The sequence below is a fragment of the Ptychodera flava genome, chromosome 21 (genome assembly GCF_041260155.1).
Source record: "Ptychodera flava strain L36383 chromosome 21, AS_Pfla_20210202, whole genome shotgun sequence".
Taxonomy (NCBI): Eukaryota; Metazoa; Hemichordata; class Enteropneusta; family Ptychoderidae; genus Ptychodera; species Ptychodera flava.
In genome coordinates this window covers 4,657,804-4,801,982 of record NC_091948.1, presented here as the reverse complement: position 1 = coordinate 4,801,982, position 144,179 = coordinate 4,657,804, and the positions used below count along the sequence as shown (strand labels likewise).

General features: G+C 37.8%; 5 protein-coding genes across 11 annotated transcripts; 3 read left to right on the top strand and 2 right to left on the bottom strand.

Annotated features, from left to right (window-relative positions):
- Positions 1 to 9,240: 9,240 nt before the first annotated feature.
- Positions 9,241 to 35,668, bottom strand: LOC139121168 (uncharacterized). Of its 5 annotated transcripts, XM_070685848.1 has the most exons (6): positions 33,329 to 34,837; positions 32,854 to 32,923; positions 32,357 to 32,418; positions 22,931 to 23,098; positions 21,804 to 22,409; positions 9,252 to 15,569 (listed from the first exon to the last, which is right to left on the bottom strand). In XM_070685848.1, exon 6 carries the CDS (start codon positions 15,125 to 15,127, stop codon positions 11,477 to 11,479), a length of 3,651 nt encoding a protein of 1,216 aa, XP_070541949.1. In that variant the 5' UTR covers positions 15,128 to 15,569; positions 21,804 to 22,409; positions 22,931 to 23,098; positions 32,357 to 32,418; positions 32,854 to 32,923; positions 33,329 to 34,837; the 3' UTR covers positions 9,252 to 11,476. The 5 variants fall into 5 exon arrangements, 4 of the variants coding, with proteins under 4 accessions (XP_070541951.1, XP_070541949.1, XP_070541950.1 ...); XM_070685849.1 differs by lacking the exons at positions 32,854 to 32,923; positions 33,329 to 34,837 and adding an exon at positions 35,534 to 35,618; XM_070685847.1 differs by lacking the exon at positions 33,329 to 34,837 and having other exon boundaries at positions 32,854 to 33,090.
- Positions 35,669 to 46,001: 10,333 nt separating this feature from the next.
- On the top strand, positions 46,002 to 58,401 carry LOC139121166 (uncharacterized). 2 transcript variants are annotated; one of them, XR_011549237.1, is made up of 3 exons: positions 46,002 to 46,153; positions 51,684 to 54,463; positions 54,751 to 58,401. XR_011549237.1 is itself a non-coding variant. In XM_070685844.1 (2 exons), the coding sequence occupies exon 2, from the start codon at positions 51,716 to 51,718 to the stop codon at positions 53,732 to 53,734; it is 2,019 nt and encodes a 672-aa protein (XP_070541945.1). In that variant the 5' UTR covers positions 46,002 to 46,153; positions 51,684 to 51,715; the 3' UTR covers positions 53,735 to 58,401. The 2 variants fall into 2 exon arrangements, 1 of the variants encoding a protein (XP_070541945.1); XM_070685844.1 differs by having other exon boundaries at positions 51,684 to 58,401.
- On the bottom strand, positions 57,753 to 71,426 carry LOC139121167 (peroxisomal multifunctional enzyme type 2-like). 2 transcript variants are annotated; one of them, XM_070685845.1, is made up of 12 exons: positions 71,351 to 71,426; positions 68,978 to 69,031; positions 68,053 to 68,160; positions 66,443 to 66,502; positions 65,488 to 65,556; positions 64,111 to 64,260; positions 63,833 to 63,955; positions 62,531 to 62,647; positions 61,795 to 61,860; positions 59,766 to 59,816; positions 59,191 to 59,315; positions 57,753 to 58,585 (listed from the first exon to the last, which is right to left on the bottom strand). In XM_070685845.1, the coding sequence occupies exons 1-12, from the start codon at positions 71,403 to 71,405 to the stop codon at positions 58,496 to 58,498; spliced, it is 1,068 nt and encodes a 355-aa protein (XP_070541946.1). In that variant the 5' UTR covers positions 71,406 to 71,426; the 3' UTR covers positions 57,753 to 58,495. The 2 variants fall into 2 exon arrangements, with proteins under 2 accessions (XP_070541946.1, XP_070541947.1); XM_070685846.1 differs by lacking the exon at positions 61,795 to 61,860.
- Positions 71,427 to 80,541: 9,115 nt separating this feature from the next.
- Positions 80,542 to 94,002, top strand: LOC139121172 (peroxisomal multifunctional enzyme type 2-like). The gene is made up of 10 exons (XM_070685853.1): positions 80,542 to 80,785; positions 83,547 to 83,651; positions 84,701 to 84,819; positions 85,324 to 85,402; positions 85,677 to 85,834; positions 87,168 to 87,291; positions 87,989 to 88,095; positions 88,992 to 89,234; positions 90,942 to 91,028; positions 93,154 to 94,002. Exons 1-10 carry the CDS (start codon positions 80,749 to 80,751, stop codon positions 93,211 to 93,213), a joined length of 1,119 nt encoding a protein of 372 aa, XP_070541954.1. The 5' UTR covers positions 80,542 to 80,748; the 3' UTR covers positions 93,214 to 94,002.
- A 2,479-nt stretch (positions 94,003 to 96,481) lies between these two features.
- LOC139121170 (peroxisomal multifunctional enzyme type 2-like) lies at positions 96,482 to 129,770 on the top strand. Its single transcript, XM_070685852.1, has 21 exons — positions 96,482 to 96,648; positions 97,782 to 97,835; positions 98,448 to 98,555; positions 99,340 to 99,399; positions 100,577 to 100,645; positions 101,226 to 101,375; positions 102,470 to 102,592; positions 103,236 to 103,352; positions 104,167 to 104,232; positions 105,459 to 105,521; positions 106,322 to 106,422; positions 107,304 to 107,382; positions 108,206 to 108,354; positions 109,112 to 109,235; positions 117,951 to 118,057; positions 118,598 to 118,840; positions 119,418 to 119,504; positions 123,824 to 123,910; positions 127,160 to 127,298; positions 127,826 to 127,962; positions 129,060 to 129,770. Exons 1-21 carry the CDS (start codon positions 96,591 to 96,593, stop codon positions 129,147 to 129,149), a joined length of 2,211 nt encoding a protein of 736 aa, XP_070541953.1. The 5' UTR covers positions 96,482 to 96,590; the 3' UTR covers positions 129,150 to 129,770.
- Positions 129,771 to 144,179: the final 14,409 nt, after the last annotated feature.

Below are 144,179 nucleotides of genomic sequence, written 5' to 3'. Positions count from 1 at the left end.
ATGTAGGTCATTTCCCCCACACTCATCATGACCTGAGTTCAATTAGTCTAGAACATTCTCAAGGTCACTGCCCTTAATGACCTCACAACCTTGAATTCAATTAGTCATGTTTGGAATGTTCTAGAAATTTAGTTAGCTGTGTCAGAGAGATAATTTTAGAACAGTAATTAGCATGTCAATAAAAGTTCTAGATTGTTCTTATATGCTTATGTAAGCACACAAGTATAAATACTGGGACAGCAGGCTTGCAGTCAGACTTTTGGGATCGTGTCTCTTGTATGTTACTAAACTCCAGCAGCAGTCATTCTCAAGACTTTTCAAGACCTTCGATGCCAACGCTGGATTTATACTGTGGACTTTGTGCAGCTTCAAGCCTGCAAGCCAAAGGACTGTTCATTCATCCGACTGACTGTTACAACTCTGAGACTGGAGCTTTGCCGTCCCAGCTGAGATAAGTAGTCTGTACACTTTAAAGCTTGTATTCTATCCCTAACTTAGCAATTAGTTTTATTTTCGTAATAAATTTTGTTTAAACGTTAACTGCTGAGTTCACCCTTTTGTTCGTTTTCTCTGCACGTAACAAGAGCTTTAGTCAATTTTTTCACTTTATTCGGCCTCCCTAAATGAGTATAGTCCGATCAAGGCTCCAACTTTATGTCTGGTATTTTTCAACAGTAATGGATCAGCTAGGCATTAAACAGTATAGGTCATCCGCCTATCATCCAGAAAGTCAGGGTGCTCTTGAGCGATTTCATCAACTTTGAAAAATATGATTAGGACCTACTGTTTTGACACAGAGAAGCAGTGAGATAAAGGAATTCATTTTCTGCTCTTTGCTCTTTGCTCTTGGTTTTAGCCCATTTAAGCTTGTATTTGGACATACAGTCCGTGGCCCACTTAAGCTCGTTAAAGAGAAATTCCTATCGGACGAGGATGATTGTCTGAATATTTTGCAATATGTGTCAGATTTCGTACAAAACTCTCTAAAGCATGTGAATTAGCCAGAGAAAATCTTGAGTCATCTCAGCAGTCAATGAAAACCAAATACGATAAAAACACCTCAAAACGGAAGTTTGAACCAGGTCAAAAAGTTCTTGTTCTACTTCCGGTTCCTGGCAAACCACTCCATGCTCGTTACTTTTGGCCATACCTAATTGATAAGAAATTGAGTGATTTAAATTACATCATAATAACACCTGACAGGCGAAAACAAAAACAGCTATGTCACATAAATATGCTTAAGCCATATTTGGATAGGGATAATCCTACTAAAACAAAGCCTGTCAGTGCAGTCAGTTCAAACCATTATGAAGATAGTGATACTGAAACTGACTTGAGTGAAAATTCTCTGAACTCAAAGCTGGGCTCGGTCAAGCTTCAGAACTCAGAAATCCTGGAGAAGTTGGAGTCTACAAAGTTGGCACACCTCCAGCCAGAACAACAACAACAGGTGAAAGAACGCTCCACGAATATAAACACCTGTTTCAAGATGTTCCAACGAGGACAAACGTCATCTATCACAACGAAGATGTCTGCGACAGTAATCCAGTGGAACATCATCCAGACAGACTGAATCCAGAGAAAGCGAAATGTCTCCGGGAAGAAGCCAAGTATTTGCTGAACAATGACTTTATAGAACTCAATAAAAATAACTGGACTTTGCCATGCATACTTTATGCCAAATTCAGTGCCATTTCAAGTTTTCCGATATTTTATTCCAAGAGGATAGTCATGGTATAGATCATCCTGTTTGCTATTTTTCACGCAAATTTAACAAATCCCAGAGAAACTACTCTACAATTGAAAAAGAGTGTTTCTCTTTGATATTAGCTTTACAGCATTTTGAAGTTTATGTTACTTCTTCAAATCAACCAATAGTGGCTTATATTGATCACAAACCTCTTGTTTTTCTACAGAAATTTAAAGGCAAAAATCAGACATTGCTAAGATGGAGTTTAACGTTCCAGGAGTTTAATCTTGACATTAGACATATCAAATTGCAGACTGTCTCTCTCGTATTTAGAGTTTATTGTTGTTCACACTTTTAAGATTACATTTGTAAAAGAAAGATTTTTCTTTGAAAAATTTTCTTTTTTTGAAGAGGGGGTGTGTTATGTAGGTCATTTTCCCCCACACTCATCATGACCTGAGTTCAAGTAGTCTAGAACATTCTCAAGGTCACTGCCCTTAATGACCTCACAACCTTGAATTTAATTGGTCATGTTCAGAATGTTCTGGAAATTTAATTAGTTGTGTAAGAGAGATAATTTTAGAACAGTAATTAGCATGTCAATAAAAGTTCTAGACTGTTCTTATATGCTCTTATGTAAGCACATGTGTATAAAAGGGACGTGCACAGCTTCCAGTCAGACTTTTGGGATCGTGTCTCTTGTGTGTTACTACATGTGTTTGGAAACCCAGCAGTAGTCATTCTCAAGACTTTTCAAGACCTTCACTGCCAACGCTGGATTTATACTGTGAACTTTGTGCAACTTCAAGCCTGCAAGCCAAAGGACTGTTCATTCATCCGACTGACTGTTACAACTCTGAGACTGGAGCTTCGCCGTCCCAGCTGAGATAAGTAGTCTGTACACTTTTAAAGCTTGTACTCTATCCCTGACTTAGCAATTAGTTTTGTTTTCGTAATAAATTTTGTTTAAACGGAAACTGCTGAGTTCACCCTTTTGTTCGTTTTCTCTGCACGTCACAATATACATACTATAAAGTTTGGTAATTTTGATCGAGTCAAATCAGACATATATCCCTAGTTAGGAAAGTTCATTAAATATGCAAATTAGCTTTTATCTTTTATGTCACCCCTGAATGGCTCTCACTGCTGATATATCTTGGTGTGATCAACATTTGTAGCAAATCTCATCAAATTGTGTGTAGTCGTTTTTAATGTATATCCGTTTTTTCTAAAATCATTAATTATGCAAATGAGCAAAAAGTATGCAAGCCACACCCACCAAAAACTAATCAGTTCTTGCCATTTGCTAACTGAATATATGTACCAGATTTGATTCTGATCTGATAAGCCGTTTTTGAGATATCGGACCAACAGACAGACAGACACACAAACGGACAGACGGACAGACAGACAGACAGACAGACAGACAGACAGACATCGCTGCGACATATGCTCACTTGTGTAAACACGTGAGCAAAAATGAATTGCAGCTGCGACAGGCCCTGTACAGACCCTGATTAAACCCTGAGGTACAGGTCTGTGTTGGAAAGACGTTTCATTGCTGTGACAGGGACTGATATACAGGTGGGTATCCTGTGCTCTGACACCACAATGATGACACCACAAGCGATCGCACAGGGGTGTAGGGGGGTGTCCCCCTCCTGCCATTGTAGCTTTTGAAAAATAGAGATTAAAATGGTGTTATTTGGTGGACCTTGGGGAGATTTTTTCAGATTCTTTTCGTATAAAAAACTCAAAGGAACAGAAACCTGAAAGAGTATTCCAAAACTTATATTCCAGTTCAGTGATTTCAATTACATTTTTTAAAAACGAAAAATAGCGACAGACATACATTCTATTACTTATTATAAATTTCCTGCAATAAAAGATGGGTTTGTTGTCAAGGCATTCCACAGGTTTTAAACTTATATAATCAGAATTCGCTTGCTTTACACATTTTCCCCTATCGGTAACCTATACAATGTACAATATAGAAAGCAGACGGTTCTCATTAATGATCAGGCAAGTATATAAATCTTTAATCAGGAAATACTGAAAAATATACTCAATACTAGCCTCTAACAAAAGGCTTGCCACGTCGAATAGCTGATCATTCTTGTCTGAAGATCACAATAACGTGAAACACATTGTGTAATGAGATTTTAGTTTCTACTTGAAACCACCTGTATTATGATATATATATATATATATATATATATATATATATATATATATATATATATAGACATATATAGATATAGATATAGACTTCGTTTCAATAACCACCTCTCCTCAGTGCGTCATAAAAAAGATACCCCGATCGCCATACATTTTAATTCTGATCAACACAGTATCAGTGATGTTTCAATAATTGGCATCATCCAAGTCAATAAACAGGATGACAAACTACGCAAACATTTAGAATCACAATGGATCAAAAAACTTGACACACTGTCTCCAGCTGGCCTAAACATTCGCCCAAAATTTACATAGCATTTAACAGCGCCCCCACATACCAGCTTTTGAGTATTTAAAGGGACCCCCCTGGACTTCAGCGCGCCAATTTCCAGCTCTCGGCATAGGTCCAGACAGTTTTGACCGTACTCACAACCTCGAGGTTAGTCTCTCTCCTTTCATTTATGTACATTTACAGATTTTCAGATACTTGTAACTCCACATTGCTCGTTTTCCTATACAATTCAACCATTGTAATTTTTTAGTCTCTCTCCTGTCGTTCATGTACATTTACAGACTTTCACATACTTATATCTCTACCTTGCTCACTTTCCGACACAATTTAATTATTGTAATGTTTCTGTTCGTACTTTTCATTGTAGAGAACATATGAAGAAGCTATAAATTTAGAGCGAAACGTTTGTTTGAGGTATAATAAATACGTTTGGAACCTAACAACCAGGTGTGGTAATGTGTTTCAACCCAAGTTTCTTCTATATATACATATATATATATATATATATATATATATATATATATATATATATATATATATATATATATATATATATATATATATATATATATATATATATATATATATATATATATATATATATACAATAAATATGAGAACACATCAAGTATGTATAGGTACCAAACATACTTGATGTGTTCTCATATTTATCGTAATATTGCTCTGCATCCCTGCATCGAGCACTTTACCCCTCTGAGAAGATACAAACAAGTTTTGGTGTATATATATATATATATATATATATATATATATATATATATATATATATATATATATATATATATATATATATATATATATATATATATATATATATATATATATGTGTGTCTGTGTGTCTGTGTGTGTCTGTGTGTGTGTGTGTGTGTGTGTAGTATGTATGTATGTATGATGTGTTTGTGTGGGTGTGTACACAAATACCGGGTATGAATATTCATATCTTTACTATTATTGTTGTATGAATTCGTAACTCCCTAAATGCTTCAGTACATGTCAACAAAATTGAGTCCCCCCCCCCCCTTCTTGTTCTCCACTCTTAAGCAACCGCCCCCTTGTAGCTTCCAATCTTTTGAGTGACCCCCCTCAGATTCCTCCGACCCCCAGGCCATAAATAATGACGGCTCCTTAAGAAAAAGGACCAAGTCTTTGACGTGTCAACTATTGACAAAGCATAGACTTAACATAAGCAAGTAATGTAATCTTTGTATATCCGAAAGGCTACACATTATCAATGCTGACGATTCTACGCTGCTATAATCATAACAAGTTGGTTTGGAAATGTCACCACCAAAACAAATATTATTTATCAAATTTCAATGCCACCTAGCAACACAATGGAATGGTACGTCCAAAACATATAAATTAGAATGTAAAGCTAGAAACCTTTCACTTCTGTCTGAAGATTGCAGGATGCATGAAACTTGAGTAACAGACATTATTACTGTGTACTTGAAGTAATTTGTAATATATATTGTATACATTTTGTGTATATATATATATATATATATATATATATATATATATATATATATATATATATATATATATATATATATATATATATATATATATATATATATATATTTATCTCTGCTTTAAGCGTCGGCCAGTTATTCCAACAAGGACATATATTAACTTTTATATATGTATTTATATATGTACTAAATGTGTTTACAGGTATAATTACTTTGTAATTGAAGAGAGAGAGAGAGAGAGAGAGAGAGAGAGAGAGAGAGAGTGTGTGTATGCATAAATACATTCACATTACCTTTTATATACCTTTTAGACACTTTCAGATTTTTATTTTTTTCTTACTTGAAGAAGTACCAAACCCCAATAAAGTATATATTTTCTGAAAGCCCTGATATGGAGAAATCCGACCAAGCACAGTTCACGGTCATTATTTGCACAAGAGTCACGTGACAAGCGTTTTGCTGAACCTTTCAAAAAAACCCCGGTTTTCCCCTCCTTTAGCGAACATGCTGCAAGATTTCCGGTTGAAATTTGTTCATTTACAAGCCTTGACAATACCCTTCATACCCGTGTCTGTGATTTTTCTCGGGGTCTCCATTCAGATTATATGGGTGACAATTACAATTCCTTAAAAAGCACTTTGGTCTAACACCTTTAAGAGTGCATAACAAAAAAAAACAAAAACTAAAGCAAAAAAAGGAAATCCCAGACATATATTTTGAGTTCATTATGTTTCCAATGGACAATGTGAATTTCAAGCAGCTGGTGTTTGTGAGCGTGAATTGACGAGGTGCAAAGAGGGTAACTCATTCACACATTGAATTCGAGAAAAAAGCAAAACACCTGTTTTGTTACTTCTACGCCACGGCATTTGATAATTAAACGTGCTTTAACCTAAACACGGGCATACTTTGTTACCTAGTGATAATGTCGATCTATCGGACTAATTGTTTATTGTTCACAAGTTGTGAGAAGTAATCTAATAAATGACTAAAAAGACGCCAAGCACCGCAAAGCGGCGAGTTCAACCTGCCACAACCATAACTATGGGCATTTCGAGATATAAGCTTACACGTATAATTAAGGTTTCCATACGAAGTTTGGTGAGTACCGACTGATTTTTCCGTATTTTCACGAATAGTGCAGCATCTTTATCGTGCCTTCAACAAACAGCTCATTATAAATTCCCATTAACATGACATTGTATATTATTATGCAGCGATAACTGTCCCAGCCACACGACCTAACTTTTAGCCATGTAATTTCTAGGCTGTAGACTGGCCAAAATTTTGTCTCACAAGAGGTGTCATTTATTCATGCATGTAAATCTACACACCTTCGCATCAAAGGAAAGCTTATGACCCACTTTGTTGAAGGATCACATCTCCGAACCACTTTGTAGCAAATAGTCTGAACTTGACAGTGCCGTTAAAAAACGAGTCAGTAGTTACTCTCCGATTTTTTTGCCTTTGTAAGTGTGTTCTGAGCCAGACAACGATCACTGACCGTGGCCTTGTCTGGAGCGGCAGGATGAAAGCCATTTTGTTGTGTGGCTCGCGTAAATTTATTTATCTGTCTGTTTTTGGCTCATAAAATGTATTCGCCGACATTTCACATTTAGTTAAACAACAATTTGATCGCAGGTCTCGGAGAGTTACGAAGGCAACTTGTTCTGAAAGTTGATTGCGAATCCATAACCACGGGGATATTATATTATTCTTACGTTATTCTAAAAAGAATAACGCATTCTGTTAATTTCTCCGTGGTCATGGTAAAAACCCACAACGTTAGTTTTTGTACAAGTAATGAAATATGGGTCGTGTACTTTGGTTCAACACTATTATATCGCCTTCTTTGACATATTGAAACTAGAAATGGCATCGTTCTTTTGTGACTGCTGCCCGTTGTGTTGAAGTACGGGAAAACGAAAGCAGTGGATAGGCCAGCAGCACTTCTCAGCGTGGTTGAGATCATCTATGCCATAAACCAGTTGTTGATTTGAAATGGCAAGTTCAGCGATGATGTAATTTTGTCGAGTTTTAACGTAATTATTTAAACTAGTATTTTTGTATTTTTGTTGTGGTTTATGTTACTATAAAAGTCTTGCCAAAGTTTAAAGTTGTGTCAAACAAAATTTGAAATATTTAAAAAGATCATATGGACAAGAATTTCGACTGTAAATTATTGCATACTTTACAATCGAGATGGCCTTTGACCTATCATCTGATCAGTGCTACGTGCATATGCCGGGAACATCTGCTCTAGGAGGGACCGTGGTCTGGTTTTGAATTGCTCTGAACCCTGGTCAGTCAGTGGAGATTCCAAACCAAAGCAAGGTCATTCGAACGTAATGTAGAAAAAAATTGATGTCTGTTATCAGGCCAACATTTGCCGATCGGGTCCGAGGAGAGGTCGGCATATTTTTTCGCGCACAATTCGGGGGAATTCAAAAGAGTTCGTGGGGGATGTCGCCCGATATACTGTCAAATTGTATGACATCGCAACCATTTCCAAAATAAAACGACACTGAAACCCTTGGTGAGGTACGTGGACGTAATCTTTATTCACTGTGATTACGTTCAGATGCATTGAGGAAGGTGCATAATAAGCTTACAACGCGAACTTTACCGAGTTTGACCATGGTTGACCGATGTGTAAAACACAATCACTGCATCAGAAAAAAGATGTTCGTTTTTTTCGGCTCCAATTAGTTCGGAGCAGGTACAGTTTTGGATGTCGGACTTTAGCAGGTATGCAAAATATAATCAGAAACGGACATAATAATTTGGTGTTCGGCATCATTGGTTGGGATTCTGGGAACAGTTTTTGAATGTCAGACATTGTATTGACCGACATTATATACCAGAAAAAGTCGTGGTGTTTGGTTGTTTTTTAGGCCCTAATTACATTCAGAGCAGGATCGAAGAATTTTGAGTGTGGAACTTTGTGGCGTGTCAATCACATGTGAAATGTTAACAGAATTCGACGTATTTTTTGGGTTTTCGGGCGTAATAGTAAGTTGGATGGAGAACAGTTTTGGTTGTCTTACTGTCCTTCTATCGGGTATGGACAGACGGGATACATACTGGTAAAACATGTAGCTTTTGGCCGTAGTGCGTTTCGAGCGGAAACACTTCTGTATGTCGAAAACTGACTTATTGGACTAGGCTTCAACAAACATTGTTACGGTTTATTGTTGACAGGCGGGAGTAAACCTGGTTTTTGGAGAAGCCCAACAAATTCACTATGTAAATTATGCAACGCTGTATCACTCAAGAGGAATTATGCAAATAGCAATGCAAATGTGTCCACAGTGTTTACAAAAGCTCCCGGATTTGACACGGGATAGCCATGTGCATTTGTTCTGATTTTTTAACTTGCGATTACATGGAAACCATTAATTATTATCAATTAGTGACACATCTCAATGATGGGCCTGATTTCAAGGCGTATTCTCAGAGAATTTTGAAAATTCGCCAGAAAAATGACTGATTTGGTATTTATCTACCTTAATACATTTAAACATACATGAATACATTGTTAGAGAAATGGATATTTTGTACATGAATGAAACAATAGGCTCAATCTATAATAATGGATTTATTCAACATTTTTATTCATATTTGAACATTCTGAATAAAGAAACAAGTGATAACAGCTAATTTAACATGTAGAATGTTTCTTTAACAATAAAATGTATCAAAGATATAATTTTCCAAAGTTAACAGCTGCAAAGTTCATTAAAACATTAAGCAAACAGTATTCAGACAGTCTCATCCAGACCAAAGAAGAGATACATTTATTATTTGACAGCATAATTTTCTTTATATTATGTCAATGACACAAGAAGTTGTACATGTGATTCCTTTGCGATGAAGCAACTTGACATATTTGTAACATGCTCAAAACATGTCATTCAACCGACACACATTTCACATATGGGTAGGTAGAATGCAGACACAACATACAATTAGAATGTTTGGTCAACTTTATATCTAGAAACACAATGGACACACTATTCTGTCAGTAGACATTTGAGCATATGGTAAATAAAATCTAACATTGAACACAAATTATCAAAGATATGTGAAGCAATAATTCATAAGTCTATTTGACAGTAAGAACTGTGTTTGACTTGCCATTTTCATGTTTTTAATTAACACAAAAAATTAAACATGGGCAAGCCAAAAAAATTGGTGATAGGGATATTAAACAGCAGTAAAGAACTACCAACAACTATCTGACTTTGAATTTGTTGATGCATACTGTCTCAAAACATCATGTTTAAATTTGTGCTTGTTGATGAACAATTCTACACTTTGAGATAAAGACAATTAAATTAAAAGTTGTTCGATAGTAATTGCCCAAAGGAATTCAATTTTTATCCTCAATAAAATTAAGCTGGAAAAAGGTTACCTTAACATTGTGACAGTAACATAACATTGTGAAACCTGTGGAAGAACTATCCAAAGGAAGCCTTATGACGTATATCCAATTTATAAATGACTAAGCATAATATGGTTTTTTTTCTAATCATACAGTAGCTTTTATAAATACAAAGCACATTTTGATGATAAAACTTGCATTATAAGCGCAAGTCCTAATGATGCATCCTGAAACAATTTAGATGAAAGTGATAAAGAATTCCTGTCTTGCAAAAATTACAACTGAAATTACAACAATAAAATTGCTAAATCTTTGAGTACACTTACATTGCAATGCTATCCAAGAGCATTCAATTCATTTATAACATCAACTGAAAGACATTATCATTTAATAAAACTGTTCACCATTTAGGATATTCAAAACCATTCTCCTTTCCTGCTTCATAAAAAAGGAACACTACATCATCTGTAAATATATGAACATGTTAACATCACTCTAATAAGAAGAGGCATACATTCTTTAATTTTACCACTTTTCTAGAGATTTGTACGCCTGACAATCGAAAATGAGCTTAAGTATGGAGAAACTACAGTAACAATATCATGTTGGATGCATGATATTCCTGATTTTCACCCTTCTTGTTTTTAAATGGCTACATCGGTGAGACATACCCGGATAAAAGTGCCTTGATCCTTACCTGTATATCATTGATTACATCATACTCTGAATGTGAATTGTACAATAATCTTTTTTAAAGTATGCAGCAGTAGATGTCATCAGTTTGTATTTGTGGGTGCACTCCTCAGATGTGGAAAAATGAATGCGCTGACAGGTCCCCCTGGGCAGTTTTATGGCAAAGGTTTGGGCACAAAAAGGTTTTAAAAACTACCATAATATTTGAATTGTCCCCTGTATTGCTTGTGTTAACATACCAAGGGCTTTACTGTCTAATGACTGGGAATCTTGTAATATTTACTGGCTTATACCCTGGGTTGGCAAAAAGTTGCAAGCATATAGCACTAGTTCAGTGGGTCAACAGGGACTGTTATCTGTGCATACTGTAGTGCAATGCATGGTGGAGATTTAAGAAGAGGAGAACCAAACACAAACCACCTTAGTTCTCAGCCTGTGGCAAGGATCCTTCTGACCCAACAATAATTTCTCTGTAACTGACCAATGAGCCTTTTATGTCAGAAAGACACATGATACAGGCAAATAAGCAAGCACAACATGAACAGCTAGATTGCAGTAATTTAGCGAGGTGTATGTGAAGTGCATAACTGTTCTGTGTTATTAGTACAAAGAAAGATACAATCAGCCTAAAGAGACATACCAGCGATCAATATAATTAATGCACTGACAAGTTGGCATACTCAATTGGCATGTAATCATATCCTACACTGAGTACTGTGTTATGACCTGAGTAACCATGCCAGTTACCATTTCTGGAATGGTGCTAAAACATCTGTTTGAATGCGTATACTCTTTCCTTTGTCTGTGTATGTAGCCCAGCAGAAAATTTTCTTGCAGGAGAACATTGTTGTACACAGAACACCACATTCCATTATTATGTGATAAATTTCAGGATGAACAAAGAAGAAATCAATGGTCATACTGCGATCATAGAGACCAACAGGAACATTTGGATTATAGGTCATATAATCAGGCCCACCCTGTATTTTCACAATAAATGTGTCCCCTTTCTTAGGTGGAGGTGTGTGACCAATTTTTGCAAGACCTGGGTTGATGGTACGGACAACACGCCTATTTTCTACAGGTGGTATTTTAACTGTAATGAAATTACACCCCTGCAATATATGACAAAAATCTTTATGACGTACCCAATGTAACTCAGAGCACTTATCACTGCAGTAGTATGCTTGTTTACATGCACTGCACCTGAGTAGCTTGTTTGGGCCAGCAGGTCTTCCGTAGCAGTGAGCACATACTTGGAATAGCGATTTACTTTGCTCCTTGGGATGTTGCTTTCCCATGTCGTTATGCATCAGTGTGTTCCTATCAGTTACGATAGGAGGTGATGAGTTGAACTCTATCTCCATTCCATCTGGCATCTCAATCTTATCTAGCTTGTGAGGCACACAAAAAGATTTTGTGTACAATGCTGGCCCAGTATGGCCTCTTATAGTATTGGCATCAATGACTGCTCTAGCAGAAGCATTAGCGCTTATCTGTATTCCCCCACATTTGTTTTGAAATATTTCATTGGCTTGAACAAAGGCTGACGAGAGGCCTTGAATGAGAATTCCCCAGTGCCAATTGTCAAATATCCTGTTACCTCTTACTGCAACTTTATTGAGATGATCAACTGATATCCCACATGCATAATTCTGTCCTATAACATTGTTCACAATAATACCACAAGACTGACGCAAGAAAACCCCTTCTTTGTAATTTCCGATGATTTTGTTATCATTGAGATAACAGTATTCAGCCTCTGGGCCAATAGCTACTCCATGCATTTGATTCATTTCAATGTCACAATGTTCTACATACATTTTCCCCTGATTTCGGACTTCAAGACCATGTTGCCTGTTTCTTCTGAAGATGCAATGTTGAACATATGCTTTACTACCTATTCCATCTACTAACAAACCACCTCCACCACAACGTTCAAAAACACACCGGTGCAAAAATACAGTACTGTTCTGAGAAACTTGAAGACCTGGATAGCCACAACGGCCAATAGGTTTCATTTGATACAAAAGGTTATACCAGTCACCAGGACTTTCAGCCTGTTGTTGTGAACAGACATTTGGTTGCCTACACCCATAAACACCATCACACTTTGGGAAATTGTCACAAGCTGGTTCCCCATTTGAAAATTTACAATTGTAGAAAGAACAAGTCTTGCCCTGTAAATGTACTAAAAATGACATTCCTTTAAATGTCAAATTTTCAAAGTGGCAAATGAAGGGTTCTGCTTCTGCTGGTAATGGAACAGGAATGTAATCAGAGGTGCAGTTAAGAGTCACTCCTGTATGAATGCCCACTATCCGAACATCTTGGTAGCCAATCTGACAATATCTGTACTCTCCTGGGTGAAGGAGAAGTGTAGTATTTGGCTGGGTAAATTTGCTTGTCAGGGTTTCTAAAAGCTCACTATCATTTCTAATTTCTTTAAAAACTAAAATGGGATAACTGATTTTCATATCATATTCAAGGTTACATGGTGGATGAAGAAATGCAGCTATTGATGCTGCTGCATGACCAGAACTCTCAAAAAAGGTCTTCTCCATTCCTGGAGAACTCTGTTCAGCAAGGCCATTCAGGGCAAATGCTCTACGAGCAAATGCTTTGTATTTGTTTCTGTCAAGTTTTATGCTTTCATCTGCATCTGTTAAAGCATTCTCAAAGTTGTTCAGTTTGAAGTGACAGAGACTTCTGTTATTGTAAAGACGAGAATCACTGTCATTCACACAAATTGCATTTGTGTACCATTTGATTGCTTCATGGTGGTTTCCTCCCTTAAAAGCGGAATTTCCTCGTTCACGCAGATCATCGCTTGTTTTGTTGGAATTTTTGTTTGGACCTCCAGTCTTGCCTCCAACATTTACATCATCTCCTTTCATTGCATTCTGGAGCTTGGTCTGGTCTTTGTCATTGAGAGGTATTTTAATCATTGTCAACTCATTCACTTGTGAGTCATCTACATCATGAACAGCAGCTAATATTTTGTTTTTCTTGTTCTGTAGATCAAGTGCCTTGGCATGTCTTTTGTTGACACTATGAAAGACAGAAGCCTCATGGAAAATGGTCGCCACTTCTAAATTGATAAAATCACTGGCAGATGCACTTCCATCTCTGACAAACTGCTCTATATGTTCAATCAATACACAAACCTGATGTGCAAGTTTACCCCAAAGATGCAACCTGCTTAAATCATTTGCCATACCACTGCCACTGACCCTGTAAAGCAGATCAGTTGGGTTGACAGTATCTTTGATTGCCTTATGGAGCATCCGTATTCCAATCTCAAGCCTCTCACCAACAGATTCCTTGTCAAGTCTGCCTCTGATAACCTCTTGAACTAATCTATGTACACTGTAGGTTTCTCTGCCATAGCTTTGGAACAAGGAGAATCTTGTGAGGATTTCCAAAATCTGTTTACTTCCAAGAGGAAGTTCAAGAGTTTCCTCCAGGTCCTTATCCCTTACTGCAGGAAAGCCAACGTTGATGGCTTGTAATGGAATGTCATCTGCTGCAAAGAAAGCAGACACTTCCATTATAACAGCAGCTGATTTGCCATATCCTTCTTCTTCTGACATTTCAGTTATATATTCAAAATTCATGGACCATGTTGTTGTTACTGTTAGTCTTTCTTTGGACATAGTTGATGATGAGGTTACCCTTTTCTTGAGAAGTTTTAATCTCTGGATCCTGAACTGTTCCAAATATTCTCTAAAGGTGCAGTCAAGTCGCTTAATATATGCTGCAGCCTGTTCCAATGCTAGAGGTAGACCTCCTAATTCTGTTGCTAGGTTGGTGACAGCTTCTTGGTCTTCAAATATTTCCTTTTGTGTCCTTCTTGACATAAAACTAACACTTTCATCAGTACTTAAACAATTCATTTGCAGGCAGTCTTCAGTTTTCAGTGCTCCAGAATAAATCTCTGTCATTTCAATGACACTTCTTCGTGTGGTTACCAGCAAATGCCCTTTGCAAGTTCTGCGCCAATGTTCCTGGAGCAGCTTCTTAACATTATCAGGAACTTCATACTGGTCCATATTATCTATCACCAGTAACCATCTGGAGCTCAAGGTAGCAAGCCATTTCAAACTTAGTGCATAAGTTTCAGTGAAATCTTTGCCAGAAATTCCAATTTCTCGTGCGAATTGGTTTACAGAATTAGTAAATGAATCACTGTTTTCAGCAGATATCCAAAAAACTCCACCAGGATAACATGATCGAAACAACCATGAGAACTCAATAGCCAATGAAGTCTTCCCACAACCACCTAGCCCACATATTGACATGACCCTATGCTCATTGTCTGAAGCAAGTTTGCTTTTAAGCTGCTGGAGTTCAAATGTTCTACCAGTAAAGTGCTGGACTCTACTGGGTGACATGAATGTTTCAGCTTCTCCATACAACTTTTTGTTTGACCCACTAGTGAAATCTTTGACCTCTTCACAAAGTTTATCATGCTCCTATACACTTCATTAACCCTTTCATTCAAGTTTGCCAACTTGTTTTCTGTAATTTTTGTTCTTTGGTCTTGTTCATCACTAATTTGACTTATTTCATTATTCAGCCTTTCTTGGTCAATAGCCAAATCATTCAAATCTCTTCTTACTTCTGCAAACTCATCTCTTTGCACAGAATTTTGTACACTTAGCTGAAACTTTTCCACCTGCTTTTCGATTTCTTGCAGATGCCCTGTGATGGAGGCAGTCTCATTTTCTTGAAGGCTTTCTGTTCTTAAGATGTACTTGGCCAGGGCTTTGGTTTCTTCTTTCAGTTCTGCCATGATTTTGACGTCTACACTTGTACCAAAGCAGATTTTCAAACCTGAAATAAAACCAAATTTGGTTTAAGTGTGTAATACTTTTTGATGTTAAAGGAAAATGAATTCATTCTCAATAATCTTAGCTACCAACATCATGCAAAATTATTATGATTATGATTTTAAAAATTTTAAATTTAAGGTGCATACTTAGCCATCGGCCAGTATAAGTATGAATGGTATAAGTACCGGTAGTAGGAAAGCACTAACTCTGTATAAACTGAAAGTTACACAAAAATGTTTTCATCTGGGAGGTTTCTGGAAACGGTACTCACTTGTGAATATGGAGAATTGAGACGTTTCTTGAGAGGGTACTTTGCTGCTTTACTCATGATCATGGGGAATTAGGAGGTAGCTAGGAAAAAATGCTAGAATTGGTACTTTCTTTCTACTGTTGCTCTGTTTCTTGTAAAGTTTAAATTTACTGACTTATTAGAAGATTTATACAGGGCGTAAAATAAATAAAGGATCGATTTTCAAAAACTATGCTTTACATCCATAAACCTTTACTGAAAATACACCAAAATGAGGAAAAAGACATCTGGGACTTTATCATCTACAAGAAAAAAAGGTCAAAAACTAGAGCTAAAGGCAAGAGCATTCTTGAATTCAATACCCAAATCATCCTGAAAACATGACATCAAAACTCAATATTTATTAATGTTGATGTTCATGAACGTGGAAGTGCACAGGAAAGGGATTCAAGAGTGGGCTTGTAATAAATTTAATCTTAGTATTTCATGCCTTAAATTTTGAAACTCAGGGAATTTGTTGATTTCAGCTCAATTGATAAGAATCTCAACTGAGAGAAGTTGAAATGTTCTCACAGAGACATCACATAGTAAAACAATGTAGTAAAGGAGCTGAAATACCAGGACAGCCAAAGTGGGCCCTTGAATTAATGTCCAGCTTCATTAGCATTTAGCCTTGTCTATAGCTAAGTATCTAAAAATAGAGTAGAATGGTGATTAAGATTACCTGCCCAGTAACCATTTTTATTGTTGTGAAAAAGAAAAAAATATACATTCTTCTTTTATACCTGGGTATGGGGGGTGACAAACCAGTTATCTCTGTGGGGTTTGGTTACAAAAATGGGGTGTTGAAACTATGGCACAGCGAGAAGAAGGCTCTTGGAAGAAAATAAAGGGTATTTGAAGAAGAATATGCCTGGCTAGCAGCAATTAAATGGCTTTTGATGTGTGGTGGCTTATAGGTTCAGAGCAAAAAAGTGCTCGCACTCCACCTCCTCCAGGATAATGTGTACGATAACAACCTGTGGAGGACATTGCCAAGATCAACCACATGGCTGGCCATTTTGGACATACCCATCTGTACCACCTCTAGGAGCTCCCCATTCATCGATGATGTGTATGCCTTTGGCTGGCTGCGCAGCAAGGATTGTGTGTTCCACAGAGACCTGCTCCCATGCACAGCTTGGGAAGGTGGAGCCACACCACACATAGCTGCACGGCTGGCCACTGCCGTGTGAAAGGCCTGGGAGGTAGATGAGCTAATGGCAACCCTCCCAGCCTTTCAGCGGCACCTTCTAGCTGATGGCTATGGCCTCTACATGATAGACTATACGCGAGACTCCTCTGGAGCCTCAACAGATCCGCATTCATGGACTACCTACTCGAGGACAAGGACTTTCACGAACAAGTTGACACATGCTGCAAACGGAACTTTTCAACTGCAACCACCACTGAGGTTGTGCTCGAGCTGCTGGAGCTGGTTTCACCCAAAAAAGAGCTCTACATGGCGTGCTACATGTACACAACCAACCCTTGGATGGCAGGTTGTGTGTGGCTCCTCTGATAGGCGACTGAGTGTCGTACATTGTGAGTTCAAACCCGTTTGAAACCACCGTATTTTCTACCCTGGGTTGATTGCTCTCCTGGTGGACAAAATTGTTCCCGAGGCTGTCTTTCACCCAGTTTAAGCGATGTATTCATTGCTTTGCTTTGATAAACTTTGTGTGCAATGTGTGATAGTGAGTGTACAAGCATGAGTGCTTCACAAACTATAGAGCGTGTGGAGGGGTAGCAGTCAGAAAAATTGTAACAACTTAGCTCGGTTACTGAACCAACCTTTTTGAGATTGGGGATTTGGCCGAGCGGTTTTTGTCTGTGGCTTCTCTGCTTGGCGACTGGGTGTCGCATGTTGTGAGTTCAAACCTGTTTGAAACCACTGTATTTTACCCACCACAGCCAGTGCAGATGATTCTCTTTGGGAAAATGCTATGGAGTAGGCAGCCCCTGACTTTGGCTTCTGAGCTTGCCCAATCTTTCGGGTGTACATCCTGATGAGCAGCGAGCATTAGGTGTGGAGCTAGCCCCTTACAGTGCTACACCAAAGAGACCTACAAGGCCAAAATCCTGGCTGCAAGCAAAACACCAACCCAGCTACATTCCCAAAGACCCGCCCCCTCAGATCTCCTACAGCCCACAGCGACAGTTGCTTGGGAGGGCCACAAAGTGCTACACCATAGGGAGAGAGAACTCCGTCTTCCCTCTCAACGAAGTCCCTGCATGAAATCACTGCACAATGAGCAGTCTCCATGTTGTTGACAATAAGCCAGAAGAAACATCTCCTGGAGATTCAGGACAAGGCGTTTGCCAAGGACTGGTGCTGCAGAACAGAAGAAAGGCTGAAGGCAGAATCTCCAACACAAGGAACAACAACACCATGGAAGCCAAGAGCTAGACCAGTTTGCCAAGGTGGCGGGTATGCATGGAGAGTTTGCGAGGTTGTTGCAGCAGATGCACTACAAGGCGCCCTGCAAGGGGGTTGGAGAAAGTGTTGAATGTAGCAGACGGCTGCAGATCGATTGGAGGATCCTCCGCTACAGAATGGCACCCAATCCAGTAACTCCAATCCAACAGTGGTTCTTCAGTCTTCCAACAAAGATGGCCTGCTATGCACAGTGTGGGTGACAAGAGGACTCAGGAAAGAGGAAAAATAATATTTTATGGATTGTAGTAAAGTGTTTAAATAGTTTTGTAAGCAGCGGCAGATGCAGCCTTTTCAGGCCTGTGGTGGCCTGTGTATTATTGTTTGCTACAAATTAAGTAAGCTAGAGGTGGGAATTCACTGACTAGCAATTGGTCAGAAGTTTCAGAGGAAACACTTGTGGGTGCATGATTGGCTATTTTCGTGAAGGTGCAAGGGCTAATGACTTTCTGATAGAGCAAGAGGTCGGTCACTCCAGACTGCAAGCTGTACGACGAAGGGCACGTGGCTAGAAGCAAAGTTCCCAAAGGGGCTATAGCTGCTGCCAACTGTTCCGGGTGTCAAGAGCCTTTTCAGAGCAGATATTTGCAGAAACAATCTTACGGAGACTTCTGTCCCCTTGCATCCTGCGAAAAATGGAAGTAAAGGGGATGCCCGCCACGTTTCCTGTTCAAATTATTCCAGAAGGAGCGAGATGCATACAATAGCGGTGCCAAACAGCAGTTGAAGTAGTTTAAAGCTGCCAAAGAACTAGGTTGGGGTACAGATACTGGGGCATATTGATGGCGAGTGAAAATATGGATAGAATGGAAGCTCAGCAAGCTATACACCATCAGGTACCACAGGAGTGTAATGTTCTGCATCCCTCTTGGGACAATAGTGGTCTACTAGCTTGCAATCGCAATGGCATCCAACCGGTCCTGTAAGTTGCCGAGGCGGCTTTTTTGGTATTCAGGTCTCGCTACCAGCCTAGGGTATGCTGCCCTACTGCCATGGACACCAGGCAGTCTTTTCTCTTGTTCACAGGATCATTCTGTATCTCCCCTAGTCAACATAGCAGGAGGCTTAATGCATTCCATGCAGCTGGTCAAACCTACGTGCCAAGAGCAAGTTCGACTTCTTTTTCGAGAAAGACCCTGTACACGGGTGTCTCTTTGTCTGTTGTGGCATCTCCATCGTTGTTGGCACAACCAGATAGGGAATGGCTCAGCGGTTGCCATGGTAGCTCGTCGAGGCATAACGACGTACAGGTTTTCACCCTAAGGCAATTCGAAAGTTTGTTTGGCATCCTTGGCCTTTCTTAGTGCAGGTTCTTCCTGTAGAGGCGATGGTGCACAACGAATCCTCCTTTTGCAGCTAAAGCTTGTAGTGCTGCTTGGCCATGGGATGGAGGGGAAGCAACCACCTCGATCGGGTTCCAGGACACTTTTTGATGCAGTATTTCTGGACATAGCCCACTTATTATGAATGTTCATTAAATATGCAAATTAGCAATTAATTCAAATGAAACTGATAAATATCACCATTCAAATTTTAAGCAATGTTAGCTCAATATCTGTACCAAATTTCATGACATTTGATGAGTCATTTCTTGACATATCTGCCTAATTCATTAAATATGCAAATCAGCAGTTGATTAACATGACACTTCTATATATCTATGCACAGCATTAAACTAATAAAAGATCAACATCTGTACCATGTTTCATAAAATGAGATGCAGGTATTTCTGGAGATAGCCCACTAATTAGGAAAGTTCATTAAATATGCAAATTGGCAATTGATTGGCATGTCACTGCTAAGTGTCCCAAAGCATTTAAACTAAACATAGGAAAAACCGATTTTTGAAAGTTTACGCAGATTACCTGTCACGTGATAGTTATGTAAACAATGGTGACACTATGGAACCGGGGATTCTGAGCTTATTAATCCCTTGACTACCAAGGCCAATGTACCGGTATTCCTATATACCAGGCCCCTTATGTAAATATTGATAAAATCTTGGGTGTGGAAATTGCATGAACACTACTTAGAGTAAAAATTAAGTAAGTACCGATAAACCATGTATTTTCTGAATCAGCATGAAATTTCCCAATTTTTTCATGCATAAGTTTTGTATTTCCAGGTCATGTGACTGGTCACATGACACATCATGTGACCAGAGTTGGCAAAGAATATGAATATTTGAAGCATCAGAAATGTTTTGAATCCATAAAATGACCTGAATTGAATACAGTTGCAATTTTAATGGCATTGTATTTACATATATGTAATAATAAAGTACCCTTTACTTTATTTATAGATGTACCTATTTAAGATATTTCTCACAAAAGGCAGAGTAAATTTAGCTATGGGTCCATAGCTGTGGTGTTTTCAGACGGGATTCATGCCTTTTACCGGCTGGTTATGACTTTTACGATTTTAACCCCACCACCACAGCTATGGGATATTGAATAGACTAGCGTCCATGTTCCGCCGCAAGCACCCTTTGCGCATGTTTGTTCGACGATATTTCGAAAAATTTTCCATCCAAATTACAAATTGCCAACACTCATCGACAGCTTGGTTATTAGGGACTCACCAGACCATAAATCCGCTCAAAATTCACTGAAATATTGCCTTTTTTCTATGTTTGCCCGACATGACTACACGGAGACCGCCATTTTGCTAGCGTAAAACTGTTGGTCGAGGATCCCTGCAGCACGTCACTACAGTGACGTAGGCGGTGACCTCTCAACTTCTAAACACAAACTAAGAGATTATGGCCATGGCCAGCATCCGCACGCCACGAATATTCACAGATTCTAGGACTGAACTTTTTTCCCCCCAAGTAAAAGTTTGGTTTCAGTTTTGTGAGACTGGGAATGTCCATAAGACGAACGATGGTCATCGATATCACATGATGAATCTCTCAGTTTGTGTTTAGAAGTTGAGAGGTCACCGCCTACGTCACTGTAGTGACACAACAACACGACCTTCTGAGCATGCACTGAGACATACTGTAGCAGGGCTGAAAATAGACCATCTCCCTTTTGTAGGGAGGAGGCATAATTTCCATGTAATTGTGATTGATACGTTATGATCAAAATGCAACAAAAATGAGTTTTCATTGGCCATCATTTCCTGCACCTGTCATTCAAGTACATCAGTTCAGATATTAAAACTTTGTTGCAAAGTTCCCTCTCACAGCCGGTAGTCTTCGTAATTTGCATATAACAAAGTCACAGTCTGGCCTTTCTGTGTCCAGCTGGGTTTGACTGCATTTAGCTAGTCCCAAAGTGACAGACCTGACATGGCATGCCAAGTTCTGACTGAATTTCAGGTCCCAGATTTGGTAGTCCATGTTGGCTACCATTTAATTGATTTTGGTAGCCCAAGCACATACCTCTAGTCTGTGGACGCGGAACTACCGCTAATTTCGTGCCCTGTAGATAGATCGATAGAAAGCTAAATATGCTTGAGTGTGCTCATGCATGTGGGCTGCCTTCATGACACCAGGGTAATCCTACCTTTATTTTCCCAGTCTGTCAGGTCTGATCTTGTTTTTTCTTCTTCATTTTGTGACAGATTGAGGCGCTTGATCAAAGTGTACATCACTTTAAAACTGTCCAAGTATTTCAGTTCATCCCAGTCTGTGAAATTGCAGTGAGCCCAAGAATTCCGAATATTTGACCTCAAAATCTCTGCCTCCTTTTTCAAATCAGGGCCAAAAACCTTTCCTTGTATGTTACATATCAATCCCAACAAAGCTGATGCATCACACGTGTCATCAAATGCTGAAAACTTTGCCATGTACGGGAGTAAAAATAACTTTGCAAAGTCTACATGACTTGTAACATTATAGTTAAATGCTGCTGGGTTTCTCTTTGATGCAAAATTTTTGTTAATATTTTCATAACGAAGTGTGCCTCGACTTTTCGGTGGAAAGATCTTCAAGTGATTTGAATAACTCTGGTTGTCAATCTGATGTACACTCTTCAATGATGAGTAAAGAGTCAGCAACCTGGAGTCTACATGTTTTCTCAGCAAGGGATTGATGATTTTATTCACACAAATACCAACAACAAGCCATCTTTTTTCTGAGTCATGAAGGGTCAATTCAGAGAGGGGCAAGTCTGAAAAAAAAGAGAATATGGTAACATTTTAGTATATGAATGTTGCTGTTAAATTAAATATTGCCAACATGTGGATGTAGCTACCTTGTTTATATAATATACCAGAAATGAATTGCCACAATTCATTTCTTACATGACCCAAGAAGCCTGTTTATACCTACTGGTACATGTATGCATGACCCTAATATCTATAGCAAATCACCCTGGGTATAATACCGGTAGTTCAACACAAAATAGTACCAATCGCACCGTCATACTGAAAATGATAAATTATGACAATTCCTGTCAAACGTTTATCCCACTGTACAGAGTAGAACAGCACAAACACAGAAAACTAGCCCTTTAATGGGACATTTAGTTAACAGACATAAATGACAATATCTTGAAATCAAAATCTACAAGTATTTGAACAACCCTTGTAATTGTGTTGTCTTTTCTATACATGACAAATGTAAAAACATTCTTAGTCTAGTATATGAGGCAAAATCCACTCATTACATGCATCTACCAAAGAAAGCTACCTAATATATTGGAATCTCCGATTTCTCTAGCTGCAAGTTTCAATATAATAGGCTGCACTTCATCTTCTTGAAGGTCTGGCCGTTGAAGTACAAGTTTACTGCTAGTTGGACTTGCAGCCATGGCAATGATTGTTAGATGGTCTGTGCTGTATATACTGGGTAGTGAAGCTGTTGAAGAAATACACAGCTAGATAGATTATCTATGATCCACAAAAGTCCATGATTCAACAGGCTTTCATTTTGATACCTAGTCTTAAGGTTGTAGTGCACTTTGAAAGAGAAAGACTTCAACTTTTGCTCAAATTTTCAAATATGTAGTTATTATAATGAATGTTTAACTTTTAGGGATTTTCGCTGTGTTTCCAACCCATGTTAGGGATTTTTCAATGAAAAATTGATATATATTTAGGGATTTTACCGCGAAAAAGTGACCCATTTGGATGGCACATAGCCGTAGCACACCAGCCAACCCACCCCCCCACCCCCGATGAACCAAGCACCAGCTGTTCAATGACAGTTGGCCGTTGTATTTGATTGACGTACTGGGAAGTTTTCTCTCAGGCTTCCGTTTTGTGTCTACCCAACGTGTTTTACATAAAAACAGCGGCAATACACTTAATCTTTAAAATACTATTTTTACTATCAGATGGAAATATACATATTTATTAATAATATATAATATAATATATAAACAAGCAAACGCAGAAAACAACTGTTGCAAATGATCGAGTCATAGTCAAATGGGTACTCATACCGGTAGTACCAACACTCGTCATAATTCATGTAGCGCATCGCATGGCTACATTCGAAAGATAACGCGTCCCTATGGTGGCCGGCATCATCGGTGATATCAGTTTGTGTTCAGAAGTTGCGAGGTCACTGCTCACAGTGTTCTCCCCAGGCCGTTTAACAGGATCGGCCCCGATCCTTTATTTTTTATGCCGATCCTGTTTCATGTCCGCTGATACTCTTTAAATGTGGCTGAAGACCTATTGTTTCTCGGCGGCAATTTTGTCACTTTTATTTCATCGAGCGTATCAAGTGTGAAATGGTTCTAATGTGGCGATAACATGACATGCCAGATGATTAAAAGGTTTATTCCATCGCCAAAATGTGTGAAATGGTTAGACTGTTCTCAATCCATGTCGATGCTAAGTTCAGGTGTTTTACACACAATGAGGCACCCAAAGTCGTGCTTGTCTGTGAGGAAAATAAATGGGCCGGCCGTAGTGCAAATTAACATCGGCTAAGACGGATGAAACTTTATTTCAACAAGTCATTGTCAATGACACAGTCCCCACTTGTACTTTAATTACAAGTCCCCTGAGAGGAAAAAGTCCTCTTCATTAATTAGGTCTGTGATGAAAAATACTGCAATACAGATAAGGCGTAATGGTCAAAAATGACTTCCATGGTGGTAAAAACATGAAACCAATGTAAGCCGCCATACTAATTACAAAAGGTCATTAAAATGAATCAATTAGTACATAATAAACAGGATGCTGCCAAACATTTTTGCATCCTATCCTAACACTGACAGATTATCACCGATAAAGTTTGATGCAGGGTCACAGTCAGGTTCTTAGGATGTTCTCCAAAATACATAATCGATTAGTGTCGTGGAATGATTTTCACCAGGTTTGAGAAATAATAAATAACTGGTCATCAATGTGTCTTCGCATATCAAATCGACAAGTATATTTGTAACTTCGAAGGTTTACATCCTTCACTGTAAAGTTACATCCTTCACTGTCAAGTTGTTTTTATAAATTATCAAAAACACATTTTGGGAAAGCTGACGTGCAAGGAAAAGACATAGCGACTGAGTCCGACGGAGGCGCAAATAACGGTGCATCCGCATTTGTGTCCGATGTACACATCTCTGTGATTCCAGTTTCTCAATTGACGAACCCTACGTCAAATTGTAGTGAACTCCGAGCACAGTCCCGCATATGAAGGCGAGGCAGTGCAGTGGCCAGATGATGTTGGGTTGCATAAACTTTGAAGTCTAACATCCTTCACTGTAGGCTAAAGCTGGGGTTTTTATACAAAAACCCCCCACATTTTTGGGAAAGCGAATGTGCGAGGGAAAGACACCGCGATCGCCCGACTGAGTCCGACAGCGGCACAAGAAGTGTTTCCCGACAGTCAGACATACAGTGTGCTATATCATGCATTTTCAAAGCGTGTCAAAACGCTGACATAAAAAGATATGTCCAATAGTTTTTGTTTATATATAGTTATTATATTGTTACGTAGGGTTTCAAGCGGGTTCAAAAACTGACATTAAAAAGATATGATGTCCAAAAAAAAATTCGTTTCATTCAACTGACTGATTAATCGTCTTTGCTATGGCCTAAACATCCGCGTTTTTTTTTCGTTGGACAAGACTGTGACATCAATATCTCCCCAACGTATAGATCAACCTCGTTGAGTAATACTGTGCTTTCGATGTGTCTTCGCCGTTCTACAAAACATCTCGTCTTGAAACGAATGAGGATATTAGGCATGAAAATACTTCTATCGACTAGTCAGTTTTTATGCAACAAGCGGTGAGTTTCTTTCCTGAAACGATGACCAGGATGACTGGCTGTCTTCAAAAGCACATTGATTGTCCGTGTTTATAAACACCGATGAGCTTGACCGTCGAATCGCACATCCCAAAGCGTCTTGGGTATTTTGTTTACCTGTGTCGATCATGTAAACAATCTCAAGGTCAAAGGTTTCTAGTTCCGGCTTCCGGTCTGACGGACCACATCGGGACACTGACTCCACGGCTTCGATTAGCGTTCTGCTGCTCAAAGAAGCAACCGACGAAGTCATAAATAGGCCTGTCCCCGTTTGAACATATCAGAAAACTGTTGGCGTTCGTAAAATTGGGAAGTGATTATTATAAAATCGGTTTCTGTGGACACGGCTTTTGAGAGTTTCTCCCCTTTCTTCAGTTATACCTAGCTGGTGCGCTCGTTGTTGACTTTGTCAAAGTTAATCCGGTGATAATCTGGTGACAGCGTCCACAGATTAGTAATTTACCCTTGCTTACTTTGGCAAATTAGGCACTCAAATTCATCAGATAATAGACTAAATTACTACCTTGCTTGCTTTGGCGAATTAGGCAATCAAACTTGTCAGATAATAGATGCAGCATGCTGATTAAACGTTTACGCAAGATTGTCAAGGGCAGTGCAAGACGAAAACACCCAAGTTTGGTAGAATAAACCTTTATTAGCAATACAACAAAACACCTACCCACCCCTGGGGACGGACACATAGGCTATCCCCTATGCTTGATCCTGAGTACTACAGTGCATTGAGTTTATACTAAATAATTAATTGCGCTACCAAACAATATCAAACATAAATCTTTTCTTTATTCACACCAAGTCAGAGTTGACAATTTACCTGCCTAAATTTTCCCATTGGTAAACTTCTGAATTTATACATAAGCTTATAATGCACAAAAAGGGAACTTTTTAAAAATAGCGCCAATGACACTGTAGCTCCCATCCTGGACTATTTAGTGTTTGTTCTCTGGTCAGATATTTGAACATGTGTGAAAGGGATAAAGTGCATGAAGTGAAAATACTTAAATGTAATGTACTGGAGACAGTGAAATATGTTTAATGTATTTATTCAGAATATAAAATGGAAAAAATACAGAATTAGATATATCGAATACTGTGATACAACCATTAACTCAACAAGTCATTTACAATGACATAGTCCCCACTTGTAATAGGAGTATTAGTCTTGATGGGGCAGGAAAATGTGGTCATTAAGAAGTATCACTAGAGTGTATATGTTGAGATCTATGGGCACATAGGTCTATGTCGTTGTTCCCAATTTGAAACACATGAGGCATGTCTAAGTTATGGTTCTAAATCGGGAAAAAAGATCAGACCTCTAGCAGTATTGGCCAGCCAAGAAATACATATGCGCATTATAAATGAGGTACAAGATGTGACATCTTAAGGTCTAATATCCTATCAAAATTGGAGGGTATAGAACTTGTGGTTACTGAGATATGCATATATATGTATAATCAAGGTCAAAGGTCATCGAGGTCACATGGCATTTTGAAAAAAAAAATTATATTGCCAATTAATCCCTATATGCCAAAAAATCAGAAATCTAGCTCTATTCGCTTGCCCAGAATTAGATGTGTACATAATTAATGAGGTAAAGCATGTGTTGTCATAAGGTCTCCCATCCTACTAAATACAAAGGACATAGCACTTGTGGTTACTTATTTATTGACATAAACATATATTTTAGGTAAAAGGTCATCGAGGTCACATAACATTTGGTAAAAAAATTTCTCTCCTATAGTTATCCCTATATACCAAAAATCAGACATCCAGCTCTATTGGCTTGCTCAGAATGAGATATGTGCATAATTAACGAGGTACTGCGTATGGTTTCAGAAACGTATTATACGATAGTTCAATTGTCATATATCTACCTTGCAACGTCGTACCGTTTCAGAAAACGTATTATATGATATTAGTTCAATTGTCATATGTCTACCTCGCAACGTCGTACCGTTTCAGAAAACGTATTACACGATAGTTCAATTGTCATACATCTACCTCGCAATGGCGTACCTTTTCAGAAAACGTATTATGCGATAGTCCAATTGTCATATATCTACCTTGCACCGGTGTATGGTTTCAGAAAACGTATCATAAGATAGTTTTATGTAGTATAATAAGTGGTTCTTATCGTTAATGGCCCAGCCCCGGATGGGTTTTTTTGTTTTGCTCATCAATCTTATTAGTTTGGTTGACTGTAGTATCGATTTGATTGACAGATTGCATCTTGGTTTTATGAGTTGTGGCACAAAATGCAGACAAGTTAAGCAAAATAAATCTTTTTCGCAGAGTCTCCATTTTTTTATACCGCTAACGTGAAACCTTTTAGCTGTTTGAGCAATGTGGGCAAAGTGTGTTTGACTTTACTCACCGGATATTTAGGTTTTCCGTCTGGATATCGACTGAATACTTAATCCTTCACATGTTGATCAAAGTTATTTAGCGAGCTATGATTTTGTAAGAAGGTCAAAATGATATTATCTTAATACTGGGTTTACTCAGACTACAAATACGTTCATTGGGACCGGATGGATGATGCAGCTTGCTTGAAATGTATTCGAGATGTACCACTCAATGTAGGAACTTGACGCAGTTACACTCCCAAAATTCCCAAGTTCGGAAAGTTGCTGTCTCAGACTACGTCCATTAATATTCTAAATTATCGTTTAGACAAAGAAAACTGCACTTTCTGCTTCATCAGCGCTGATAATGATTGACTTGTACTTCTGACGCGCACATTCTCATTAAGCTGTGTTGGAGCATGGGCTCATCAAGCTGTGTTGGAGCAAGGGCGTATTCGGTCGCTGTTTTGAAACCTGTTTTGAGCACAACTCCGATCAAGAGACAAGTTTCGCAAAAAATTAACAAAACACCAACAACCACATAATCATTTGAAGGTCTCAACTCTCTTTGTTGTCTTTTCAGAATCATAAGGATGTCTTCTCCAAACATAAATAATATTGTTCTTTGTGGATGTATCTTGACTTAAATGAGTGTTCTCTCGGCTGATATCGAAGATTCCAGTATTGATGCATTGAGTTCGTGAAAAGCATCACCTTTGTCAAATCCTGATGTACCCTTCAAGATTATCATCGGTTATCTCAATATGGTGTAAAAAAAGGTGACACCAACAAAATGAAATCCAAAGAGACAACAAAATACAGAATATATAAATGTAAGCTTATGCTATAGCCCCAACATATTGTTTAATTTGGATGGGTATCGTGACAAGATTCTCACGAGAATATCTGACTTTGCAGAGTTTGAAAATACAGGGCGGAAACATGTGAGGGATGAAGGGAGAGTGTCAATAATACACGTTAAACTATCGTATAATAGATAATATGATATAATACAACAATAATACGACACTAATAATACCAATAACACGACAATATTAATACGACAATAATACTAGATAATACGACATTAAACTATCGTAAAATAGGTTTTCTAAGCAAACGCGCGATAAGAACTCTGGTTACGAGAGTGTAAACTATCGTGTAATACGTTTTCTGACCCGGTAAACCGGTGCGAGGTAGGTATATGACAACTGAACTATCATATAATATCATTATCCTTTTGTGGAACTGTTGGCTAAAAAGAGACTCTTACATGTATAATATGACACTAAAGGGTCTATGACATGATTTCCAAAGTTTTTATTTTTCAGCTGAGCTGCTATCAAATCTGTACTAAGTAAGGCCTATACTGTTAAGATTTGATAAACACAAAAATGTTTCAAAAAAGTATGATAAGAAGAATTTGTAGTGCTCGTCATTTATGAAACGGCTTTGGGCAAAATTCACTACCCTTTCTGAAAACTATCACTCTGAGTGTAGCTGTGTTGGACGTCGACCTTTGACAGAACTATCATTTCCTTGGAGCACGAGACAAATGATGCAATCGACTCATGTTCCCGTGCATTTTCAGAGCAAACAAATCCTGCAAAAAGTGATGTGTAAGGCCTATTTTGTACATGTTTTGATGAAGAAAAACAAAGAAAGCTTGTCGCCGCATTGTTGGGTCGCCATTTCGAAATGCCGTCTTCACCGTTCATGATTGTGTAAGGACGGGAAGCTTCCTGCCGCACAAATATTTCCCGATGAATAATCACGTAGCCTGACAAGTTATTTTAATTTCAGTTATTTTAATGTACTTGATCCGCGAGGCGATACGCGATGCAAGACAGTGACGTAAGCTAGCTTCAAGACCCAAAGAGTGATTTTACGTTTGGTTGTACAGGGCATGTCATAGGCCCTTTAAACTCTCGTATAATATGTTTTCTGAAACGGTACGCCGTTGCGAGGTAGATATATGACAATTGAACTATCGTATAATACGTTTTCTGAAACGGTACGCCATTGCGAGGTAGATATATGACAATTGAACTATCGTATAATACGTTTTCTGAAACAGTACGCCGTTGTGAGGTAGATATATGACAATTGAACTATCGCATAATACCTTTTCTGAAACGGTACTCCATTGCGAGGTAGATATATGACAATTGAACTATCGTATAATACGTTTTCTGAAACAGTACGCCGCTGCGAGGTAAATATATGACAACTGAACTATCGTATAATTCGTTTTCTGAAACTTTATGCCGTTGCGAGGTAGATATATGACAATTGAACTATCATATAATACGTTTTCTGAAACGGTACGCCGTTGCGAGGTAGATATATGACAATTGAACTATCGTATAATACGTTTTCTGAAACGGTACGGCGTTGCGAGGTAGATATATGACAATTGAACTATCGTATAATACGTTTTCTGAAACGGTACGGCGTTGCGAGGTAGATATATGACAATTGAACTATCGTATAATACGTTTTCTGAAACAGTACGCCGTTGCGAGGTAGATATATGACAATTGAACTATCGTATAATACGTTTTCTGAAACAGTACGCCGCTGCGAGGTAAATATATGACAATTGAACTATCGTATAATTTGTTTTCTGAAACTTTATGCCGTTGCGAGGTAGATATATGACAATTGAACTATCATATAATACGTTTTCTGAAACGGTACGGCGTTGCGAGGTAGATATATGACAATTGAACTATCGTATAATACGTTTTCTGAAACCGTACGGCGTTGCGAGGTAGATATATGACAATTGAACTATCGTATAATACGTTTTCTGAAACGGTACGGCGTTGCGAGGTAGATATATGACAACTGAACTATCGTATAATACGTTTTCTGAAACCGTATGCAATTGCGAGGTATAGACAATTGAACTATCGTATTATAAGTTTTCTGAAACAGTACAACATTGCTAGGTAGATATATGACAATTGAACTACAGTATCGTATAATACGTTTTCTGTAATGGTACAACGTTGCGAGGTAGTTGTAACTCATTAAACTATCCTATAATACGTTTTCTGAAACGGTACGGCGTTGCGAGGTCGATATATGACATTAAATTATAGCATAATACGTTTTCTGAAACGGTACAAAGGTGCGAGGTAGATATACGACAATTGAACTATCGTATAATACATTTTCAGAAATTAACGCTACATCGTTGCGAGGTAGATATAGGACAATTGAACTATCGTATAATACGTGTTCTGAAACCATACACCGTTGCAAGGTAGTTATAATTTATAAAACTTTGCCATTATCATTTTGTGGAACTATTAGCTAACGCTGATGAGAACCTCTTGTAATATGGCAGTAAACTGTCGCATAATTAAATGCGTTTGCTGAAACGGTACACCCTTGCGAGGTAGTTACAGTTTATAAAACTTTGCCTTCATCATTTTCTGTAACTGTTTGCTGATGAGAATCTCTGATAATAAGAACTTAAACTATCGTATAATACGTTTTCTCAATTTGTATACCGTTGCGAGGTAGTTATATGACATTGAACTATCGTGTTATACCTTTCCTGAAATGGTACACCGTTGCGAGGTAGTTACTATGATACTTTATATAACTTTGCTATTAGGCAGAGAGCCACTTATAATACGACGTTAAACTATCACATAGCCTTATGCATTTTCTGAAACAGTACACGGCAGCACGAGGTACTTTACCGCATAAAACCTTGCTGTTATAATTTTTTGGGACTGTTGGCTGATGAGAGCCTCTTATGCGACATTAAGCTATCCTAAGTTGTTATTTACGTTAAAAACATTTCCTTTTATTGTTTCCTGACGTATCTGAACTGAAGGCCTAAACATTAGCAGACCGTCGCGCTAATGGTAGGCTGTTGCGTAGATCGTGGGATGAACATGATGAACGATTGGCCAGCCAATAACTCAGCTGCGACTGGAGGCCTGTCTGTGGATTTTTTGTCGCGTGCTTTTTAGTCTATCCCTTACCAAATTCTGGTACAATAAAAACATACCTGTGGTATACTTTTTCAGACCAAGTAGGTACATGTTTGGTATACCAGAGGTATACCTTTGGTTTAAAAAGGAGCCTACCTCAGGTAGTCCAGATTTGGACACTTTTGCCAAAAATAGGTATACCTCAGATATACCTATTTTTGGCAAAAGTGTCCAAATCTGGACTACCTGAGGTAGGCTCTTTTTTAAACCACAGGTATACCTCAGGTATACAAATAGGTACAATGTAGGTATACCTGCAATTGTCCAGATTTGGACACTTGCGTCCCAAAATAGGTATACCAGAAATATACCTTACCAAAACAAATAGGCATAATTTAGGTATTATACCTGCAATGTACCTATTTTGTTTACATAGTTGTTCAGACGATCTGAACTATGTAAACAAAATAGGTAAATTTCAGGTATTTACCTAAATTATACCCATTTGTTTTTGTAAGGTTTACTTCTGGTATTACCTACTTTGGTATGCAAGTGTCCTGAGATGGATCTGATCTGACTCTTTACCAGAAAAACCAGAGATGCTGAAAACCAAAGAAACAACATACTCAGGTGACAGCAAAAATTATGCATTGTACCATAAGTTTCATCATTTTTTCTCTTCTCTTACAATAATAAATTCAGTTCAGATGATAAGCACATAGAAGTTGTAAAAACACTTTTGTAGACAATTGGCCAATGCCAACGATAATGACATGATTGAGAATGAGAAGCTGACAAATTTAACAGATTGTTGACAGCACAAGATATGTTTATCCGACTAAGCTTTGAAATACCAGCATCACAAGAAACCATGCTATTAGCAAATAAAGGTATTATTAAAAAGACAACAGAGAAAAAAGGTTAAATTCAATTTGTGGTATGATTTATTTTCTAATGCCATGCTCATTTCATGCAACTTAAGTGTCTTCAAAAGACATTCATTTGACATATGAAGTTTCATGTAACACTTATATTACTGTCAAAGGCTGTGATTTGGCTTTCTTGCTCTCTGTATTTCTTGTCCGTTTACAGCACCAGCAATGCATTCTGCAAAATACAAATCATTGAGGATAGAGTGTAACGTAGTCTTTCTTGTTTGACCAAAACCTGTGAACATCGTAATTTGATGAAAGAAATCTGTAATTATTTGAAAATGAGACAAAAGCAAGTTGGAAAATTGAAGCGGAGAAACCAAATGCCTAAATAATTATGATCATTTATAAATAATGATTAAAATGGACAGCTTAACAACTCGCAGTATGCTGTTTACAAGGAGCTAGAAACGGAGGAGCACTATGTTTACATACACGATGGCGACAATGTACAGCTGTTGTGAAACAAATGAATTCTGTATGAATCCGTACTCAACAAAACGCATCTGTTGTTTAACATAGCAATACAAGGGTTACAGAACATAATAGCGATGTGTAAATAGACAGCACATTGACTTACATTCTGATCGGCTGGCAGGATAGACGCTGGACGGTTCCCATTTGCAGCGAGGTCTCTCCGAGTCTCCGTTGTGTGTCATATATGAGAAAATATAGTCGGAATTTTTACTGCTTTTCGCGTGCACAAATTTTGAACTCTGTCTGTCCCTGATACTGTATACACGTTTTTGGGACACTATGATATCATTTGGGTGGTAATTCCATAGAAAGATCACAAAATTGTCCATCAGATAACTCCCTGATCACAAATACACAGCCGACAACACTAAAATCTAAATTCGCGCCAATTGAGCCTCATGACATTCACGGAAGTGCTATCTATAAATCATTACGCGATCGATAAAATAGTTCCATTTTTAAACGCATGGACTTGACTCTACATCTGCACAAATCTGTTATGTTTCATATTAAATATAGCAATCAATTTATTACATGAATAAAAATGGTTGATTTGAATGATAGAAAGACTACGAAGAGAGTAAAATTCTTTCAGCACGAAGAATCAATATCAATGCGCGAACTGAACTTGATGAACCCGTGACCTGAGAGTAAACATGATGGCTGCTCACAGCTGGGCCGGCAAAACAAAACGCGTTGGACATTGGCAAAGTAGCATACTGGATTTTCGTTTAGCAGCTCGGGATGTAGTATCCTAAACCTCAAATGTGTGATCGGCAATAGCTCTGATGCTGAAAACATAGATAAAAGCCTTCACCTTAATCCATGTCATCAGATGGCTAGATTTTGTTAGGGACATCGCTGCAGGGAGACAGCAGGTCATAACGGCATGAAGGGCATCCTAAAATGACTGTACGGATCTTTTGCTCAGAGTTGTAATACGACCGCGGTCACATGCTGTGCTTGGAGGTAACGGGTCCTTGCTTTAGACATTGAATGCATTGACATTAACTTGTCTGTTTCTTAAATGAAAAGTTCTCGTCTGTCGACATTTGTAAGGTACAAATTTGCGGTATTGATTACAACTCTACGACCTGTCCTTGCTGCTCATTTACAAAGAGTTGTACGTACAGATAAACGTAATTAAACAACTTTTCGTTTGAAACTGCATTATAATTTTGGTGTGAAAATATTATGAGAAACTACAGGGCTAGACTTGCAAGACAGACAAGTCCCTGTTTTAATAATTTGTTTTCCGAAAAATTCTGCTGTTGATCAAACCATGATTTACCCAACCAAATTAAATGACATAGTTAATGTCACTACACATGCAATACCCATCCTAAAATAGCAATGTTGCTGAGTTTTATCGATTTTTAGGAGCAGATTTGCGTTTACAAATTAATTAATAATAGGTTCATTGGGTTTTTAAAAATAAATGAATATAAATGAAAGATAAATGTTGCATTGCTTGAGTTGCATTGCTTGACCGGTCACACACTGTACTGCCTGGTAATGACATACAGTTACTTCATATTTGCAGCAATAATATAGGAATCAGTCAAACAGGCAGAGACATTTCAGGTACATATTACAAGAGTTTTCATCGACATGCACTGTACAAGCAGACTGGCATGGCAAAAAAAAAATACTAAGTCATGGATTGGTATATTTCTGGTATACCAGTCTACAACTTGGCCATACATAGTAGAAGAGGTACATAATAGGTACTACCTGTTTCCTACCTAAAATGAACTGGTACATGTTAGGTATACCTGATTTATACCTGATTACTGAGGTACAGCTTTGGTACACTGTATCAAAAATCGACCTTAAAATTAGGTACTCATCTGGTATACCAGGAGTATACCAGAAGTGCTTTGGTATACCTCTGGTATACCAAAGAGATACCTAAGCTATACCTTTTGTGGCGAGAATTTGGTTATAATCTTGTAGCTGCCAATATTTCAACACTTGTAAGACTGGTAATTAAATCCTTGGTTAAATTCTAGCCACGTTCGCATCATGAAACTGTGATAACTTTAGCTTTACGTCCAAGTAAAATTGAACAGCCAATGACAGCGACCCATGATTCAACCAATCAGATTTCGTAATTCGATACATGGCGGTTTCCTGTTACCTGCCTCTTTGTGCTCGTCACTGAGGCGGGGACAAGCCAAATAAACACACAGCCCTACCACGCAGAGCTGGGTCCGTTTATACGAGTAACGGTAGTTTTTTTTGCGTCCATTTGGATCAGGGGTCGGTTGGTGTTCGTCCAGGTTTCTCATGATAAGCCGTTTCTTACCTTTGTCGTCGGACTAAGATCGACTCCGAAGTTTTCCGCCATGACGGTACGAAGGCTACGATATGCAGGAAGTGAACTGTGCAACAGAAGGACGCCCCTTGTCTTTCAAAGACCGGAAATCCACCTGGACGAAGCTTCGGGTTCAGATTTAGATTTTTTATCGGAATCGGTATCTCGTTAGCTCACGTGTTCACACACGTGAGCTTATGTCGCAGTGAAGTCTGTCTGTCTATGTATGTTTCTGTCTGTCCGTCTGTGTCTATCTGTCTGTGTGTCTGTCTGTCTGTGTGTGTCTGTCTGTCTGTCTGTCTTTCTGTGTGCTAGATGTCTCAAAAACGGCTCATCAGATCAGAATCAAATCTTGTAGGCGTACATAGATACAGATTGTAAATAGCAAGAACTGATTAGTTTTTGGTGGGTGTGGCTTGCTTACTTTTTGCTCATTTGCATAATTAATATTTTTAGAAAAAACGGATAGGCCCTATAGATTGAGAACGACTGCACACAATTTGATGAGATTTGCTACAAATGTTGATCACATCAAGATATATCAGCTGTAAAAGTTATTAAGGGGTGACATGAAAAATAATTGCTAATTTGCATATTAAATGAAACTGAATTTACTCGATCAAAATTGACGAAACTTGATGTAGGCCTAGGCCTATATCGAAGATAGGCTACTGTGATTTAACATTATTGAAAGTTATTAGGCTAGCATTTTTACTTCAGACAATTCCTAATTTGCATATTGAATTAACTTTCCTAATTAGTGATATATATCTTTATCATATACCTAGATTCACGTACCCATGTAAACCTATGGGAAAAAGCGCTCTTACAGGTGTGCCATAATTTGCCGTACGTATCAGGGCCGTAAGGATTACTACTGCACTCCAATCCTGAATGATGATCAGTTTTCATGCCAAATTCGTGCAGTCTTTGTATAGACCCTCTTATTAATACATATGATTATAAATATTCTTGATAAAAAATGAATATTTCTGTCATTATTTTATACCCCCAAAAGCCGTCGAATCGTAAATTATGATTAGTATGTAGCCTATGCCAAATTCACTCAGTTGTTGCACAGACCATCAGAAATATGGTCAATAGTTACACTGCAGCACCATTGGCAGTAACTTGATGCACGGTCACAGTACTGCCTCGGCAGACTCTCGAAACAGTATATAGATAAATGGGGGTCCCAGACACTTCGCACCAAAACCACTTCGCACCATACCATCTCGTCCCATACCATTTCGCACCAAAAACCAGCTTCGCACCAAAACAACCTCTTCGCCCCAAATGTCACGTCGTCCAAAACCATTTCACCCCAAAAACAATGCTACTTCGCCCGAAACGTATCGACAATCGATAAAAATGAAAATAACCAACCACTGCCATCGAAGTTTTCATCGCCTTTCTATCATCTAAAGGACTGAAATATTGAAATTGTACACATTTCGAGAAAATGACATCGTGCAATTTCCCGCACAGCACCTGAGATGTGGCATTAATAGTTCGCTTGTTTCTTTTTTCTAATATACCGTTTATAGTTTCATACAATAATAAATGGTTCGTGGTAGCCAAAATGTCCTGACACTTTAAAATGCTTCCAAGTTGCAGGTAAAAACAACGTTATGATACATCGTGGCATCGTTGTTTTAGGACGAGTTTATGGTACTAAACCCTATACTTTGGGCGAAGTGGTTTTAGTACGTGGTACTTGGGGCGAAGTGGCGTTGGACGAGGTAGTACTTGGGACGAGGTGGTGTTGGTACGAAATGGTTTTGGGACGAAGTTGTATGGGGCGAACTGGTTTTGGTGCGAAGTGCCTGGACCCCATAGTAGGAAGGGGGCCGACTCTGAACAGGTGCAGCCAACGAACAATGCACTTTTAAAGGGGTCCTTACTATGATAAGATATGTTGTACATGACAAGTAATGTGAACTGACTAATTTTAAGTCATGAGGGTAATTAATTAGCTGTTCATAATTTGGCCTCCCACTGAAAATTTTTCGACTTACCCTGCCGCACTCAAACTTCATTTTTACCCGCTCCCCACATATTTTTACCTGTTTCCCCTCCCCACTGTGAATGTTTGAAGCTCCCCTGCCCCATGGCGAAAAAAAACTTGCCGATTTCCCCTGCTGTGGAAAAATTCCCCTCAAAATTTTGTCATTCCATTTCCTCTGCAGACATGAAGCTACCCTACCCTGTGATGAAAAAAAATGTCGATTTTCCCCTGCCCTGAGAAAAAAATTCCCCTGAAAATTAACATTCCCATGCACACACATACTGCAGTGGCCTTGTATTTGGTTTCCATCTCTCAGTACATAGAGTGAGATGTGGGGTCAATCGATAGGCAAAGTTATCTTTAAAAGGTATAAGTACTTGCACTGTGTCCCCATTCCCGGAAACACCATCGCTGAAATTCCCGTGACCCCGTTTTAAAAGTAGCTTCCCCTGTCCTCCTTTTTCGCCAAGCCCTGTCCCCAAGACAATCAACCAATATCTGCCCTGCCCGACAAAAAAACTAAAATTTGCTCCCCTGCCACCTAAAATTATGTCCCCTGCCCTAGCAAAATTAAAATTTCCCCTGCCCTCAAAAATTGCTTCCGGAATAGCTTTTTCGATGAATAGCTCCGTTGGCTGCACCTGTCTGAACGTCAAAGCAATGCGTGCACAGGCCTCAGTACTGTAGATTTCCCATAATTCATTGCGATTTGTATCCTCAGAGATACCTGAGTGATCTACTATGTCTCCCATGTGTAGACAAATTCACAGACTATTTATCAAAATTTTGAAAACGTCCTTTTATGCACACCATTCTCCTCAATCCTCATATTAAATAATTTGGAAAATTATGCATAATTGAGAGAGTAGCCTTTTTGTGAAATTTGCAAGAGATTGTGTCCTCAGCCATACAGAATAATGTGATGGAAAGTAGGGAGACTAGTTGCACCTGTTTTATGAAACAAAAGAATATTGATTTTTTGCAATGGAAGTGACAAACATTTGCATGCTAAGTTTTCTCAGAGAATGACCCCTTCAGTTCGTCATAACTTGCTGCCTAAAAGTATGGCATTTGTAGTACCTGCAGAATGTGACTTTTATGGTTGTTTAGTGGTTATTTTCAAACTTTCACTGAAATATCTAAACGTACGTTTACTAGATATTATTTAAAAATTATTCTGATGCTGCACACTAGTGCTTACATGCAGAACTGAAAAAGATTTTAGAAAAGTAACCTTCAAGGATACAAATCAAAGAGTATTGTGGGTAATTTATTGTACTGTGCAGGCCTTCAAATAACTCACAATTTCTTCCTTGCTGCTGCATGCTTTTTGATTTGCAAAATTTCTACCGCATAAGGGCAAGTCGAAAGGTCAGGCATCGAACTGGCCTGGTCATATTCCCTCGGCCGTGCTACATGTAGGCCTAAAGCCTTGGCCTTCGAGAAATGATGCGTGGTTGAGAATTAAGGCCATTTTAAGAGCATTCCCACTCAACAGGCAACGTATCTGATTAGCATAGATTCAAAATTTGCGCGTCACACTTGCACACAGGCGACCCAGATGTATTGAGTTTTTTCTCACAGTTTCTCTATCAGTTCCTCTCCTTTTCTTCATGCTGTGACTGATCGGAGTAAATAAAATAAATGATTACATACCCTAACCTAGCCTCTTGACTCTTTATTTATTTTACACCGCATTACAAGGACGTTTATCTCTCATATACACTTCTTGTAATTAATTAGTCAACACAACTAATTATGCTAATCCATGGACTTGTCAGGGATTTTATTGGTTGGTCAACATTGCGAAAAATAGAAAATGAAAAAGAAACCCCTTTTTTAGTAACTTTTCCTATCTTTCGCAATGTTGACCAACCAATGAAATCCCTAAGATAAAAGATAGGAAAAGTAACTAAAAGACATTGTGAAGACACTCTTCATCTCTTTGTTATCCTCTTTGGGATTTCGTCTTTCAATTGATCAACAAAATTGATCCAACTCCAATCCATGGTGTTGCTGAAAAAACCCTGACAATCATTGTCTTGTTAATTTGCTTCTTTCTCTAGCTCGATTTACCATTCATATTCGTAGGCGTGTGTACAATCGTTCTAAGAATCGCATTCATCTTATGATCTTCTTCAATTACGAGCTCAAAAAGAAGGTCAAGTTTGAATATGATAAACATACTTTTAATGTTGATATAGCTTTTTTTGAAAGTATTTTTGCGCAAAACGGTGTCATAATTACAATGAAGGGTAATGTTGACTATGAGTATAACTTGTAATTGTTTTTGGTTGTCAAGTCTAATGCCTGGGAAATCACTCCATGCCTTTGCCCTACATGTTTTTCTTACACTGTCAGTTATCTTGACGTTTGTGAAAGTTTTATAGAGTTCATAGTCAGTCAACTTCAGCATCTTTTGTCTTTAGAATTTTTATTTTTCACGTTTGTCACTCCATTTTATATTCTCCTACTCACCCGGTCTATTCTCGAGTCACTCTCCGGCGATTTTGCGCCTTCATTTAAATCCATATCGTAACTCCTTACTGCAATATAAAATTTGTCATTTTGTGAGTGTTCAGTCTTGTATGTAAAAGTTTACTATGTACTTTTTCAATTGACATGAGAAGGATATTGTCAAAACGACTGTTTTACTTCTTTTCCAATTGCATAACGCGCAACTTTGATTTATAAAAAATAAAACATTTGTTCTAATTTTGTTTCGAAGTTTGCTTTTCGTGAACTGTATATATCTATTTCTTTATTCTGTTAAATAATCTTGAAAGTTAGGATCAGCGAATTTATTGTTTACCACTAAAATGTACATTTAAAAAAAATCTTTTATTTAATTTATTATGTAATGAACATTTTTTACAGGGCAAGCCAGTGGGCCTCTCCTTTTAATAAAAGAAAAAAAATACGGAAATGAAGAGCGCGGTGTGCGGGTTAATATGGCCATTCTCGGAGTGTTCGAATTACATCCACCTCGGGTGAAGTGGGGTTTTTTTTCTTTTTCTTTTTCATTCTGTCTGTTACTTTGTAATTTTTCTCTTCTCTCTCATTCTTCTTTCCCATTTTTTCTCTTTTCCCGCTAAATTCATTGCATTTTTACAATCTCCGCCGATCCACCACCAGTAAAATCTAACACCCGTATCCGCCGCCTCAAAACAAAAACAGACAGGGCCACAGTTAGTTTCCTTGATTGTGAAGACTTACCTATAGTTGCAACCTCAATCATATATTAACAGCCATAAGAAATACATTAACAGGGCAGCAAATTTATTTAATTTTAATGACGCAAACCTATGACATTTCATAAACTCAATCTTTATACCTAAATAAGTGAGAAATTTGACCCAAGATCAAGACTTTAAAATTACAAAGTATCATCCCTTTGGCTATAAGGAAGACAATTGCACCGATACACATTAAAGTAAATTTGCTTGCCCGATGAGACATTAAAGAGGCACTCCCACTTGGTAACATTTTTAAAACACATTTTTTTAATGCCAACGGTCGATATTTGACGTGGCGACTCCGCGCGGATCGCGAGATATCGATAAAAACATGTCATTTCCCGAGCGTATTTTTCACATCCCGAAGTTTTACGATCGTTTCTGGTTATGACCCGAAATCCCCCGAAAGTGTGTTGTTGTGCTGATTGACGATATTCTAAGGAGTCCAAAAACGTTCGAATGACGCAATTAATTACCTCCTACTGCGATGACTTTATATACATCATTATCAATGCCTTTACCTCTGGTAATTCTTGTTTAAAACTTCTCCTTAGTTTTTGTCGTTTTCATTATTCTCATCAGTTGTATTAAATTTTTAAACAATACCACATAGATATCAGTTTTTACGTGTAAAATATTAGTTGCCTCTGATGACTACATTTTGTCGTCTGCCACACAGTTACGCGTGGTTCGATACATAGCGGCCGCCGCGTGTGGTATGCGCGCATACCACGCGGCGGCCACTATGCATACTATGTATCAACCGCACCTATCTGTGCTAGTCACCTATGCGAATTCTGGTGGAATCAGCAAACTTTGTTTTTCGTTTTTTTTGCCGAGTCAGTAGGACTCGGCTTTCTCCCATGGGACATGACCGCTCACCGACGCGAGTGGTACTGCTGTGGCGTACAGCAGCGTCAGCGGTCGTAGACTCGTACTCCATAGCTTAGTTGACAATGGCCCCAGTGCCGAACGTTCTATGTTCGGAAGCTGAATTCAGGTGGGCCACCGGAATTCAAACTTTAACTTTTTTGAGGACATGTTTTTATCGATATCTCGCGATCTGCGCGCAGTCGCCATGTCAAATATAGACCGTTGGCATTAAAAAAATGTGTTTTAAAAATGATACCAAGTGGAAGTGCCTCTTTAACATTACCGTTATTTGCTGTGTTTGATGATCGTAAAAAAACGATGCCTCATGATTGTGTCGATAAGGCTGCGTTCTCAAATAACGATTGGGGGGGAGGGGGCTGGAGGAATCGCGATTAAAATCTTATTTTTTTTCAGACCCCCCTCAATACCCTAAAAAAATTTCAAATGCCCCTCTATATGATCAATTTTTTTTCAAGTCTCCCCCCCCAACTATCACAAGCCCACATATTTGTAAAGGATGGGTATGCAGAAAAAATCACTACCAAAAATTTGTTTCAAAAGTACAAGACATATATGAATTAGATGCTACTCAAAATTGACAATACTGGACGGCTAAAATATTCCATCAAATAAATGTTTTAATCTCTGATATTTTGGATGTAATAATGGCAAATTTGGTTAAAAAATAAATAATTCCATTTAGTCACATATGTTTTCATTTAGTCTTTACTGTTCAAAGTTTTACTTTTGTATTATTTTATGACAAGAATGTGAAAATATAGAAAATCAAGCATGGTGACCCCATCTTTTTTCTTTAATATTTGATTATTCTCATATGCCAGAATTCAAAAATTCGCGATAACTTTTCAAGTCTCCTGGTCTTCCATATGTTGCTCTCTGGCCTTTATGTTTCACTGTCATGATCGTCATTTGACCCAAACTCTTCTTCAAGTAACGTGTACATCAGAGTCAGAGCTATCTCTGTCACTGCTCAGGTATGCAGTAACAGTGACACTAGAGTAGCAGGGCAGTATCTAATAGTGACCTGCCCGTAGGGCAGTAACTGTATTAACTTTGATAATTTTGACAATATTTTTGTTCAGTTTATACAACTGAGTTCTTGTTCTACTCCTTACAGCATGTTGAACCGTCCAGTATTCAGCTTGCTATCACAGCCTATGTATGTGTACCATGCATTTGTATCACTGACAACTGACTCTCGGTCTGGACTCTAATTAAATTGTTACCTAATACATATTTATATATACAGGCTTTGTCGACAAACTGAATATTGTGTGTTTGAGTATGCTGTACATAGGGAGACAGCAAGAAACTGTAGTTGATATATTGCATAGAAATATTGCAAAAATCAACAACATTTGCAGCTTCTGCCCTGTTACTAGGCTTGTTTGGTTTTTTTACGACAAATCACACGTTTAGAATTTTTCGAGATAAAAGTCATGAAATGTAACAAAATGGTTCTAGATTTTGTAAAATTATTACTAACATTACAACAATACGATGATATAAAAATAGTATTCATTTCTCATTGAACTACCTACGAAAATTTTCAATTGGAAAATGTAAAACATAAAAGGGAACCAAAAAAATTCAAGTCCCTCCTACAGGTAGAGCAAAATTTTCAAGTCCCCCTCAACTACCCCCAAAATTTTCAAATCCCCCCTGAATTCCTCCAGCCCCCCCTAACCGTTTTTTGTGAACGCAGCCTGAGTAAGAAATACTACGTATCGACACGATCATTGTGCAAATAAGCGGAAAATGCTGATAATCGATAATCGACACGATCTTCGAAAGTATTCCTCCCCCCTCCTTTATATACTGTATACTGACAACCGTAGAAGTCAATATCAGGATAGACACATTGTGAAGTTTGCTGATGACTCCGCCATAGTAAGCTTGCTTAGAGATGGTAAAAGAGATCACGGTCCTATTGTCGATTATTTACTAAATGGTGTGATAGTTCGTTTTTACTCTTGAATTTCAGTAAAACCATAAGAGATGTGTATCGATTCAGAAGGGGTCAATCTCCCCCGAAGCCAACAACGATAGAGGGTGCAGAAATTGAAATCGTCAGAAAATATGGATATCTTGGTTCTACTTTGGATGATAAATTAAAGTGGGAAGAAAATACAGATGTAATCTGTGGTAAAGGGCAACAACGTATATTTTTCCCAAAGAAACTGAACCAATTCAATGTATAGAGATCTAGTGGCATTGTTTTACAGATCATTCATCGAAAGTAAGCTTATTTTAACATTTTCTATGGTTTGTTGGTACGGTAATTTGGATGAGAAGGACAAAAACGAATATGAAAGATAGTCAATATTTGCAGCAAAGTTATTGGAGATCAACAGACCACCCTTTCCGAATTGTTTGAGAAACATATTACACGTAAGGCTGACTCTATTTTGAATGCTAAATTTCAACACCCATTACGTCATGAGTTCGATCCGCTTCCGTCTGGTCGTCGTTTCAGAGTTCCGACTTTAAAAACCGACAGATCAAAACACTTTCTTATAAACAGACCAATTGGATCTTTGAATAGAGTTAAATAGTTCTGTTTTTTTATTCATGCATCGCTGTTTCAGTACTTTTTAACAATCTTTTGGGAATTTTATTCTTGCGCCTATTTGTTTTTATTTGCTTTTGCTAAAATTTTTAAAGTTTAAATTGCTTTTAATATGTCATGTTCCAATCTTATTTATTGGTTTTTCTGTTTTTGTCACTGTAGCAATTCTAATTTGCCCAAATTGGGACAATAAAGATTATATTGTATTGTATTGTATACATGATGGCATGTGGCACATTGACCCACCCAATTCTACTTAGGTATTTAGTTTTGTATGGCTGTCACTGCCATACTATTGCATAATTTGCCATGAACACCGTCTTCAAATATGACTTGATCAATGCAACAGTCGAACCATAACCTGATAACTGTAGGCCTACTACAAACTCATTCTCGGCAAGCCCCATCTGTATTGCAATTAATGAACCGGACTGTGTCCTCTTTGAGAACTTGTGGTCAAAGTACCCATAAACAAGTGGGGACTGTGTCATCGACGATGACTTGTTTCATACGTGGGATTGTATTTGAAACTTTTTATGGTTATACGATGATAGATTATGACAGACATGTTTTAACTTTCATCAATCACCATTGTGCCTTGGATACATTGTTGACATGGGTCGTATGGGTCCCATACGACCTTTGAGTGCAGTTCCCACCGGCTCAATGCAGGCTTAGAACCGCTAGCCGTCATCAGTGACGGCTAGCGGTTCGCTTGCACTAAGTCAAGAGCCTGTGGCAGTTCCGACGACTATATCAGTCAGCGGCAGAAATGGGTCGGTGGACCATAAGCTTACAATAAAAAGAAAGAGGAAGTAAAAATCACTTTGTTGTCCGTCATATCACAGTCGTTTGGAGAGCTATTCAGCGCTGGGACTATTCGCCCCATAGACGAGTGTGCAGAAGCGGGGTATTTCTCGCTTCTGCACACTCGTCTATGGGGCGAATAGTCTCAGACACTTCGCACCAAAACCACTTCGCACCATACCATCTCGTCCCATACCATTTCGCACCAAAACCACTTCGCACCAAAACAACCTCGTACCAAAACCTCTTCGCCCCAAAAATCACGTCGCCCAAAACCCATTGCGCCCCAAAAACAATGCCACTTCACTCTCCAATTTATCGCTAACCGTTAAAAGCTGAAAATAACCGACCACTGCCAGTGAAGTTTTAATCACCTTTCTATCATCCCAGGACTGAAATCTTGAAATTGTACACATTAGGGCCTACGAGAAAATGACATCGCATCGTGCAATACCGCGCACGGCACCTGAAATGTACCATTTAGTACTTTGCGTGTTTCTTTTTTTTCTAATATACCGTATGGTTTCATGGAAGAATAAATGGTTCGTGGTAGCCAAGTTGTAGGTAAAAACAACGTTATGATACATCGTGGCATCGATGTTTTAGCCTGTTTTAGGACGAGTTGACGGAACTATACTTTAGTGAAGTGGTTTAAGTACGAGGTGGTACTTGGGGCGAAGTGGCGTTGGACGAGGTAGTACTTGGGACGAGGTGGTTTTGGTGCGAAATGGTTTTGGGACGAAGTTGTGTGGGGCGAACTGGTTTTGGTGCGAAGTGTCTGGACCCCGTCCCAGCGCTGAATAGCTCTCCAAACGACTGTGGTCATATTTGCCGACATTTGATCTCGAGGAGGGGATCGGTATTTGCCGTCAAACGAAATAAATTTCTCGTTTGCCATGCTTGCAATTTACTATAAATTTTCCTACCATTTTTTTCCAAAGTGAAGAGCGAATTGGAAGTTCGTTGAATTTTAGTAGTGATAGAACCCGAATCCGAAACCGACTCTCATTTGAGTTTTTCTGTGACCTTCATCGCCTCAGTGACGTCACGACCAGTTGTCGGTACATGGTGTTCATTGCACGTTCGAAGAGCTACAGGTATGTACATGTTTTCACACTATGACAAAACTTCAGACATTGTAAGGGACAAAACAAAATATTTTTGTCAAATCTACTTTTGTACGTAACGAACGCTGAACAAGCCGTACGAACCAGCAGCTATTCGCCAGCCTACTCGCAGGTGCACGGTATATAGGGCCTAAGCTTACTAGTACAACAAGTTACAGGTGAGGGCTGTACTGCTGCTTTGCCAGTAATATGAATATTTATTGGCCGACTTAAATCACATATTTGCAGAAGATCCTATTCTGTATTAAAAGATCGGATGCTGTTAAGTATTTGAATGACGTCCGTGACAAATATGTTGTCGCCCCTTCGGATAAAGCTGCCAATAACATTGTTTTTGTCTGTAATTAGGGACTGGCAAGTTTCTTCGGCCGGGGGGGGGGGGGAACGTCAAAAAGTGGCTGACCCCCCCCCCCCCATTCCAACTTTCGAAAACAGCCAACTTTCGAAAACAGGGTGTGAAATATTGTATGAAACAAAGGTAAAACAAAAGGTGGAATATAAATTGAATAATTCAGTGTATATATATATATATATATATATATATATATATATATATATATATAATTTTTGGGGTATATTTTAAACATTCAGTCATTCTGTGTTTTAATGAAATTGTTGTCATGTCAGTTGTAAGACAGGAACTTAAAAGTGTCAATTCTAAAGTTTGAATACAGTATTTTGAATGAGCTGTATGTATTCCAACTCTCTTTATACATAACCAGATGTCCAGACCTCAGTATTGTAAGAGAAATGTGATTGTGAAATATTAGTGCATGTGACTTTCTAATACTGAATTCTCATAGAGGAAACAGAAAAGTATCAGGAAATTGTCATGCTTTTCATATGAACTGTAGATTTCATAATGGTAAAGTTTCAATTTACAGACATCAAGATATTTCTGACACATATCTGTGATATATTAATTTACTGCGCTCAAAGGGCGCGCCGAAAAATATTTAACATCCAGGTATTTCTGATATATATCTGATATATGAAAGTCATGCAGCTGAAAGGCATGCTGAAAAATATGTTTGATATTTTAAAGAAATGCGGCCGAAGGGCACGCCGAAAAATTTTAAATATACAGATATCTCAGATATATATATGTCTAATATATTAAAGTTTTGCACTAGGACAGGGCTCTGAAAAGTATGTCTTATTATTATTATTGAAGTTACGCGCCTAAAGGGCACTGAAAAATGCAACTGAATATGAAATTTGTGGCTGGCACAATGCATTTTATGCAAGTATGAGCCTGTGTCGAAATTGAAAAACACACTGACACCCTATTGGGCATTTCAAAAACATGGTGATCCCCTATCACCATAGTCAAAAACAGGGTGACACACTCCCCCCACCCCATGAATCCACCCCTCCACCCCCCCATCCCCCGGCCATAGAAACTGACCAGTCCCTAAGAAGTATTTGAAGCTCATCATGTTATTGAATTTCAAGTGTCGCCGTGTTAATACATATTTGGTAGTGGTCATACGAGACACGAGACACGTGGAGGAAGCTTATAGTCTCCAACAGAGAGAGCAACAATCATGACCTTCATGGACTGACAGAGTGTACACTCAGACTCCCGGGCAAAAGCGAAAATAACGTATTCCTTGAAAACTTTCTGTGCAGTTTTTAGCTCATATTTGGTTTTATATATAAATACCAAAAAGAGCTTATATGATGAGTCTAAGTGGCGTCTGTGTCTGTATATTTGTGGGTATGTGCGGATGTATGTCCGTCACACACAAAGGCTCCCATACCGCCAAAGCTACCGTCTCAGTATTTGGTGTACAGGTAGATGTAGGGGTTGAGATGTGAATTTGTTCAAATGAACACATCAGTGTCAAAAATGTGCAAATGCGGTAAGAAAAAGCGAAATTCTGAAATAGGCTTGACACAGGCTTACTCCACTGACTTGAGTCATTTCCTGTCATTGTTTATGAACTGTTACATATTAACAGATCTGCCGCAAACCATAGACAGTAGAGGGGAGGAAGAAGACCGTCTGTGGTCAAACTAAGGGGGGCTAGCTGCCTTTCTGCTATGCATGTTGCTAAAGTTGACCTCCAGTACCTAAAGTTTCAGACCTTAATTACTTTTGTCATTCTTGTTTTTCTGGTTTAAATATTTCTTGTTGTTTTTATGGTTGTACTGTGCAGAAATCATTGTCATAACATCAACGTAGAATTTTCCTGCACTGAACAGATAGAAACAACATACATTGTTGATCTTTGGGGCATACTGGTATGTACCAATTCTGATCAAATTTGAGCGACACCGTATAATTGCGGTATTTTTCATGTATTCTTACCTCACCACCTTTATTTTTTTCATGAATTTAGTTTCTATCAATATAAACTGCAAGAAACTGTCATTATTTTCTCAAATTTTAACTGACCCTAGAGCCATTCTAACAACCTTAAATGTTGGACAACAAAAGTGGTAACTTTTTACTACACTGTACAGGTATATTGGGAAAACTGCCTGCACCCTTCAAGACTATATTAATAGTACCCCCTAAACTACAAAGTGCAAGAAATAGGTCTTATTATTATTGACGAAATCACGAAATGGCGACCTTCAACAATTTTTATGCACAACAAAGAGTCACCCTTCCCCTACATGTCACAGTCCACATCAATAATATTTAGACACTGTCTCTTGGGGCAATCTTGGATCGTAACCATGAAAGAGACCTCTTTTCCATAAAAATTGATCAATCATAATTCTGTACTCTAACTTTGTATCTACCATATGGCCAGGTTGCTACTTTGCAAATATCAAGGTCTTAAGCCTCAACTTTAAGAATATTTTTTCAGAATTTTCTATGGCCTTTTTCCTGCCCTACACCTCCACAGCATATAGCCATAAGAGTCCAAGAGCGCTGGTGTCTTTTGAACAATGGTGGTATGGGACCAAAATGCACACCTAAATTTTGGGTTGCTGCTTACCTTTGACCCTCAAAGTGTTATTTACTCAATAATATTACCATTGTTTTAAGTATTGGGATCGGAATGTGAATGTTAGTAACTTGAGAGGATGGATCCAATATCTTTAGGTGGGTGGGAGGGTGGGCGGGCAGTTCAAATGGTTGTCAATTTTTATTATACTTCAGAATATACCAGAACACATAAAAACCTTCCATCTTCTCCTCCTCACAGCTTAGCCAAGATAAGACAACTAATAGCAGGCAGGTGTATGTGTTCTATTTTAATCCTGCATTATGACATGTTCAGGCCATGCAGCTCAGGATTGACTTCAGGCCTCAACATCACACCTTGCCATCTGGCAAAATATGCCAAATTTTTGCATTAAAGCTCCCTATCCATGTAGGGAGCTAGCCAGACAGGTTTCTATGCCTTTCCCTACTGTTTGACCCCCACAACCCATTTTGACAGAAACTGCTCTGCTCAATACAGGTGATATCCAATGATACATTATGATTTGTACCATTCCATGGAAACTTCTCATGGAAGTCTTCCATGTCACCCATGTGAAGACAAATTCCTAGACTAGTTTCAAAAAATTCCAAAAAAACATACTTTTAAGTACACCATTCTTCTCAAATTCTATTTTAAATTATTTCGAAATTATGCCTAAGAAAAGTAACCATCATAGGTAAAAATCAAACAGAATTGTGGGTAATTTATTGTACTGTGCTGTGCCCTGTCAGAAAACCTGTCCTCAGGGAAGGCCAGCAACAAAATGTTATTATTCTTCAATTTTATGTGCAAATAACCATATAAGAATAAAAACCAGATTTCTTTCTATGTTCCCTGTGGTACAACCTTTTTTTGTGGTTCATTTTATTTAATATGCCAAAATATCTTCACCAAAATATCTTCACCATTGACATTGCTTGTCAAATAGCTTTCATACTTGGTATGTTGAACTTACTTTTGCCTTGCTTTGATAAAATGGGATCATAACCTAACCTCAATTATGCACATATTTAATTTTAAACTAACCAATTGACAGGACTAGAGGTTTGGTTTTGCTAGCATAATGGGATCAAAATTTATTTCCAATCTTTTGAATGATCTTTTTTGTCCTTCTACCTACTTTCACATATCTTGCAACAGGTAGAACGCTAATTTTTGGCTCATTTTTCTGCAAGATAACTTCATCATTGAACCTGATAGCTTTCAAATTTGTTATGTTGAACGCACTACAGCTCTGATCGAATGGTAGTACAGAGCCATTGACACTTTTTATTGATTCATCTGTGGGGACTTATACATTGGGTACATGCATGTGCGTGCATGCCTTAGCTGATTTCTTTTAAACTTTGTACAAGGATAGTACCGGTACACTATGTCATATTGTATGCAAATCAATCCTTTTTGGGATACAATCCAATATAGCCACCAGGTGACCATTTTATGTCCATTATTCCAATGAACAATTAAATCCCCTAATTGCTACAATGTTGAACAACTTTGAGTATAAGCTCCTCCATACCAAGTCCACTGAAAGAGACCCAAGGCCTTTATGCTGTTCATTATTGCAATAGTACTCTTAGCAATCCACATGGCTGGTGATGAAATTTTCAATTAAGTTTTTCTTTTGTCCCCTTTACAGCAAATACTAGTATTTCTGTAACTAATTGGGTATATATTTCTTGTCTTTTTCTTTGCATACTGTCTCAACTGTCAGCTTCCATATAAGTAAAAAATTTTTCAAGTCCACCCCAGCTGACCACAAATGGTCACAAGTATGGTAGATGTGGAGAATTTTATGTGATAGCACTCTCAAAATTTGTTTCTTTTCAAATTTTCTTAGGCGCTTTTGATTTGAACGATCATGATCTGTGACATCATAATTAAAATCAATTAAAGGTAACTGTAAACAAAACTCGCCAGCACAATCATGTTCAGTTGACATTGCTGCTGTCAGTGTTTGGGCATTTCTGCATTGTACCTTACTGCATTCTCTGATAGTGCCTTTCTAGGCTGCTGTATACACCTGTAATGAACAAACAAACAAACATTTTTTCCCAAAATTATGTCGTAAATCAAATACTAACTTTAGGAGGCTTTAAGTTACTGCTGTTTCAGCTTCAGCGCCCGGCCCACCCCTGTGTTGTCCACTATCTTGTAATTACCGTATGCCAATCACGCCCTGGGCATGAACGTTCCGATTGTCAATCATTATTGTTGTTGGGTGTATTCAAACTCATGACAATGATAGTGATTGGCCAATCATGATTGTGCAAATCAAATGCACCCTTGATCTCATCTATTCAAATGAATAAAAGGTAGTTTCAGCATGTTTCAACACTTTTTATCCAAAGAAACAGCATACATATCCTTGTGCCTAATAGCTTCTTCTGGACTTCGAGTGCATTTGCAATCAGATTTGTACATTGTCACTGTGGTACGTTAATTGAATTTATATTTGGCAGGGACTATGTTATTGAAAGTGACTTTGTCTTTTACCAGAGATTTATGCATAAATGTTTGCAATACTTAATCAACTCATGCTTATATTTTTACAGTGCCAGGAATATTGTTTTTCTATGGTAGCAACATGGAAAGAGATGGGGACACTGAATATCTAGCTGGAAAAAAATATGAAACGTTATTACATGACAAGTATAGAAGTATGGAAGCCATGCAGGAGGCTGCAAACAATGAAGACGTTGATGCAATGCGTGATGTGAGTATTTGCTATTTACATGGAACTTGTGGTTTTGAAAAAGATTTGAAAAAGGCAAAGACGTTTTTGGAAAAAGTTGTTGAAAGCGAAAGATGGAGTCCAAATGACTTGACAAATCTCGCAGTGCTGTATGATGATTTACCAGAGAATCCACAACCCACAAATCCTATGAAAGCATTCCCATTATATCGGAAAGCTGCTGAGCTGGGTCATAGACATGCTCAAATAAACCTTGCTGGAATGTACCTGTGTGGAATAGATGATAAATTGGATGTAGATCTAGCTGAAGCAGAAAAGTGGTATGGGCTGGCAGCTGGAGAGGACAAAGATGATGATGATATGAAGAATTCTCTATGGAGAATTCTAACAAATGCTATGAGAGGGTTTGGTACAGCAGGCATACTTAAAAACAAAGCACGATTTGAGTTGTGGAAAATGTACAGTACAAATGATAATTCCAGAGGAGAACCACAACATGTGAAGGCAGTCAAATACCTTCAAATAGCAGCGGAAGAAGGGTTTTTAGATGCAGAGAGAGAGTACGGAAAGATTTTCTTGGATGGCACGTTTGGATTCAGGAAAGATAAAGACAAAGCAAAATTTTGGCTCATGAAGGCAGCAGAGAAGGGTGACCCTCAATCAAAGGAACTGTTACAAACAGTGTCAGTGACTGAGAGAACAATACATGCAGACGCTGCTGCAAATTCAAGCAGGGCCATAGAGCACTACAAGTCACCATTGCCAACAAGTCATGATGCCATTGACAATATGGATTTTTTTGACCATTTCTTCGAAGCAAGAGGCTCAGAAGAAGACATTAACAATTTTTTTAAACCAGGAAGTTTTGAAAGTATTAAACTTGAGCAATTGTCTGACTATGTGAAAATGATGAAGCGCTGCAGCATTGATGACATTTTAATTAAAAATCCAAAAATATTTCACGAAGACATGTTCCTTAGGTATCCTAACTCCCCAACAGCTGCAAGGTACCTTAAAGCTTTTAGATACTTTAAAAATGGAGTCCAGCTTCTAACAGAAAATTCAGATCCTGTGAAAAACTTAGAAGGTGTTCGTCTTGTTGCTAAAGGTTTCATTACAGAGGGTGCAGTCTCTCAAACTTTTGGTTATATCTTTGCTGCTAAGCATGAAGTGTTTCTTGAAATAGCAAAGACGGCTGTCGCTGCAAACAACCATGATTTCCTATCTCGGTATTATCTTGCTAATAGGAATGTTGTGTCTTCAAATGTTACAACTGCTAATAGAATTTATCAATATGAAGTCTTGGCCCACATGATAGAGTGTGAAGCTAATGATACAGGTATCAGTAAAAAAATCCTGCATCATCTGTATGCAGAGCTTGGTGTTTTGTATATGTTGACTGATCAACATCATAGGTCATTAGACAGTTTTCAGAAAGCTTACGCTATGAAAGGAATCGAAGATGATGATAATGAAGCCTTGCGTGGGGTTGCAATTGAGAAAAGTGAACTTGGTGATAATGAATCTGCCATAGAACTTTATAAGGAATATTTAAGGTCAACCCCCCGCTGCGGACGGAAATATGCAGCTGTTCATTACAATATGGCTTTAATCTACTTTATGAAAAAGCAATTCCAGCTTGCCTTTTACCACTATGAGCAGGGACTAAAGGCCGAAAAAGATCGCCTTGCATTCTTTGATGATGAGGATAACAACTCTAAGAAATGTCTTCGAGTTGTCTATGACATACTCTCTGCTAGAGTATGTAACAACCCAGACTGTCAGGCTCCAGACAGCAAAGATCTCAAACAGTGTCCCTGTAAACTGGTGTATTACTGTGGTGTACCCTGTCAAAAAGCACATCGCCCTGTACACAAGAAAGTGTGTACTAGCACCAAACGGAAGACGTAGCTGAATGTGAACTTACTGCAACTTGTATGTACTTTTACAAAAATGATTTACACTGTAAGACAAAGTGATAAATGATGTAGACATAAGTTTTAACTTGGCACGTACATAGCAAACTGTGTGTTGTACATGACGATTCGTTCTCTGGTGAATCTGCCTGATGCTGACAAAATGTCCTGTGGTCATTTTAGACAAAGTTTGAAGAAATGAGGATTTTGTCCCAGATCTGTTTTCAAATTCTGTTTACATGCAGCATATAGAGAATACCATGTCAACCAAAAGGTTCAAGATGGAAGCATAGTACTGGTAACAAGGCCATCATTTGAAGTTTTCAATACCGTATATGAGTTTGAAATTTATAAAAGTAAATTAATTCAAATAGAACTCTTAACCACCTCTGTATTTTTCATCGTTATTGGTCTCTTGTGACCCATTGGACTCTGTGCACAATGCGAAGATAGACTCGTATCAGTTCAGTAAATCTTTGTGCAAAACCACTTTGCAGCATCCCTACCACTATTCATAATTTGCTTCCAATTTAATATGTCGTTGCATTTCAGTTCAAGTGCTGCCTGTTAGCATTGATCCAGAGTTTAGAAGCATAAACTTATGGCAGTAACAAATCTGTTCTTTCAATATGTATGTGTCCAAGTTATTGCTATTTTGTACTGGAGATGGATATTTGACAGTGTTTTCATCTGATGTGTATCTGATTCAGTGCTGAGAGAGAAGGTGGGGTCGTACATGTCATATAGGGAGCCATGGTGACACCCAAGTTGAAAACATCTATCCATGTACATGTACACTCAAAATACTGATTGTCAGGGGTTTTCTTGACAAATTCGGGAAGTATAGGGTCATTTTCTATATTATGATACACCTGTGTCTGTAACCTAAGGAGTTTTGTTGTACCGTCAGTTTTGGTATAGGAGAATGCGGAGTCCAATAATTTTGACGCGGAGTACAGTAACTTTTGGTGTTATTGGATGTTGTTATTGGATGCCATGAATAATGGTCAGTCCAAAACCTGTGAATTTGAGTGAAATTATGCTGCTGAATTACAATTTCCAGCATGTGCACTACGTTGTGCAGGTTGAAGTTTTGTTGTGTGCCCGTAGCAGATGCATTTCCAGTCTGCTCACAGTCATGCAGCGCAGTCAGTGACGAGCATCCTAACAGCACTTTAACTTCAACTTTTTCTGATAAAATTGGACCAGAACTCAGTTGCACGATATAATTGCAAGTTTAAAGCAATTGCTAGAGACGATTTAGTCTGGTCCCCCGCCCCATTTCTACCGCTAGCTGCGCTGCCTATTTTCGTGAGCAGCACACCTAGCGGTAGAAATGGGGCAGGGGACAGGACTAGCGACGACTGTCACTGAAACTCACACATATCATCGAGAGAATGTTCAAAGATAGCCTACCGCCATAATTGTTCTGAACAAAGGGCTTGGGTTTTGCATAATTTTGCAGAATAATGTGCAAATAACCTGTAATACTGCTTTCACGATGCATAGTGACGACTGTAAGGGGTTTCTTGTTATAGTATGTAAAGAATGATAAAATTGGACCAGAAAGGTGTGCAATAATAGTTATTCACAAAATACTGGGATTTATGTCCTCATACTGTACATCGTACTCTTTGGTATTGTCTTTGATGCTGCGCATCACAGATTATACTTCCAGGGCATGATGTACTCAGACATTAGTGAATAACCCTATATTATTGACCTTTGTCAAGGTTTTTAGTCCCACGGACACCGTCCGGGGGGACTTATAGGTTTGGTCATGTCCGTGCGTGTGTGCGTGCGTGCGTGCGTGCGTCCGTCCGTCCGTTCACGCAGATATCTCAGAGATGCCTGAAGCGATTTCATTCAAACTTGGTACAAGGATTACTTCATATGTCATACAGATGCACGTCGATTTGTTTTGTGATACGATCCAATATGGCTGCCAGGCGGCCATTTTATTACGATTTTTTTCATGTACAGAGCCATAATTCAGGCATGTTTCAACTGATTTTATTCAAAGTTGGTACAAGGACATTGACCAGTGTCATAGATATGCACGTCGATTCTTTTTGTGATACGATCCAATATGGCCGCCATGCGGCCATTTTGTTACGATTTTTTCATGTACAGAGCCATAACTCAGGCATATCTCAACCAATTTCATTCAAAATTGGTACAAGGACATTGACCTATGTCATACATATGCACATCAATTTGTTTTGTGATACGATCCAATATGGCTGCCAGGCGGCCATTTTATTATGATTTTTTCATGTACAGAGCCATAACTCAGGCATGTTTCTACAGATTTTATTCAAAGTTGGTACAAGGATATTGACCAATGTCATAGCTATGCACATCAATTTGTTTGTGATACGATCCAATATGGCCGCCAGGCGGCCATTTGTTACGATTTTTTCATGTACAGAGCCATAACTCAGGCATGTTTCTACAGATTTTATTCAAGTTGGTACAAGGACATTGACCTATGTCATACATATGCACGTCAATTTGTTTTGTGATACGATCCAATATGGCCGCCAGGCGGCCATTTTATTACGATTTTTTCATGTACAGAGCCATAACTCAGGCATATCTCTACAGATTTTATTCAAAGTTGGTACAAGGACATTGACCAATGTCATAGCTATGCACATCAATTTGTTTTGTGATACGATCCAATATGGCCGCCAGGCGGCCATTTTGTTACGATTTTTCATGTACAGAGCCATAACTCAGGCATATCTCAACCAATTTCATTCAAAATTGGTACAAGGACATTGACCTATGTCATACATATGCACATTGATTTGTTTTGTGATACGATCCAATATGGCTGCCAGCAGGCGGCCATTTTATTACGATTTTTTCATGTACAGAGTCATAACTCAGGCATGTTTCTACAGATTTTATTCAAAGTTGGTACAAGGACATTGACCAATGTCATAGCTATACACATCAATTTGTTTTGTGATACGATCCAATATGGCCGCCATTTTGTTACGATTTTTTCATGTACAGAGCCATAACTCAGGCATATCTCAACCAATTTTATTCAAACTTGGTACAAGGACATTGACCTATGTCATACATATGCACATTGATTTGTTTTGTGATTACGATTTTTTCATCTCCTGAACTACAACTCAGACATGTATCAAGCGAATTTATTCAAAAGTATTTTTATCACAGACCTAATGAAGAGGACTCTATCCTCTCTGAGGACCTGTAATCAAAGCACCCATTAACAAGTGGGGACTGTGTCATCAACGATGACTTTTTTTCAGTTGAAATGTCTCCTCATGTTTTTTCAATAGAAAAGTGACCCATTTAGGCAGCACATACTCATACTGTTCTATGAGCATGCATACACTCCCATCTACCCATCTCTGTGATTCACTGTTAATTTTGTACAGGAGATACATATTTATATATTTTTGCAGTTTATTGAATGTTTCTCAAATTCATTGTAATTTTGAATCAAAAATTTTTGACAGTTCTCTCTTTTTTAAGAAATGTATCAAACTCTCTGTAAGTCTGTACAGATTTGGATGTAGTAGTGTGCTTTCCTTTTGTTTTAATTTGTATATCATTCAGTTTCACTTCGTTGAGGATACTAGTTTTCCACAATTTTATTCCTTTTCTAAGCAAATTAATCACTGTAATTCCGGCATTACCACATTTTGAAAGTTTTGTGTTTTTCCGCAAATATGTATCATGTTCATTGTCATTTTACACATGCGACAGATGTTGAAATTTTTCATGCATATTATCTCAGAAATCTTTAAGTTTTTGCATCACATGGGTGAAAGTGCCTTATACAGCAAAAATCTTTTCCACTTTTGAAAAATGTGAAGACTGGCCTTATTTCAAATTGACCTACCGGCATGAGTATAGACTGTTCCCGTGCAAGTTTTTCAAAAATAGACTTCAAGCAAAATGTATGATGGAGAATCAGTGAATCTAGTCAGGTTCAAAGTTCTCATGAATTGTCAATGAGTAGAGCAAAGTACCTGTAGATGAGTAGTTGAATCTCACCATTTTAATGGGCTAAAATGACCTGAAACGTATTAAAGACACTTTTTTGTTGATATATCACTATGAGGGTGCAACAGAAATCAATATTGTTGGACGGCTACCTGAGAACGCCCTCAAGTGACCAATCTTGCGATCTTGACTCCTGATTGATAAAGTAGGAAACATTATCTCAACAATTGAAGTTACTGAGTAATCTGGTTATTTGCGTATAAGCAGATATGGTCAAAGATGTGAATCATATTTGCATAATGTACATATGTGGTCAAATATATAAATCATAAATGCTTATTTGAGGAATACATGTACAATTTCGTGCATCTATTTGTGCCCCCTGCACTGCACTGTCGCTCCATGACTGTGCCCATGCACCCTGCTAAATGTTTAGCACCAAAGTCCTTCAAAATGGTACATTGTAATTGCCCCACTATTATAGCTCTCAGTTGGAGAACAAAGCACAAAAAAGTGTCGGTACATGCTTGTCCAGTTTATTCCAGATGTTGTGTAATGTATTCCTTAAAGCTTTCAAATATGTAGCTTTTTTGTAAATTGTACCATGTTACCATTTAGTAATGGTTCATGAGACTTGAGAGTACTGATATCAAGTAAATAATCTGCCATAGACGTTCATTGTCGCTGTAAAATATTCTTTCCACCATTTGATAATTATAACTTCCTGAGGATTGTACCAAGCTTGCAATAAAAAAGTACCGGTAGTTCACAACTTTGACTGATCTTGAAACTGTTGTCCAAGTTTTGGTAGCATTAGAGTATCCTGTTCGAACTTCAATCGACCTTCAGGAAGTGTCTAAACATGTAAACAAACAGAACAAGTTTAAGAGGGATGCGAAAATATTATGATAATTATCTAAAAAGATAAACACAATTGGAACTAACTTGGGAGAATTGGATCTTCATATTGTTAAATTTCGTAAAAGTGTTAGGTGCCCTGTAGCTGAAAGCTGCAATATGACAAATTACTCATAAAATCAAGTGTATAACTTAAAAAAGAAAAGCAGATGAGCTTACATTTGTAGATTAAATTGACACATCACTATCCAATTATCCCAAATCAGTTCCGATGTGTTGATATCTTTGCACCTGTCTTGAAGTAAACACTACAAACATATTCAGTTGTTTAATCTAACCATGTAGGATAAGCATGTAGCACGGATGTTGACACTAATGTTTCACATTCATGACAAGTTTTATTTCAAGGATATGGTTGTTTAAACACTGTTATGTGGCATTTTTCCCGGCCTTTCATTTTACATCAAATAGACAAATCTTTTGTGACATGTAGCAGTATTTTGAGACCGGGCTTCATTATTTATGCAAGATGAACATATTAACGGGCAATGAATATATGGTTCTATGTTCAGAGAAGTCAAGTGTGCATTTTAAATGACTTACCGTTTCGTTTTTGCCAACTTGTCCTGAAGTTTCTGTGGCTTTGATACCACCTTCACTGGGCGGGCTTTCATCTCCAAAATCAATTTCATTAAGAATCTCGTAAGGATTCTTCCCAGTTCTATCATCTGTGTATAAAGTTTGAACATCAAGAGCACAGCAAAATTATCTAGATCTAGATCTAAAGTAAATCTGCTTTGATGTTTGTCTCAGATTAGTTATACTTGATTATGTTTTATTATGTAGATTTGCAAATCAGAACTAAGTTTACGTAAAACAAATTAAAGAGATATGCTTCCACCACATCATTATTAATTTCCAGACAGGCAGAGTTTTTCGGTCCCTGAAAATGCGGTTTCTGTGCCTGGTAGAAATGTCCAACATAGCTAGCAACGGAAACCAGGCTCTGATTCACACCGTTTTGCCTCCATTGCGGGTAACACACGTTGATTCTCAGTCTCTGGTCTTGGATAGCGCCACACCTTTCAAGATGGCCCAGAACCCTATAATGAATGCCTCACAAGAACCTGATGACCAGAGTTCAACTAATATTATTCAGAGAAATATATGACTCTTACTTCCTAGTGTTGCTTCAGTGAAATCGGTAATTTTGTCCCAGTTGTTTTTCACTGAAAGAAAACAAATAGGAAGGGTTACTCTGTTGGAGGACAAGGCACAAAATTCTTTAGTTGATAATTTCCAGACACAATCAGGGTTTCAAAATCATATGAGGATTACATAGTGCCAGTAATATTTTGCATCATGTTAATATGATGTGATTCTTGATTTTGATATTCGAAACGAATCGAAGTCTTGTTGCAACACACATGAAGGAAAAATGATGACAACTGTAACCTCCACAAATATAATAATCTCCACAAATGTAATATCAACCACAATTGTAATAAAATCAACCACAACCCGCAACCACAAATGTAATAAACAAATTAACCATAAATGTAATAAACCTCAACCATAGATGTAATAAACTTGAACTTGTTTATGTGATCATTTGTTTATCAATGCCCTGAGTAAATAATAACTTTGATAAGACTAGTGTAATGTTATTGCATGCTTTCCTGAAACTAGGTTTCCTTTCCGAAACACAGAATAGAATACTTTGAGAACGCTATCAGAAAACGGCGAGGTACTGATCAAACCGTTAGATAATGGAAGTGGAACAGCAGTTCTAGACACTGATAATTACATAATAAGGAAGCGTCAAAATAACTCATCAACCAGTGATACCACACAAAGTTTATGACAGATGACTCAGAACAAATAACAGAGAAATATAAAACCTTATAACAGAAACTTACGACACAAAACATGTTGACGAGAACATATATTTCAATCTAGTAAAAAACAATACGAACACTACCTTGAACACAGTAGAACAAAATTAGACATCCTGGCATCCCTAGTTTAGGAACAAACTTCAAGTGGGACAACATAGGAATACAGAAAATCTATCGATTATTCCACACAATTTATCCACTGAAGACGAATTTGAGGCGATCGATTAAGAAAGTGCGGCAATTTTCGAAAAAACGGCGTTAAAGGATCGTAGTGTTATACAGTCTTCCCCACTCTGGAGTAGAGACTGCACTGACGTACAGATTACAGCTGTGTCTAGCCATGGCCAATCAGTTCTGTACACAAAACAGGGAAACGTAAAATACACTTTCAAATATGCAAAACACACTAAACGCAAACAAGTAAGAAATGAATAATGTGTGGAGTTGCTTTCCTTATTACATAGATCAATATTTAAGGGCTAATTTCTCAATTGGGACGACAAAATAGATTTATTACATTTATGGTTGACAAGTATTACATTTATGGGTGATTTTTTTATTACATTTATGGTTACCATTTATTACATTTGTGGTTGGTGTTTTTATTACATTTATGGTTGATTTTTGTTACATTTATGGGTGCATTTTATTACAATTGTGGTTGATATTACATTTGTGGAGATTATTACATTTGTGGAGATTACAACAACAATGACAGAAATGTATGTGTCAGATATACTCTACCTAATAACCTTTATATATTGTGGCGAATTAAGGCAGTATGCGCCTTTAAAATGAAAGACTGAAACTTTTTGCTAAAATTTTCTCAAGCAAACTTTCAACCATGGATTTTTTCATAATCAAGAATAAAATTCGGGGTTCACTCTGCAAATCTTTGTGGTAGAGAAACAAATTACCCAATGTTTACCGATATTTGAAATTCAAAATGGCCACCCATCTGAGTTATCTCAAGGGGGAAATTCCTAATTTTCACAGAACTAAGCTATATTTACCCCATAAATTTGAAAATGGGCCTCCACTAGAGGTAAGCCAAAAAAGTGTTGTAAAACTTTCAAATTTAAACTTTCAAATTTCTGTCCTCGAGGCGTATTCAAAATTGCAATTGTATTAAAAGATTTTGCTAGCTGTGGAATTTCTTTGTTAGATAAAATGTGCATAAAATATTAAATTAAAAATAAAATCACTATAAAGGATGTTACAATGTTTTAACAAAAAATATCAAGAGGAATTGGTTGACATTTTTTGTGTCAACCGTGGTTAAATATATAATATTACATGTTATAATAACCTTGTTCTGGCGTCATCGGTTCACCTTTCTTTCTGATAATCGCCCCTGGAGCCTTCGCCCACTTGTCTGTGTGATTAAAATGAGAACTTTCACGATTATGGCTATATTGTTTGTATCAAGCAACTCAGTTGCACGATATCATTGCAAGTTTAAAGCAATTGCTAGAGACTATTTAGTCTGGTCCCCTGCCCCATTTCTACTGCTAGCTGCGCTTCCTTCAGAGCCGAATTTAAAATAAGCCACACACCTAGCTTCAAATGAGCCCAACTAGTACATGCATGAATTAAGAAGATCAACCTTGATCTTCAACCATATTGATAATGGAACGAAAACCATATCTTCATTTCTTATGTAAGTTGCCAAGTCTTGATAAAAAATATGTATTCCATAATCGATGGTAGCAAGGCTGTTCAAAACGAAATATTTCAGAAGGGCTGGCCACACTGTGTACTTATTAATCAGTTTCTTTAAGTTTTGCAATGGCGATCGACAGGATAGCCACGGAAGACGGGCAACAATCTAAATATGAGGAAGACAACATTCAATGAACGGTTGGCGTCATGTTTTAAATTAACAGTTCTGCTGAAAGCCCGTCAAATGCAGAGATAAATAAATAAATAATGTTATTTGGACTCAACAATGTGCATTGTTCCGGATCGCTTCCTGTGCAAGAAATGAAATGATGCATCGGTAAAATGATTTACAAACAGATTTCAGCAAAGATGTGGTAACTTACACGAAGTCACCCAGCCAGCGCCTGATGCGAAGACGCCACCAGTTTCTGGACAACTTTCGTGAGACAGATATACAACTAAGGGTGCCACGTACACTGGCTTCATCCTCTTGGCTAAATCTGGTCAGTGGTAAGAATTAACGGATAATCAACTGTTCTGGAGTTAAAGTTTTGAAAGCAAGCAAACTGAAAAAGTGGTATGTCATAGGTAAGTAAAACATGAAAAGTCAACCAAAGAGATCTTTGTTCATTCAACATTGTCTCTTCAGAACAGCATGTTAACTCAAATGCAGAAATCTAAGGTTATCTTTGTTGCCAGTTTCTCTGCTTGGTGGCATGATCGCAGAGCCATTAGGCGTTATTAGTCATAGCAAGAGTGTAGGAATTAATAAATTTATGATTATGAATTCCGTTGATAAATATCTTTTAACAGTAAATAATAGGACTGCCGAAGCAATACTGTGACCGCGCATCAAGTTACTGTGCAATGCTACAGCTGTCACTATACTGACAGTAGCTTATATTTCTGAGGGCCTGTACGTGAATTTGGCATAAATACTGATCATCATTAAGGATTCCAGTGCAGTTTAGTACGTTTGCAAGTATACGATAATGATAGAAATATTACATTTTTATGAACAATATTCATAATTATAATTTTTTTTATAAAAGGGTCTGAACAACAACCCCGAAAATACGATGCTGATCATTAGGATTCAAGTGCAGTAGGGTACTGTTGAAAGTATACAATATTGACAGAAATATTATTTTTTGTCAACTATTATATTTATAATCATAAATTTATTATTTTTTTACACTCTTGCCATGACTATTAACGTCTTATGGCTCTGTGAAATGTCAGGTTAAAATGTTGCCAATTTCTCGCACTAGGTGTATCCTTAATAATATATTTCTTGAATAACCATCTCTTTGCACTGAACAACGATCGCAAAGTCAGTTTCACAACACAACATGAGGATAGTGTCTCCAAGTGGTCGAGACACAACCCCTATCTTGCAAAGATCTGAGACCATGCCCCTAGAGGCGTTCTGGGAAAGTTATTTTTCACTCTTATGACAGTTGTTTTCAGCCGGATTGTACATAGAGAAAGCGTGAAAGATATGCAAATTAAAATCTTCTACTGTGTCAGATGAATTCACAAAGTCAAGCTGGAGAGGAATGTTCGAAAAACAGTTCAGCCACTATTAATAAAGAGTACACAGGATAGACTGAGGATAAGATAAAAGTTTGCAGTGCAATGACATTTGGTCTCAGTATTACTGTATTTTGTGCTTTTGTACTTACCATCTGGCACAACAGTTTTTAACATTCTTGACCCTGCTACCGGTGCCACTGCGTTGCATTTGATATTGTACTTTATTCCTTCCTTCGCCAGTGTAAAACTGAGTCCAACAAGTCCTAATTTGGCTGCAACCAAGACATGACACAAATTTATTCGAATAAACTTATCGTGTCTCTGTCTGTCTGTCTGTCTCTCTCTCTGTCTCTCTCTGTCTCTCTCTCTCTCTGAACATTCTCCTCATTGACATACGATGTGCCCACTTTTGGTGATGAATACTTGCCTGCTGCGTAATTTGATTGTCCAAAGTTGCCATGGATACCAGACGATGATGTTGTCATGACGATTCGCCCATATTTCTGTTTCTTCATATGAGGCCACGCTGCCCTTGTTACAAGGAAAGATCCCCGGAGATGAACTCTGTGAATCAAATCTATAAAGAGGTTCGCGGAAACATACATGAACTTATATAAACTTATGTAGGATTGGTGTTCAAGACAGGATATTAATGATGACATAGCAGTCTCTTGAGTTTTTAAACATAATTTCAATCTTGTGTTATTTGAGAAGCCTGTTGTACAAATTTGCTCTTACATGCTATAAGCTTAAATGCAATTGACGTAAAATATTGTCAGCCTCGCTGACTGGCTCGCAGAACCGATCGATTTGCATTACTCCGCCAACCATCAGAAATACATGCGATTGTACTCAAGGGTTTCTCGAAGAAGCAGCAAACCTCGACATAAATGTATAATTGTGCCAACCTCGGCATGAAATTGTTTTCATAATTATTTCGTAATTATTTCTTTCTTCATAACGTTATTCCAAGTCATATTTCGTTGACCATGGAGGTAGCACTCCGACCAACTCCATGCTTTGACAAACGTCCAATGTACCGTTGTATAGGGCAACTTCAAAGGTCAAGCTGATATTGAGTTTGCAGTATTGTGACACTCTTTTGTCCCAAAACTTTATCTTTGTAATTTTTCGCGAATATTAAGAAGTCTTGAATAAGGAGAAAAAATGGAATGGGTTGGGGGGGGGGTAAATGAAACTGTACTAGAGAAACAATGTGGTACAATAATTAATCATCGAATGTCTTGACAGACAAGAGACTTCTGACAGTATATGTCCCTAGCAATTTCAATAATCTAACTTTTTATTCATAATTCGAGACACGTGAATCTTGAAACTCTTATTAAAGACGCTCAACTGGAAGTGAAAAAATATGATTGAGTTTGTTTCTGAAAGTAAAATGTATCTGGCAAGTGTCTTAATTAGCAGTAAATGTCTCCGTAACATGCCTTCGAGAGCAAGTAGGGATAGGTAGTATAGGCCAGTAGATAACGTTTTGCCTTTCTTTGCTTGAGTGACCAAAAGAAGAAGGAAAATTTCGATAGTAAATCCATTGACTAGTTTTGAAAATGCGAAACGTTGACGCTCGGAGTGTTAAAATAATGTGTGAACTATTGGTATTTATCGGGACACACGTCTTGTTTTACCGAGCCACACGTTGACAAAGTGGGTTGTGAAACCCGCAAGTTCAATTATCTGGGTTTCATAGTCCACATTATTCGGAGAATTAACATTAAGGAAATGGATGGAATCCTTAAAAATCATGCCAATGTCATCAACTGCACCCTTTCAGTGTTTCACTTACCCCAGTCAAGGTCGCTTGTTCTTGCAATTGTCCGATCTCTGAGAATTCCAGCGTTGTTGATAACGATGTCTGTGGGCCATGATTGGACAATGAAAATAGAAATTTTAAACGTTATCGACAGACTGGTAGGATGACAACAAACGTATGTGTAAAACATAACCGCTCTTTTTTGTATTTAATAAATTTCATTGATCCGTGTTTGACTACTGGGTGACCACAAAGTTTTCAGAACCGAGACAGACGTGAGCAATGGGTAATTTTATCCATACGAACAAATATGATCGGACTTGGCATACATGCCGATACAAAAGCACCTTGTTGACAAACCCGTCAATATCTTTTCTGCTAAAGGGAGGGGCTCGTCGGAACTGCGCCTGTGCGACTTTCTTGTTTACAAACAACGTATTTCATACACGATATCTAGATGCATCAATGTCAACATAACTGCAGTCTCACGATGTAGATTATGACAAACATATTTTAACTTTCATCAATCACCAACGTACCTAGGATACAGTGTTCACATTGGCCGTATGGGTCCCATACGACCTTTGAGTGCAGTTCCGACGACTCCCTCCGTTTAAAGGTCGACCGTTACCTCTTAGAAAGGGAAAAATCTACAGAGAACCATAAGCTAAGATATTTTGAACCCAAAATATCGCGCACTGTCTTAGTACAGTATAAATAACAGTGTACAAGGTAACGACCAACGAGCCATCGACTGCGGGCAGTGGGCGCTGTACTCTTGCTTACACAGATTACTCTTTGGGCTCCATTATTCCGCCTCCTGAGGACTTCTGGGACAGATGTATATATATCATCTGACGAGCAGTCTGAGTAACCGATACGATATATGGGACTGTGAGATAGATTACTATGATTGACAGGTCAAGATAAGATGGGGTTAAAGGTCAATGATCATCTTGTCGTATCACTTGAAACGCGTAAAACGTACCTATTCGTCCGAAATTGTCCAGGGCAGTCTGAACTAGTTTGTCTCCTTCTTCTACCGAGTCTGAAAAAAGTAATTTGTAATGTATAAGATGAAAAAGAATGACAGGCTTTTTTCTGACTTTAATACAAAATTGATTTATAAGTCCATTTTCGTAATATTTTACAATCTGTGTCGTAGAAAATGACAATATTTCAAAGTAACTTGAAATACAGCGGTATTAGCTTGCATTGCAGTCACACCGTATTGTGTATTTTTTGCATTATTGCTATCAATTGATTCTGGTTCATACAAAGATTCAGTTGAATTTTTGCCAACCACAATATCAGATTTTACACTATAACAGGCTGTGTGGAAAAGCTGCACACTGGGGATTTGGACATGACATTAGGGTGCACCACGGAACACACAACAAAAATATGGCAATGAACGTTACGGCTTATAGAATGTCCATAGGCCAAAAAAAATAAATTTTGGTTCAAAATAAGTGTACCAAAATACTTGAATACTTTACATGCTAGGTTTATACCAAACCTGACTAAGTGCACGAGCAGCATCGATATCCTTGATCCCGGTCCTTGATAAAGCTAGAGTTAGTACATTAATTGTTTTGCTTCCTCGCAAGCGACTTTTTAGAGTTTGTTTTTTGGGGGGCGAGCACAAAAAATTTTCCAGCAGAATTTTTCTTCGTTGGCTATATTCTCTCGCAAAATCAGGTCATGACATTGCGTCAAAATGTTTCCCTACAGCAGGGATAATTGCAATCATTGAACCATGCAGTGACGTACCGGTATCTCCGAGAAGCATCAGGAGAAGCATATATTAGCAGGAATGTGCATGTTGTACGAGAAACTGAAATTTTGTGCGTGTGTTTTGACCGCTTACCCGCCTACCTATCGTAATTTTAAGTGGACGCAAAACAAATAATTTACTTTGGCGTACCAATTTTAATGCTTTTTACTGAAATAAAGTTCCAATTATCCTATCTATCGTTGACACGGGTACAGTATTGTTTTCCTAGCGGTTTTGAAATTTAAAATATAAATTGTCTTTCATTGTTGTTATTTTCTCCTGTTACACTAAGTTTATGTGATTGGAAACACTTCTCGATCGTATTAACGTTTCCTGTATAACTTGTAGACCAATCTGACCAAAACAGACGAAGCGATAGCCTCGTCCCCTTTAAACTTCATGCTCTTTGCTGTGACCTTGACGCTTGTCTTACGTCGATTGTCGTCATCATTCCTGAGGATTAGCTGGATGGTGACCCCGGACCTTTCCAAAATCTGAGTTTGGACTTTGGATAAGTGGATTCGAGTTCGAAGTTCGGGCCACTTTCCTTGCACAGAGCATAGATGTTTAAGTAGAACAAGGTACAGTCCTCGCACACTCTCTAATCAAATTGCTTGCAGACGTATAATATATGCGTCGCTATTGCAGAGCCTGGCATGACCGTTCTTTACTAGCTATATAACCCAAATCTGATTAAAATCAGATGTAAAATTGGCGACGTTCCATCTGTCCTTCTTTTCTACTCTCGCAATGGAAGAACAATTTACAAACAAAGTTCATGGAAACGTCGCCATCTACGTCAGATTGCTATGATCCCCTACCGTAACTCGCCACGGCTTTTCCACCCTTTGCTCTGATTTCCTCGACAACAACGTCCGCTGGCCTGCTACTCTTCCCGCCTCCCTTCATATCACCTCCCAAGTCGTTCACTGAAATGAAACAGAATTAGTTCTAGGTTGAACTATTGACCACAGGATGAGATTTCGCTGCAGGGTCTGTTGCTCAATTTCTACACTCATAAACTTACATGTAACTTCAACACACCATATCTGATAGCAAATAAATCGCATCATACCTCTAGTATGAAACCTATGGTCTCTCCCTTTGAATTGATACTTACAATATCGAAGAAAATAACACAAACATGCGACGTGTGGTTTCAATAAGTAACATCTGACACAACTGCCTAAGTTTTATGTAATGCCCAAAAGAAGTTTGAGGCTGGGAGAAATGCGAATGCTTCAATTATACACTGAAAATTCAGTGTACATGTTTTTTTGCCCAAGTGTCGTGATGCATGCCTGTATACATTACCGAAGGCTGGGTACGCTATGTACGTCAGCAAAAGTTCGCAAGACCATGAAGTATAGAGGTCGATATTCTCCCATGACAATCTCACGAGATTTTGTCCTATTCAACTACCTATACCCACAGCCTTTGCAAGTATATAATTCTTAGTAAGGAAAACTACGATAAGATGACTGGTGAAGAAGTTGATATTTTCTTGCACTTTTATCATAGATTTTATTGCCTCGAACCCACTACAAGAATGTCAAGTTCCTTTTCGGTAAGTCATAAATCATAAAGATTACTATCCAAGACGAAGAGTGAAAACATCGTTAATCTCCATCACAGTAGGAAATACGCTTAATTTCTTCATGCTTTAATTTGGTCTTTTATTTTATGGCACTGTACAGTGTCATACAAAGCCTTTGAAAACAACCTAAAGAAGTGAAAAATACTCACCCACAACTGCAGCACCTCGGGCCGCCAGCATCAAAGCATACTCTTTCCCCAGCCCTGGCGACACATCAACATTAAATTGTGTGAATAATCGCTTTCGAATAGTTCATATATAATGTATATTTTGATGGCAATTTCAATCACTTTGGGCTACTTCATTTTAGATTTAGGCTATTTTGGAGGCTAATTCGCTATGACGTATTAATTCCATCATTTTTATATAGAAAAACATGTTTGTCCAATATTTTGACAAGACTTTTAGAAATTAATCTTGATACGGAAATCTCGGATATGATACTTTTATACCGTCGATGTTCTGAATGAAACTGTAAATATGCCAAAGGGTGCTACCACAGGCAGCGGTAAGAAAGCCAGGTTTACTAAAAGTTTGTCAGACTTTTTGTCGGCAGCAGCAAAATGTCGCATTCGCTTTGCTAAATTTCGTAGTCATATCACAGCTTTGTCATGTACTATTGAATTTGTGACGTCATCCCTCACATTATTACTGATAAGGTATCCGATTATCCAGTATTGTGGCGCAAGATGTTTTCTACCTCTAAAATTAGCCGATATTGCCAAAACTATAAAATAATAGCAATAATGTACCCCTCCTGGCCCATAACGGACTCGAGCAAAATTTGTACTCGACAATGTACTCGGCTTCGCCTCGTAAATTTCGCCTCGTACATTATGTCATGAAAAGTTTAATTTGCGTTCGTCCATTATGCTGTTATTGGCCGGGAGGAGGTACACTAACTTACAATCGCCCTCCGTGTCATATAATGCGATAGACATGTATTACAAAATTGAAAAAAACGTTGATGGTTCGTATGAGTTCATTGTACGATTGGTGATTTAATAAGTTCGTATTTTCTTTCCCGCGATATGCGTTTTTCCCAGGTAAACTTGTTCCTCCCAGGGTATAGCTTTGACGTATTTCTATAGTTGCCAGGTCTGATATATTCATTAGCTTTTTTGAAAGTTTTTAGAGTTTTACAGCATCTCTTTCTGTGTTGCATCCAATTGAATGCCAATCTGATTAAAATCAGGTGTAGAGATAGCAACCCTTCCACCTTTGTCTGTTCTTTGCTGCTGTCGCCTCCTCTCGACATGTGATTTTGATTGTATCAATGTATAAAGCACAGCATAATAATATTCATTTTATGGAAATTGTAAAATTGTATCAACGCAAATCAAGTAAAAATGACTCATTATCAATTTTGCATCATCATGAACCCCGGATTCCGCTGATATGACTCCAGTGGCCATTTTGTGAGAAACACCAATTTAAATGGAGTCTGATGAGACAAAATAACAATTTGGAAGGGGATACAAACCTAATACCCTCTCATAGTACTCTCAGTCTGTGGGCCGACCTCGTCTATCGTTTCAAGAAAGCTGGTCCTGAGGATAAACTATTATCAGTATAAAAGACGATTCCTTACTTAAATGATATAGAAAAATCCATGTTCAACTGCCTAAGCAAATAGTTTACTTTTCACGAAAGAAAATAAACAGTTTGGTGAAAAAATTGAAAAATACAGGTTCATGGTAAAAAAGACCCCTTTTGAGTGTAATTGCATCAAATTAATTGCTATTTTGCTGATAAAGTACAATTTTAACTGGTAAACATTTCAATAAATGCAATGAAAAGAAAAGCAACCTTGATTTAGTCATTTTTATCAAAAATATGAAAATCTGCGCTGATTTGGTAAAAAGTCCGAAATTCGCCAATTTAACTCCGGTAGAACGTTGAATTTTCTATACAAGTATGTGTAAAGTATCATTTTCAGCAAATGACAACTTGCTCAAATTTCCTCTTTCAAAAAGTCAACTTCTGGAGCCCTTTTCGGGTTCGACCCACAGACTAACAGTATCAGGCCTGATAGCTAAACGACGCATACTGCAGCACATGTTTACCTGACTAACAGTTCATTGACCCATATGATTGACCCTTGGCTTCCTTGCGTAACACGGGTGTTCGTTTGGTGTGCCAGTAAACAGTGGATTCAACCAATGGCCAACATAACTTGGTTGGAAATGCAATTGCCTTTATGGTTTTTCTCCGGTATATGTACACACGTCTATGGTCGCATAGTCCGAGAGCGGAATAGATCACAAGTGACTGTAGTTTTTGATACAGGCTCTTGTGAGGCGAAATGCTTGATGGTGGACTTTGTCCTTGTGCCCTAGTTTGTGTGATCCGGCCAAGTTAAAGCTTCCCTGGCTATGGAGATCGGATTTGGTGTCGAAAAGTTGTAGACCTAGTAGAGCGCACGAACGAATCCCTTAATTTCGATAGCGCCTCGACCCACGATAACTATGTCTGTACCAAACTTTAGTGGCTAGCGTGTGAAGTTCGGCACCGGTACTTACCATTGCCTGCTCCCGTCACCAACGCCACCCTGCCGTCGAATCGTAGTTCAGCCATGATTGTGCATGGTGCGCTGTTCGATATGTAATAAGGCTGCGTTCACAAAAAAGGGGGGGGGGGAGAGGAGGTTTGAGGAATTCAGGGGGATTCAAAGACTTTTCGGGGTAGTAGAGGGGGGACTTGAACGTTTTGCTCTGCCTATGGAAGACCTGAAATTGTTTTGTTCCCTTTTACTTTTACATTTTCTGATTCCACGGTTTGGTAGGTACTTCAATGAAAAATGAAAAATATTTTAATGTCATCCAATTGTTCTGATGTTAGTAATACTTAAACAAAACCTAGAACCATTTTGTCACATTTCATGACTTTTATCGCGGAAAAAATCTAAACATGTGTGATTTGTCGTAAAAATAAACAAACTTTGGCTTAGTAACGGGGCAGAAGCTGCAACTGTTGATGGTTTTTACAATATTTCAATGCAATAAATCAACTTCAGTTTCTATAGTATGCTGAAATACAATATTAACATTGTCCTGACAGTCATTTGTCACTTATACAAATGCATGGTACACATACACAGGCTGTCTTTGGGCCAGCTGAACAGTTCAGAATGCTGTAGGAATAGAATAAGAACGCAGTTGTGTAAAACTGAACAAAAGCTGCTGCCTACGGGCAGTATCACTATCAGGTACTGTCCTGCTACTGCAGTGTCACTGTCCTGCATACCTGGACAGTGACAGAGATAGCTCTGACTCTGATGTACATGGTAGTTGAAGAAGAGTTTGGGTCATATGACACTTTTATTATATGCCTCGATGTGAGTGAGTGCAAATCAGTGCATTGATTTGAATAGGAACATCCGGGGAGTTAGCGGGCCGGTGAACGATGTACTGACCGGTTTCGATGGTTACTCGGTCTAGTGAAGCCCTTTGACGTTTTCGACGTCAAGTAGCGCAAGATGTAAAATATATCCATGCGCGCACTGCTACTTTGATTTTCGTAAAAATCTGTTTGATGCTGGTCAATACTCGTAAAATTGTTTAAAATGCCCTGCATGTAAGGGACCGTTCAGTTTTTTACGGCTGGGGGGGGGGGCGGCAAAATCTTGTCGCCGGTGTTCAAAAAAATGATGACCCCCCCTGAATTTTTCGAGAAAAAATGATGACCCCCCCTTTGTCAGACGAAAAAAATTTGATGACCCCCCCCCCCCCCCTGCTGAAAAATAACCAAAACCCATATGTCAAATTTACCCGCACGGTTTGGATTTGAACTCCGGTACGCGGCGCACTTTATTCATGTAGCAGAGATGAAAGTGCACAAACTTCTCAGCCACATCCATGCAAACGTCTGTTAATCAGGACAACTGTAAGGCAATTTTGAACTTAATTTCCATGGACAACTTATGTCCATGGACATTGTACAAAGTAAACTTTATTTGAGTGGTTCACAAAGGCAGCCCTCCGGTTAAGAGGGTCATGGGCCACTATGTAAAGTCAACTTTATTCTAGTGGGCAACCAAAGTGGCCCGCTGGTAAAAAGAGGGTCGATCATGGCCATTGCACGAAGTAAACTTTACTGACCATGGCCGCTGAAGGCGTCCGGCGTTAAGATGCCGGTAACGAGGGTCGATCATGGCCATTGCATGAAGTAAACCTACTTGGAGTGGGCCACCAAAGGCGTCTGCCCGTTAAGAGGGTCATGGGTAATACATAAAGTATATATTTATTGTAGTGGGCCGCCGAAGGCGGCCCGCTGGTAAAGAGGGTCGTTCATGGCCATGGCATAAAGTGAATTTTATTTTAGGTATTATGTTTTTGAAAATGTGGTGACCCCCCCTTTCCTACCAGTGAAAAAGTGATGACCCCCCCTTCGTGGATTCCAAAATTATGATGACCCCCCCCCTGGATTTTGCCGGCCCCCCCAGCCGTAAAAACTGAACAGTCCCTAACTAAATGTTATATAGCATCACAGGCGACCAATAAGTACTACTGAGTTTTTCAGTGTTTTCTCTATCATTTTCTCTTCTTTCTTCATGCTCTGAATGATCGGAATAAATAAAATAAATGGTTTATATAACATAACCTAGCCTCTGTAACTCTTTATTTATTTTACACTCCATTACAAGGACGTATATCTCTCATACACACATGCTGTAATTAATTAGTCAACACAACTAATTATGCTAATCCGTGGACTTATCAGGGATTTTACGGGTTGGTCAACATCGCGAAAGATAGGAATGGTTACTAAAACTCCTATTTCATTAACATCACTATCTTTCCGATGTTGACCAACCTCTGATAAGTCCACGGATTAGCATAATTAGTTGTGTTGACTAATCAATTACAGCATGTGTGTATGAGAGATATACGTCCTTGTAATGGAGTGTAAAATGAATAAAGAGTCAAGAGGCTATAGGTTAGGCTATATAGTCATTTATTTTATTTACTACGATCAGTCAGAGCATGAAGAAAAGGAGAGGGCTGACAGTGACAGAGAAAACTGAGAAAAACTCAATAATAAGCTTATCAATATGTATGGGCCGCCTATGATAGCATTAACTGTGAAGAGGCATGTAATAAAAATATTATTGCCTGAATACATGGGTTTATGTGCCCTCGCAGCAGGAGACAATTTGCCCCCCTGACGTCGGGCAAATTGTCACCTGCTCTCAGGCACATAAATCCATGTATTTTAATAGGCAATAATATATAATGACAGTGAAACATACTTGTATACAAGATCAGGCCTGAGAGCAACACTGGGAAGACCAGGAGACTTGAAAAGTTATCAGGGATTTTTGAATTCTGGCATATGAGAATATACTCAAAGTAAAAAAATTGGGCTACCATGCTTGATTTTCTAAATTTTCACATCCTCATCGTAAACTGATACAAAATTAAAATTTGTACAGTAAAAAGACTAATTTAAATGAAAAAAGTGTGACTAAATGGTATCATTTATTTATTTTTTAACCAAATTGGCCATTATTACACCAAAATTTCAGAGATTAAAACTTTTATTTTATGGAATATTTTAACCTTCTAGTATTGTCAGTTTTGATAGCATCTCATTCATATATGTCTTGAACTTTAGAAACAATTTTTTTTACAATTTGGCAATAAGCCAGGAATTCACTATTTAAATACTCTCTCATTATCGTCATTTTGTGTGCTCTTTGACCTGGCCAGAGTTGGATTAACTCAAGTCGGCTTAGATTGATAAATCTAAAATGTTCACTGATGAAAAAAAATGAACCAATTTAAGAACTGGCCTTAGGAATATGACTCTACAAACTGCTAATAACAGGTAGTGTTGAACATCTGCGAGCAGAACTGCACGACATATGTTTATTTTTCTGCGCGCACATCCCTTACAAATATAGGACTTGTGATAGATAGTTTTGATCATATAGAGGGGGGATTTGAAATGTTTTGAGGGTATTGAGGGGGATCTGAAAAAAGATTTCAATCGCGATTCCTCTAGCCCCCCCCCCCCCCATCGTTATTTGTGAACGCAACGTAAATGCCAGTATGAGCTAGGTGATGTACGCCATTTACTATCTCCCAAATCCCAATAAGGTGAGTTACTCCTTTCGAGACTACAACTTTTAACTGCAAGTTGCTAGGAAAGTCCATGGAGTTACAGAAGTAGTCATCGATAGAGAACTTTCTCTTGACGGATACAATTATTTTTATAATCGAATGTAAATATCGAAGAACAAACAAACAAACAAACAAACAAATACAAAACAAATACAAACAAACAAACAAAGACAAAACAAAACAAACAAACAAACAAACAAACAAACAAACAAACACACACACACACACAAACAAACAAACAAACAAATAAAAATACTTCTTTTAAAATTCTGGACCAGATTCTTATACAACAAATTTTCACCTTTTGACATCATTTGAATCATGTCTGTATTGAATCCATACCTAGTCTAGAAATTGCAGGTGGTCAGACCTGACATTTGAATAACCTTTTAGGAATAGGAATGAAAACCCCACGCAATCATTCCTAGGGCAAATATCCTAGTAACGGCCCTATGCGCATTAATACCACGTTTGGCCAACTTTTTAAATTTATTGCACGAAAGGAAAAGAAATCATGACAGAAAATGTCCCCAGCCAATAACGGACGATACAAAATTTCATAATTTTGGGAAGAGGATTGGGAAGGGGGCATATTGTGGTAGTCAGGAAAATTGATAAGCGGCATTGTGTTGTTCTACCTGCTCTAAAGATTCAGTTGCGGTAATGTGCTCCACCGTCTTAGATCCTAGCCTGAATATTCAGTCTTCACTAGGCATTATATTTTTTCCGCTGGGTAAGTTCTAGCAACTATTTTCATTTCTCGGAGAACCCATTCTCCACTGGCTGGCATTTAGAGTACTTACTTCACATTAAATGTGTCCTACGTTAGATAATAAATTCGGGGAAATTATATACAGTGTCTACATTTGTATTCTGTCAGTCCTTTGAAGATATCTTCGATAGATAAAGTTCCAGAAAGAAACGACAGCAACAAAGAAAATAGGATGGCAAGCTTCATGAGCAGCAGAAAGTATGCAATCCACCTAAAAAAGGCTAAGAAACGAGGACAAAAAAGTAAAAATAGAACTACATAAGCGATATCGCAACTCTTTCACATGGTCAGGAGCAGAATAAATGCACTTACCTTCGATTCAACTTTCAGCCGCAGTGAAGATGCGTTACGGTTATAAAAGAAGTTATAACATTCTAGCTGCAAGCTAGAAATATTAGATGGAGGTTTTCTACACGAGATATTTACCAGAATTGTTGACACCGTTTTGTGGAAAGTTATGCATATTTGAGGTTACAAAACGGGTTATTCGTGTTCAAGTTATTTTAGTTTACTTGTATTCAAATTTGATGTATATTTTGCTTTGAAAGAGCAATAAAACGTTGGTCGTTATTTCCCCCCCAAATAGTTTTGTTGTGTTAAAGGGAAGTGTCGTCGGAACTGCGCATGTGCGACTTTCTTGTTTACAAACAGTGTATTTCATGCACTATATATAGATGCATCATGTCAAAATAGCTGCAACATTTAAATTTTACGTAGTCAAACATGTTTTAACTTTCATCAATCGCCAACGTAGCTTGGATACAGTGTTTATATCGGTCGTAGGGGTCCCTAGCGACCTTTGAGCGCCGTTCCGACGACCAGCCCCCTTTAAAGAACGCACCTCGGGGACAGACATTCGGACTCTCAAACTTTTACAATGCTCTTCTGATATACCACATGTGGGAGTTCATTTTAAGCTCTTGATGAAAGAAAACTTTTCACCGGCTTAGTTTTTCGAAATTCGAAAATTTTTATTTTTCTCCATGGAGTTTAACACAGGGATGGCGGCCATTTTGAATTTCTAATATCGGTAAATCTTGGGTAATTTGTTTCTCTAGTACCAAAATTTGCACGCTGACCCCCTATTTTTATTCTTGATTTTGAAAGAGAATGATTGAAAGATTCCTTGAGGAAAGTTAGAGCAAAAGTTTAAGTCTTTCACTTTCGAGGTGCATATTACCTAAATGAACCTATGGTCTCATCCCGATAAGAACATATTAACGAGTATGACTTAAAGCATGTACGTATGCGAAATTTTTTTTATTTAGATTCCAAACGTATACTGATCAGTATCTAACGAAAGATAGTGACAACAGGTGGCTGATATTTTATCGGTGCCTAACCCCCTCCGCCGAATGTCGAATGGTTCACCCGTTAGTCGACTGATTTACAGCATACTGCAATGTAAGCCAGGAAATAGGGGATCTCACCATTGCAATTCAATGAGGAGGAAACATTCCTACAAATACAATGATACATTTCTTTTCAAAAAATCTTAGGGAACTACGAGATGATGTTATTCTGTCTGAGGTGGTACCTAAGACGTATATTGGTATAAAGAGTGAAAAATATGAGCTCAAACAAGGCATTTGGCTGCAATAAGGACAAAGATTGCCTAGAATTTTTTTTATTCAGGATACCGCTTTAACTCTTTATTCATTGTAAAAAACAAGGAGCAAAACAGTACATTGAGTTTACCGCAAGTAGATGCTATGACACTAAATTTTCTATGTCAACCTTTAGTGCAGTAAAAACAAGTAATTCCTAATGATAAGCTACCCTGTACAATGGAACTATTTGAAGACTTTATTTGACAAGCCAGTATTCCATCCCAAGTTCAGAGGTTGCCATAAAGCCATTATGGTGATAACAGGGAGGGCACATTGTATACATTTTGTGTGTGTGTGTATATATATATATATATATATATATATATATATATATATATATATATATATATATATATATATATATATATATATATATATATATATATATATATATATATGCAGATGAATAAATAAACTATTTGAACCAGCAGATTGGTACGTGTGTAATACCCTATCAACGAATATATATATATATATATATATATATATATATATATATATATATATATATATATATATATATATATATATATATATATATATATATATCTCGAAGTATACAGATGTCCTCGTGGGATATTACACGAGGATTGACGAGGATTGCAGGATGCATGAAACTTAAGTAATAGATTTCATTAATTTGTACTTGAAGTAATTTGTTTATATATATATATATATATATATATATATATATATATATATATATATATATATATATATATATATATATATATATTCACCTTAAAGTAGGCCTACTGTGTGTTCTGAAAAGACAAAAGTCTCTGAAATCCTCTATCTTTACTCTGCAATATTTGTCGTCGATCGTCACATGCACTTTATTCAAAGATTGAATTCGGGTGGCTCTTCTGCAGACTGTATTATATATGTCCGCGGACCATGTGCCTCCACTGCAAATTAGAACACGCCACCAACGTAAAATGTTAAACTCATGAACGGGGTGAGAGATATCTATGGCTAGGGAAAACATCTCTTTTGTCTGAACCTGTGTTTACTGGAATACATTTCTGAAAGAAAATATACTTAGTATTATCTTACAATAGACCCTTCAGCCACTTCAGTTCCGATTTTGACAGGTTACGCAAAATAATGGTAAACTTGAAAAGTTTGCATCGAGTAACTCACAGGACACAATATATTTTGACACACATGGGCTTTCTGGTTCAAATAACGGGAAAGCAATGACAAGAACAGCAAATAAATTGGCATTGTAGCAATTTGAACTACAAAGCACTGTATCATATGTAAAATACTGCGTATGGTTATTCGCCAGGGCTTATAAACATGATAGGGATAGCGCTCTGCGTATTACCAGCACTTGAGATTCGTGGGGATGAAATTTATATTTTACACTCTAGTAGTCACAAGACGGGACGCAAATATCGAGGAATTGTATGGAGACCAAACATTTTGGACAAGAAAATTGGCGAAGGCCGCAAACAACAGTATACTTCTTTATATTATATTAATTTAAGCGCTTCAATTCAATAAATTCAATTCAATATGGTACGATGACATGGTGTGGAGACAGATTAGTTCAAGTGACACTGATGATGACGGTGATGATGATTATAAAGGAGATCGCATTAAATTGTTGGGAATATGCTATTGAGTCCAAACATGACAAATATTTTATCTGAGTAATGACACGTTCTGACTGAAAATTTGAGTGACACTGAAGATAGTGATACTGACAGTAAAAAATAATACAAAAAGCGATGTTGAACTGAAAACAACATTTAGGGACTAGTCTTGAAGTTACTTGCGTAACAGTTTACCGCGTTTTCAGCAATTCGAAAAACGTTTATTACATTAATGTAAGGGCTAAAGCATGTTAAGCGCTTGATTGACAAAGTTTTACCTTGACTAAACTTTTATATAGAATTACACCTGTTGTATGTTGGACTGCTCTCAAGTAAAGATGTGAGCCATGTTTTACCGTGTACTCCATATACGATATTATTGATATATTGTTAATTTTTTTCTAAAACACTATACAAACAATTACAAATGGATTGAAGTCTGTGTTTTCCCTAACAAAATGTCAAGGCTTATGCAAATGCTGCTAAAAGTCTGCATTCACAAATACCTCTGGAGGAGGAGGACTCGATGACGTATTAAGGGTATGTTGGGGGGGGCACTTGAAGGGATTTGGGGACTTAAAGGGGGACTCGAAACAAAGTTGTCTCTACTCGATATGGAATGTGTGTTGGGTTGTCAATTTAAGCTGTAACGTTTGGCTAATTTTTGGGTCGTTTTGTTTTGTGTATCCACTGCAGTTTCTTGTTCTACTCCCTGAAGCGTAATGAAAAGTCCAGAACAGCTATAAACTTATGTGTACAGTCAGCATTGTTTTTCTTTAAAATTGAATTCAAGTCCAGACTAGAATTCATTTGTCATCAATAGCAATAATTACCGTCTTTACACATGCATATACAGAGTATTTGCCAAACAGAATTTTGTTATTCTAGCATGCTGAGCTGTGGGGAGTAGAACAAGAAACTCCAGTCGATAAACAGAACCAAAAATACAGCATGATTGGCCAAAAGGTACACCTAGCGTCTCTTTTATACAACTATGCTAATTGTGCCCAGTTTTGCTGACAGAGAGGGAAGTCATCCTGTTTCTAATTTTTGTTTTATGGGATCGCAAAAGGGACAATAGCTGTAATGTTTACCACTTCAAGCAAAGTACGTTTACATGAATTATCAAACATATAAATGTACAGATATAGCTTGTTTTATAGGGAAAATGTTAATAGTTTGCCCAATAGACTCCCATGTATTATGGTTTAATATTTTTGGACGAAGCACTATACTGACCACATTTTGCCTTCTAAAGTTGCGCAAAAAATGGTGACCCTCAACAAAATCCATGCATGAAATTTCATGACCCTTCAAAAATGCTTGCGCAATTTGCAACCAATCTGTAATTTCTCAGTGTCTCATCCCTTTTGGGGGATTTCAAAATTATAGTAAGTCAGAAGGGGGACTTTAACTCATTGTGAGTTTGTTAGGCGGTATTTGAAAAAAAATTGAGAATGTGGATTTGGATTGCCTCCCCCCCCCCCCCCCCCCCCCGATGTATTTGTCAATGCAAGCTAAAGATGCATGTATCCAGAAATCAAACGTCACAGTGGTGGTGGCGCCCTCACTGTCGTTCTTGCACAGCACTACAAACCATGCTAGTACCAACCAATACTATCTTGTCTGACACCCTGTCATGTCATGTCAGGTCACCGTTACGTTTGACCCACATCTTGGATCTATGCGTATGCACGCACTCAGAAGTTCTAGGTTACAACTGAATGCTTGAACTTTGGTATTTTGGGCAGGCGCAGGTTAGGGCTCATTTCTGCTGGTTCCGTATTGACATGAACGGATGAACCGTCGAAAATGGTTTTATTCGGAAAGGTGGTTCGCAGTGGCAACGGTAAGTTTTTTACTCTATTCGTGCAGTGAGCGCCCCATTGTAAAACTAGACAGTACTGTACATTGTACTGCTTGACCAGTTCAAGAAGGTGATCTTGCCTCGATAAGATATTCACCAAAAATGTAAAAATGAGCACAGTTTTGTTATTTGCGCCGGAAAACGTTCGTCTGCAGATGAAGGTACCACATTTACTATCATTGAACATGGATGTACAAATGTTTGTACATCCATGCATTGAGCGACAATGTGTCCGCCGCCGCCGCGCCGGGAGCCAGCTGCCCGGGTTATCATATCAACCGTCCCATTGTGTTCTGACCGGTCGCAAAGCGGGCACATTGTACCGATAATTAACAAGCCATTGTGATTATATAGGCGGTAGGCTCCACATTCTAACATATTATTACTGTGACATTACAAATGGGGTACTAATGCCAATTCAAAGAGTACTACCACAGTCGTTTGGTGGGCTATTCAGCTCTGGGACTATTCGACCCATAGACGAGTGTACAGAAGCGAGAAACACCCTTCGCTTCTGTACACTCGTCTATGGGTCGAATAGTCCCAGACAGAGCTGAATAGCCCACCAAACCACTGTGGTACTACGTGCCAGTTGCCTACTTATATATCTGCCAACTTTAACGGGCCACAATTCACGTTCTGCAGTTTAAGCTAGAAACAGATGCATTTTCACTCCAATTTACTTTATCAATTCATCTACACTGATAAATCACCATTTAGGGCTTCAACGGCACCTTCTATATGCATGTAGTGGTGACCTTCGACGTGTGTTCACGAATTCTACAGGTTGGGGCCTTGGCTAACAGTAAGGGACTGGGCAGAAATTACGGGGGGGGGGGGGCCGATGTTTTTCAAAATGACACTGCATGAAAAATAGTGGCTCTTCAAAAGTGTTTGCTAGGATACAAGTGACCCTCCCGATTTTCATTCGCAAAAAAACAATGACCCTCCCCCTGTGTGTCACAGTCCACAATATCTAAAATAATTGACATATAATTTCTCATTTAACCTTTGAACTTTCAAAGAATGCTTTTAACTTTTACTATTAATCACCTTTATGCAAAGTTTCAAGTAATTTGATGAAAAAGAGATCACATTTCATATTGTAATATGCTTAGCTCTAATCTGTTTATCTGAGTGGCTAAAGCCAGGATGTATCTTTACATTCTCAACAAGAAATCCTGCGTATCAATACTATCATCATCCACTTTTTGCCTTCTTGTAGTTGTGTGAAAAATGGTAACCCTCCCCTGGAGACACGGATGAAATTTCATGATCCTTCAGAAATGCTAGTGTGGCTTTATCAAAAATTTCAACTTTCTGTCAATTTAATGTTTGAAAAGCGAACAGACTCGGAGTCTTCAAATTGCTAATCCATGGTCTCACATTGTATTTCCTCTTATCTTCCTCTTCATCATTTTTTACTCATGACCTAGATACTTTTTTCCAGTTGACAATCGTCCCAAGCTGTCAGCCTGCATGTAGGTGTTATGTCAAGCCAAGAGGTGATAGCATGTCTGTGGGAGGTCACGCTGAAAATTGTCTGAATATGCAGTCATCGATAAGGGAAAATCAGTTGTAACTTTTGGCAAAGCTTATTTTTGACTTTGTGTATGACCTTTAATGTAAATTGAAGTGAACACAAATCTCTTTCTAGCTGCAGAATGTGAATCGTGGCCTGTGAAATTTGGTACGCTGGCATGCGGGACAATTAGGGCAAACAGCATGACTGGCTCTTGAATTAGGCCTACCTATTCCAAAGTTTGCAAGCAGCTATGGTATCATATTTGTGCTGAAAATGTGAAAAAGTATGATGTGAAAAAGTATGATGTTTGAACATGAATTTGATGAAACGGGCTCAGGATCTCTGGCTAATACTTTTCCACACATCATATGTGCAATCCACAGTTGTTTGTGGTTTGATACAGGGTGAGGGCCCCTATAAGCATTACAAAGTTTACAGGGGCTCCCGCCGTGTATTGAACCATTAGACAGTACTATATCTATCATCGAAGCACAAGTGACTGTGGGTCCACCATGTTTCAGACTATCAATTTACTGTGAAGTCCTGCTTAAATTCTTGCAAATCGCAGGAAGCTTCATGACTATTACTACAAATATATCCTCATAAAATTTGGCATCATATTCAAAGGTAAAGGGATTGACAATTGCAATTCTAAATAATCAAATTTAGAACTACCGAAAATTGTGAAAATTGCATTCAAATTAATTAATGTTGATAAATTTTGATTGATATAATTTCACATAAATCCTTCACTTACTTTCCAATATGCTGAGCAAATAAGAAAAATTATACAATTTAAATCTCAAGAAACAGTGCCTTACTAACCCTTGTAACCACAGGTTGTCAGCAAAGTCCAAAGTATCACTTCTGAACATGTACCTGTGATGGCACTAAGCTGTGACAGCATGACGTCAGTAGAATATGTGTAGAGAAATGTGTAGACTATATCAAGAGCTATCCTTTGCTAGCAGTCAGTGTTAGTTTGATTTGTCCAAAATCTCCAAAGAGATAAACAGGATTTTTACTGTCTTGTTTTTATAATTTTAAACATTGAGAATTTTCCTGTCCTTGACCTCAAAGTGATAGTTCTGTGTCACTTCATGTGTGTGTCGAGCGATGTTCTGTCGATTTTGAATGACATAATTTGATGATGATGCTTGACAAGTGTTGTAATTTATGATTTGGAAAACTGACTTGTTTGTTATTTCCATGTTACAGTAAAAGCAACATGGTTCCACATCAGTCAAGGGTTCAGGCAAATGCATGTTACAAGTGTAACGAGAGACTGGCACAAAGAACTTGACAATACAGTTCCAGAAGGAGGTATGTTTGTTATACTATTAATGACCATGGTCTATGTTTTTACATCCGAGCTTAAAATTGTGACTCTCCTTTACTTTCTATTTTGCCTTTTTCATTTTATTCATCTCTTTTAAAGGTAGAATGGGTGCCTCAGGTACAGATAACTGGATTTTCAAACTTTTATAATTTTCTTCTAACACTTCTGGGGACTCATGGAGTGAATAAAGGGTAAATCAGCTTGTTTTTGAGAAAATTGAAAATTTAATTTTTCAAACATAACGTTAACACAGGGTTGGCGGCCATTTTGAATTTCAAGTATCTGTAAATAGCGCTGTTCACGGTTACAGGTTTGTTACTAAATATAGCTGTACGCGTGCGACATCGGACACGCAGCTTGAAATGCGGATAAATTTTATCAATGTTGCATACATGGCTGTTTTTGCAGCTTGTACTCTGAGTCGTGAATATGCCTTTTAGCTAGTATTCATTGTTACACTAGCAGTCGCCTACTAAGATGTGTTTTTGTCGTTTTTGCATGCGTAATTTTCAAAAGCGTAATCTAAAAATGCAGACAATATTTATTTTTGTATATTAATGAGAGAACAGTGACGTAAACTGTGAACAGCCCTATACTGGGTTCTCTATGACCGAATTTTGCATGGAGATCCTTTTTTTATTATAATTTGGAAAGAGCATAGTTAAAAATTTCCCTTAGCCCAAGCTTTTTCAGCTGTTTTATATTTCAATCACAAGTTCTTGTTTTGCTTCTTAAAGTGTGTTGAAACTCCCACTATTTAGTTTGCTAACACAGCGTCTACATGTCAGGGTAATGCACTTTGTGTACGTGTGAATTCTTGTTTTGATCAGTTCTTGTCAACAATAACAGTGCAGGTTACATGTGTACAGGCTGAGCTGACAAGCTGAATGCTGTGTATCTCAACATGCTTTGAGGAGAATGACAAGAAACTGTAGATGACATTAAAGCAAAAGTAATTTTAAAAAATCAAAAGCTAATATCCAAGTAATATTGTTGTTATGTTATAAAACTATTGTTCATATTTTGTATGGAGGAGAAACAAGAAGACAAGTCTGGAATAACAGTGTCTCAAAGAGAACACTTTGGACAAAACCCACAAAGTTTAGATCTCAAGGTGGAACACCAGCAGGAAATTTCAAGAAGTTTGATCTTGTAAGTATGTAGTGGGGGCGTACATGTATATTGGACCTGATGCTATTTCACACCATGTTTTGTAAATATCAGACTTCACTCAGTGAAGCCACATATTCATGATCTAGTAGGCTTGCAGGAGAAGAGTCTCATAATCTGATCAAAATCAGAAGCATGGAGCTCCATTTTTGCCTTCGTGAGTTACTGTACGTATCAGTATAGTTGTCCTGTTGCACCAACTGTCTTCACAGAGAGGGAGTCAACTTATTCAAGCCAATTCTGAGCAGATCACTTTGTATAAAGTCAACCATTTTCCAGCAGGGTCAATAAATTGCTGTCAGGTCAAACTGATCAGGAAAAGTAGAGCGTCTAAATATAGCAATGTACTCATGGCATTTTTACTGTCATGGGGAATTGACATTCAACTGTCTTGAAAGGTTGGAATTTCCACGTTACTTATATACACTGTACCTGCAAATGATAATTATAATACATGCATTCATCTTCTTTCTCATCTTCTTTCAGGACAAAGCCGTTGGTTTCAAAACACAACCAATTCCCTTTAGTTACACAGAACGAGATGCTGCATTATATGCCCTGGGAGGTAATAGGGATTTTGTCATCTTCATATTTCCCTTACTATAAAATATATGTCTTTTGTTCATAAGAGAGTACCTTCAGTTAGAGTTCTAGATTTTACGATAAGGATAAGGACCTTGGTGACACTCTGTACATACCAGCTAATATTCTTGTTTAAACTTCCAGCAAGCATTGCTACCATGTAAATCAGTGTTGTGACCATTATGTCTCTTATAAGAATTCTTGGTGTTCTTGATTAATCTTCCAACATTGTGTTCTTGCTATTCTCCCCTTCGTAGTCGGCGTGAAAGTTAATCAACCGGACTATCTGAAGTTTTTGTATGAAGGCAATGATGATTTTAGCATTCTACCCACCTATGCAGCTGTTGTTGGACAAGTTACCGGTGAGATCCTGTTCAGTGACAAGATACCTGGATTTAAAATAAACAGAGAAAATGTAAGGACGATACCAGTTTCTTGTTTTCGTCTGCTTTTCATTAGAGTGGCACTGCCTGTTTATGAAATGTTGCTTTCATCACATTTTGATACCAATGGACAATATATGACCCTGAAATATAAAGGGGCAGATTTTATGAAGTACAGATAAAAGTTATGGTTTCAAGGTGCAACCACCAGAAGGTGCTATGTCTCATGATCATTTCCAACTTTGAGCATGCACGGTTTAAAGGTGTGTTGTTATACTAATTGACACTAGTCTAGGGAGTCTGTAAGAAGCAAGGAGAAAGCTACTGCAAATTGGCATAATACACTTATGTATGAATTCCCTACCTCCGATTGTGATGAACGCTCAATCTGATTGGAGCTGAAAATTTGATGAGCCAGTAAACTTCTCAAAAAAACATCATTAGTTTAGGCCAAGACAAAAAAATGAATTATTTCTGGTCAGCACACGCGTCACTTTGAAGTCCCTGCTTTGATCTTTTTTTCTCAACTTTGTGTATAAATGTAAGTAGACTTGAAAAAGTCAGTACAGCACCATATGTCACTGTAGCTTACCTGCACCCCTATCATTCTCGATACAAACCAGAGTTCCATGGAATGCTATAGGCTAGAACTCTAAACATACAAAGGATCAAGGGAAAATATTAGATATCCATATACGGTAATGGGTCGATATAACATGGACGTCTGCTCCTTTTTACATAGTGTGTTGCTGTTCAAGAGCCATTGAAGGGGAAATTTGTTAAAATGCACAATCAATAACTGTTTAACACTGATATACGGTATGCAAAGCTGCATGGAAAGTTGACAATATGACTGACTTAAGTAAAAAAAAAAGAAGCAAAAAAATTCATGACCAGAAATATTTTTTTTGGCCTTACCATCACCTTTTCAAGACTTGCATAAATACAGACGTGGTTCTGAAATAGAAATAGAACAGAAATAACTGTCTTAGTACTGAAAACACAGGTGTTTATGTATGTAAATCACATTTGATATGTTGTATTTTTGCCCTAAATATTTGTAACTAAACTGTTGTGACAGCTACATGTATTCTGTTCATAGCTCAAGTTTATTTACAAGAAATAAGATGAGCATCAAGAAAACATTCCTGCTTAAGCTAGAAATACATGTACCAGTGCTATATGAAGTTTTCATGGATCGACATCATGACACATGTATAAGCATTCGTTGGTATACAAAAAGCTTTTTAAATTATATTTTATTCTACTGAGTATGTCACAATTTTATTTCTTGTGCCTTGTCATTTAACAAAATGACATGTCAACAATTTTCTGTCACTTATTTAAAAATTCTTTGTGTTGTAGATCTTACATGGTGAACAGTATCTTGAAGTGTACAAACCTCTACCACCCTCAGGACAACTGTCATCAACCCTGACAATTGTTGACATTCTGGACAAACGGTCTGGTGCACTTGTCATTGCAGACAGTAAGATAATACTTCATACTTGAATAAACACTTTTTCAGGAAAAAAAATTGAACATACATGTATAAATCAGTCTTTCAGCCACAAGAGGTTTAAGTGACCGGTGTAACCCTGTTATGAAATACTCGCAATCATACCCATTTAAAATTTAGTTGACTGGTTCACCCTGGACCATTTTCCTGTACAGATGTCCAACTGTTTCAGGAAACAGAAGGCTGAACCAAAATTTGGTTAGAAATCGGTGAAAAGTGGTCTGTCATTTCAGCTGTGATCTGCTACAATAGTTTCACAGAAAGATCAGTCTCTGATGCTAGACATGAAGGGATAAGATCTAACAATACACCAAACTCTTGCATGGATGTATAGAATAACTAAAATGCAGCCTACATTGAAATTTGTAGATATTTTCACAATTTTGAATAATGTTGCTCATTTTCTTTTAATTTTGTTTTCCAACTAAATTTGTATCTTGCTGAGAAAAGTTATTTCCACCGAGAAAGCCATATTTGGAACCTCAGGCTAAATGAATATCTCGGATAGTCATTGAATCAGGTCATAAAATGAAATGCTGTATACTGTATTACTGATAGTTTCATAAATCCCACTTTATTGTCATGACTCAAAGTATTGAATGAAAGCCTTTTCATACCCAGACAACCAAAATTGACAAAATGCTTGTTTAATTATTTTGCTTTGCAGTCCACATATACAATGAAAGCAATGAACTGACAGCTTACAATCAGCTGGGCTATTTTGAAGTTGGTGCAGGAAAGTTTGGAGGGAGGATGACTTCTGAACATGTCAAGGTTTGTATAAATTGTTTGTATTCTGGGACAGTGACCATCTAGATATCTCATCTACCCACCAGATACTTGCATTAAGGTAGAATGCGCTTCGGTGGTAGACATTAGGCCTCTTAAATTAATGCTTTTCTCTTCTACCACTTGTGGGGCCCTCACTTTAAAGCTTTTGGAGTAGGTAAAGTTTATGACATCTTATTTTTGTGAAAACCAAAATTTTATTTCTTCACATAGAGTTAATGCTTGGATATCCAGCCATTTTTATTTCAAATATTGGCAAATGTAAGGTAATTTGTTTCTCTATTACCAAAATTTGACAGTGACCCCTGATTTTTATTTCTAATTTTGAGTGAGAATGGTTGAAAGTTTTCCTGCGGAATGTTACAGCAAAAGTTTGAAGTCTTTCAATTTTGAGGCGCATATTAACGTCCGGTAGTACATTCAGGGGACACAGAAGTGGTCAACAAATAGAGAAAAACTATGCAATTGAACAGAATTTTACTTATATTATGTGTTATAAATAATATCCCAAATATCCAGCTTTGTTGAAATCTTTTTTGGCTGTAGAATGTATTTGCTCTGACATTTTTCAAAATTTACCTTTCCAGTTCATGCCTGTTACAACTACATACAGTTTAAACCATAGTCAAATCAAGTCATATGACAGAGATAATTTCATGTTTTGTTTGTAAATGGGGTTTGCACTAGATCCATGGAGCCAAAGTTCCAAAGCTTTGAATTTTTCTTGTACACCACAAGTTATCACTAGTATGCTATTTTTTTTAATTCCCTCATGCCATTTCTCACCTGTACCTCAGCAAGGTTTCAGTTTGGCATTTTCAGTTGTGGAGTTTACTTTGCAACACAGGTTCCATTAATTCCTTTGTGCTTTTCTCCCACAGCCGACAGTCTCCCAACCGTCACGAAATCCAGACAACGTCGTAGAAGAGGAAACTTTGACCAGTCAAGCAGCACTCTACAGACTCAGTGGGGACTTCAACCCGTTACACATTGACCCAAGTTTTTCAGCTAAAGGTGGACTACCAATTCCAATTCTGCATGGATTGTGCACCTTTGGTCACGCTGCACGTCATGTCTTGATGCAGTATGCAGACAATGATGTCACCAAATTCAAAGCTATGAAGGTAAATGTATAGTTTGCTGCTTGCCCAGCAACTTGATAGTGTTTTGTCCCATATCATATTACAGCTTTGTCAATACCAGTGAATTTTGTGACATCATCCCCCAGAATTATGTATCCCATATTCCAGCATTGTGACCCCAGATTTCTTCTACCTCTACAAATTTACTGGCATTGCTAAAATTGTAATAGCAATAATCTACACCTACCGGGCCCATAATGGACTCAAGCAAATTTTGCTCTTCCATAATGTACTAATCTTCGCCTCGTACATTATGTAGTATTGCTTTTGTCCATGATGGTTCGGGAGGGGGTACATTTTCAGAATGAAACCTGTCAAGTGGGACTACAGCTGGAAATTTTTTATGATATTATCATTTATATGTACATGTATGTTCTAGAAAACAACACCATTAACATTTCCTATTCTTATTCTTAAACTAATTTGAAATATTAAAGCATTAAAAACTTTCAAACGTACCATATTTTTTGCAACAGGTAGTGTTATTCTTAACAGATGAATTCTTGTCCAGACTAAAATGCAATTGTCAACAGTAATATGGAATGATATAATGCATAATTGAAGTTCAATTTATTTAGCATTTGCTTTAAGGTAGAATGCATCTCGGGAGATATATTAGGTCACAGGGAACTCTGACTGAATAAGAGTTGACAAGTAAATAAAAAATAGAAAACAGAATAACCAAACAACCAAGTAAACAAAGACTAGTAAACTAGAAAAACAAAAACCCATGGATCAATTTCAGACTAAAAATTGGTCAAAATATTGACAGAATAAACAAAAACAACCAAGTAAACAAAACTTAAACAAGCAAACAGACAAACAAACCACTGACTGATTAATTGTGAGACTTCCATGAAACATACAAGGTTCACCTTGCTATGGCATGGTCCTCCTCTGTATGGTAGGGATGACATGGTTAATTAATAAATGGATGTATTTTGACATGCTACACCTATTTAAGTTTACACAAGCCTTAACACCCCCACCCCCCTGCCGTTTCGATTTTCCTATTTAAGGTAGTATGTGCCGTGAAACTGACAGATTTGAGCCTTTGCTCAAACTTTCCTTTTGGAAGCGTTGAATCATACTCTTTCAAAATCAATAACAATGTCAGGGGTCACTGAACAAATTTTGGTATTTGAGAAAATATTCCTTGAAATTAACCTGTATTTCAAATTCAAAATTGCTGCTATCCTGTGGTAACTGTGTGAGGGATGGATTAATTTTCGATTTTAACGAAAAAGACAATTTGTTGTCTCTGCAAACTTTAAAATGAATACATACAAGCAGTATACCAGTGAAGTATTGTTAGAATCAAAATAAGTATTTTATTTCAAATACAATAAAAATAAAATTTAAAATAAAAATGAAAATCAATATTGTTAGAACTAAAATAAAAAACTGTCCCTTAGATGCACTCTAAAATAATTTCAATCTGTAATTTCAATCTTGAAATTTTTACATCAGGAATATGGCTGTTTCCCTTCCACTGTCCCTGTCTGGAGGTCCGGTTTCTTTGTTGATAACACTAGGATTAAACAAGAGGGTTAAGTAGAGCCATTTATATTTTTAAAAAATGTAAGAGATGTAAACTTGAATTAGAAGGATCTTGCCAGGAGTTCTGAGTCAGCCTTGAATGATGAGCAATTTTTTTCTTACTTTTCTATACTCCTCTGAACACCGTAGGTCAGATTTAGCAGACCAGTGATTCCAGGACAGACCGTACGGACAGAGATGTGGAAAGAAGGAAACCGGATTCATATACAATGCAAGGTATGTATTCTGTTGTGTTTTCAAAGAGTCTGGACACCTCGACCAGGAGACCCTGAAAAAATAATGTGTACAGCAAAATAGCAAAGAAAATTTGCAGCTATAGTTCTTTTAAAAAGTTAAAATAGGTCTTACTTTATTTTGCATACTAGTGCTGCTGTGCACCTGGTTACATTTGCATCGACAGTTATCATTGCATATTTTGGTATCTTCATTAAAGCCCTTTTCCTGCCGAGCGCCCTTGTCCGTTATCCTCCCAAGTCAGTAGAAAACCGCCCCATAATATGTGCCTGCAAAAGATTGGCTCTCCTGCATGTTATCCTGCCAGGCATTTTGGCAGAAATCGCCCATTTTCAGGGTAGTTTTAGCCGTACTTATACGTGTTAGACTTCGATAATTTCTACATGCCCGTAGACAGAGGAAGGAGCTCAAGGGTTGCTGCAGAAAAAAATTGAGGTCACCGGCTTTGTTTGCCCCTGGGAGTGCGTCATTTTATTGCCGTTTCATGTTTATTTTTTCGGAAATAAACTCCTTCAGTATTACGCACGTCCGCTAGGCACAAACATCACCTCACTCGTCTGTTAGTCAGAGACCCTGAGGGTCGTGCTAGGGTGCAGAAGCACCGTCAAACCTGTCCTGTTTCCCCAGGGTAGGGTCAATTGAATACGTACCTTAAAGGACTTGGCAGTGTAGCACAAAAACTACGTTTTTGCCGTTGTATTAACGACATGGCTGAGCCATTGAAGCACAGCTCAACGTACTTTAGCCAGCTCAGTTGGGAGTTGGCTTACGAGTGTTACCGTTCATTACTGACTTAATCGAGTGGTCCTCAGTCAGGTACGGGTTTGTACCGACATGGCTTGGGCTGCAGCTAACCAGTGATAACCAGTCACTACACCCAAGTCTTCAGTTCACTTTTGCGATGCACGGGTGCAACGCAATATGCTTCCATTGTTCTAGCCATCGACGTGTCCACATGCCTGGCAGCCATATTGTACTGCTAGCTGGTTTGCATAACAAAAGCAGTCCCTGCTAAATGCAGACGGTATCCCCGTAGCCTGACTACGCATTGACCTTATGTGCCCTTTTGAATTCTCTGTACGCAAACAGCGTACGTAGTTACCAATGCGTCGGCAAGAGGATACGTTTGCCTGCAAACCAGAGCCAATACTTCGGACGATGGACTAAATAAAAAATCCAAAGCTACGTCCATTGAATGGCACGGCCAAGGCAGTGAAGGACGTTGCCTGGCTTGAACTTGCAGAGCTGAAGCCCAGCTTAGTACGTTGGACACCAGTTTGTAATGGTATTTCCGAGTCGTTCATATCCGTTCCATGGGAGGAACAAGTCGAGCCGTCCCGTCAAAAATACGTTCTCATTTTCAGTCACGCACAACTGAATAAGTGACTTTCGTCTCGCACCATCGGCATATCTGCCAAGTCGTTTGCAAGAGGTAGCCTTCTAGATTAGCATTGCCGAGTTGGTCAAGTTCGGCAGCAATCTGTATAGTGCCAGGCAGCCAAGTACGTCCAACTCCGCCAGAAAACGTCACCATGCTATCCTGCCAAGTCCGCTAAAAAGCGGTAAAAAAAACCAGCCCCCTCGGGTGTGGGGGACTGGCGGACAGGTTTCTGCACCTTTCCCTGTCTATCGACTCCCTGCGAACCCATTTCGAGGGGAAAAGGCGTTCCTTGTCAGAAAACCTCTCCTCGGATGACCCCTAAACGCACAGGGGATAGCAAAACGTAGTGCCGTCGACTTGGCAGGAAAGGGGGTACCCAAAAAGGGCCCGATTTCCACCGGGTTGGGAGAATAACGGTCACCAGTGCTTAGATTCTGGCTACACCGAATTTCAAGCGGATTTTCACCGACTTGGCAGGAAAAGGGTTAAAGAGGACAGTATAAGTGATGTTTTGCTAGGCGTTTTAATTTGTTTCTAAGCTGACTGAACATATTTGGTTCAAGAGGTCAGATAGACTCTGACATGCATGCTAGTGTGCAGGCCTCCACACACACACACATATAACACACCAGGCAAAGTATACACAATATTAATCATTTGTAAATTATTTTGTTTTTAATAACCAACTACCATTGTAATCTTTTCATAACTTACACAACATTGCAGGTGGCAGAGAATGGTGAAACTGTCATAACAGGGGCGTACATTGACCTAGCACTGGAGTAGCAGAAGAACACAACAAACAGAGTTACAACTACAATACAGTAAAAGACGCCAATAATTCCTGGATTGATATTAAAATATGAAAAAAATATTAATTTTACAGGAAAACTACAGGAATGTGCAGCATCTGTTTAATAGTGTGAATTCAGACATGTCCTTTTCTCATTGACACCAAAGCTAAGTCCCTTTCAAACAAACCATGGAAAATGTTGTGGGACAATGCCAATAGGGGATTAAATTAGATGGGCTAGCATGTGAATACCTGGTAATAGAGTGCTTCTCCAAGGTGTGGAATAATGGACAAAATATTATTCAAATGTATATTGAGTTTGTGAAAACTCTGAATCCTGTAATTTTATATGTTTATATATATCCACTGTGAATATGCAGTGTTCTGGAGGGGAGATAGTCAATTATTTAAATTGGGGGTCATCGTATCTTTTAGCCTAATCCCTGGATGAAGTATTTATGCCTTCAGAGACCACGCACTTTGGCGGAGTATGGGCAAAGGCCAAAATTCTTTGAAGGCGAAAATACTTCGTCTAGGGATTAGGCTACATATCATTGTCTGTGTGACCTCAGAGTGACCCCAACAATAGCCGTGCACTTTAGCTGTGGATTCATGGCTCATGAGTATGTAAAATCTATGGTATGACAATGTTATAATGCTGCAAATTACGAAGTTTAAAATGATTCTATCTATTGTATGGAAATTCTGCTGAGCTTTAAATGATAAAGTGTAGAATGATTCAATCTATGTAATAAAGTATTCTATAAATCTCTATTGAAAAAGTTTCTTTTGCTTGGTCTGAACCTTTTTATGGATTAATCAAACCAGTTATCATCAGATGAAGCGAGGTGAGAATTTAGTGTGTGAATACTATATACTACATTTCTCGACAATGTTCAATACTTAATGGTGTTCCACTGTCAACTTGGCCCTAACCAATGGGCAAAAGCTTCCAAAGATAGCATCTAGAGACACTCATGATTCAGTGGCTATTAAATGTAATGTACCTTTACCAGGGCTCGAAATTAGCGGTAGTCCCGCGTCCACAGACTACCAACTTTTCCCTGGGGCTACCAAAATCCATGAAATCGTAGCCCACATGGACTACCAAAGCCTAGCCTGGGACCTGAAATTCAGTCGTCACTTTCGGACGAGCTAAATGCAGTCAAACCCAAGCTGGACACAGCCCATACTATGACTTTGTTCTGTAAAGTACGAAGACGACCGGCTGTGCGGTGGAACTTTGCAAGAAAGTTTCAATATCTGAACTGACGTACATGTACTTGAATGACAGGCACAGGAAATGACGGCCAATGAAAACTCATTTTCGTTGCATTTTGATCATAATGTATCAATGACAATTAAATGGAAATTATGCCTCCTCCCTACAGAAAAGGCCATGGTCTATTTTTAGCCCTGCCACAGTATGTCTCAGTGCTGAGAAGGTCGTGTTGTTGTCATGACGGCTATCAAAAGTTGCATGCAACTCTGAGAATGAAACAGGTTGTCAATAGGTCATCAAACTTTTGAGTATCACTATCGTCCATTATACCTGTTTCCTTTAGTATTAAAGGTGTGCATACATTGTATGCATGGGCTACCAGCCACCGTCACTGGGCTACCAACTTCAGAAAATGGTAGCCCAAGTGGACTGCCATGGGAAAAAATTAATTTCGAGCCCTACTTTACTGAGATAATTCAGCAAGACTGAAGATTAGTGGACACAAGGAAATTTTGTTTTAATTGTTAGTAACCTGGGGAGTTCATACCATTACTTATTATCTAGAGCTCCTAAGAACATCCCTTTAAGTTGGCAACCAAAGATGTGTCAACTAATCTTCAGTCACCCTGATAATTCGTATGAAATTGGAATGCAAATCAACATGTGGAATGATTTCTGGATAGTTTGTCATAACAGGGTACTATTATATGGTACTATCATTGCAATTCAACAGTCAGACAATGTGTTCCTGAGCAGGTTGTCCATACACTTACTAGCAAGTTATTCCATGCAATTTTGGTGGCTCTGTGACTAGTTTACCAAGCTGCATGGCATGCATGTTCACAGAAGACTTGGTGTCAGTGTCTGTGATCATCATTAAGATATTCTTAACTTAATATCACTAGGTATGTGTTCTCAGCTTTGCCTTCAGGAGAATCCACAGATTACAGACATGAATTACAAACAGGCAACATTCAGATGAATGGAGAATAAAATAGCAACAAACAAGCAAATAAGTAAATATAAACAGACAGACAGACAAACTGAGGGATGGACAGAATTTGTGTCAATTATTAGTGGAGCAATTGTGAAACTTCTACATGTAGTGACAATTCGACAAAGAATGAACTATTCCCTTGCAAAGTTATTAGATATGTTGGAAGTCAATACAATTGCTCTGCTATACGTACACAAGGGTATCTTTTGAAGCAGATTGTCTATCTGTTGGTTTGTAAGCGTGTAATTGTGTTTGTGTACATGTTGTTTACAGGAAAGGCAGGATAAATAAACAAAAAAAACCCAAACATATGCAACCAATCAAATAGGAACAAATTATATATCCAACAATCGAACGAAAATTGTTAGAAAAATAAACAATTCACTAATAGATAAAGAAACACATACCGCGGGTAGTGATACTGTCATTGCATCTTGAATATGTTGCATCTGTTGTTCAGTCAATATTATTTCAAATCTTATTCAGTTTATTGATTTCTCTTATATCTCGTTATTGAATTGTTTTTGGGTTTATTTGTTATTTATTTCTTGTTTGTTTCTTTTTTAATTATTTGTTTATTTATTTGTTTATATTTAGTTGGTTGTGTATTTGATTGCTTTGTTGTTGGTTAGTTTTTTGTTTATCCTGGCTTCCCTGTGGTTTGTGTGGTATATTTGTTTTTGTTGCTTTAGTTTCTCTTTAGTTTTGTCAGCATGTTGTCTGTTCACCTGTTTGTTTGTTTACTTGTTTTGTTATTCATTGAGGCCCCTGTGATGCAACTACAATGATCACACATGCACTGTCAGTTGTGGCATTATCAAACTTTTCAATAATCTTTGGTGAATAAGACTGCATCTACATGCACAGACGAGCTTTTTCTCCTTGTCTGTGATACATGTAATCACAGTCCCGCCACCCAGGGGACTGTGATGTAATACTATACTGATTATGAGTCCGATCCCACGGATGAAGAAGGCCAGCGGATGAAGCATACAAACGACACCAATGGATACTGCCCTCTACGGACGTTCGGCATCGAGAATGACCCTTACCCTGTACAGGTGACCTGTAAGTTCACAGCTGGATCCTCGCTGCGCTGGGACGGATAAACTTTTGCAAGCTCTACAACTGTAGCTTGTAGCTCCGTCAAGATGTCCGATCAACTGCGATTTGACGGCCGTGTCGTCCTGGTCACTGGGGCTGGAAACGGTAAGAATGTCCGCGATTGCTTTCATCAATTGTATTCTGAAAGGTAGCGATAAGTTACGATTTCTGTTGCAGGTTGCCGCAAATCACAGGCGATTGGCTCGTTGCTTCGCGAAGCCGCTATGGATACAACAACTTCGCGAAGCGACGAGCTAAGCGACTGTGCCGCAAATACAGCCCAAGTACAACCACACCCCGATCAAACACAACAATGCGCAAGCTTTAGGTCGTAGGAGCAGATAAAACATTTGTGGATGTTCAAGCTAAAAGACCCTAGGGCGATATTAGCTCTGCGTAAAGTTGTGTGTTATGCAACCTCCTGATTTTGTTTTGTTGTGCAAGTCGCCCCCTCTGCATTTCGAGACACGCAGACGGCTTTGTTTCAGCGGCATTGGGGTCTTTGTCGTTGGCCGCCAAATATACAGAGACTGTTCTCTGCAGGCTCCGTAGTGATTGAATCAGTTCTCGTCATCAGTTCATTTCGAAGATGGAGAAAGACCTAGTAGTAGTACATGATATTGTGACTTCACAACTACGAGTAAGTCAACGTGTGACCACAGTCATGCAATTGATTAGTGGTACATACTGACAAAATCACATAGTTGGTTGACCCCAGCATGCTCAATGTACACCATTATCGTTCAAAGGTCAGAGATCCAGTGCAAACGACCATGGAAGTCTTTATTATTTCATCGCATATAATTTTAATGCCTCTTTCATAATATTTGCCACATTTCCACCCCGCAAAGTCAAACTTTCAAATGTTATGTTCACCAAATATGAATGAAATGTTGATTATAAATTTGATGTTTTCAAATCAACTTGTAATAATCAAGGTTTGACTGTAATAAATGATTGGTCACATTTGCCAAGGTTTTTCATGATAAATTTTCCACATTTTTTAGGGAGTAAGGAAATTAAATAAGTGTCTCTTGGGAACTGACTCTGTCAGCTTTTGTCTGCATGTGCTCTCATATTGGTTTGCACATGATGATTGTTTGAAAATGACCGCCAAACCCTGTAATGTCAATCACTGGCTAAGGCCCCATCCCTTTTGGCTAGCCTACCATAGTAACATTCCAATAAATCAAATGGCAAAACGTTAACATACCCATGCATTTACAATTTTTTTGCAGGCCTTGGTAAAGAGTATGCTTTGAAGTTTGCTGAAAGGGGAGCATCTGTTGTGGGTAAGAGAGCTGAACTTCTAAGTTTTGTAAATATATTGTTTATGTGCACCATAATATAGGTGACAAACTAAGACATATCCAACCCATTACTGATGTTCTATGCAAACAAGTTACATGAATCAGATACCATGACTGGAGACTAAGTGTTATAATTGACAAAAAGAGCGCAATGTAACAAGGCCCCATGTAGTTCATTGACATCATGTTGTATTATTATCAGATCAAGGCGTCAACAAGTGGCCAGGGTCCAATTTGTTAAATGGCACAGGATGGAAAAATTTATGGTTAAAATTTCAAAGGAAATTATGATCCCACTTTCAGGTAGCCGACTCTATTCACCAGATGTGCAACTCAAACATCCAGCCCTCGGAAAATGTATCAGTTAAATGCCTTCTTTGACCCTTTTACTATCAAACTATAATATATTGTTCTCGTTGTTTTCAATAGGATGGAAGAACCTGTTTACAGAGAACTGGGACGAAAGAATTACTGTAATATTGTTGTTGTCACTCAGTGTGTACATTGCATGGCAGCTTGTGCAATGTACCTGACGGTGACCTAGCAGCATACATGATAACTTTTTTTAACTATTGTCATCTTTCCCCTGATTAGTCAATGACCTTGGAGGTGACATCAAGGGTGAGGGCAAGAGCAGCCGGGCTGCTGACCTTGTTGTGGATGAAATCAAAGCTAAGGGAGGAAAAGCTGTCGCAAACTATGGTCAGTATGACTTCTGATTTTTATCCTTTATATTACAACAAGCAGATGCCATGGCAAGAGTGGGGGTCAATTTTTGTTACAGTTCATTGAAAGAGTTGAACAAGTTTTTTATTTTTGCAATGTTACATTTTGTATCATTCTTTGGTGCACTATGTAATTTCTATGATATATTTTTAACTAATGGGAAATAGATTTATTACTATGTAATTTCTATGATATATTTTTAACTAATGGGAAATAGATTTATTACTATATAATTTCTATGATTATATTTTTAACTAATGGGAAATAGATTTATTACTATATAATTTCTATGATTATATTTTTAACTAATGGAAAATACATTTATAACTTGGTAATTTCTATGATATATTTGTAACTAATGGGAATAGATTTATTATATGGGATGCAACAGTCAAATGTACAAAAAGTTACAGGGCCTAGAAAGTCACAGCTGTATGATTATTTATGCAAATTAATATGAGCAGCCACTGAAAAAAGAATACAAGTGATGAAATCCCTCTTTCCACACAAGAGTTACGCTCTTGAGCAGAGTTTTAAAACGTTTCCATCATATAGATTTGAACACTGGTTGATGTACGTAATGTTTGATGTAAAACATGCCTGATGTTTACAGTCTACTAAGTTTGCTATCCAACATTAGTTCCAGAGGACCTGCAAAGGCACCTTCTGGAGGTCTTGGTACATGGTTTTGCTTGAGTTCTTTGCCCTTTCTTTCCTTATCAGGAATTTTATTGAATGTCTTTGTCTTTTGTCATGGCAGACTCAGTGGAAGATGGTGAGAAATTGGTTCAAACAGCTTTGGACACATTTGGAAGAATAGGTAATCACTACCACATGACCATCCTCTGTGTGTGTGTGTCAGTGTTCCCTCTAAGGTTTTGAGAGGGTGCGCAACTTGAGATACGCCTGATTGCCTCACAGCTTGGTCCGTTCATGTATATGCTAATTTATTGAGGTACGTCACATCGTACAATGAACGTTGGTGGCAACTGCGCCACCTGGCGCTAAACTCGAAACGCGGAAGTACAATCTACACTGAGATCGCACATTTCGCCCTGAGTTGTTGTTTCCAAAACTAATATCGATTGAAATGACTGAGATTAAAGTTGCGCAAAACATGAAATTTCACTGCAAGAGCAGTCGGAGACACTGCGCAACTAGTGCGCAAATAAACCTTAGCGGGAACACTGATGTGTGTGTGTGTGTGTGTGAGATTTACATGCAATAATGGGTGGCATCATGGCTTGATCCTACCTGCAGCAAATGGGTTATGATAATACAGTCTAACTTATTTAGTGGTCACCTCCTGGCAGTGGCGTAACATTTTACCTGTCCAACGCCCTCCACAGGACAGCCTCCTCTCTTATGTGGTCAGTGGCCACATGTGATTGCTTCAATTTGGTAGAAAACCTTTGTATAATGGTCAGCATAATTGACCCCGAATGACCTCTGTCACAACTGCCTGGACTGAAAGGAGTCTATTATAACACGGTCCCTTCTTGTGGAGGGACCGTGATTATAACATGGTATATGGCGTCACATCTTTGCATTGAAATGAAAAGTTTAGTCTATTTTGACCCATTTTATGGTTGCATCACAATTGGATCAGACATTGAAGATATTTAACATAATTTGTATCCCATCTATGATATTTTATTATTGCTGTGATCTTTACTAAATTCACCACTCAGCACACCACCAACATTGAAACTCACATGCCACACCTACCCAAAGGCCACCTCCATGTAGTGGTCACGTTTTTGGTCCCTTGAGTGACGACTATACACAGGTTTGGCTGTACATGCAATTATCAGCAAAAGTGTATTTAGCAAATTAATCAGTCATGTATCCCATCAACTAAGGAATGAACCGTTTCACCATTATGGTTTGGCCCAACCGCATTATTTTCAACGGGGAGCTTGGACCTGTATGTGTCGATGTGAAGTGAAAGTGTTAAGCTTATATTACTAAATGCTTTCCCGTTTTTCTTCTGCCAGATATTGTTGTGAACAATGCTGGAATTCTGAGAGATAGATCCTTTGCAAGAACAAGTGACCTTGATTGGGGTCAGTATGTCTTCTCTTTTCATTTACACATTCTGCATAGATTTAAATATGTCTTGATTTCATAAGTACACACTAAGTACCAGTTCAGAAAGCTTGAGAGCAGAATACAAACCACTGCCAGCCTGCCTGCCTGGGAAAAGTGGAAATTTACAGGCACCTGCCTAATGGCCAGGTAGAAATAATAGCTGCTTTTTGGTTTTCTACGATCAGATGTGAGTATTATGTGAGACATAATTATTGGATTGGATACTATTTTGCATCTGTGGGTAACTTTCCAAAAGTACCTACCTGCTCAGATGTCTAGTTGTTGTCTTCACTGAATTTCCAACAATTTAGAAACAATTAAAAGGAAGGAAAATGTTGATTTATCATATGTACTAGACTGAAAGATCCATCGCTCGAGGGTGTTCTCTACCCTCCCACCTCTTGCGTAGAGAACGCCCTCAAGTGATGGATCTTTCAGTCTGTAGACATAGAAGCTATGGGTTTTCTGGTGTGCTTGGATCAATAATTCAACATTCTAACCACAGAAGAATTCTTTTTCTATTATTCTTTCTCTTTTACATTTTAATCTACAAAGATTTAGTCCACAGAGTTCATCTGCGTGGATCATTCCTGGTCACCAGAGCTGCTTGGCCACACATGAAGAAACAAAAGTATGGCCGGGTCATCTTGACCACTTCTGCTGCTGGACTGTATGGTAACTTTGGACAGGCCAATTACAGTGCAGGTGAGATAAGGTCAAAATTCGAAGGAAAGCTTGATCATTAAAACATGAAGTATTAGCTGCTGACACACTTCATCATAATAGGAAAGTCTACCTTTTCAAAACTTATTCAAACCATAGATTGTTGCCATGCTTGGGATAAAACCTAACAGTGTCCACATGTATGGAAGAACAAATTGCAAGAGCATGACCATCAGAAATTTTGACATTTTCTTCGGGTTTTCCATTCTAGTCCTTTGTATGTTTTCTGGAGAAATACTTGACTGTACTCCGTGAAAATTTTGGAAAGACAGCTCAAGATGTGCTTCAAAACCAAAAATGCCTTTTTCAAATTACACAAAAAATTGCTCTCTTTCTTCAATCCATTCAATTCAATGTTACTTTGTTCATCCCCAACTTGGCGATGAAATAATCGTTTTGTTGGCAACAAATAGAATAATTTATCCATAATAGTTTAATTCAAGGATTAGGGAAGAAGCAGAAAAATATTATTGTTTCAATAATGAATTCATTTCAACTTCACATTTCAATAATTTGGAGCAATATTTACAGGCGTACAAAGACAAAATTTGACCCACTTTTTGTCAGAAGCTGTTGCTGTCACATTTTCAATGTTGTGTCATGTAACAAAGCTACAATCAGTTTTATCCCTACATGTACTTAAATTTTATTTGTCCTTTATGTTGCAATGTAAAGAAGAAAACCATTAGACTTTAAAATTTTTAAAAAATTTACTGTCTTGGTGAAATGCCTTGAAATATCCTGTTCGCCAAATTCTATCACAGGTGGATCGTCTCAAATGATCATAATTTAACCCTTTCACCACCATGGTTTTGCCCAAACCTATTGTTATCAGTGGTGATTGTGGACCTGTCCACAGGGAATTGGGGTGAGCAGGTTTTACTAGTACATGTATTTGTTGTATCCATGCAAATATTTGTACGTTCTCTATTTTCAAACATTTGTTTTCCCTAAGCACCTTTGTAATACAGAACATTCCAAGTAAAACCCTTTTACCACTAATATGACAGTAATTTTATCAAAAAATCATTTCCTAAAAGTCTTTCATATTTTCTTTCCCAACACCTTTATTACAGCCAAAATGGGACTAGTTGGTCTGGCCAATACTTTAGAAAAGGAGGGCGTCAAATACAATATTTTGACAAATGTCATCGCTCCCATGGCTGGATCTCGCCTCACACAGACCGTTATGCCTCAAGGTACTGTATTTAATAGATTTTTGAAGTAATACTATGAAAATTGAAAACATTTTGTGTATGTATATGTATTGGTGTGCCCAACACAGAGAAACGTTAATAACTTTTATAAGTACTTGACACATTGCACTGAATGTTTCTCTATTATTTAGCTCCAGAAACAAAGAAAAAGATAACTTTGCAATCACTGTGAGTGAAGAAATGGGACACTTATTTTGGCAAAACTCTATATCAAAATCAGCCTGTTTTTTTCTACAAAGACCCATGACTTCAATCATTTGTATCCAAGTGTCTAAAATTCTTGCCTCAATTTGATCTTGCACTTTCATTGTGTCGCCTCTGTGTGAGGATGTTGCCACCGTAACCAAGCTGACTTGTGTATTTATCTCCACAGTTTCATTTTTTAGTGGATATGAATATTCATACAGACTACAGCACATGCAGTATATAAAATTCAAAAAGCACCTGAATTTTAAAAAGAAATTGATCTCTAATAATTGACAAGAGTGTATGAATTGTGTCACATCCATAATGAGTTGTACAATAAAGCATATGGGTGCAGCAGTACACATTCATGTTCTTTTGACAAGACTATTTCTGAATGGGAAGATAACAGTAAGAATTATCTGTTTTGGTTGTTTTTCAGACATAATTGATGCGCTGAAGCCCGAGTATGTAGCACCCCTTGTGTTATATCTTTGCCATGAGGGTTGCACTGAAAATGGTGGTGTCTTTGAGTGTGGTGCTGGCTCAGCATGCAAAGGTACCATTTCTATTCATGCCACGGTGCACCCTTCATAACTGTACTTCCATCTGTGAATACTGTTGCACATCTGTGCTGCTATGGTATTCCAACAGACAAGTTTCCACTCCATATTTGGTACTTGTTGGGCAGTTCATTGATTTAGAAAACCTGTGGCAATTTGCAGTGAGAAGTGAGTTATCAGTATGATTAGTTCGAAATATTTGGACAGTTGCCCTGAAAAGTCATTTGATCACATTTGTATATTTTGGTTGAACTTGATAACGTCACCAAGATGGCTGTCTTTGATACGAGTTTACCTTGTCTAGCATGCATGTACATACTAGCTGTTAGGAATAGATGAGCCAAATGTGCGGAAAGTATGCACAGACGGTTATTAATGTTGCATTTAGCGAACCAAATAACGAGATAAACAAAATTTATCCTCAATATGACTGAAATGTTGCAAAAACTGAAGTAGGTGTCTCGATCTATATATTTAGAATCTTGTACCTCTATCAACCCATTGCCCTGTATACTGAGGTCCACCACTATATTTTTAAACAAACGGGGTTATACCAAAGAGTGATGGTCAATGGGTTAATCTTTATGCAGGGGCCAAGAGTCATGTACTGATAGTAATGCACAGAGAAAGTTGAAAATTTTGGCACATTTGGTGTAAAAATCTCCGGGGCAACTCTTTGTCTTGGCCCTTGTTACGGTAGGCCTGTACTATTTGACAGTCAGTGACAGTGTTTGCAAACCTAATGACTTGTGATACTTTTGTCAACTGTGTTGTCACTGCCACCCATCTGCTATCTTCCATTTCATGCAGTGAGGCTTGAAAGAAGTGATGGTGCAATATTTAGACAGAAGAATGTCCCAGTAAGTCCTGAACAAGGTAAGGTAATAAGAGTTCATGCTCATATAGAGTTGGTTAATCTTTGAACTTCTTTTAACCTTTGTACCATTTAGGCTACAGAATCAGTAATATCTCTCTACAGTCATGGAAAGAGTCCATTTATGCCCCATTCCTCAAAAAGAGGGGTAGACTTGAATTTTGTTCAAAAGCTGAGGCAAATTTGGACATTTGAAACCATGAAAATATATAGTCATCCCCTAGACAATTGTATAATATTGTCCTCTTCATTGATAGAATCATATCGTAAGATGTACTTCTCAGGAAACACGGCACTGATGTAAGGTTTCAAGCTCTGCTATTTTCTAAGTTTGCTGCTTTCCAGAACCATACAGTACAGGTAGACCTTAGAGAAACTACAGTTTATGCCAGAACTCAATACAAATCTACTGTATGGTGTTCTCAGGTCCACTCGTTCCCCTTTCTAGTCATCGCTGAATGGTATACAAATATTTCGTCTTTTTCTTATAAATCAATGTTATGAGAATACAATGAGAAATTGTTTGATACATATCATGAATTTGATGTACACAATTCGTCTTTTGTTGGATAATTTTTCAAGATCATACAGCAGTTAAAATTGAGTTATTAAAGCAATTTTTGAGCAGAGAGAAAATGTTACAGAACCAGACCCTATCAAAACATGGCGAGACAAACAATTGTAGCTGCAACTTCTGCATGTTCTCAATTTTAATCCATGGTACGAATTTATAGTCTGGTTCGTCTTACGTTTAATGGGCTACAGTCATTGGAGATCAGGCAGTGTGGAAGCTGTTTAACACTTTTACCCCCAAAATGCACATGGGTCCAGTCTCACCTGAAAACAGTGGAGTTGTGCCAACCCACATTGTCTTGTAAAGCTAAAAAACAAGTACCATTGTATTCAACAGTAAAGTTAAACTCTTTGAGAGGGAAACGGGACGAAAGACTTAAACAAAGGCAAACTTGATACTACTAAAACTTTCAAAACTGATCCCAACCCTTTTTGTCAGATGCGAATGTCATTTATCAAATTAATAATTACCTCAAATTAAAATGAAAGATATCAGACAGTTTGAGCGTGAATAAGTGAGTCCAATAAATGTCTTATGAGCTGGTTTCTGTCTATGGACTTTTCAGTATGCTTTTCTAATTTTTTATGGTAAATATGATAAGAATTATTCAAATGTATTGATAATTGTTGAATGTTTTTTAACATCGATTTTCAGTTCGCAGCAACTGGGACAAAATTTGTGATTTCTCAAACTCAACATATCCTCGAAGCACACAAGGTATCTTGTTATTCTTTATTCCTTGTGAAAACTCTTATCACTCTTTATTCATTGTGAAAACTGACTTAACTTAAACATCACACCAAGTTTATTTGTACTTTTTTTTCATTTGTGTTTACCTTATCACCTGAATCTACCAGTAATATCATCATCTGTCGAAAAGACTTCAAAAGTTGTTGTTGGTCCCTTTTGAAGAGCTTCCCTAGATTCATTGAAATTGTAATGAAATTAAAGCAATTTATATTTTGGGGAAAGTTCCCTCAGAGGTGGCTTGGCTTACGGTGTAAAACGTGATGTTGCAGGTTTCTCTGGATGTGGTGATTGTGGATTTTGTTCAAATTCCAACCAAACAATCAGCTTGATGTTTTGAGGATGGTTTTAAACTTGTTTAAATCAATCATCGCCTTGTACAAAAATAGCTGACCAAATGCATGTAGCATTGATATTTGGTATGTTGGTATGTGGTTCAGGTCAAACAGGTTTGTTCAAACAATGATGAAATGAACTACTTTAACATATGAAACTACTGAATGGATTGAAATGTCATAAGATTAGCTGTTCCAGGTTGCTTTATGACGTATGATTTGTGGTGTAAAGAGATAGCATGTTTTTGAAAATAGCAACACGAGTAAGTAATCTGGCCAGTGTTCGGTTAATTCATATGAATTTTCAAATCCAGATGGAATCACATAATTTTCATTGATAGTATGATTCAAAAATTTTTACCATAATGGTAAAGTTTAAAGTTTGAAGTGTTCTAATCACGCTTTATATTGCCCTTGTGTCTTTCCGCATTGTAGCGGCTACAGGAGCATTCATGGCAACATTAGCTGCAATAGATGAAGATTCCCCAATCAAACCAAATCCGACTGCCGGAAGTGGAGGTGGTGCAATCGATCCAGTGAGTGACATTTTTTTATCAAGGAATATCATTTGCTTGAAAAGTTCTAGGAGTATATTATAACTTATATTAATATGCAAAACAAATGCTCCCCTTGAACCAGACACTGTGCAGACACAGTGTCTTGTTGACTATGGAGAGAGAGCTACTGTACCTATGTTTCCATAAATGAACTCTTACATTGAAATTCACAGAATAGTCGTATACTTGATCCCCTCTGGGCATAAATAATGAAAAAGCATCAATTTCACACAGGGATGTAATTAAAATGTTATAACTATGTCTCAAACGTCTCCATGGTGATTGAAATTCTGTGATTTGCCAGTGAAACACTAAATCTATTATTACATATACTTAACACTTTTAAGTACCAGGATGGGGATTATTTTTGTTTATGAGCAAAAATGCTGAAATTAAATCCTTGTAATTTATGCCTTTTACAGCACCAGTAGTTTATCTTTCCCTGACACAAAAAAAAGAAGCACAAAATTCAAGCAACTTTATCCCATTGCCTTAACATGTCTAGGAGCTTGATTCTGTGAATGCCTATGGAATATTACAACTTTGTCTTGGCAAATTTTTCTTAACACAAAACTGGTGATCTGAAGTGGAGGACATAGTCTGTATTATAAAGTGTGTCTCCATGGCATATTGTAAAACATGTCTTTGTAGTCAGCACACTTTGTCAGCAAATACGGAAAGATCTTAAACTGACTCTGCTGAATCAAATGCAAAAAAATGACTTTTTAGCAAGAAATGACTGTAAATATTTTCATACTTTGAAAGGACACTTTAAGCCTACAGATTTTCTACCCTTTACATCTGTGCTGTTAGTTCAAAGTTTATTTCATGGCCACTCTTGTTCTTAAATTTTCCTGCAGAACAAAGCAATTGGTACAAAGTTGAAAGTTGAACCTAGAAGCTATGGACCTGATCAAGTGATTCTCTATGCACTTGGAGGTAACCAATATATAGCTAGTTACTTTTTACTACTTGCCATGGGCCTCTGGAACATTTGCTGTCAAATTGAAAGAAAGCCCCCCCTTCCCCCGTCAGATTATATACAGATGTCCTTTTTGTAAACTTTTTTGGTGTCAATTCTCCAAAACAACATTCTTCCTCAAAGAAACATTTACGAATCTACCCAGATGCTGCAAAATTTGCTTAGATTTGGGGAAAGATATCTTGAAAGGTCATTATTTTATAAAAATATCTAAAAAAATAAAATGATTTGTCCACAACAAAGTTCAATAAAGAAAGAGAGAGAGAGAGAGAGAGAGAGAGAGAGAGAGAGAGAGAGAGAGGGGAGGGAGGGGGAGAGAATATTTTAACTGAGGACCAATGAGCTTATGCTTCCCTGTGGTAGCTCTGTGACCTATTTGCCCTTCCTTAGGGTGCCTTTCATGATTAATTAATATAATAACCTACTCCCTAGAATGGTTTTAAATTGTACATTACTCAGGTCCCAGTATTCTCCAGTTTTTTGAGAAATGATAAATTACTGGCATAAAGATAGACAAATGTTTTTGTAAATGTCAATACTGTATGTCGGGACATTTGTGTCAGAAATAGAACAATGTAGAAATAGGATTGTTGCAGAATTTGACTGCAATTAGCATTTCAGTCAATTCATATTTGTTTTGAAATGAAAAATTTCCTTGTGCCTGAAAGGCAAAATATAATTATGAATCATTTTTTTTAGAAAAAGTACTTTCAAGTTGATAGTGTTCGACTGACAGGATCTTAATAAACCTTTTCTGGGTATTTTGATATTTGGAAACAGTTGGTATGTCAACCAATGAACCAGATCATTTGAAGTTTCTCTATGAAGGAAGTGAAGATTTCAGTGTGCTACCAACCTATGGTGTGATTCCAGCATTCGGTAGCGTTGCCACTGCTGGTATTCCAGGTTTGGAAATTGATCCCACAAAGGTAAGAGACTATGATACTGTCATACCTTGGGACTCTTATACTGAGAAGGAACTGTTAAGGTAGTATGCGCCGTGAAAATGAAAGACTTAAACGTTTACTCAGATTCCTCAAGGAATCTTTCAACCGCTCATTTTCAAAATCAAGTATGAAAATTGGGGGTCACTGTGCAAATTTTGGTACCAGAGAAACAAATTTTCATGCTTTTGAACCATAACTCAACTATCCCTGAACCGATTTCGTTCTATGTTGGTACACAGCTAAAGTACTATGGCATATATATACACGTCAATTTATTTTGCTTTACAATCCAATATGGCCACCGGGCAGCCATTCTGTTGCGATTTTTTCATGTTTTTGAACCATAACTCAACTATCCCTTTACAGATTTCGTTCAAACTTGGCAGACAGACATTGTATTGTAGTGTGCGTGTGCATTTCAATTAATGGTGTGAGTGGGGACTGTGTCATCAGCGATGACTTATTTATTTTAAGGAGGGAAGATGATTATATAGAGGAGATTTATGGAGAAAACATGGATACGTGTTCGTGCCTGACCCAGATACCCCTAAAATGGTAGCAAGGAGGAGAAGTATTTTTTAGTCTGTGAAAAAAAATAATTGTTGTGGTAATAGCCTCATGTGAAAGTGGTCAGAAAAATGATCAAATAAGAATCACATCACTTCATCACTTTTGGAAGACCAGAAACAAACATCTTTGTACCTTGGCCTCAAAATGTATTTCTTTTCTTCAATTCCAGATTCTACATGGTGAACAGTACTTAGAATTACACAAAACAATACCCACATCAGGTAGTGTGCACTCTGAAATCACAATTGCTGATGTCATTGACAAGGGATCAGGTGCCGTCATCATCCAAGACAGTAAGTCAACTTTTAGCATTTCTTATGAATATAGAGAGACACATTAGCAACAGTTGGTTCATGAAAACTCTGTTGACAACAAGTGTCATGGCATCACTCCCAGGATGTTAGTTATGTAGCAAGCAAAAATTTGGTCTCTGATTAATTTGATTAATAAAGCTAGGCATTTTAAAGAACTCTGATATCATACCATTTAATAAATACCTGTGTAATTCATTCTTAAGCTGCAGCAGTTGCATTTTGTGCATTAGTTTTTCACAATGACTATAATTCTATCTTCCTTCATACAAATCTCATTGGACAGTTTATGATGTTTCAATGTAAGTGTAAAATCCCTCAGTGACATGTAATGTCATTATGTAAAGCATTAAACATCCTCATTTCAAATTTCAACTGCCATTTTTAGCTCCTATAGACTATAGTCTATAGAAGCTATTGGGATAGGTATCCGTCCGGCGTCCGGCTGTATGTATGTATGTATGTCCGTTTGTGAGGCGTCCGTCCATTCAAATATCTTGAGAACCGCAGCACTTACGGATTTGATATTTGTTTTGTAGATGAAAAATATGATTTTGAGAAACTATTTTTAGCTCCCATAGCCATATGTATATATGGCAATGGAAGCTATTCTTATAGGCTAGGGAAATGTCTGTAGTATGTAGTCTGTATGTCTGTATGTCTGTATGTCTGTCCGTCAACATCAAAAACTCCAAAACCGCTGCACATTTCATCTTGATATTTGGTGTGTACATGGATGATGGGCTGTAGATGAGATTTTGTTCAAATGAAGTTGTCATTGCCAAAAATATGCAAATTAAGTGAAAAAATGTAAAAACAGTCAAAATTGAAAATCTCAATAACCACTGAGCAGATTACATGAAAAATTAGCATGTAAGTACTGTACTTTTGGCTGACCTGAAATAATTGTGCTTTTTTGATTTTTTGATATTGTTGAAAATATGCAAATTAGCGCCAAAAAGGCGTTGTTGGTAAAAAATCTTCTTCTTCATAACCGCTGGTCAGACAGCTTTGATATTTGGTATACAGGTCCATAGGGATAACCCAACTTGGATTTGTTCAAATTGTGATGAAATATGCAAATCTGTATTTTTAAGGAATTTTTTTGTCATTTTTGGTCAAAAATTTATTTCATCAAAACCGCTCGTCTGACAGCTTTGATATTTGGTATACAGGTTCCTACAGATAAACTAAATATGATATATAGAATATATGATGAAATCTGTAATTTTGTATTTTTTGTGCAATTTTTGACATTTTTGGTCAAAAAATGTGTTTCTCAAAAACTACTTGTCTGATGCCTTTGATATTTGGTATACAGGTTCCTGGGGGTTCTCCAAGTGTGATGTAGTGAAATTTGATGAAATCTTCAATTTTGTATTTTTGGGTCAATTTTTGCCGTTTTTGTCAAAACATTTATTTCTCAAAAGTTAGTCATGTGATAGCTTTGATATTTGGTATATATTTTTATACATAATTATGATGAAATCATCAATTTTGTATTTTTGCAGCTAATTTTGCCATTTTAGGTCAGGCCATCCTGAAATGAGCTATCAAAGATCTCAACCATCTTCATCAATACATATGTCACAAAAAGTTGCTCTCTACATAACACAGCAGAGCTCTGTCGACTATTGGGTCGCTTGTTTTTTTCAAAACCTCTGGTCAGACAGCTTTAATATTTGGTTAACAGGTCCGTAGGATGACCTTAGTGAGATGATTTCATACAGTCAGGAAATACTTAATTTTGTATCCATGTCTATAGTAGCTTCAGGGACATTGGCCCTATGTTTAAGATAATGATGTGATTCAGTAAGCATTTGAAATGGTAAACTGTATTTGGTGTTGAAATGCGGTAAAAAATAATGAGAAAACATAGCTGAGGTGATTTCAGCAGGTTTGGTTTCCAACAAATATATTCAAAGTTTTTTTTCAATGTTAAAGAGTGATGGAGGGGGGGGGGGGGGGTCCTGAGGTCCTGGCAGATTTTGAAAAAAATCCAAACAAATGTCAATAAAAAAATCAGCCACAGAAGGTTTGTCAAAAAGAAAAGGTGAGATAGTGGGAAAAAAAGAATGTACAGTGTATCGGATAAAAAAGATGTTCCTCATCAATCTTCCAGACAACCCCCTTTTATCAAATGGTACACCCCTGATGTATTTTTGTGTGCCATTAAACATGCAGTGTATTTTAGTTTAAGATGTCAATCAAGTTAGGTAAGGATTTGAAAGGAATAGTCAAGTTCACCACAGTTTAACTTTATCTCTTGTGTCATCATCCTTGTGTAATTGGTTAAGTTTGTAAGTTGCTCCAGATGTGGATGTACCAGCTGTTCTGGAAGAAAACAATGTTTACTTTTCCCTATAGGGTTTCTGAGTTAATGATTGCATGTTGAAATCTCTCCATGTATCTGGTGCATGGGCAAAATGTAAATATTGGTTGCATGTTATGTATTTCAGTCTATGTCAAATATTGTAAATGAAAAATCAAGAACAGTTTGCTGTGTGCTTGTAAAAGATAACATGTATGTCAATACATATTAAAACTGCCTTGCAGTTTGATTGTCTTAAAAATTATCACAGAATTAGAAAACGAAAAGAAACTAATCAAATTGCTGTAACATATTCACCCTCAGTGTCTGTAGGCCTATACTTAACTATTTTATCATTACATTCAGCTTTTTGTTATATCTTTATCACTCTCCATGGGCCTTAGGCACACTTGGGGTCAATGTCATCACTCTGTGCCAGTCTGTGAATGTCAGTCTGTCTGTATTTTTTAGGCCCATGTTTCATACAATTGGTGGTTTGTTTTGATAACTTTATTTGGTATATAGGGATAACCTAGCAATACAATTTTTTTGACAAAATGTGACATGACTTCGGTGACCTTTGACCTCAAATATACATATTTGTCCATAACTCAGTAACCACAAGTGCTACACCCTTCATGTATGGTATGATGGGACACCTTATGATGCCACATATTGTACCTCATTAATTATGTGCATATCTAATTTTGAGCAAGCCAATAGAGCCAGAGGTCTGATTTTTGATATATAGGGATAACTATAGGAGAGAATTTTTTTTGACAAAATGTAATGTGACCTCGGTGACCTTTGACCTCAAATATACATATTTGTCCATAACTCAGTAACCACAAGTGCTACACCCTTCATATCTGGTATGATTGGACACCTTATGATTACCACATATTGTAGCTCATTAATTATGCACATATCTCATTCTGAGCAAGCCAATAGAGCTGGATGTCTGATTTTTGGTATAAAGGGATAACTATAGGAGAGAATTTTTTTGACTAAATGTCATGTGACCTTGATGACCTTTTACCTAAAATATATGTTTATGTCAATAAATAAGTAACCACAAGTGCTATGTCCTTTGTATTTAGTAGGATGGGAGACCTTATGACAACACACGCTTTACCTCATTAATTTTGCACACATCTAATTCTGGGCAAGTGAATAGAGCTAGACGTCTGATTTTTTGGCATATAGGCATTAATTAGCAATATAATTTTTTTTTCAAAATGTCATGTAACCTCAATGACCTTTGACCTTGATTATACATATATATGCATATCTCAATAACCACAAGTTCTATACCCTCCAATTTTGATAGGATATTAGACCTTAAGATGTCACATCTTGTACCTCATTTATTATGCGCATATGTATTTCTTGGCTGTCCAATACTGCTAGAGGTCTGATCTTTTTTCCCGATTTAGAACCATAACTTAGACATGCCTCATGTTTTTCAATTTGGGAACAACGACATAGACCTATTTGCCCATAGATCTCAACATATACACTCCAGTGATACTTCTTAATGACCACATTTCCCTGCCCCATCAAGACTAATACTCCTATTACAAGTGGGGACTGTCATTGTCAATGACTTGTTTAGTTAATGGTTGTATCACAGTATTCGATATTCTAATTCTGTATTTTTTCCATTTTATGTTCTGAATAAATACATTAAACATATTTCACTGTCTCCAGTTACACTACATTTAAGTATTTTCACTTCATACACTTTATCCCTTTCACACATGTTCAAATATCTGACCAGAGAACAAACACTAAATAGTCCAGGATGGGAGCTACAGTGTCATTGACGCTATTTTTTTAATATTTTGATATTGTTGGAAATATGCAAATTAGCGCAAAAAGGCGTTTTTGGTAAAAAATCTTCTTCTTCATAACCGCTGGTCAGACAGCTTTGTTATTTGGTATACAGGTCCCTAGGTATAACCCAACTTAGATTTGTTCAAATTGTGATGAAATATGCAAATCTGTATTTTTAAGGAATTTGTCATTTTTGGTCAAAACTTTATTTCATCAAAACCACTCGTCTGACAGCTTTGATATTTGGTATACAGGTTCCTACAGATGAACTAAATATGATATATTGATTATATGATGAAATCTGCAATTTTGTATTTTTGGTGCAATTTTTGCCATTTTTGGTCAAAAATGTGTTTTCAAAAATTGCTTGTCTGATGCCTTTGATAATTGGTATACAGGTGCCTAGGGGTTGTCTTAGTGTGATATATTGAAATTTGATGAAATTTTTGATTTTTGGGTCAATTTTTGCCATTTTTGGTCAAAATATTTGTTTCTCAAGAGATACTCATCTGATAGCTTTGATATTTGGTATACAGGTTCTTAGGCTTTATCTTAATGTAATATATTGAAATTATGATGAAATCTTCAATTTTGTATTTTTGCAGCTAATTTTGCCATTTTTGGTCAGGCCATCCTGAAATGAGCTATCAAAGATATCCACCTTCTTCATCAATACATGTGTCACAAAATGTTATTCTCTACATAACAGAGCAGAGCTCTGTCAACTGTGGGTCGTTTGTTAGCTCACATTGGTTATACCAATGTGAGTTTATCGTATAAGCTGAAGTCGATGGCGTCTGTATGTCTGTGTGTATGTATGTATGTATGTATGTACGTACAGTATGTCCGTCAACATCAAAAACAAGCAAACCGCTGCACATTTCAGCTTGGTATTTGGTGTTGGATGCATCCTGGGGTATAGATGGGATTTTGTTCAAATGAAGCCTGCATTGCCAAAATTATGCAAATGAGCTTACAAAAGGTGAAAATGGTCAAGAATTAATATCTCGAGAACCGCTGTTTTGATTGCTTTGAAAATTTGTGTGCAAGTACCTTAGGTTAACCTTATACAGTTTTATGAATATTGTGAAGTTCTCCTTAATTTGTATTTTTGCTGAATTTTTTGGTGATTTTTCTCATTTTCAGTAAAAATTCTTCTTCTCTGAAACCGCCAGCCCAATCGCTCTCAAATTTGGGTTGGATTTTTGCAAGGGTGTTACTCTTCTAATTTGTTGAAATTATGACAAAATTGGGAAATTACTATTTTGGAGCAATTTTGTCATTCTTGGTCAAAAAATCTTAAACAGTATTTTCTTTTTAAAACCCCTGGACAGACAGCTTTTATATTTGGTACACAGACGTACAGAGATGACAATAGTTTGATATGTGGAAATTGTCCTGAAATATACAAATTTGTATTTTTAAGACAATATTGTCATTTTTGGTCCAAAAAAACTTGTTCTCAAAATTACTTGTTTGATAGCTTTGTAATTTGGTATAAAGTCCCGAGGGATGTTATTAGATAAATTTTCTGCTCAAAGTGTTGGGAAACCCCTAAATTTGTATATTTTAGGTAATTTTCTCAGTTTGTGACCTTAAATGACCTACACCAAACCAGGATATGTTGTGAGACAGTTTTGAAGACTGTGTCATATTGGGTATCAAATTGTAGGAAAATTTGATTCAGAAAACAAAGCTGAGGTGAATTTTTTCATTGCGGACCAATTTTTGCAACTTTTCTATGTCAGACATACAAGAACTGATGGGAAATTTGGATCCAGGATAATTCAATTTGGATCCAGGATAATTCCAGATGTTGTAATCACCGCCCACAGTGGAAGGCATTTCACCATCTGTAACTAACTTCAGTGCTGTTTACATTAGAATGATAACACTCATCGCATTAATTAAAAACTCCCCAAGGTTGTAAATACATTTCCTGGCATTATGTAATACCAAGGGATGGAACATTTGATATTCAGGAGGGGGTAAGGTCTAGAAGATTGATGAGGTAGCATTGCTTTTTACCAGATCCCTTGTACATTTTTTTACCCACTCCCACCTTTTCTTTTCATCCAACCTTCTCTGTCTATTTTTTTTTGTTGACATTTGCTTATGTATTTAGGATCTGCTTGTCCCATTGCTATAGAAGTTGATATGCATGTTCCTAAAGATGACCTCCAGTACCTAAGTTGAAGGCCTTATTTGCTTTTGTCATTCTTGTTTTTCCTGGTTTAAATATTTCTCGAATGGAGCTATTCAAACCGAATGTGAGCACACTGTCCTTGACGGTATTTTTTTTTCAAAACCACTGGTCAGACTGCATTAATATTTGGTTTACAGGTCCCTAGGATGACCTTAGTGAGATAATTTCATACAGTCAGGAAATACTTAATTTTGTGTCCATGTCTATAGTAGCTTCAGGGACTTTGGCCCTATGTTTCAAGGGACTTTTCAACAGCACCTTGCTTTTAAATGCAAATTTTTTTAAAACCATAAACATTACTGCTGTTCATTTGGTGACTAGGTCTAATTGGTGTTAGTTTGTCATGCTTCTGTATTGCTGTTCCCTCAAAGCAGATATTGAATGTCCATTAATCCAATGAGAGTGCGCACTGGCAGCCATCTTGTTGAGTTTGTCCAAGGACTGGTACTACCAAATTCACTGATACAGTTTGTGTACAGGTGTACTAACAATCAGACAAGCATCTCCCTTAGTGAGCAAAACAACATGGAAAAACCTTTCTCAAAAACTCAAATTAAAAGATAATGTACAAAATCAGAGCAGCTGGGGCGTTGACCTTCATGATATTTCAAGTGAATACATGCAAGTTCCTCTACTACACGGGCATAAACCAAAGGTTTAGGCGAACAGTCAAAGAAAAAGTCTCAAAACTTGGTGTGTGGTTGCATGAGCATCAATCAAAATGGCAAAATGTAGAAATTCCAAGGCTAAGTCACACTATTTTGGTTGTTAAGGAGAAAATCTTGATTCATCCCTGTACATGTAGACATCTAGCAAAAATCAAATATCCATCGTACAGTATATGTGTTTGCTTGGTACGTACCTCTGCATAGGTCCCTTTTTAGTCCCCATGGACACCGTCCGGGGAGACTTATAGGTTTGGTCATGTCCGTGCGTGTGTGCGTCCGTGCGTGCGTGCGTGTGTGCGTCCGTCCGTCCGTCCGTTCACGCAGATATCTCAGAGATGCCTGGAGCGATTTCATTCAAACTTGGTACAAGGATTACTTCATATGTAATACATATGCACGTTGATTTGTTTTGTGATACGATCCAATATGGCCGCCAGGCGGCCATTTTATTACGATTTTTTCATGTACAGAGCCATAACTCAGACATGTTTCAACCGATTTTATTCAAAGTTGGTACAAGGACATTGACCTATGTCATACATATGCACGTCGAATTGTTTTGTGATACGATCCAATATGGCCGCCAGGCGGCCATTTTATTACGATTTTTTCATGTACAGAGCCATAACTCAGACATGATTCAACCGATTTTATTCAAAGTTGGTGCAAGGACATTGACCAATGTCATAGATATGCACGTCAATTTGTTTTGTGATACAATCCAATATGGCTGCCATGCGGCCATTTTGTTACAATTTTTTCATGTACAGAGCCATAACTCAGGCATATCTCAACCGATTTTATTCAAAGTTGGTACAAGGACATTGACCTATGTCATACATATGCACGTCAATTTGTTTTTTGATACGATCCAATATGGCCACCAGGCGGCCATTTTATTATGATTTTTTCATGTACAGAGCCATAACTCAGACATATATCCACCACTATCATTCAAAGTTGGTACAAGGACATTGACCTATTTCATACATATGCTCGTCAATTTGTTTCACGTCATGTAACAGTATCATGTCAATTATTGAAGTTTCGTAATTAGGCTGATTGTCAAGAAATACTGCATCAAATTTCATGAAACTTTGTACAGATGTTAAGCTCACATTGCTTTAACAGTGAAAAAGACATTTATCAGTGTCGTTTTAATTAATTTGTAATTGCATATGTAATGAACTTTCCTAATTAGAGTGATATATCCACAAATACAACGTCAAATTTGATGAAACTTGATACAGATGTTGATCTCATATTGTTGTAAATACTGCATCAAACTTTATGAAATATGGTACCGGTGATAATCTGTTAGTGTTAGGTTAGTAGGCAAAAATGTTTTGCAACATCCTGTCGATTAATTCCTAGTTGGCTCATTTAATGACCTTTAGGATGGTGGCCTACATTGGTTTTATGTTTCATCAGCATGGAACTCATTCTTGGCCATTGAGCGCCATCTGTATCAAAGTATTTTTATCACAGACCTAATTAATGAAGAGGACTCTATCCTCTCTGAGGACTTGTAATCAAAGTACCCACTAACAAGTGGGGACTGTGTCATCAACGATGACTTTTAAGCAGAAAGATAAAATTGAGTCTGACAGTTTGAGAAGCGTATTGTTCCAGCGTACAAATGAAAAGATTGTATTTGTTTTTCTTGCCTTCTACAGTCAAAACATACGATGAAAAGAATGAGCTGCTGTTCACAAATCAATTCACCACGTTTGTAGTCGGAGCTGGAGGATTTGGTGGAAAGAGAAATTCAGACAAAGCTAAGGTAAGATACATGTATCATCTGTGTAGTCTTGTATTGAAAGTGGAGGGAAAAACTGATGAAGACGTGACACACACTATACAAATTATACAAATTATTATCATCCTGGGAATTATCATCATCCTGGTGCTCCACGTGTTTCACAAAACTATGAGAAGCTCCCCTGAGGAAATGCTGTCTCGATAATGAATAATACGCCTGGAGGGTTCTTCAGGTGCACCTCCACATCCAGCACAAAGACAGAGACTAGAGCTATCGATCTATGAAGTATATGAGCATCTTTTTCCCATTCTTCATGCTATTCGTGGTCAGAATACTGTGAAGTACGTTTATATTGTCATCATATTTACTTGTGTGATACATTTGAAGAGAATAAATCTGAAGTAATCAATTTGTTTACGATATTATAGCAATTTTGACGAGCCAAAACTTTTCAGTGTAGCAGCCAACATATAATATCTACATTTAGAACTAAAACTCTATGACTTTCACAATTCACTGGCCAGCTTTCTATGATGTCAATCACCGATGTCCTCTTCACAGCCCACAGTGAAGCCACCATCAAGAGAACCTGATGCAGTGATTGAGGAGAAGACGTCGGTTGACCAAGCTGCACTGTACAGACTCAGCGGCGACAAGAACCCCCTTCACCTTGACCCCAACTTTGCTGCCATGGGAGGATTTTCTAAGCCAATCTTGCATGGCCTGTGCAGCTTTGGTCATGCTGGTAGACACGTGCTGAAGCAGTACGCTGGCAATGATGTTGAAAAGTTCAAGGCCATTAAGGTAAGTATGATCATCTCCTCAATTCTGTATGTCTAGTATGCAGATGGCTATGGAGATAACTTAACAGTGATAACATTGACCATAAGATAGTTTGGGAATGTTCTTGTTTGATTTTATAATCCATTATAAAAGTAACAAAACAAACTGCTGTGCATATCACCTACACTACAAGATGTCAAAGAGACATATTGAAGGTGCAACGATAATAATTGCTCATATGCATGTGCTGGTCTATAATTTACTGTACACTGTACCATACAGTAGTATACATGTACTTATGATTTGTATGCAATTATATCCAATGCCAACATTCATGTATTGTGTTGCAGATCGCTCGTTGTTGGTGCATTTTCAATTCAAATGTAATGTGTGTATGATTTAATATCAACAGTCTGGCACCTTTTTCCTCCCCAAAACTACCAGTTTTTATCAGCTTGTGAATATTTTCTTTGTTTCAAAGGTTTTGTTCTCAGGCGTGCTCAAGATTTCTGAATATACATGTGTTTGAATCACCCCATTTCAGGAAATTCTTGATATTTTTGTGCAATCTGTTATTTTTATCAATTACATTTCACAGGTTAGATTTGCCAAACCTGTGCTTCCAGGTCAAACAATTCGTACCGAGATGTGGAAGGAGGGAAACAGAATTCACTTTCAGTGTAAGGTAAGTACATGTACATGTAAGGTGCACAAATACTTGCATTTTCCCAGTACAGTGCCATGGTTTAATATTATCAAAGTGATTCAAAGTTTTCTGCCAAATCTTGACTTTAATATAACCAAAATCTGTGTCAAATTGAAATGCTGTATCACATTCATATGTAATTTTTAGCTCCCATAGCCATATGTATATATGGCAATGGAAGCTATTCTTATAGGCTAGGAAAATGTCTGTATGTCTGTATGTCTGTATGTCTGTATGTCTGTCCGTCAACATCAAAAACTCCAAAACCGCTGCACATTTCATCTTGATATTTGGTGTGTACATGGATGATGGGCTGTAGATGAGATTTTGTTCAAATGAAGTTGTCATTGCCAAAATATGCAAATTAGTGCCAAAAAAGGCGTTTTTGGTAAAAAATCTCCTTCTTCATAACCGCTGGTCAGACAGCTTTGATATTTGGTATACAGGTCCCTAGCGATAACCCAACTTGGATTTGTTCAAATTGTGATGAAATATGCAAATCTGTATTTTTAAGGAATTTTTTTGTCATTTTTGGTCAAAAATTTATTTCATCAAAACCGCTTGTCTGACAGCTTTGATATTTGGTATACAGGTCCCTAGGGATAGCCCAACTTTGATTTGTTCAAATTGTGATGAAATAAGCAAATCTGTATTTTTAAGGAATTTTTTTGTCATTTTTGGTCAAAAATTTATTTCATCAAAACCGCTCGTCTGACAGCTTTGATATTTGGTATACAGGTCCCTAGGGATAGCCCAACTTGGATTTGACCAAATTGTAATGAAATAAGCCAATCTGTATTTTTAAGGAATTTTTTGTCATTTTGGTCAAAAATTTATTTCATCAAAACCGCTCGTCTGACAGCTTTGATATTTGGTATACAGGTCCCTAGGGATAGCCCAACTTGGATTTGTTCAAATTATGATGAAATAAGCAAATCTGTATTTTTAAGGAATTTTTTTGTCATTTTTGGTCAAAAATTTATTTCATCAAAACCGCTCGTCTGACAGCTTTGATATTTGGTATACAGGTTCCTACAGATAAACTAAATATGATATACAGAATATATGATGAAATCTGCAATTTTGTATTTTTGGTGCATTTTTGCCATTTTTGGTCAAAAAATGTGTTTCTCAAAAACTACTTGTCTGATGCCTTTGATATTGGTATACAGGTTCCTGGGGGTTCTCTTAGTGTGATATAGTGAAATTTGATGAAATCTTCAATTTTGTATTTTTGGGTCAGTTTTTGCCGTTTTTGGTCAAAATATTTGTTTCTCAAAAGTTACTCATGTGATAGCTTTGATATTTGGTATACATTTTTATACATAATTATGATGAAATCATCAATTTTGTATTTTTGCAGCTAATTTTGCCATTTTAGGTCAGGCCATCCTGAAATGAGCTATCAAAGATCTCAACCTTCTTCATCAATACATATGTCACAAAACGTTGCTCTCTTCATAACACAGCAGAGCTCTGTCGACCATTGGGTCGTTTGTTAGCTCCCATAGCCATATGTATATATGTTTACAAGTTTACATTTATTGAAAATCTCAATAGCCACTGAGCAGATTAGATGAAAAATTAGCATGTAAGTACTTTGGGCTGACCTGAAATGATTGTGCACATCTTGGGTCAGTATCTTGGACTTGCTATTTTTCATGAATTTTTTTGTAATTTTCTCCCATTTTTGGTCAAAAAATCTTCTTCTCTGAAACCACAAGTCTGATTGATTTGAAACTTGGTATGGAAGTGCATAGGAGTGACCTTTCTCAAATCTGGGCAAATCGTGGTGAAATTTGCATATTTGCATTTTTTGGCTATTTTTTTTCATTTTGATCAAAAATTTTTTTAACTCTGAAACCACACATCCGATTGACTTGAAACTTAGTGTACAGGTTTTATGGGTGACGTCAGTAAGATTTGATCAAATTCTGGTGAAATTGTATAATTTTTACCTTCTCGTGTCTATTTATAGACAGAGAAGGTATTAGAGTTGAAAACCAATATGCTGCTGTCAAGAACTTCCGTCTGTCAAGACTTCCGTCTGTCAAGATCCGTTGACGGCATACCATCGTGATGGGTCAATTATCATAAACTGGTGGGGGTGTTCATGGCTCAGGTTGAGGTGTGGGAGAACGATTTTGAGCTATGACAAAAATCAAAAGGGACTTAGCGGCATAGCCACAGTGTTAAGCCTTTCTCCAAGGTTTCTTAGTTGACTACAATCTATTACAGACTACTGAGCTGACGTTAGGGGTACTCACTTTGTGTTTGCTCACTCTGTGAGCGCTAGTGTTTGGTACTGAGTTGCGTGGATATCCCCTCATGGCCTCACGTGATCTGGGCCTGTTGCATAATCTGCAGAGATGATCATTTGCCTCCGAGTCTGAAAACTGTCATTGTGTAAGCCCGTCGGCATTTTCCTTGCATTTTTTCTCATTTAATTTTGCAAAATATCGGCGAGTACCTCAATATTTCAAGATAACCCTTTCTTCCCAATTGTTTCCCGGAGTTTCAGAGTCATATGAACGAAAATGAGTGAAAGTTTTAGACAGGAAAATCGGACGTCGGCCATGTTCAATGTTTACAGTACAATCAGAAGTTTACGTGGAGGAATTAACCAACAAACACAGGAGTGTTCATGATGCCCGCCCTCTAGAGGCAGACCCTCCTATATGAAGTACCACATTTGATGCTTGTGGAAAGCTTGACCACACAATGGAGCATTTAAACTTAGAAAATGACAAACTGAATAAGAAGGTATTCAGAAAATGTCAAATACTGAGGAAAAATGCGCAAATATTCAAAATAAACAGGTTAACTGATTGGTCAGCTGTAAAAAACAATGAAAATGTTTATGATCAAAAGTTTTTGAGATGCGCACATTTTAACAAATACAGAAATTATTAACATTATAGATATAAGACCAAACTATTTTTTCAGGGATGGGACAGGTTGGAAATGAGGGGTGAGAGACAAAGGCACTCCTATTGCTGCATGTGGATGCAGCCACACCATTTCATTTACAGCATACTTATTCACTGTGTTGTGTTCAAGTTCCATATTGTACTGACTGTCATACAAGGATAACATAAGCAAATCAAATCAAATTAGAAAAGGATCAATGCTGTTGTGTGGATTTTGCTGAACATGGCTGATATTTCGCCCTATATATTTGGTATCCAGCAAAGGCATATTTTGATGTAAAGTCAAAATTAACACTACATTGCTGACAATATATTTTACCGTTTCTGCATGAATTTTTCTTTTTTAAATTATAGTATATTAGTACTTCAAACAGATTAACAGTTATTGTGATGTCAACCCATAATTTTACATCACAAAGACTGTAATTCTGCCAATATTTTTTGTTTTTCAGTCATTTTACAAATTTTGCACTGCACAAGATGATTGAACAAATTGCAATGTTTGAATTTGTAAACTCAAAGAATAAAAATCCTTTGGTCACAAATTAAATTATTTTTTGAAAAGAAATTTACTCTTAAACACTTTTAGCATATATTCTTTACACGGTCATGTATTTCAAGGAAAATATGCCTATTAAAAACAGTAATTTCTTCACTTTCAATTTTTTTTCAATACTATGACAATTATCAGCCATGAGGTTATACAAACACAAGACCAGATAGGCGTTTTTCATCATTTCCACAGGACTCTTTGGAAAATCCATTAAAAACAGTTAAAAGTGACTGGAAATGATCACTTGGTATACATTTAATTTACAGATGCCAGGTTGTGTATTTCACATGCACTCAGGTCAGTAAGGAAGTGCGTCATTACTATTTTGGACTGTTAATTCTTATTTCTAAATTGTTTAACTTTTTCCACATTGAACTATCTTTAGGCAGTTTATACAGTAGCTTAGAATTTTTTTGATTGATGTATTTAATCATCTTTTGGGTTCTTTGGGTCCATATCCCACCTCATGCCCCTACATCATCAACTATTTACCAACAACTCCATGCCAACAACCAATTACATGACCTGGCCACACATTAGAGAAGGTAGAGCGTCATTGACGGTATTTATTTTATTGGGGGAATTGTTTCTATTTGTGATAAAAAAATCTTTTAGCTTGATTTTAGCTTGTTTTGATAACTATATGGGAGCGACCAGTGACATTGTAATTTTTATATATATGTAAAATTTATTACTGATTAAACCGAGTTGAGAGAATTCTTTGTTCTTTGAATTATACCGGTACATCAAAGAGAATAATGAAGCTTGTGAAAATTTCAGAAAATTTCAGTTTGCCTTCATTTTGGTTTGTCTAGGTCGGAGAGACTGGTGATGTCTGTTTGTCTGGTGCTTATGTTGACCTGGTTGGGACGGCATCGGATGCAACCAGTACCCCAGCAGAGGTAAGTGATTGATGTTGCATGCAGAACCCATATGCTCATTGCTTTGTTCATATGAGGTATTTGACAATGTTTTTTGTCAAGAATCGGTAGCACAGGTAAGTGTTTTTAAAACCAAAGTTACAGAGCAGATATCCTATCCTGTAATGTAAGATTGCCATGAAATCAAGTTCAGAAAACGATTTGTGAATTTACAAACTTTATCAGTTTACTTACCATAATAAAAATTACAACATGGGTTTCATAATACTGAAATGTTTCTAGAATAATTTGACACATTTCCATGACAGAAAGTCTTGGAGGGACCATATCGCATATATCATTCTACAGGTGTTTGTTATCTTTAGTTCTTTTTCTTCACTAGACTTTTGTAAACAAATGTATGACTGTTACTGAAATTTAGTACATGGAATTAAATACATGCCTCAAAAGTGAAAGACTTAAACTTTTTCTCAAACTTTCCTTTCTGCAACGTGTAACCGTACTTTTTTATCAAATCACCAATAAATATCAGGGGTCATGTGTACAGATATTTGAAATTCAAAATGGCAGCCATCCCTGTGTTAACTCTATGGAGAAAAATAAAACGTTTGTAGTACTATTATGAAAAACTAAGAAGATGAAAATTTTTCTCACTCGAAGAGCTTGAAAATGAGCTCCCACAAGTGTTAGATCAGAAAAGAATCATACAAATTTTAGAGTTTAAATATCTGTCCCTGAAGTGCATTGTACCTTATTAGTCCCCACGGACACCGTCCGGGGGGACTTATAGGTTTGGTCATGTCCGTGCGTCCGTCCGTGCGTCCGTCCGTGCGTGCGTCCGTCCGTCCGTCCGTCCGTGCGTCCGTCCGTTCACGCAGATATCTCAGAGACGCCTGGAGCGATTTCGTTCAAACTTGGTACAAGGATAGTACCCTACCTCATACAGATGCACGTCGATTTGTTTCACAATGCGATCAAATTTGGCGGTGTTAGAGGACTTTTTAGTTTTCACCTCCATAGACTCCCATGTATAAGGCAGTCAGTCCATAGACTCCCATGTATAAGGCCGTCCATAGACTCCCATGTATAAGACAGTCCATAGACTCCCATGTATAAGGAAGTCCATAGACTCCCATGTATAAGGAAGTCCATAGACTCCCATGTATAAGGCAGTCCATAGACTCCCATGTATAAGGCAGTCCATAGACTCCCATGTATAAGGCGGTCAATAGACTCCCATGTATAAGGAAGTCCATAGACTCCCATGTATAAGGCAGTCCATAGACTCCCATGTATAAGGCGGTCCATAGACTCCCATGTATAAGGCAGTCCATAGACTCCCATGTATAAGGAAGTCCATAGACTCCCATGTATAAGGCAGTCCATAGACTCCCATGTATAAGGCAGTCCATAGACTCCCATGTATAAGGCGGTCTATAGACTCCCATGTATAAGGCAGTCCATAGACTCCCATGTATAAGGAAGTCCATAGACTCCCATGTATAAGGCAGTCCATAGACTCCCATGTATAAGGCAGTCCATAGACTCCCATGTATAAGGCCAAGAAAAATAAAAATTTAGTTTCTCATAGTATTCATATTGCAAAAAGGATGCAGTGACACAGTTTTTAGTCCCCACAGATAAAGTCCAGGGGGCTCATAGATTGGGTCATGTCAGTCCGTGAGTCCATCCATGTGAGTCCATCCGTTCACGCAGATATCTCAGACACTTTGACAAATGTCACGTGACCTTGATGACCTTTGACCTCAAATATACATATTTGTCCATAACTCAGTAATCACTAATGCTACACCCTTCATATTTGGTATGATGGGACAGCTTATGACGCCACATATTGTTCCTCATTAATTATGTGCATATCTAATTTTGAGCGAGCCAATAGAGCCAGAGGTCTGATTTTGGTTTGTAGGGATAACTTAGCAATACAATTTTTTTGACAAAATGTCACGTGACCTCAATGACCCTTGACCTCAAATATACATATTTGTGCATAACTCAGTAACCACAAGTGCTACACTCTTCATATTTGGTATGAAGGGACACCTTATGACGCCACATATTGTACCTCATTAATTATGCGCATATCTAATTTTGAGCGAGCCGATAGAGCTAGAGGTCTGATTTTTGGTATATATGGATAACTTAGCAATACAATTTTTTTGACAAAATGTCACGTGACCTTGGTGACCTTTGACCTCAAATATACATATTTGTCCATAACTCAGTAACCACAAGTGCTAGACCCTTCATATTTGGTATGATGGGACAGCTTATGACGCCACATATTGTTCCTCATTAATTATGCGCATATCTAACTTTGAGCGAGCCAATAGAGCTAGAGGTATGATTTTTGGTATGTAGGGATAACTTAGCAATACAATTTTTTTGACAAAATGTCATGTGACCTCGGTGACCTTGACCTCAAATATCATATTTGTCCATAACTCAGGAACCATTAATGCTACACCCTTCATATTTGGTATGATGGGACACCTTATGACGCCACATATTGTACCTCATTAATTATGTGCATATCTTATTTTGAGCAAGCCAATAGAGGTAAATGTACGATTTTTAGTATATAGGGATAGACTATAGGATAGAAATTTTTGACAAAATGTCATGTGACCTCTATAACCTTATACCTACAATACACGATAATGTCAATAAATAAGTAACCACAAGTGCTATGTCCTTTATATTGAGTAGGTTGGAAGAACTTATGACAACACATGCTTAACCTCGTTAATTATGCCCATATATAATTGTGGCCAAGCCAATAGAGCTGGAGGTCTGAATTTTGGCATATATGGATTAATTAGCAATACAATGGGTTTTTTTTTTTCAAAATGTCACGTGACCTTGATGACCTTTGACCTTCAATATGCATATATATGCATATCTCAGTAACCACAAGTTCTTTACGCTTTGATTTTGATAGGATAATAGACCTTAAGATGTCACATCTTGTACCTCATTTATTATGCACATATGTATTTCTTGGCTGGCCAATACAACTAGAGGTCTGATCTTTTTCCTGATTTAGAACCATAACTTATACATGCCTCTTGTTTCAAATTGGGAACAATGACATAGACCTATGTGTCCATAGATCTGAACATATACACTCCAGTGATACTTCTTAATGACCTCATTTCCCTGCCCCATCAAGACTAATACTCCTATTACAAGTGGGGACTATGTCATTGACAATGACTTGTTGTAGAAATTGTTGTTTCTCCTGATCAGGAAACTAGTGAAAGTCCAGTTGACTTGATCTTCAAAGAGATGGGTAGGCGTGTCAATGACTTCCCAGAGGAGACAAAGAAAGTGCGTGGGATATTTCTCTACAGGATGACAGACGGAAAGAAAGTCATTTCTGAGTACAGTAAGTAGCAGAAAATTTTGTAGCGACCTTGATTTTCATGAAAAATTGGACAGACAGCATTAAGCATTAATTACCAGTGACTTAGGGAGTCATTAGCATTAGGGTCATCACACAATGCTTGAGGCGCTTCGGCAAAGCATTTTGGTCCTCAAAGGTTTGTTTCTTATAATCTCCTTTCATCCTCTATGAGTCAGTGGACTGTATTAGTCGTATCAAAAAACATAAAAGACAGCATAAAAAAATGATGTGAGAGACATAAATGCGTTGTAGCCAAGTAGTTCGCATGCTTGGTTTGTGCAGCTTAATGAACTTGGCATTCATATTTGTATCTTGCAAATAAGGTTCAGATCTTATGACAATTGTTTACACTAGTTGACCACATTCCTGCGATAAACTGGTAAGTTCTACAGATTATAGACATGTCCTGTTCATCATTTGAACAGAATGTAGACCACTACCGTAGTGCTACTTTAAGTTAATGGTCAATACATGACAAAATGTTTCCATAAAAATGTTGTTAATTTTAGCCGTTGATCTGAAGAGTGGAGCCCCCGGTACTGGCAAGGTGTACAAGGGAACTCCGAAGACCAAAGCAGACTGCACGGTGACGATGTCTGAGAAGGACTTTGGAGACTTGGTGATTGGCAAACTGAATCCACAGCAGGTAAGGTGATATTCCAGGATGGAATCTCTGATAGTCATAGAAAGAGGCAAATGTTTGCTGTGCAGGTTTTGTGTCAAATTTCTGTTTGGAAACTGTAATCTAGAAAAGTCTTGCATTTACAACCATATGGATTTTCGAAGCCAGATTTGAAGAATGAGAAATCACTAATTGATATCTTCATGAAAAGTCAAAGGGTACTGTAGTTTGAGTGATTAGCAAGCAGGATATGCAAAAATTTCCAAAGAGTTGGTATATTGTACCATACAGATAGCTAGAGAGATGAGAGAGGTTACAGAAGAGGCATATCCCTTCCAAGCTTCGTGACTGTGAAATGTATTTTTTTTGAAACTGCCAAAATCAATGAGAAGCTGTATAGTTGTGTAGTGTGTTGCTGAAAAAATGAATACACCTAGAAAGGTTTCCTTTAAAAACCAGAAAAGTTTGAACTATTGCATGTAGTTACTGTGATTTCTGTTTAATAAATTAAAGTGGTTTTCTGTATTTATTTGGCAGTGCTGTGTATATATGTACATGCACTCTGAAGAGAACGTTGTTCAAAACATACTTAGTACATTGCTATATTTGCATGTACATTATCTGTTAATTGTTAATTCCATGCTGCATGCAGCTGCGGTATTTGGATATCACTCTGGCCAGAGATGGTAGTATTATTCATAGATTCAGAATAGAGTCGAAGTCACCGTCACGGATGGTTGGAATTCCATGAAATCAATAACAGCTCCATGCATTGTAAATCATTGAATGTCATATCAAGTTGATGCACAATTGTTTGAGAGTTTTTGCTAATGTAGGTACCTGATGTAAGAGTTAAGGTAACATGCATGCTGTACTCTGGAGTGGTTTCTTTGACTCATGTATTGTACCAAGGAAAAATTAAATAAAATGGCCAAGGAGTTGTGTAATATTTACTTGCATTCAAACAAAAAGTATGACACTGATGTAGACTGAGTGTGAACAACTTGGTTCAAATTCATGAGTGAGCATGGTGAGCATGTTGATATGTCTAACTCACATGAGCATGTGCATTCATTCAACAAAAAATGACACCAAATGTTCTTATGTATTTTTACCAAAAGGCCTTCTTCCAAGGGAAGTTGAAAGTAGCCGGCAACATCATGCTTATGCAGAAAGCAGGAACGCTATTCCAACAACATGCAAAGATGTAAACTGGAGATCAACCAAGGTGCTATCTGTCAGGGAATGGTGCACAGCTTGTGTGAGCCAGTCATGGTAGACATCAAGATAGGTCAAGGTGTCTCAGTAAAAATTGGATAAATATTTTTAGTTGTTATTGAGTTACCATTGCCATGTGTCAACATTGTCACTGAATTTGGAGAGAGATTTCTACATCCTGTGATTCGGCACGCTGTATTTCGAACGACATCCTCACAAATGTTACAAAATTGAAACCTGCATATACCATCATTGACATTTTATAGGTTGTGACAATTATTTGATTGGGCGAGTCAAATCTTACAGATGCAGAAAATATACAAAAATGATACTTATTTTAGTGCACAGAAATTTTGTAAACAACAAGATCAGCAATTCTCTTTCCAATAAGATTTACATTTTTATCCCTATTTTTTGAAAAAACTCTAAACATTAAAAGAGACCGATTCAATGCAGTTCAAAGTTTAGAAACTTTAGTCAGATACATTTGATTGAGTCATCTGTTTGGTCAATTTCAATGAACCTTTCAATGAAAACCTCTCTTTAATGTTACCCAGGTGTCTGAATGTTGTACATAATTATCATACAAAATAAAATTAAAGCGTTAATTATAATTGTTCTTGTAGTATTATTTGCTCCCTAATGTGTTGTGATAGAACAAGATTTAATTACATCTGGGATTCTATTGGACTGATAGATTCAACCGTGTGTCAGTGCTCTGGTGCTCCTCGCTACCAACCCTATGTGGTGTAGGGTTTGAAGTCATGGAGTACCCTCATACGGCTGTCATTGAAGAAAATGCCCGCCACACGGCCGAGTACTCGCCTTTGCTTCCTTGAGAGGGACAACTCCTCACCAGTGTGCGAAATTAACATCGGTTCGACAATCCAAGACTGACAAATTTCTGGTCGGGCTGAAAGTTTTAGCAGCATGTTGGTCCTTGTGACAGACTGGAATTTGGAATAAATGATGAAATTTCTTCTTCGAGACCTGTAACAGCTTCCAATGCAGATGATGACGATGAATCTGACGGGGGTGAGCAAATCCACAAGTAGTTTTTACCGCCGGGCAAGTTATTTTTGATTATTACTAGCCGGTTGATTTGTAAAGAGTAGTAAGGTCAATTGGCATCAAACGACAGCGAGAACCACATTGCCTAGGGGCAAAGCGAGCACAGAGACAGTTTCCGAACCTAACTGACATACAATTCTTCAACCTGATCAAAATTTAAAGAACATATGCAATTCTTGAAAGAAGAAAAATGTAGTTCTGAGAAATTACAGTTTGAATTTAATCTTTAAAAAAAGAGAAAATATATGCATGTAAACGTCAACCATTTTACGTAAAAATTCAGCTGATGTGGCTCCGGAGCATGCACTATGGAGTGTGAGGACTAAAGCTTTTGCAGCATGCAAAAACACAGACATTTCAAAGATCAAAGAAAAAATAAAATGGCAGCCTAGTGAAATTCGTTGTGATCACAAGTGAAATTTGTTGAATAAAAGGATAATTCATCAAAAGCTCCGTGCTGTTTTAAAAATGTCAATAAACTTATGTTACTATACCCCAGTTCCATGGAGCAAAGCACGACCAAGATTATTTGTTTATATTTATTAGATGCGAAAGTTTCTGAAGTCTCTCACGTTTTTGCCAATGCGGACGCAGTGGATGGTGACCGCCCGCGCCCTAAAGCTCCAACACCGTGATCCATGTTGCAACATCCCTGTTTCCGACACCCCTATATATTCTTAAGCTTACGTTATTTTTTCTGCCTTAAAGAAGTATTTTGATTCGTTGCGGTTTCATAACAAACAAAGCAATAAAAAGTTGTTAGGGTAGCGACCGTGCCCCTATGAGTTTACAATAAAAAAAACATGCTCGAGAATAGTTCCCGACCAACCAAAAATATAATGTGGCATACCTACGATAAAACATCTTCGTTGAACGAATATTTCCTAGATACTTATTAGTACCGGCTTTTCAGTCTGTAGCTTACAGATGCAACTCTAACTGGCCGTAAAATAAGATAAAAGATAAAAGTATTGCTTTCTCATTTTTTCATAATTCCCATCTGGACTCATCTGGATGAGAAAGCTTCAATAATGGCACGAATATGTTGAGATGATTTTGATTTTAATAATACAATCAAATGCAGTGTGGTCTATATTTGGCAAATAAATACGACAATGTAATCGCTTTGTCAAGGTCAAACATATTTACGAAAGAGTATTATAATAAACTGTAGGCCTAGATCATTAGGAATGAATCAAAAATTGATTTCGGCGTGAACTCCGGTTGAAGTCTTGCATCTACAGTGACATGTAAAAATGTTTTATATTTATTACATTGTAAATAAGACATAACAACCAGAAAACTAGCTCCTGCTTAAGACAGTCTATGAAAACGTTTACTGATTCTGGAATTCTGCCGCAGTGTTTGCTGCACATTTTGCTCAATTGTGAATTTAGCATGAATTTATTTCTTGGACAATTAATCTCTTGTTTCGTACCATGTAACTGTGGAGTCTGAATATCATCTTTTCTGTATGTAAGTTTACTTTGTACTAACCTCTTTGTTGGTGGCAAAAAATCAGAGGAAAATGGTGGCGCCCTATAAGGAATGAGTGAAAGGTGTATGTTTAATCAAAAATGTAACACCCCTCCCGTCCGGCCCATCTAATGGTGAAAGCAAAATTTGCACAATCCGATTACATTACGGAGTGCAAAGTTTGCTTGAGTCCATTATTGGCCAAGAGCAGGTATGTTAATGCTATTATTTCAGTTTTGGTAATGCCATTTAATTTGTAGAAGTAGAAAATATATGGGGCCACAATCCAGAATAATCGAATACATTATCGGTAATAATGTGGTGGATGACGACACAATACTTACTAGTACAAAGCTATAACAATATATATCTTGGCGTGCACAGGCAAATAAAAACAAAAAAGTAAAATTTTAGGACGTTGTCGATTGATAATTTAGTTGATAACATAAAAGACATAAAAGATTAAAGGAAGCTGTAGACTGAAATATTTGTTCATTTGTTCAAATTGTCACCATCTCTCTAGTTTTAACAGCAAATTCCTTTCGCGTGAACTCCAGCATGCGCAAAAGTAATGTCAAAGCTGAACACTCCATGCTTTAAAACATGGAATTTCCAATTGCATCATTGTGAATGAGTCAACACTTTGCATAAGATACCATCCTCTATAATCTTGAAAGAACTAAAAAATATCACTACCTCAGCAAAACTGCAAAAAAGTAGACAACCCGAAGTGGATTGGTTATCATTGCCACAGCAAGATGCACCACTCATGCCGTTGAGAATACCACGAATAATATTATTGCAGATGCCATCTTCTGACTGCAAATGGAAAGCAGTTGGAAACAATATGCTCTTAGACGTACACCGCCATTTCTGTAGAATGAGGAACCTCATTTTCCGGAACAGTGGACCCAGTAGTAGGAAAGGTCTCACTCTAAAATACCCCATTCTTTTCGAGATGGACTTATCCAAAGCATCCATATCATGGCTCCGGGGAGCAGCGTCTCAGCTATAAGTGGCATTAGTGGAGTACTTGCATCTGCAAGTACTTGCATCTGCAAGTACTCCACTAATGCCACGCAATTTCAAAATCACGTAATAAACTCCGTTTACATCATCAAACATAACATTACTTGCAAATCAAAAAACCTGGTCTATCTAATCACATGCAACAGATGCAATAAACAGTATGTTGGAGAAACTAAAACAGAATTTCGTCTCCGGTTCAATAACCATCTACCAACTATAAGACTCAAAACTAACACACCCGTCGCGATTCATTTCAACGAAAATCAACACACCATTCACGACGTTTCAATAATAGGGATTATCAAAATAAATAAACAAGATGACACGCTTCGCAAGAAAATAGAATCCATCTGGATTTCAAAACTGGGTACATTGTCACCGAACGGCCTCAACATTCTTAGCTAAAAGTAATTTAAATAACAATTGCTCACAGCGCCCTCGTACAGGCATTATAAATAACCATTAGGGAGCATTTGTTATTTACGGGGGCGGTGGAATTTGAGCGACAAATGAAACGTAAAAAGCGACCCCCCTCCAAATCAAATTTCTAAAATTTGACCCCCCCTCAATTCATCAATTGTAAAAGTGACCCCCCCCCCCCCATGAAAAAAAAATTTCATCAGATTTGATTCATTAACCCTTCGCACCCTGTGGCCCCGGGCTGAAAAAGTTTCCTCACATACTAGAGAATCAACATTTTTGGTGAAATGCCAAAATCAAATTTTTTGCACACACATGAACTTGTAATCGCTCTAGTCTAATCAAGTACACTAATATCAATAATCAAGAGTACATAAATACACAGATTTACCTAGTTTTATATTGGAAAAAAATTATTCATAGTTTCCGTATAGACAAGATAGTGAATCAACATTTCGGTGACATTCCAAAATCAAATTTCTTGCACAAACATCCACTTGTTACCACCCTAGTCTAATCAAGTAAATGAATATCAATAATCAAGCGTACATAAATACACAGCTTTAACTAGTTTTGTAATGGAAAAAAATTATTCATAGTTTCCTCTGACAAGATAGTGAATTAACAATTCGGTGAAATTCCAAAATCAAATTTCTTGCTCACACATGCACTGGTAACTACCCTAGTCTTATCAAGTACATTAATATCAATAATCAAGAGTCTATAAATACACAGATTTAGCTAGTTTTGTAATTAAAAGAAATTATTCATAACTTCTCATAGATTATGTATGGAGGACCTGTGTATTTTCTATTTTGCCTGGGAGTTCTTGTGTGTTATCACTGTATACCTAGGGAGTCCAAGACGGGAACTTTCCAGAGAGTATTTTACGTTGCGTGCTGTACTGGCACCGGAAGGTTGAGTGTCAGCGTGTGCTTTTTAAGTCAGATATTTCTCTATTTTGAGTCTTACTCAAGTCAGCAGATATGTAAAGAAACCGGTGAGTGGCAGAGATCGAATTTTATGCCGATCGGACTGTTTATTTAAACCCTACGCCATCCTCTACTTTAGTCGATGGAACGAACATTGTTCACACAAGTGAAAGCCGTGCCGTATATTTGCAATATACGCACTGCACGCTAAGATGATAATATCACCACAAGTTGAAAGCTGATCTTTCTGCAGCAAATTGTGTGTTAACTGTGAACTTTATTCCGTTTATGAGTTCAGTCAGATGTCTGAGATTGTCATGAGAACATTATTTATGATTGTTCCACTGAACTTTTGTCGATGCGCGGAGTTAGCAGAGGAAGACTTCAGATTAGTTCGGCATGTCCCGACCGGAAGTAAACAAAGATCTAAGATGGCTGCGCCCGTGTGGTAGCTGAACTGGACGCTGCTTAGCAGTGAATTGCGTGTGTTGTCGCCGACTTTCAAGTGCAGACATTACACGGGACTTACAATTGTGCTCATCATCGAACATTAGTTAAAGTCGCGTGTGAACTATTTGTGTTTCCGAGCCGCATGGTCAAGTCTGAGGTACCTCTGCGGTAATTTTAAGTTATCCATAGAAATTGTTAAGCATTTAGAAAGGGTTTGAACAGAGTCTTTGTTCTGAAAGTGTGTTCGACTCCTGCCGTCGGGAGGTCGATCAGTACGGTTATTGTTACCATGGAGTAATATTTATAGTTTTGAAGTACGGTTTTACTATTTTATATGTAGACCCCGATATTTGACACAATATAGTAATATACAGAAGTTGTTTGTTACATTATATGACTGTGTGTTGGTTCCTCATTTCATGCCCAAATGCTGTGTAGCCCTGCGTACAGGTGTGTGCACGTGTGTTTCCAGCATTATATGGCCTCTACCACAGCCCTGCAATGGTCTTTGAACAGACTTGAGGTCTCTGCGGCCTGGATCTGGACCGCAATGAAGACTAAACAGTCTTTTTGGCCGAAATTCTGCTCTATTGGGGCAAAATCCTTTCCCTGCCTACCTTTACCTCCTAACCAATCCCAGAAAAGATGCGATTGACTTCTCCTAATGTCCAAAACCGCTCATTTTCTGAAACATAACATACTCGACAAGTTGTTTACCCATGGAGCTCCCCATTTTGAATCTCGCTGCAGAGACTCCAGTTATCTCCACAGACCGTTGCAGGGCTGTGGTGGAGGCCGTATACGCCAGGAACACACAGACCTGTACTCAGGGCTACATGCTCTGTTGCTGCTCTAGAGAGGTTAACGCCAGTCTCGGACTTGTTGGCCCTGCTAGAGAAATAAATTTGGCTGAGCTTTGGTCGGTTATTATTCTGCCGTCTCAAAACATCGGTTACACAAGCAACATTTCGGTGAAATTCCAAAGTCAATTTTGTTTTCCATAACTCAATACAAACCTTTGTAAAATTTGACCCCCCCCTTCAATCATTGATTGTAAAATTTGACCCCCCCTAAAAAGCGGTTTTGTAAAAGTCAACCCCTACCTGATTTCCACCGCCCCCCCCCTCCCCGTAAATAACGAATGCTCCCTTACCGCCAATTTTGAATTGCCACTTTCCATCTGCGCCACACATAAACGGTAAGAATTGTCATATTCTATATCCTTTGTAACTTTCTAATTTACTCAGCCTATAAAGTCCGTTTAGCATTTAATTAGGATCAACACTATCCTTACACTGTTCTGTATTTGTCTGTATTCTCCCTTGTAGACATCTTCAACCTGATGAAGTCCTACTTTTAGGACGAAACGTTGTATCAAAATTACCAACAGAATAAACAGAAAATATACAAGCAGATCAGTAGACGTGTGCAATTTTATTCATCCGCTATTACCAAACCACGCTACGAACAACACTGGGAGCTATCTGTACATCTCAAGTATACGTGTATATATATATATATATATATATATATATATATATATATATATATATATATATATATATATATATATATATATATATATATATATATATATATATATATATATATATATATATATATATATATATATATATATATATATATATATATATATAATAATATGTGGCCAGGAGTTACTTGCATTGAACAAATTTATGGTTAGCAGTGTTCGCGGTGACTTTTTTCTCCTCGCGTACGGTATACGCATTAGTCTGTTAAAATTGCGTAATGGCTGGATTTGAGTGCGTAATTTCAATTCCGCACTCGATTGATGAAAAAACTGACTGCAAAATACAATGTGCCGTTGAATAAACCTACACTACATATTCAGATTGTATGATGTAACATTATTTTAATGAAAACAGTTTAGGGACTGGTCAGTTTCTTCGGCCTGGGGGGGGGCGGTGGATTATTTTTTGCCAATGTCAAAAAGTGGCTGACCCCCCTATTCCAAATTTTGAAAACAGGGTGACCCCCCTATTCCAAATTTTGAAAACAGGGTGACCCCCCCTATTCCAAATTTCTAAAACAGGGTGACCCCCCCCCCCCCCCCCCGGGCGCGACAAAGGTAAAACAAAAGATGGACATAAATTATATATATATATATATATATATATATATATATATATATATATATATATATATATACATATTTTACATTTTACATATATTTATATTTTAAATAGTCATTCTATGTTTTAGTGAAATTGTTGACATGTCAGTTGTAAGATAGGAATTTCAAAGTGTCAATCTTAAAGTTTAAATACAGTACATTTTGAATGAGCTGTATTTTGAATGAGCTGTGAATGTATTTCACACTTTCTCTGCTTAACCAGATGTCCTGAACTGTTGTACAGAAATGGATGTCAATCATTAACATCAAAGAGGAAAAAGCAGTGAATCAAAAACTTTGATGGGTGTTAAGACTTGCCAACCATCCAATTAAATCTACTGAGGAGCGATAGAGAGCTTTTTTAGCCAAATCTGATGTGTACAGTGTCTGAGAGGACCTTTTCTTGTGTAACATTGAAACCATAAAAGCACAGCTAATAATGACCAAAACTGCCTTTTTTAACTGTTATTTTGTTCATAAAAAAGCATCTTTCTACAGAAAACCTATGAAACAAAGGAAATAATTGCATCAATGAGGGGGAAAGATATCTTGTCATTTTTCTATCTCTAAAATAAGTCACTGTATCAAATATATATTGTGAAATATTTGTGCATGTTGCTTTCTCATACTGAATTCTCACAGAGAGAACAGAAAAGTATCAGGAATTTGTCATCCTTTTCATATGAAATGCAGATTTCATAATGGTACACTTTCACTTAGCAAACATCAAGATATATCTGAAAGTATGGCGCCCGAAGGGCGCGCCAAAAAATATGAAACATCCTGATATCTCTGATATATATGCCTTGTATATTAAAGTCATGCACCTGAAGGGCATGCTGAAAGATGTATGATATATTAAAGTAATGAGCTTGAAGAGCACGCTGAAAAATATTGAACATACAGATATCTCTGATGTATGTATGCTTGATATGTTAAAGTTGGGCGTGCTGAAAAATATGACTGATTATTAAAGTTACGCGCCCGAAGGGCGCGCCGAAAAATACAACTGAATGATGAATTTTGTGGCTGACACTAGCATTTTAGGCAATGATGAGCCTGTGTCAAAATTCAAAAACACACTGACCCCCCCTATTGGGCATTTCAAAAACATGGTGACCCCCCCTATCACCAAAGTCAAAAACAGGGTGACCCCCCCCATGAATCCACCGGCCCCCCCCCCCGGCTGAAGAAACTGACCAGTCCCTTAACGAACAACTTGAACAATGTTGAAACGTAACAGCGAAGGGTATACATGCGACTGTCAAAACCATCGGGCAACCCAAAAGTTAGAGTTATGGCAGCTTATCCAGACACTTCTGCAGTGTTCAAAATTTACCAGGATTCCGACGAATCATTTTTTTCACGGACTCGTAGAGCGAAGTTGAAAGAAAACAGATTTGTCTGCTCTGACGCCATGCTGCATGTGTGCTTGATCAAATTTGGGAACAGCGAGACGCGATGATCGTGCACGGTTGGCATTTATAAAATTTGTCGCAACATTTCTTTCAATCACTCACTTTGTGTCATAAGTTTCAGAAACTATCGCTCGCCTGAAAGTTAGCAACGTCATAGGCACAGCTGACATGAAAACGTGCCTGTGAACTACGCTGCTGATTTTTCAGACAACGCCCAGAGAATCCGAAACTTTCCACACAAAATGAGTGATTGACAGAAATGTGTTGCAACAAATTTCGTCTGGTTGTCGCCTAAGCTCAGCCGTGGGGAGTGCTTTCGGAAACATTTTACTGTTATCCTTTGTGTATAGAAAACGCATAACAATGAAAAAAATGCGTAGAGAGTCAATTTCATTGCGTAAATACGCACGATTTTTGCGTAAACGCAAACTCTGGTTAGAATTTCTTTTATTCATTTGTTTAAGCATGCATTTTCATAGTTTCAGTCATATGAAAAATCTATACATTACACTCAATGGGAACTGTCATAAACGCCCTCATGTGTCAGACATATAAGGGAAAGTCCCCGAGTTTAACCTTTGACACGGCAACTCACACGGACTTGATCTATCTTTGACATAGGTAGGCGCTCTCTCTTTAAACATTTATTTATCAGCTTATAACCTAGCCATCCGTCATCAAAATATGCATCAAAGTGTTACTTGAGATCTAGAGTCAACTTTTATTGTGTTTATCGCGAAGATTTATCAGGATTGAGTAGTTATTTTTGAAGATTAAAATTGTAACCTTTTGACACGGCAACTCACATGGACTTGATCTATCTTTGACATAGGGAAATACAGACACCGTAGCCGCTTCGGCGGTTGAGCGCACCGAACGAATTCTATCGGCGTGTGTGTGTCTGTGTCCGCTCTTCCCGCGGGAGGCGTGAGGGCCCTAGTTTACGCCCGTCCCACACAGATGCAGGGCTCCCCCTAAGTCACCAAAATGATTAGCCAACTGATTAGCCAAATCAAAAATCTTGTAGCCACTTTGAGCAACTTTTAGCCAGTTTATGATCTCAATTAAGCTTGGCAATTACAGCTTTCTCCGCATTCAGGAGTTCCTAATTTTACAAATCGAGATGTTTTGTATGGTGTTCCTGATAGTTTTTTCATTAAAGACATATTTATTCAGTTTATATTGAATAATCTGTGTTTTTATGACATTTCCAGAATAGAAATACTTTTCATTTCAGATGGTAAACTTTTACCACCAGAAATAAAATAAGGTATCAATTGAATTCTAAAAATCTGGTGCTGTAGCAAAGTGAAGCGTATATTACCACAGGTACAGAACATTTCTGCTGCATTCATTTAGTGTTCACAGTATGATAGCTTGTCATAAGCTACAAGCTTCTCATGTGGCAAATTTATGCAGTCTTCCATAAATGTCTTAGCCACAAGAATAAAAACAATGGTGCAGGAGAAAGCATTTAGTAGCACACTGGCAGTGTAGATACAATTTTGCCCCGGTGTTACTTGTATGTCATAGTTGTGATCAAGCAGGCTGAATAGCATTTTGAGTATGAGTATTTTTCTTGAGACCAAAGGTTTGGCAAAACATTACTCGTGTAAAACAAAACACAATGATATATGTTCATTTAAATTACTCACTGTTTGAGAGTATACATTGTTTTAATGATTATGATAACATTTTAACACAGATATATTTTCATGTGATATTTTGATATGATAAAGAAATGTCTGGTGATGTTGACTTCTACATCATTAAACTGGTGGTATCTACAAAAATATTAAAATAATTCAGAATCACATAATTTCTTGTATAAGTTATAGCAGTTTGAAATAGACCGAATTAACAATTTTAATGAATTGTTGCTTTAATGTTTACATGCAAAATTGCAATTCACAAATGTGATGATTTGACAATGGATATGCTTACTGCAATTACTGTCGACAATATCCCTTTGCAATGACTCTTAAAAAATTTAATTTAAAACTGACAGTCAAGCTGAATGCCATTTAAATTGGAAGACACCAAAATTACCTTTTACCTATTGGACCACCCTAGGTGGCTCTTTTGAACCATAATTGTACACTTAAAGGGTCTTCATGCGTGACATCACATGCTGAGATGACCTAGACTTGACCTTTCAGAAAACCTCAGTTTTTCTCCTCTTCCTTCGTATTATTGCTCCGTTTGTGAAATTTCCCTTTTAAATTACGGTTTTTACTATCAAACTGAGTAGTTGCAGGCCAAATTTTGATTCTAGCAAAGTAGGTAAAACTTCTAGATAGACTAGGACGAACGGGACTCAAGGAGGCAAAACAAAGCCTCTACAGTGTATGTACTGCAGACGGAACAGCAACAATGTCTGCTCCACGTACCAGGGAACTTGTAACTTTGTAGAAAGGAGAGTAAACTGTTTCAATACATTGCAACTTTGTAGGAAGGAGGGTAAACTGTTTCAACATCTTACGACTTTTTTATTGTTAGCTGTAGTTTTTGTTGAGGTGGCACCTGGGCAGGAAAAATTCATTAGCCATTATGTTCGCCAAACTGGAATTTTTGTAGCCATTTTAAACTTTCTTTCGCATTTGGCTAATTGGCGATCGGGTAGCGGGAGCCCTGAGATGCCCAAACCCTAAGCGCCACATTGGTGACCCCGACGTGATTGGTGCTGCCGTACGGTGTCTGATACAGAGACTGAGGACCGGAGGACAGTTTGCCTGTAGAAATCGTTCAGCAGGGCCGTATCTGGCGAACTTTTGATGGGAGTTCGAGTGTGTTTGTCTTCAATTAGGAATGTGTTTTGCCAAGCAACTCAGCGACCAAACCATAGGGAGGGCTACGTGTATTTCCATTGGTGTCTACGCGAGACGGACATTTTCATCGATCAGCTGATCGCGTATAGTGTACAGCCAGTGAATAGAGACAGTAAGCGCCAGTGATTTGTTTATGTACAGTCGTTGAACATTACATTACCAGTGCACTGTTTGAAAGCCAGACTTTGTGAAATAATTTTTGTAAAGCCGTGACAGCTTCATACTTTCGGATTTTAGTTTTTTTGCAAATTTTGAAGTGTTTGAAAGAACAAGAGTAATGTTACTATTTTTAGAATAAGAACTACCCAGCGTCTTTTCAGTATTGACATTTTGGTGGTGCACAGTGCTTATTTTAGTATATTTACAGTGCACAACATTGAAGTTTACAAGACAACTGTGGAGTTGAACAAACAAGCCATTTTTGTATGACACAGTGTGAAATACTGATTTTACTTAGCATACTGTGAGAATATTTAGCAACAGGCAAGGTGTACAAAGTGTTGCTTAATTGGGTCAGTGATCACATTTCAGGGAGAGTACAGTTACATCTTAGCAACACTAGTACTGTGCTGTAACATAGTATTCATATCAAAGGGGTATTCAGTGTGATGTTCTATTTATTGAACATACACAGTGTGTGATACCGATGTATAAGTTTTTTTTGTGTACTCACAGGTATTATTTTACAGAGTACAGTACATGTTTGCCTCTCTGTATCTGGAGATGTACAGTGTTTGCTCCTAGTATTTTATTAATATTAGTATTACTGTGTAGAAAAGTTTTTCTTCTTCTTGCACACTGCAAGGTTTTATATGCTACTATATTGTGTATCTATCTTTGTATCAGTTTTGCATCATGGCACACAGTCTAGTGCCCGGTACTGGGGTGAACCCGTCACTTCAAAATTGTGTAGACGATGGGGTGTCTATGCAAACCACTAAGTCAGATCACCAGTTGTCCACCCCAGCGATGAATCCTAATGTACGTCATCCACCTACGGGCAAAACAAATTATAGTATGACACCAGCAACTGGTAGATCACATGCTGCACATCAACCACAAAACAAAATGTTACATTACGATCATAGTTTATGTACTGTGTTGAACGAGCAGGGACAACCGCTTACTTCTACTCCCAACACAGTCAACACACAACAAGCAACCCGTAGGGTTTCCAGTCAGCAAACAACAGTCTTACATCAACCCAACCAACAGGTACACCCTGTGAGCACTGATGGTGGCAGTCTGTTGAATAGCCCAGCTGTTGTTCCAAACCCAGCACCACAAGCAGTGCAGACTGCTGCGGGTACCACCTCAGGCAACAACGTGATGCAATCACATCAAAACACAGCAAATCAGTACACACCAGTACAAAGCCAACCAGGTGTATCAGCTAGCCCACATACAAGTGTAAACAGTACCCTGCATCGTTCAGTCCCACAGCAACATGCAGGTAATGCCCCGTCTAACTACAACAGACCACCAGTCAGTGGGCAACAGATGTACAATACCTCATCCATACCTGCTGGCACCCAGTTTAACCCGTATACATTGTCAAGTGGACCAGCGGTCAGTGAGCAGCAGATGTGTAATAACTCCACCATGCCTGTTAGCGCACCGTTTGGCCAGTATGCATTTCAAACTGGACAGACCCCCGTGGTACAAGGGTATCCAACTCCCACAATGCAACCTGGGCAGGGTATGGCAAACCAGGCAAACCAGGCAAACAACAATGGCAGCCCACTACACCTATATCCAACCAGCAGTTTAATATGGTGTCCAGCCACCAGCTGCGAAATGTACCCATATTCAGTGGAATTCAGGATGGTAAGCTTCTGATTGAAGACTGGATACGTGATATGCAGTACTTGCTACAAGCAGGTGGGACACCATTGGGTTTGCAGTTTCCGACAATTGTCAGGCATTTGAGTGGTGAAGCAAGGAAATTCGTGTTAAATTTGCCTGTTCATGAGCAGTTACCAGTACAGACAGGGCATTTGAAGAGCTGAGAGCCGAGTACGGTGATTTTCAGATGTCTCTTGATCCAATGGCTTCATTCTACGAGCGCTATCAGAGACCAAATGAACCAGCCCGTTCATATGCAATAGCCCTTGAGGACATTCTGCGCACCATAGAAGAACAACAAAATGGTGGAGTACCTTTCCAGGACAGGGACTATAAGCTGACTCAGCAGTTCATGAGAGGATTACAGGATAGTGCAGTTTAGCCAACGCCTTGCACCCATGAAGCCTCGCGGTATGTGTTTCAAAGTGCTAAAGGAAGAGTTAAGGTATATGGCACGTGAAAATAAGAAGGTAGCAGAAATGCCGGACAAGTCAAGGAATAAAGCACAAAATCAGCCACAGCAAACAGTGGGGTCCAGTCAGCCAAAGCAGGGCAATGAGCATAGAAACATAGGTAACAAGGAAACCACTGCAATTGCAGAGCTGACCGAGATGGTTAGGCAGATAGCAGCAAATCAGGAGGAGTATGGCAAGAGGATGATGACGATGGAGCAAAAGATTGAACAAGGTGTGCCAAACAAGGATAGTGGTCGGAAGTCGCAGGAAGCTAACCAAGGTTTGATCAACAAGCACTCCTGTTGTCGCGATGGTAAACCAGTCGTATGTTATGTGTGTGGGCAAGAAGGGCACTACGCCAGGGGATGTGCATCCACTCCCAAATCAGGTGGTGATACCACAACGACAGCGCCTCCTTTAAACGAATAAAGCTCATGGCAGGAGGGCAACCCATGGGCTACAACAATACGGACAACCCTAATGATGTGCGTTTGAACACACCAGAGTCTAAACTTGTAGGGGACCAGACTAGTGAAGTGGGCAGCGAGATGTTGGATTCTCCACCTAATTTCTCAGCGCCACACCAGCAGTTAGTTGGCCCGGCAAATGAGGACACTGTCCAGGTAAATGGTGTAACCTGCATTGCACTGGTGGATACCGGATCCATGGTTACTACGGTTACTGAGACTTTTGTGCATCAGCATCCAGAGCTGTGTAGCCAAGAGTTTGAAGCCAGTGACATTGAAATTGAAGGACCAGGTGGATACAGTGTCCCCCACAGTGGTGTTGTTCGACTAGCAATTTCCTTTTTAGGACATACTTACCGAGGAGTGCCTGCATTTGTAGTGCCTGTGGATGACTGTAGGAAGGATGTACCCTTACTTATAGGAACTAATTTGATAAGGGCATGTAGAGATGAAGAAAGAGAAAAATATGGTAGAAGC

What these genes read in the sequence shown, in the direction of transcription:
- LOC139121168 (XM_070685850.1), bottom strand. Translation starts at nt 15,127, where the DNA reads ATGTCACCCAGTAGAGTCCAGCACTTTACTGGTAGAACATTTGAACTC.
- LOC139121166 (XM_070685844.1), top strand. Translation starts at nt 51,716, where the DNA reads ATGGAAAGAGATGGGGACACTGAATATCTAGCTGGAAAAAAATATGAA.
- LOC139121167 (XM_070685845.1), bottom strand. Translation starts at nt 71,405, where the DNA reads ATGGCTGAACTACGATTCGACGGCAGGGTGGCGTTGGTGACGGGAGCA. An exon ending in AACAAGCGACCTTGACTGGG is followed by an intron (nt 64,261 to 65,487) that starts GTAAGTGAAACA and finishes ACCTCTTTATAG; the next exon opens with ATTTGATTCACAGAGTTCAT. An exon ending in AAGTTGGCAAAAACGAAACG is followed by an intron (nt 58,586 to 59,190) that starts GTAAGTCATTTA and finishes TTACATGTTTAG; the next exon opens with ACACTTCCTGAAGGTCGATT.
- LOC139121172 (XM_070685853.1), top strand. Translation starts at nt 80,749, where the DNA reads ATGGTTTTATTCGGAAAGGTGGTTCGCAGTGGCAACG. An exon ending in GGTGGTTCGCAGTGGCAACG is followed by an intron (nt 80,786 to 83,546) that starts GTAAGTTTTTTA and finishes TCCATGTTACAG; the next exon opens with TAAAAGCAACATGGTTCCAC. An exon ending in ATTTCAAGAAGTTTGATCTT is followed by an intron (nt 84,820 to 85,323) that starts GTAAGTATGTAG and finishes ATCTTCTTTCAG; the next exon opens with GACAAAGCCGTTGGTTTCAA.
- LOC139121170 (XM_070685852.1), top strand. Translation starts at nt 96,591, where the DNA reads ATGTCCGATCAACTGCGATTTGACGGCCGTGTCGTCCTGGTCACTGGG. An exon ending in GAATTCACTTTCAGTGTAAG is followed by an intron (nt 119,505 to 123,823) that starts GTAAGTACATGT and finishes TGGTTTGTCTAG; the next exon opens with GTCGGAGAGACTGGTGATGT. An exon ending in CAACCAGTACCCCAGCAGAG is followed by an intron (nt 123,911 to 127,159) that starts GTAAGTGATTGA and finishes TCTCCTGATCAG; the next exon opens with GAAACTAGTGAAAGTCCAGT.